The sequence below is a fragment of the Callospermophilus lateralis genome, chromosome 5 (assembly GCF_048772815.1).
Source record: "Callospermophilus lateralis isolate mCalLat2 chromosome 5, mCalLat2.hap1, whole genome shotgun sequence".
In the NCBI taxonomy this organism is placed as follows: domain Eukaryota; kingdom Metazoa; phylum Chordata; class Mammalia; order Rodentia; family Sciuridae; genus Callospermophilus; species Callospermophilus lateralis.
Window position 1 is genome coordinate 161267775 of NC_135309.1, and position 121896 is coordinate 161389670.

General features: G+C 42.8%; 1 protein-coding gene across 1 annotated transcript; it reads right to left on the minus strand.

Moving 5' to 3' along the window:
• Positions 1–63173: 63173 nt before the first annotated feature.
• Ice1 (interactor of little elongation complex ELL subunit 1) lies at positions 63174–118399 on the minus strand. The gene is made up of 19 exons (XM_076857492.1): positions 118107–118399; positions 107073–107131; positions 106492–106526; positions 103752–103770; positions 102839–102950; positions 100915–100991; positions 99661–99698; positions 97672–97754; positions 97425–97464; positions 97287–97343; positions 91022–91108; positions 87999–88408; positions 81492–86288; positions 80171–80339; positions 77323–77483; positions 74842–75032; positions 73050–73156; positions 66492–66590; positions 63174–64168 (listed from the first exon to the last, which is right to left on the minus strand). The coding sequence occupies exons 1-19, from the start codon at positions 118188–118190 to the stop codon at positions 63987–63989; spliced, it is 6807 nt and encodes a 2268-aa protein (XP_076713607.1). The 5' UTR covers positions 118191–118399; the 3' UTR covers positions 63174–63986.
• Positions 118400–121896: the final 3497 nt, after the last annotated feature.

Sequence of the window (121896 nt, forward strand, 5' to 3'; positions counted from 1 at the left end):
ACAGGCACATGGGTTTGGCTGTAAGTAGCCAAACAGTATTCTCCCACAATAAGTGACTCTGCTTCAATCCAATCTCAATTTCAGAATTTGATATAGAGCAAAGTTAAGTGGAGATTATTTTAAAAGACCTTTTTCTAACTGAAAAAACGAGTGTTTTCATAGTAGAAAATTTGGAAGATCCAGCAAAATATAAGGACTACATTTTATTTTATTTATTTATTTATTTATTTATTTATTTTTGAGAGAGAGAGAGAGAGAATTTTTAATATTTATTTTTTTTAGTTTTCGGTGAACACAACATCTTTATTTTTATGTGGTGCTGAGGATCCAACCCAGCGCCCCACGCATGCTAGGCGAGCGCATTACCGCTTGAGTCATATCCCCAGCCCCAGGACTAATTTTAATCGCATTTATTTCCACAACCAAAGACAACCATGCTAACATTCTGTTTAGTCTCCTAATGCTTACATCAGGTTCATATCTGCATACTTAAGTACGTGCCCACGTGCCCACATGCACAGCTTTGTCTAAACTAGAACCATGGTACTCGCCCAGCAGTGCCTTTTCCCATTTACTGTGAGCATGTCTCCGTCAGCGTGCTCGGCATCAGTTCCTGTCTGGTCACATCAGTGCTGTCTCTATCCCAAGGCCACCCTGTCTGTAACCAAGTACAACAGCAGCAATGATCACGCAGACGTGAGGACGGCATGGGGTGGGGTCAGCGCCCGTGTCGCAGGTCACAGGCACCCACACATTCAAGCTCAAAGCAACCATGAAGCTGCAGGTGGGAAACCGAGGCACAGCATGGCTACCTGCCAAGTCACACAGACAATGTGTGTGAGGTTGTGTCCAAATTTTACTAAAACAGGATGATGAGCATCTTTATGTTCAAAAATACAGAATGCTTATTCAAATGTGTGTTCACGTTGGTAGTTATTTCTCCAGGGTGACATTTCTGTACCCACAATTGCAGAGCCTAAGAATCTGTTTAAAGACTGCTGACATGCACTTTTCAAATTGTGCTCCATCCCATTTTTGATTTTGTGGACTGCTGGGGTTGGGGTGAATACTGTTGTTTTGCTTGTACAAATCCTGCCATTCACCAGGGTAAATTCAGGCGGCTCATTCAGAGTGAATGTCCTCCTAACTCCAGCACAGCTGCTCTGTGCAGGCCCATGTCCTGTGGAGCAGGGGAACTGCAGCCCCTGAAACCCAAGATGGACCTTCTGCAGCCCTGTGTACCAAGCATCTGGAAACTAGCGCCGCAGGCCCGTTCAGAAGACATCACCTGCAGTCATCGATGCCCGCAGCTGAAGAGCGCTCCCTGCCCAGCGCAGCCACAGAGGGAAGAGATGAATGGGATCCATCAGTGAACAGAATTTGTCTGTTTTCATTCGCGCTCCAACGAGAGGCACCCTTTCAGTTTCTATCCTGTTCATCACTGCTTTCTCTCTGTTCTCATTCTCTAGAAGCTTCTGAGCACAACGTGCTCTGTGCTGAATTTAATCAGCCTCCACGGTAACATGCTCTCAAAGGCTGCAGCCCGACCTTGCCCCAGGCTTGGAGCCAGGCACCTTCACCACCGCCTGGCCTTTGCTTCACCAGGATGCTCTTCACCGTCTGCCAGCAGCGGCCAGCCCAATTAACCTTTAGGGGAAAGTGGGGCTCCCTGCCACTCAGCTTCCTTCTCGCTCATTGTGCTCATCCTGAAAAGCCTCGAGGAGCTGTAATAAATACAGTAATTAGGGAAATGATTAAATGCAGTTGCCTTTATTACCTTGGCATCCTGGAGATGCCTGAAAAGTCACCCTCATTCCTGGGGGTGGGGGCAGAGCAGGGATGTGCAGCTGTGTGTCCTGCCTCCTGGCTCAGAAGGCAAGAGGCAGCTCTCACTAAGTGACTGCCCCTGCCTCTCTCAGAAGGCACTGGATCCACTGCCTTGTCACAAGCAGAACTCCCCATTCCCTCACCCACAGGGGATGCTCGGTGACCAGCAAGTGTCTCAGGGTGCTGGGACCAGAAATCCCAGGGGTGGCTTCAGTGCAGATCAGTAATAATGTTCAGGGTTCACCATGGGGTGACATGGCCAAAGAGAAGCAAACCCATGGCTTCACCCAGGACAGAGGTAAGGCAAACAGCTCTCTCTGGGGAAGACTCCTGCAGTCTTACTTCCTGCTTCTCACCCCAGCTGGTCCAGGGGGATCCAGAACGCCCTCCTCCACCTGGAACATTCTCAAGGGCTGAGCTGAGGAGCACCCAGAGCACCACCCAGAGCACTCACTCTTGCCTGCTCTGGATCTTCCCCGTGAGCCCCCGGAGCTCTTCCTCCTGGTTCCCTTCAGGCTGGGGACTGTCCAGCCTGGCGGCCCTTCCTGAGTCCTCCAAACTTCATTTCCCCTGGCTCCTTTCTCCTTCCGCCACCTTCCCAGGGAGTCCACTGTTGCTCATTTCCCAATAAACCGACATTCACCCACATGATCTTCATGCCAACATCCTTGGGACTCGAGAATGTTGCCCAGCACACAGTAGGAGCTTAATAAATACTTATAGAGTCTAACTTAGAAGTATGTGATACCTTTTGAAAGATTTAGGGAAAAGAAATAGGCTAAAGTTAGTAGGGCCATCCAAATCCAGGCTGGAGGCCCAGGGGGGCAGGACTGAGGAGCTCACAGTCACGCCACAGGGAAGGTGTGGCTGCACCTTGGGATGACCCTGAGCAGCCGTGGCACCCCTCCTCCCACTCCTTGCAAGCGCCCATCTTGGCCTGACTTTCTATCTTGTCCTCTGTATGCCTTCCTGAAAAATGTCATCAAATCTCATTACAGGAACAGCTCATAAGTCAGGGATTTGGACATTTTCCACTTTCTATGGGAAAAGAATTACCAAGTTATTGAAAACAACCTAAGTGATTGAAAACCTCTTTTTCCCTATCAGTTCCAAGTATTCACCATTAACACATCTCTTCCTTCCCCAGGTCCTTCCTCCCCGCCAGGACCTCTGACACCTGGGGCAAACTGAGTTCAGACCGAGAAAAATCCACGTACCTTTCTCAAGGAACTCTGTTCAGAGAATTCCAGCTTCTGAGGATTGGCCTCCTTTTCATTAGTCTGAATGAATGAGGTGTTAAAGTCTGTCTTCGTTTTTGGAGTAATTTTCTGCCCAGTTGGAGAGCAACCACAAGGTCTTTGGATCCTTCAACCTGCTCCTGGAAAAGTGAAGTCCTCCTCTCCCGGCTCAGCCGTGTGCAGCTCACCCTCACCACCATGGAAGTGGGAAGTGAGGTCACTGCTCTCCGCGACCAGGACAGCCCATCCCTTCCTGCTGTCTTGTGTGGAGACGCGGAGCCTAGGAAGCCCGCCAGCCTTGGCTTATCTTTGGATGAACTGTGTGGCCCTGAAGTCCATATGTGGATGCCTCTCCACAGTGCTTCCAATGTGAACCTTGGCCTTTGGAGAATGACTGATGTGCTTGCAAAAGGGAAAATTTGGAGACAGAAGCATGCACCCAGGGAGAAGGCCATGTGAAGACGAAGACGGAGACCACCGTCAGCTTTCGTACACCAGGGAGTGCTGAGGACTGCTGGCCTCCAGCTGAAGTTAGCAGCTGTGAGCAGTGAAGTTCCGTTGTTCAGGCCACCCCGTCAAGCCAGCCTGTGGCCCTTCAGGAGACCCCTGCACCTGGCTCCTTTTGCCATCTCATATCCAGTGAGGGGCTTCCCAAAGATGCAGGGCATGGTCCCTGCCTCGAGGGCACTACACTGCTGAGAATAGGACTGACCCAGGGACACTCTGCAAGAAGTCCCTAGAGTGAGGCCTCTGTTGGGCCTGCCATGGAGCCACACTTCCCCAAGGAGCAGGCCCTGGCACTCTGCCCACCTGGGGACAAGAGCAACAGCTTTGCCCACCTGACAGATGAGCAGGTGGGAGTCGGACAGCCTGTCTCAAGAGCACCACGGCCCAACCTCCCATCGGGGTTTTCCTTACCCTGGAAGCAGTTCACTAGCAACAGAACCCCCCTAGGACCATGTTCTCCATAAAGCAGAGGAATTGAGTGCCAGGCCGAGAGAACAGGAGAGTGAGAGCAGAGAGGGGAGGGAGGCAAAGGGACAGCACTGAGCTAACTGCTCCCAGGGGAGATGTCCCCCGAGGCAGCTGCCACTGCCAGAGGCCCTTGTAGGGGACTCCAGGAGGCAGCACAGGCTCTGAAGCAAGTATTTATGAGTTTGACCTGCACCTTCCTGGTGCCTAAATCGCAATCCTCTAGCATGGTTTCAGGGAATATCTCCACCAGGGACCCACCACGCTGGCCATGTCCCCAGTGCCACATTAGGCAATGAAAGCATTTCAAAGGCATGTTGTTTTTGAATGCACAGGAAAGGTTCAAAATGAACTTGTGCGACACGTGAATGAGGGTGTGGATGCCACAGGGAGCTGGCATTGAGCGCACACTGGGGCCTCCAGCTGCTGATCATAAAGCCTGGAGAAAGGCATGGAAACTTGGGGCTGGTCTCACCCCGTGCTGCCCAGCCAGGCGGGGCTCCCACCAGCCATCTTCGCCAGTCTCAGCTGGAAGAGCAGCATGGGCAGCAAGGCATGGAAATGAGCTTCTTCCTCTGTCCTTCCCTTGGAGCCAATATCACTGTGATGGTGCTCTGACACCTCACCTTGGCGAGACCTTGATGCTGCAGCATCTGAATGTAAGTCTCCTTTCTCTGTCCTTCCAGGAGAAGGAGTCTGAATCCAGCCGGCTCGCCCCGAGCAGCATCTCTTCTTCCCGGTATTCACACCTCCGTCTTCTCAACATTCTAATGACTTTTAAATATGCATAATCATTTCAGAGGAAGGCATTCCACACTTGATAATCACGTGCATCAACTGGCCCATCTGGGGAGCTCGCCCCTGGAAAGGGGCACAGGCGAGCTGTCCGTTTAATTTGCTCTCACATCTGCTGCCATCACTGCAGGGTCTCCTGGGCTCCAGAACTGTCCGGGGCTCATGTGTTCCAATGCCTCATTTTTGTTGTGGCTGCTTTTAATTATAAGCACTTCCACCAAAATGAATCACCATTCAAAATTCAGCTGGGGAAGCAATTTTTCTTTTCTATTTAGCTAAACTGAACTGAAGCACATTCGGGCGAGAAATGCAGAGGTTTAGTGGGAATCTATGGCAGGGGGAATGGCCAGTTTTCTGCAGTCGTCTAGGTTCTCTCCTTGGGGACGTGAGAGCCTGGCTCAGAGTGTACACTGCCCTTCACTCCTCCCCCTGGAGTCCTCTGCCGTTAGTTAATATTGATGAGCGAGTGCTCTTAAGACTGCGCGGAAATTGTCCACCCCCCTTTTACTTCCAACAGGCCACTGTCTGTCCAGCCAAATGGCTACTGCTTCCCAGGAGAGTGTTCAGAACACTGGGCTCTGGAAATGCTGTCACTACTTGGGCTCCCAAGACAGACACTTGGGGAGAAATCAGGATGGAACATCATGTAAGTTGGGAAGAGGATGAGAATGGAGACAGAGGAGCAGGTGGTTCAGGGAAGGCGGTCAACGGGGAGCAAGCAGAAAAGCCATGAGAAGACCTGCCTGAGGTCTGAACTCTGTGGTAGAACATCATTTGGTGCACTCTGTGCCATGTGCTTGACAGCAGCCAGGATTGTGCTGGGCCACACACAAATAGGACTCATACGAGGACACACAAGGGGAGGCATCCCACAGCCCTGGGGCTCTCAAAAGCATGGCCATTGTCATTGTCATTAGCCTTTTTGTTCTGGGCCCAAGATGAGGCAGAACACCATGGCAGAAAGGGATGAAGGAGGAAAGCTGCTCAGGACATGGCAATCAGGAAGCAGAGAGAGCTCCGCTCACCAGGAACAACATAGGAACCCAAAGGCACACCCCCAGTGGCCCACCTCCCCAGCCACACTCCACCTGCCTACGGTCACCACCAGGTAAACCCATGTCGGGGGATTAATCCTCTGATTGTGTTACACCTCTCACAATCAGCCTCCTCACCACTGCACATCCCCACACTGTCTCACACGTGAGCTTCTGGGGCACACCTCATGTCTACACCACAACAGCTGCTCTGTTGCTCAGCTTTCCCTTGCCCACCCGGGGCTTCTCCTCACCCTCTTCTCCAGAATGGAAACCAGCCAAACACCAGTAGAATCATCCTATTTTCTACATGTACAAACTCCTGGAATCCCCCCCATGACCTGGGAGAACAGAACCATGCATATTCTCCCTTGAACAATGAGCCACAGAGGCTCACAGAGGCTTTGCCCCCCTGGTGACCACCAGGAAGAGCTGACACACACACCCTGCACCCCGCCCTGAACACAGCTTACTGCATCAAAGCACAGTCCTCATGGCCCCATCCTTGGACCCTATGCTCAGCTTCCCAGTTTTGTAGATGGGGAGTCTGAGGCTCCGGAGGGCTTGCTGAACTTCCCAGGCTCCTCAGTGAGGGTGTCAGGGATTTGGCACCAGCCCTCCAACTCTATGCTCTTGGCCATTCTGCCTCCTCTTGTCCTGGGAGTGGAGGATTCTCACTTTAAAATAAGGACCTACCTGTGGCTCATGTAGATGGAGAGGTGCTAGCCCGTCTATCCATCATGTGTGCCTTGGCACCAGGGCAGCCAAGGCCATGGGAGGCCAGCCCTACCCTGAAAAGAGGCTCAGCCCTGCTCCCTGGGACTCCCTCTGATGCTGTGGGAGTCCCTGGGTATGGCAGCCAGCCCTCTGGGCTCATCCAAGCCGGAGCTGTGCGTGCTTCTCTAAGCATCGGGAGTGGGACAATGCTGGTCAGTGGGTGGGGCCACAGTGAAGGGCTGGGTGGCTGCTGCCCTGAAGTCTCAGTTAGCTTCTCCAGCAGGCTGAGTAAAAAGTCATGACTCCCGTGAAGCAGCTGCCTGGTAGGGGACGCTGGGTCTCAGAGACGCGGGCCAGTGTGTCTGCTGAGGGAGCACCCAGGTCTCTTCTCTCCAACTTGACGGCTTCTGGAATCTTTTCAGTTTCTGGCGTTTTCCTCCCAGTACCATCAGCCTAAGTCAGGCATGGACATGGCCCTGGCACAGCCCACTCTGGTCCTCCTCCAGCCACAGGAGACTTCCACAGTGCAGAGACTGTGGGGCCAAGGTGGTGGGCCTCCTGAAGCCAATGCACACTGCTTCTAGAAAATTCTGCAGAGACTTGGAGTCCCAGAATTCCCCACCCAAACAGCCCTGCTTTGCTTCCAGATTTCCTCCCTAGCTGCATCCTGCCAGGACCCACCACCATGGTGAGGATCGGGGGCTTCTGTGGGAGGGCTGGTGGAAGGTGGCAGCCTACGGGAGGCCAACTGCACATGCAGAGTGGGGTCACAGGGGCTAGGAGGTGGACACAAGCCAGACCCTAAGGGTGTCATTTATTCCTCCTCACCCAACCCCAGAAGGAACCTGCCATGTCCCCAGGTCAGAGGCACCAGGGCCAGGAGCCTTGCCAGAGAACACACAGGTGGCCCACCAGAACTTGGGTGGGGTCTATCTGCCCCCAGAGGCCAGGTCCTAGTCATTTCATACTGAAGCATTGGAAGATGCCTTTAGATGTCATAAAGCTATAAGACTTGGTGGAGAAAGAAAAGAAGGAAACTTACAATGAAGCCTGAAAAATCATCTGTGAAGCAAGAAAAGAAGGAAACTTACAATGAAGCCTGAAAAATCATTTGATGTATAAAAACTGGGAGTGGAAGCTATGTATGGTTACCTGACCTGGACAAAGGTGCTAGAAACATATGGTGGGGTGGGGAAAAGACAGCCTTTTAAACAAATGGTGACAGGAAAAGTGGACATCTGTATGTAAAGAACTAAAAACTATTGGAACTAGGTCCCTCTCTCTCACCCTACACGGAAGTCAAACCAAAGCAGATCAAAGACTTGAGAATCAGACGACAAACACTGCAATGCTAGAAGAACACCAGGTCAGCACTCCGACATATGGGGCCCAACCTGATTCCTTAACAGGACACCTAATGCTCAAGAATGAAACCAGGAATCAGTTACGTGGGATGGCATCAAAGTAAAAGGCTTCTGAACAACAAACAATTAAAAGCATAAAGAAAGAGTCTACCAAACGTGAGAAAAATTTGTGCCAGCTAGCCTTGGGTCGAGCATTAATATCCATAACATAAAGAACTCAAAAACCTAATGAAAAAAAAAGAATCAATAAAAGAAACAAATAGACATTTCTCCAAAGAAGAAATACAAATGACCAACAAATACATTTTTTAAACGTTCAAAATCCTTAGCAATGAGGGAAATGCAAATCAAAACTACACTGAGGTTTCACCTCAATTCAGTTGGAGTGGTGGCCATCAAGAATACAAATAATAATAAATGCTGGCAAGAATGTGGGAGAAAGACACTCACATACTGTTGGTGAAACTGCAAAGGAGTACAATCTTTCCGAAAAGCAGTCTAAAGACCCACCAAAGACTAGGAATGGGGCCTCACTATGACTGAGCAGCTCTCCCGCTCCTTGGTATTTATTCAAAAGAACTAAAATCAGCACACTGCAGTGATATATGTATACCAGTGTTTATAGCAGCACAATTCACAGTAGCCAAGTTATAGAACCATCAACCAATGAGTTGATAAAGAAAATGTGGGTATGTATACACAAAGGAATTTTACTTAACCATACAAAATAATAAAATTACGTCAGTTGCTGGTAAATGGATGGGACATCATGTCGAGTGAAATAAAAACAGACTCAAAAAGTCAAGGGTCAAATGTTTTTGTTCGTGTGAAGAAGCTAGGGAGGGAGAAAAAGTATGTAAATTAAAGTGGGATCTTTTGAAAATAGAAGAGAAACCAATAAAATAGAGGGAGATGATTGAGAGGGAGGGAGGACGTGGTATCATAGTATCATGGGAAAGTACTGGGGAGTGACATCTACCACATTGTGTCTCACTTATATAGCTACAATGGCCCACTTATATAGCTATGAAATAAAGATAATGGAAGGGAGATTAGTAGAACAAGCTGATGGGGGAAGGATGGGAGGGAAATGAAGGTACTGGGGGAAGGAGATTGATCAAATAATGTGCATGTATGCATATGGCATACTGAATCCCACTATCATGTTTAATTATAATGCACCAACAGAATGTGTTTTAAAAAGTTAATATACAAAACCGGGAGATTCCTTGGGGAGAAAGATCATTTTCTCAGCACTAGGCACATGAGCTTCATGACAAGAGATGAGCCAGGACAGACAGTCCACAGAGACCCTATCCATTCTACAGTTCAGGAAGTAATGTGACTCCAGTGACAGTGTTGGAAGCAGGGGCTTGGAGGTCAAAGTCAAGGTCATAGGCAGTCCAGGCAGAGTCTGGGAAACAAAGGGAAATAAGCTTTCCAGAAAGAGGAGGTGGCCATTGTCTCGTTCCTCACGACTAAAACACTCAGGGTCACTCCAGGGGAACTGAGCTGGACGAAGTAACCACACAGGAGACAGAGACACCTTCATCTCTGGGGGTCCTGTGATGGCTCCTCCGACCTTAAGGGTCTGCAGAAAGAGAGAAAACCAGCACGAGCTGGCCCTTTTATTGAGGAGAAGCCTTTCAAATGAGGTCAGGGGTCAGGTTTCAGGGGGCTGCATCCAGCTTCCTGATGTCTGCTGTGAGCAGGTTGATTGACATCTGGGAAGGCCACACCCAAGGGCAGAGCAAGAGAAGGGGACACACAAAGGGCGTTTCCATGGAAGTTCTATCCCAAACAGGGCAAAGGGGGTAACATCACAAAGGAACAGGTGAGCGTAGCTCCATCCTGGGGCTGCAGGAAGGACGCCTACTTCTGAAGACACCTTCTGCTACTTCAGGGGTCGGTTGGGGCAATGTTGAGATCAGTACAAAAGTGACCCACAGAGTCTCTCCGATCACGAGCAGGAGAATGCCGGTCATTCAGCCAGTCCACTCCCCACAGTCCATAGTATCAAATGCCTCAGAGGCCAGTTAAATTTAGAAAGAACATCTTAAGTTTTGGTTCCCAGTGCACTCAGCCAAGGCTTGGCCCCATGGTAGCCCAGTTTTTGAATATGGGCTAGACAACAAAGTATGGAAGGGAAAAATTGGGTCTAAAGGAGTCGAACTGCACCCCTTCCCTGTGCCCCTATCTTTGGGAGGTCTCCTTTCCACAGGTGAGCCAGACATGGGCCACGCTTGGTAGACCTGCTGAGGCCACCTGCCTCTTTCACGGGGGAATTTGTAGGAGAGCTTCGGTCCCCAGCAAACTGAAACACAGTGATGTAGCCAGAGTGAAGTCTCACTGAACTAAGACCAACCAAACAAGTGCATGCCAATGAAAACACAGATGATCAGAAGCCACGCTCGGCTGCTGACCCGTTACCCGACATGGAACCAGACCAAATAAGGAGTCTTGGCAGTGTCCTGTCGTGCAAAGAAATTCCATTTCCTGTGTATCAGAACGTCTCCCCGCCACGGTCCACTGCACCATGTTAGAAAACAGTAACAGATGGTCCCAGCGCCCTCACTCAGTGAAGGATTGCCAGCTGTTTGCTGAGTGGGGGTCCAACTCCACCGTTCTGGTGACCTTTAAACCAGTGGCTTTGGAACACCTTCTTCATGGTGGAGCTGAGCTCTCCTTTCTGAGAGCCCTGCATGCGCCAAGGTGTCAGTCACTAAAGAAAGACTTCTCGCCTGCTTCTCTCCGACCCTCCATGTTTCTCCTTGTCTGAGGGAATGAGGCCTGAAGATGGATGTCAGGCTAGTAGAAGACTCTGGCATGGAGTCAGGCAAGCTGGTGGGGTGGAGCCTGGCAGGAGCTCCATGGTCCATCACCACTAGAGCACACGCCTGTCTGAGGCCATTCTTTACCCCAAGAGGAGAGACCAGGAGATGACCCCTCGAGCTCTTCAGCTTTCCCCCTTCCTAGGATGTGGCAGAATCCAGCAGAAGCACTGCCACCCACCACACCTAATCCAGTGGCCCCTGGAAGGGAAGAAGTTGGGGAAGCCAAGCTAGAAGCCGAGACCCCCAGACCCAGGGCAGGGTCCCCAGGTCTGCGGTCACTTCTGAGGTTCTAATGGCTGGCTGATAAGCATCTCTAGGCTCCTCTGATCATGAAGACCACCTGGGAATGTTGGTAAGTCCTGGATCCCAGGCTGTGATTCAGTCTTTGGGCATCACAAGGGACCTTGGCACCACATGGGGTTGGAACCTTAAGTGTGGCCTCCTATCTGCAGCAGTGACTGTCATGCTGAAGATAGGTGCTTGAGACCTCAGTGCCATGGCTTGAAATGTTTGTCCCTCCAAAACTCAGCTTGAAATCCATCTGTCATGGGGACAGGATTAAGTGCGGGGCCTCTGAGAAGGGTGCAGGCCAAGAGGATTCTGCCTTTGTGGATGGATTAATGCTGTTAGGGGGATGGATTGGTACAAAAGGACAAGTGGACCTCTCCCTTCCTTTCTCTCCCTCCCTGTCTCCCCCTCTCACTTCCCACCAGTGAGGATGCTGCAAGAAAGCTGTCACAGGGCACAGGAGCCTTGTCTTGGGCATCCCAGTCCAGAAGAGAGGAAATGCTGTCTTCATCAGGAGCCACCCATCTGTGACATTCGGTGGTAACAGTTCAGTTCAGAACGGAGACTTTCCCTGAGGCCATCTCCCCACATCACTGTAGCTGACCTTGAGTAGGGAGGAGACCCAGTGGAGAGCAGGACAGAACCCACCACTCCCGAGGCCCGTGCTGCCTCCCAGCATCCCAGAGAACCAGGAGTGGGGATGTGGTGATGCCTGAGGGGCCGGGATGGAAAAGACCAAACAAAGTGTATGAGGCCCGGGAAAGGGGCCTCCTGGTCCCCCAAACACAGCAAGACCCTCTGCTAACCCACAGCAGAGGCACTAACACACCCATCCTCCCTTCCTTCCCACAAAACGGTCCTCCTGCAAAGCATGGTCCACTGGGATCAGGGGAACTATCTTTATTTGATCATTTTGGTTCATTCAAAAAATATTCATCCCACTCCCCCTCTGCCCTAGACTCTACCAGATATTTGAGAAACACAGGAAACAAAATACTCATCAAGCTTGATCCCATGGAGCTTCTGGTCCATCAGGAGGGACATTTGTGAGACGGACACTGTGCATCCTCTATACGTCACAACAGTAGGGAAGGGACAGTGGAAGCTCCTAAGAGATAATGTGCCTGGGACCCCTGATTCAGGAGGCTCCAAACCCCAGCATGAAGCCAAGGGTTGGGCAGGAAGAGCAGGAAGCTCACATAAGGAAGTCTGTTTGATGCCTAGTATTTGCCAAGACTTAACCTTGCACACTAATATTAAAAAGTTTGTGTGTGGCATCACTGAAATCTGTTTTGAGGTTCTCTTCCTCTTCTCACAATAACTCAAAGCCCCTTTGCATCTCAGGGCCCGGGTTTCTCAGAGGATATCTGAGCCTGGTCCTCTCTTGCCACACCTCGGCCAGACATTGTAATAAAGACTTGTTTCATTGTCAAAACTTTAGAAAACACAAATAAACCAAGAAAATTTTAAATCACCCTGAAAATAATAAAAGCTAATTGTTGCTCATCGGTGCTGAGTCTGGCCTTGAAGGCTTCTCTTGTCCTCTCACCAGCTCTGGGGGACAGAGAGTTCAAAGAACTTGTCCATAGCCACACAGCTGGAGAGGGACCAGGGCCAGTGGGGACCAGGCTCCAGAACTGGGCTCTGCCTTCCTGCTCCCCAGCTTTGGTCCTACATCCTGGACAGCACTGCCATCAGCATGTCATATGCAGACATTCTTCAGCCTTCCCCGTGGGGTGTGCACATGGCTGATCTCTAAAAAATAATGTTTTGAGGTGACATTCGCATAACATAAAGTTGATGGTTTTAAGATGAATCGTTGGGTGGCACTGAGCACACTCACAACATCACATGACACATACAGCCACCACCTCCGGCTCGTGCCACAGCACTCCCATCATTCACTACAAGTAGGTCCCTCCGCCATCCAGCGGTTCCTGACCACCCCTCCCCAGGCTTCTGACAGCTGCCACCTGGGCTCTCTGTCCATGGACCCTCCTAGTCAGACTATTTCTTGTGAATGGAACTATCGGCACCTGTCTTCCTTGACCTAGCACAATGTTTTCTAGGTTCCTTGATATTGTATCCTGGGTCAGCACTTTATTCCATTCCTTAGTTTTATGACACAGCATTGTGTGGATCTTCTGTCTGTCTGTCCATCTGTTGATGGGCATTTGGGATGGTTCCATCTTTGGCTACAACTCTTGTACTTTTGGCTATGAACACGGACTTGTTGAGTACTTGTTTCCAATTCTTTTGAGTATTTATCTAGAAATGGAATTGCTAGGTTATGTGGTCATTTCACCTGCAGCTTTCTGAGGAGCTGCCAATATGATTTCAACAGAGGCTCAATCAGATTTTCTTCCAATCCTCAGGGTACAAGTGTCCCAACTTCTCCACATCTTCACCAACACTTGTTATTTTCCTTAATAAAATAAGTCACAACAATGCCTAGGCATCTCATTGTGATTCTGGTTTGCATTCCCTGATGACCAATGATGCTAAACACCTTTTCATGTGCTTTTTTGGACATTCGTAGGTCTTATCTAAAGTAATATCTCCTTGAGTCTTTTGCCCATCTTTTGGGTTATTTGTTATCTATGGTCAAGTTTGAAGTGTTTTTATTTTTAATATTCTGAACACTACGTCCTCATCATATACATGAAATATAAATATCGTCGACCATTCTTCACATTCATTTCCCCCCTTTCAAAATGTCCTGTGCTGTTTTTGATTTTGATGAAGCCTGATCTAAGTTTTCTTTTGTTCTTCTTCCTTCCAGGGTCATATCTGAGAATCCATTGCCAAGTCCATGGTTCTGAAGATTCACCTCCATCTCTCCCTGTAGTGTTTTATAGTTTTAGCATTCACACTCACGATGTGAGAGAGGGTCTTCCTTCATTCCTCTGCAAGTGGATGTCTGTTGTTCCAGCACCACTTATTGGCTACTATTCCCATCCAGTGCTGCTGGCTCCCTTTTGAAAATCAGTTAGCCACAAACAGATGGGGTTATTTCTGGATTCCCAGTCCTAATTCATTGATCCCTATGTCTATATTTATGCACTTTTTATTACCGTAGCTGTATATATTGCTTTTAAGACTTTTTCGTTTGACACAATAAATGGAATAACTTCTGTAAGACTTAATATCACAATAAATTATACAGTTCTGTTTAGTTTTTTTTTAATTCCTTTATCATCAAGATTGCCATCATAAACATACTTGTGGCTTAACGAATGAGCTGGTCCACAATTAATTCCTCAGGATAACACCTAGAAGTGTAACCACTGGTTCCAAGAATGCAAATTCCCAGGCTTTGTAGCTGTTGCCAACTCCCCCTCCAGAGGACTCTGTTGGTTTGTCCTTTTCCAGCCTGAGCCCTGCTCTTCACTCTCTTCTCAACCTGGTCAGGGCCTGAGGAGGATTGGCCCTTTCCTCTGGCATCAATCTGTTGAGTGCCAACTCTCCTTCTTTTTACAGTTGTAAAATGAATCACAAACTAGAAATTTCAATGCTCCCCTTTCTTTATTTGGTTCGAAGGTTTCAAAGGCCAGATTTCTTAAAAAGGCCGGAAGACGTTGTTCCTGATGTCATGGTCCACCAGTGACTACGGTACGCGCCACGTGTGCCTCTTGGCTGTTAACTCCATCAAGTGCTACTGAGATGCCATGTAACCAATCTCTGGGCAGTTGTCTGCAGAATAAACACTATGTGTAGTGAAGAACAGTGGAACCTGTTCAGCCTTAATGAAGTTACCCGTCTCCAACTGACCCGGGTTGGTAAGCTAAGCCCGGTCAAGCCCGCTGGGTGAGTGACACCAGGGAGAGAGCAGATGCCTCCTTAGAGATGGGAGTCAGCCCTTCCTCTCTGTGCCCCTGGGGAGAAGCCATTCTGGAACTCCTTCCACTGCAGCCGACACACCACCAAAGCCACAGGGATGGTGGAGTTCCAATGAGATGTGAACAGCTCCCTCTGCCAATGAGCTCGAGGGGTCAATAAGGCAATAAACTCTCTCTGCTTTAAATGGCTGATTCTGGGCTGTGGGTTCTGCTCTGGGCCTACCAACGGAGTTTCCTCAACCAGGTCTTTTCACAGAATAAGAGCACTCTAAAATATCTCTCTTTTTAGTAGCAAAGTATGGAAGTGTAAAAGTTACTAGGAAGCTGGCTATGTAGTTGAATCATGAATTACTCCAAAGAAGAATCCACAGAGCTGGACTGGGCAGGGAGCCTGGAGTTCAGGCAGGCCTCCATCGCTCCCCACCAACCCCTGGGCAGGAGAAGCCATCCATGAGCGAATGCCTTTGTGCTGAACCAGTGCTTTCCACAGAGAGCCCGGCTGCCCCTCTAAGAAGGGAAAAGCAGCCCCGTGGGCCAGGTCTAGGCTGGATGCTGCCCTCTCCTGGTCAGATGGGATGAATCACTCTCTTGTTCCTCTTGACTTTCCCAAGGAACACAGGAGAACCAGAGAAAAGAAGACAGGAGAATTTCTGGGACATCTTGGTGTACTTTCTGGGAATGTTGCCCCCCTTGGGAATGGAGTGGGAGACTAGTGGGGACGGTCTCCCATTCAGAAGGAATGCACGTCCCTTTTGTTGAATAAGGCAGACACTCCTGCTCTGGAGGCCTCAAAGCTAGGACGTGAGCATCAGGGACACTTTGGGGGAAAGACTGGAGTTTGGGTGTACTTCCATGTTTGTTACACAATAGCACACAGAACACATGGGGCCTGGAAATGAGGGGAAATGGAAAGGATTCTAAGATGGGATGGGACAAAGTTAGCCTGCTAGGGAGGGCGAGAGGAGAGGTCACTGACGAACAAGCAAACAAGGCACATGGAAGGGAACACGGGGACCGTCTCCCGGTAGGGTAGCTTCGTGAAGGGCTCGCTGGAGAACTATCAGCTCGTACTCTCCTGACCCCACCTCCGTTAGCATGGCCTTCCCTTTCTGGTGGAGCAGTGAGGTGGAGCAAGGTCCCGAGCTCATCCGGGGTAGAAGATGGACTCAGCTCACGTCTCCAGATTCCCGTGGGCTTGCTGGCCAATGGGAAAGGCAAAGAGCAAGAAGAACATGTGTGAAGGCCCAGAGAGGAAGACAGCAGGGAGTTGCAGGTGCCTGTCTTGGACTGTCCTGGAGCAGAGAGGGGCCCACACATTATAGAAAGAGACAGACTGCAAAGCATCTTCCTGAAAGGAGGAAGACAAGGCAAGATGGGATGGGAGAAAGGGGCTTCTTTGCCAAAGTCAAGGGCCCAGCTGGACCAGGCTCTTCAGTACAGGGCACAGTTTAGAAGCCATTGGTTGAAAGAACAGAAGCCAAAAGTCAAAAGAACGCAAACGCAGCAGATCAAGGGGGACTTCCCCACTGGCCCCTGGAGCATCTTCCACTGCCCACATGCAGGCTGAGCCTGAAAACCTACCACAGAGGGGCACCTGGTGGGGTGACTCGGTTCAGAGATGCTGGCCAAAGCCTGGTAATAATTTGGGTAAAGGCTGTGCTGATATACCTTGTTTCTCTTTGATGTGACTTGACAAGGATGTTTTGAAAAAGGAACGTGAAACTAATTGGGCAATTTCCAAGGGGACTATCTGATTGCAGATGACCTGCTACCTCTAGTGTCTTTATCTCAGGGCTCTGTATTCAGAAAACATAATGATTAGTTTTCCTTGGAGAAATGTTGGAATAGAATAGGTTTGAGTGGCCATTAATCCCTATGCCCTCATTCACTGTCCTCTTCAAAGAGCAAAAACCAGAAACAGATTTCAAATGAGATGTCTTCTAATGGGTGGTGACAGAAGGGCCACTTGGGAGGAGCAGCCCTGTGCCTGTAACCAGCCACTCAGTCCTCAGAGTGACGCCAGACCCACACAGACAGCCTCCCACCTGATAAAGCTCCCTCTCCAGAAAACCCACTCAGACCTGTGATTTCTCTATGATTTATCTGTTCCCTGTTCCCATCAGGCTGCAGACATAGAGTCTGGAGAATAATGAGTCCATCTTATTTTGTCTGACCCAGGGGTTCTCAGACAAGGATGATGTCCTCTGCAGGGGACACTTGGCAATGTCAGCAGAGACAACATGACTGGGGAGAGCCAGAGCAGCGCTGTTAGCATCTGGGTTTGGTATGTGGTGGGCAGGGGTGCTGCTAACAGCCCAGGATGCCCAGGACAGCCCAGGGCAATTCCTCAGGCCAGTGTCCTCGGGCAGAGGTTGAGAAGTTTTGATTACTCACAGGTCAGGGGTGACCAGGCTATTCTGTGCTGCCTCTGAAGCAGAAACTACTTGCCCCTCCAATCCTGAGGTCTGCCTTCCTTCCCAGCAGCAGGATTCCCACATTCCCAGGGTTGCAGGATGGTTACCTGAAGGAGCCCTGCTGTTGCCTGACCCGTTAAGTTGCCATCTTCACAGCCAAGACGGTGCTAGTAGATAATCAGTCACAGTCAGGATGGTGCGGGGCCAGGGACGGTCCAGAGGGCATGGGAGAGAGTGAGCTGCAAGAGAATGAAGCAAAGTATCCAAGCCAACCTCTGGACAGGACTCAGAGGCCTGCATTCTTGCCTGCTGTGTTTGACGCTTGACTGACACAAGTTTATTCCTTTCTGGCTAATTTATCCTGTCAGGAAAAAATCTAGTCAAAAAGGACTCTAGAAAAATAAAAGCCATTCTGTAAAGCTGAGCAAGAGTCTACAGAGGAAGTGGGCTCTGCTCTGTTTTAGGAAATTGAGCTTTGTATTTTTAAAAATTTGTGGAAAAATCACACAAAAAAAGCATTTTAAAAATAAATATATCCCAAGGGACACAAGGTGGAGATAAGGACTGGGGATACAGCTCCGTTGGAAGAGCCTTACATGCACAAGGCCCTGGCTTCCACCCAGCACCACAAAAAAAAAAAAAAAAAAAAAAAAAAAGCAGGAGACGACCCTGACCCTGAAAGTACTAATCAACTGAACAAAATGGATAAACAGAATGAGGTCCAACCACATAAGGGATATTATTTTGCTACAGAAAAGAATAAAAGTATTGATATATGCTGTAACATAAACAAAAGTTGACAATAGTATGCCTAGGGAAAGAAATCAGACAGAAAGGCTTCAGTTATATGATTTCACTTTTATGAAATGTCCAGAGAAAGCTGGTCAACAGAGGCAGGTTAGTGCTCTGAGGGCTGGATGGGAGGAGGAGGGGAGTGTCCATGGTTTGGATGTAAGTGTCCCCCAAAGCTCATTTGTGAGGCTATGAAAGAATGTTCAGAGGTAATGATCAGATTCTGATTGGTGAATTAATCCACTGAAATGGATTAATTGGGTAGTTACTGCAAGCAGGGTGTGGCTAGAAGAAGTCACTAAGGTGCTACTTAGGGGTCTGCCGCAGTCCAGCTGCAGCAAAATAACCGGGGCGGGGGTAATGAACAACTTGTGTACATTGATACAGCAGGAGTGGGAGCCGTTTATTGTAAGACAACAGAGGTATTTATATATTCCACACAGCTTATCTTAATTAGCATAAACTAGATACAGCAGTCAACCAATAAGGAATCTCCACACTTAATGGCTCGCTGGCTCTACTTCACAAACCACTCCCTCTGGCAAAATGCCAGGCGCCATCCAGACTTGTTTACAGACCTTAACAGGGGTCCATATTTTAATCCCTCTCTCTGGTTCCTGGCTGCCAAGAGTAGGGCAGCTCTCTACCTCCTGCCCTTCTGCCATGATGTCCTACCTTACCTCAGGCCCAGGGTCAGCCCATGGCTGAACCTCGGAAACCATGAACCAAAATACACTTTTCCTCCTCTAAGTAGTTCTTTTCAGATCCTTTCCACACAGCAACAAAAAAAAAATTGGCTAAAACAGAAATGACTGCTGCTAGGCACAGGGTTTGACTTCAGTGATGGGGATGTTCTGGAACCAGACAGTGGCTGCACACTGGGAATGTGCCGGAACCCACGAAGTCGTAGACTTTAAGTTTGTTGACAGAGTGAAGTTTATGGTATGTGGATTTTACTTCAATTAAAAATTGTTCCAAGAAGCTTCCCATGGGAAGATGGGAGGGATTGAGCTCTCTTGAATGAAAGGGAAGGGGATTTGCCTTCTACTTAAGATCTATTACCTTAGGGAGAACAAGACCAAACAGAAGCAGAGGTTGTCAGTGCGCCACGGGTTCACAGATGGTTAACTCAGACCTCACTCCCATGGAGCTGGGTCACATGACTCAGCAGAGGAGAAATGGATGCCAGTCATGGAGCCCAAGTCGTCCTGGTCATTAGCCAGGCCCACTGCCTTTCTTTCGGTTTTGTCTCTCCTCGTAGTTTCATTCATTCTCACTCGGTGAGACTTGAGTGTGGTTGTGGCCAGCACCAGCCTTTGCCACAGGTGACTATTCACCTGCCTCTAAGATCTCCTCCCCACCCATCAACCTACTTTGAGCATCAGAACCACAGCTCAGCTCTGAAGCAGAAAGTCACTCTCAGCAGTGCTCAGGTTGAGAGAGGACAATGAGATGTCGCCAAGTCCTCTCAACACTTAACACAGTGACCAGCACGTGGGATGGATGACAGGCAGTTAAGTCACCTAAATCGCAGTGTGCTTCTACAAGGCGACAGGTCAAGCTGGGAGCCCAGAGGCCTTGCTGACCAGAGACAAGCAGGAAAAGACACGGTCATCTGCCTTTTAATGTTTGTATTTTGCTTTGTTTTTATTTTGAATCTAGGTCATATTAAGTTGCTGAGGCTGGCCTCAAATTTTGGATCCTCTCAGGATCTGAACCTTAGAGTCTCTCAGGTCATTGGAAATTACAGGAGGGTACTTTTAATAGTGGTGGCCTTTTTAATCCACTCACCCTTTTTTTCTTCTCCCTGCAGTACTAGGGGTAGAACCCAGGGGTTCCTTACCACTGAGCCACATTTCCAGCCCTTTCTGTTTTTTATTTTGGGACAAGTTGCCCAGGCTGGCTTTGAATTGGCCATCCTCCTGCTTCAGCCTCCCTACTGCTGGGATTAAGGAGTGTACCACAACCCCAGGCCTAGCTGCTCTGAAAAGGAGGTGGTTTTAAAACACAGGAGGGTAGGAATGGACTTGGGGTTTTCCAAACAGGAGGTGGCAGAACCCCAAGACCAGCTCACAGACTGTCCATTCACCATCCCCACCTGGAGCTCTCCACCTGGCACCCAGTCCTACATACCATGTGACAAGAACCCACTTTGTCCACACCCAGCATCTCCCTTCTTTTCAGTGCCACCAGCAAGGGCCAATTCCAGGCTTCTATAATTTTCCAATTATATGCCGTCCCCACAATCAAATCAGAGGGTGAGGGCAGGAAGACAGACCTGTCCGGGCAGTTCACCTAACACATCTCTCCTGCTTGTTGTGATGGTTGGATGCATGTGGGTGTGAACCTGGCTCTTGGCAGATGGAGCTATTTATTTTCTTCTTTTGTTTGAGGCAGAATACAAAACTCACTGTAGCCAAGTCAGAACTATCCAACCATGAGGAAAAACCGATTCCCATCTTAAGAAGGTCTTAGCTACTTAAATAGATTGGGTTTTCAAAGTTCAAACACAAAAGGAAAACAAGCCAACTAATAAATAATGTTCCAAATAACATAAACCACTACCCAGGCTTCTCTGGCACGCACCCCCATACTTATGTGGAGAAACCAGAAGGCCACAGAGGGACAGCACATGCGCCTGGGCTGTGGGTGATTACAGTCCCATGCACAGAGACAGCTGGCTTATTATCACCCGGCTCTGTACTTAGGGGAGCACAGCAAGAGGTCCCTCGCGTTGCACACACCTCCTGCTGTGTACGCCAGGGCGAAATCCCTCCTCTGGGTCCTTACCTCCTCCTTAGGAACCTGAACCACTTTTATGACAGGGAATAGCATGTAATTCTTAGCTGGACCAGTGGTCAGAGGAGCTTCTCAGGACTGGACAGGGCAACCCCACTAGCCGGTTCCAGGTGGGGTGTAAGCATCTCCTACCAGTGCTCTCACTCCAGATCTGATGGAAGGACGGGAAGCAGGCAGAGAGGCAAAGGTGGTCTCCTCTGGTGAGAAAGAGAGGGGTCTGGACGGAGGCTGGGGCTGCGCACTAATCCCAGACTGCTCTGGGGCCCATGAAGAGGGACGGTCCAACCCCCACCCACCTCACCGGTCCTGTTGGACGGAGCCCAATTAGACAAAATCAACCGGCTGGGAAGCGCTCCCAGCCCTGCAGGGGGGATTCCACATTTTTCCTCTGGTGAAGCCGATTGCCTTTCCAGGTCACCGCTTGATTCTGAGCAGAGGGCCCACACCTCCCTCGTGAGCTTCCTTTTCTCACCGAGGACAGGGGATACACAAGCCCAGTGTGAAGGGTGGCCCGTCCTGTTTTGCTCCAAAGGACCATCGTGAGACTCAGGGTAAGGGACCTGGAGCAGGACAACGTGAAGATGGACGCTTGCTGGTCATCTCACATCCAAATGTAGCGTCTTCCCTCCCTCCGTGTCCTTCCCAGCTGCATCCAAAGACCCAGGACAGCAGAACGGAAAGCAAACACTTTTGTTATGGTTTGAGAAGCTACTGCAGGGGGTGCCTGGAACTGCTGCTTCCTGGTCGGAAAGCCAGATGGAGCTCCCTCTTCCTCCACCAGCAACCCTAACATGACTTTATTAAGAGGAGCGAACGGTGACCCCATGCTTCCTCCCACGCATCTGGGCACTTCAACGCCCTGTGGGCCCCTGTCGTCCACATCCCCTGAATGGCTGTCTAGTTTTGCTGTGCTTTCTGTAACTCAAAGTCAGGCGTCTCCCAGCACCGTGACGGCTGCAGTGGTTGCCACACAGAGAAAGCAGATAGCCCTGTCCTGCAACACTCAGTGAGGGTTCAGCCCCCGGGTTCTGCCGAGCATCTGGGAGGCAAGTCACCTTGAACACGAATTTGGAAACACCTGGGATCACTTCAGTTCTAGACGTCCAGCGCAGGTTGGAAAGATGACTCAACTCCAGGAAAAACCATTCCATTCAACGTGGGGCTGACGTGGTGACAGCCTCATATTCTCAACCATGAACGCAGCGCTGACTGGGCCTAAGCCATGTCCTTTCTGCACAGAGTCCACCCAGCATTCCTGTGTACACCCTAAGAAGGTAAGTGCACACCAGCTCAGAAACAAGGGAGTAGAGAGGCCAGGACACCAATGTTGGCCACCAGACCTATCCCACCTCCTGGGTTTAAAAATAGTATTATTAAATTAATTTACTTTAAACCAACAGCTGATACCTGTGTCGTGGCCATGTTCAGTCACTCAGCCTGGTTTCCCACACCCACACTGGGTGGTTCTGAGGGGGACGGTGGTCTACAAGGCTAAACAATGCCCTGGGTGGCCTCTGCAGCCCAGCCCCGTTCCCTGATGAAACCAGATGTGGGAAGCCTGTGCCTCCCAGCCTGAGCCACTCATTCAGTGGGAATGAGCCCCTCCACCAGTTCTCATAGCTGGCGGGAGCTTCTTGAAGCCTTTGAGCTTAGTTTCACGTTCTGGGGGTGAGTGAGTATAATAGCGCTTACATCTTTGCTTATTATGAAATGACATGCAGCCATCCGTACTGCCAAGTGTGGCCCCCTAGGGAACCGTGATGGGCATGGCTGCTGTGTGAGTTCACCACTAACTCAAGTGCCTGACCAGAACAACAGAGGGGGCAAGAATTTACTCTGGGTCACAGTGTCAGAGGTCTCAGGCGTGGTCAGCCGGCTCTGGGCTTTAGGCCTGCGGTGAAGCGCGAGGTCCTGGTGGAAGGGCCTGGTCGATGAAAGTTTCTCAGTTCCTGGCAACCAGGAAATAGAGAGGGAGAGAAGGGCAGGGTCCAGGGAGGAGAAATTGTCCCCACGGGCCTGCACCCAGGGACCCACTCCCTTCAACACGGCTCCACCTCCCTCTCCAGCAACTCCCAGGGTCCATTCAACCATCGGGGTCCATGCACCGATGGGGTCAGAGACCTCATGATCCAATCACCTCCCCAAAGCCCCTCCTCTGGACACTGCTGTGTTAGAGGCCAAGCCGCCAACATGGACCTTTAGGGGACATTCCAGATCTGAGCCCAAACAGCTTCTACTATTAATTAGCTTTCGTTATCTAGGGTCCTCTTCTCTGTCCTAAGAACCCTCTAAGTTCAGAATTCTAATGGAGTCTGGTTCCTGTTCACACTAGTGGTTCATCCACAGCAGCTCTTTTCCCAATCATGGCTTTATGATAACAAAATCAGAGTTCAGCAGGGCAGGGCATACATGGTCAATCGTGCTTTTTCTTTTGCTATTAACTATTTAAGACTAAGTGCTTAAAAATTTTTTTAAATATAATTTAGTGCTACACCTTCAAACCAGCAATGAGACGATGATTCAGAGCCTTGTGGTCGACACAACCCCCCGGGCTCCAGACCACTTGTGACAGGGGCCACTGTGGCAGGGCCTGTCTGTGCTCCCGAAGGTCCCAGAGGGACTTCCACAGACCCTCAGGCCCTGCTCCTTGGCCTCCACAGCGGTAGACAGCTTCATCAGACAGGAGTCCTCCCAAACCCTGCCCCCAGCCCTCAGAACTTCCCAGATAAAGCCCCCTCCAGAGGGGCACTGGGCGGGGAGGAAGTCCGAGCTCTACTTTCCTGTATGTGAATGGGACGGAATATGCCAGAACCCACTTCCTTCCACTTGGAGTTTTCATGGTTCCAAGAATGGAAAGGCGTCTTCCAGGATGTAAGGACTGGTCAAAAAAAAAAAAAAAATGAAAGGTAAGTAGAGGACTGGTGAGTCTGACACCCACAAGTCAGGCTGGCAGGATGAAGCCCAAGCTGATGTTGCTCTCTTGAGTCCATTTGATGGCTACAGAATTCCTTCTTCCTCGGGGAATATCAGTCTTTCTTTTTAAGACCTTCAACTGATTGGACGAGGCCCAATCACATTCAAGAAAGTAATCTGCTCTACTCAATAAGTACCGATTTAATTTTGCTAATATGATTTTAATTTACAAATCACAATTATACGTGTTTATGGATTGTGGGTGTATATACATATAAATGTGAAATGATTAGATCAGACTAATTTTTTTTTTTTTGTACCAGGGATTGAATTTAGGGGCACTCAACCACTAAGCCACATCCCCAGCCCTATTTTGTATTTTATTTAGAGACAGGGTCTTACTGATTTACTTAGTGCCTTGTCATTGCTGAGGCTGGCTTTGAAATTTTGATTCTCTTGTTTCAACCTCCTGAGCTGCTGGGATTACAGGTGTGTGCCACCATGCCCGGCTTAGGTCAAGCTAACTAATATACCCACTTCCTCATTTACTCATCATTTTTCATGGTGAGACATGTAACTTACTTTTAGCTATTTTTTAGAATTTTTTTTTTAATTTTTATTATTAGTTGTTCAAAACATTACATAGCTCTTGACATATCATATTTCATACATTTGATTCAAGTGGGTTATGAACTCCCGTTTTTACCCCGTATACAGATTGCAGAATCACATCGGTTACACATCCACTTTTTTGCATATTGCCATACTAGTACACAACTTTTAGCTATTTTTTATGTCTTATACAATATGTTGACAGTAGTCACTCTGCAGGGCAATAGATCTCGAGAACTCATTATTCCAGCCTAACAGAAAGCGTGGTGCACTGTTTGACATCTCCCCTCTCTGTGAGCTCCACCCTCTCTCCACCTCTGGAAACCATTGTTCTACTACTCCCTGCTTCTCCGAGTTCAGCTTTCTCAGATTCATGCAGTATTTGTCTTTCTGTGCCTGGAACATTTCCCTTAGTATACTGTCCACCGATTTCATTTATGGCATTCCAAATGATAAAATTTCTTTTTTTTAAGAGTGAATAGTATTCCATTATCTATATAATACCACATTTTTATGATCCATTCATCTGTTAGTGAATGCTCATTATGATTTCCTACAGTGGCTATTGTGAATAGTACCGAAATAAACATTGGAGCCAAGATATCTCAGACTTACTGCTGTCAATTCCTTTGACTATATACCCAGAAGGATTGCTGGCTCACATAATAGTTCTGTTTTTAACTTCTTGAGGAACCTGCATGCTGTTTTCAGTAGTGATGGTGCTAATCTACATTCCCACCAACAGTGAGCACAATTCGCTTTTTTCTCTCTTCTTATCTTTCTTTTTTTTTTTTTTTTTTTGATGATAGTTAATCTAACAGGTATGAGATGATGTCTCATTTTGTTTTTAATTTGGATTTCCCTGATGATTAATAATGTTGAATACTTTTGCATGAACATATTGGCCATTTGTATGCCTTTTTTGAGAAACGTGTGTAGGATCTTTGCCCATTTAGTTGACCTACTTCCTTGCTATTGTTTGAGTTCTTATGTCTTCTGTGTGTTAACCTCTTACCAGAACATGGTTGCAAATATTCTCTCCTATCATGTGTATCCCCTCTCTAAGTTATTCAGTCTTTCCTTTGTTGTGCAGAAGCTTTTTAGTTTTATGCAGTATCTTTTGTCTGTTTTTATTTGATGGCCTCTGCCTTCGGTGTCAGACTCAAAAACTCTTTGCCCAGACCAATTTCATGAAGGTTTTCCAAGTGTTTGTATGTTTCATGGTTTCAGATATATCAATCAAATATTAATCACATGTAAAATGCAGCTTCACAGCAACGTATAAACATATTCGACCAAAAAACTGGGCACTTTGGCCTAGGCAAGGTGAACGTAGAATTGACCATCACAGAATTGACACAAATACAGAGGAAAAATTTACCCAGGTAGTTTGAATTTATCCATCTCAGACAAAAGAAATCACCAAGCAAAAGGAAAAAATAGTAAAGAAAGTCTGTGAAAGGTACTTCTTATCTACCTGTGGGTGACAATATATTTGGTTTCTTCCACTGAAGTTTTTATTAAATAAAATTAAAAAAAAAATAGATGGTGCTGGACATTCCCCAGGCAGGGTACTGAATCCCTCCTTGTACCTGAGCTGCCTTTCCTGGAAACTGGGGAGAGTCTCTTGGTCTAAGATGCCTTAGCAGATCAGGGTCCTGCACGGCTCAGAAGCACAGGTATTGGAGTCGGCCCAGCCTGAGTTTACTCCTGGGTCCTCCCACGGGCTCCCTGTGTGATCCTGGAGAGTTCAGTCCATCTCCTAGTGTCCGTCCCCTAAAAGTGGCATCGTGTCATGAAATTGCCCACTGATGTGAGGGGAGCAATTGAGACTATAAAGGAAAGTGTTGAATGATAGAGTCGGGCTCACCGCAACGGCCCATAAATGCCGGCTATAAAAGTGAACCGGGAAGATTTCAAATCATGACCTACTGCACAAACTGTAAGGAAGGTAGACTCAGATGGGCACCTGACAATCCCTCAGCAATAAAAGCCACCTTCCGGGAGGAAACGGGTGATGGTGGCCGCCAGGCACAGGGTTTGCAGGGCAGATGGGGACATGAGAAGAGCAGCCAGGTGGCCCAGCACCGCCGTGTCCAGGGGGGCAGTCTCCATGCTGATCTCACAGGCCATTAATGTCAGACACCCATTGAGGCGGAGGCAGGTTCAGGTGCAGTGGACATTTTAGAGAAGATGGTGGCAGTCCTGACCTGAGAGCTGTCCCTCAGCATGACTGCAGCCATGAGAAAGAGCCAGGCTCTGAGCCCGCAGTGACATGAGTGGCCTCCGTTACTGTCCTGTGCACTGAGAACAATATCGTATTGAAGAAGATGTCTCTATTATGGACGGTTAAGACATTGCGATGCAGATGAGTTCCAGCCGGACTGATATCCCACTGACCCTCCCCAATGTGAACAAGAAAATATTGTTTAAATGTATCCAAAGTTATCAAAAACTAATACGGCGATTAAAAAAAAAAAACATAGAACCAAAATTTGAGAGAAAAATAAAACCCCTGAAATCTTCTCCCTGTTCTGAAACAAGCTGCAGAGTAGGCAAAGATGAGCAAAGCCTTTGAGCGTCCGACAGGCGAGCATAGAGACTAGAAGTCAGGGTGCTACTGTACAGAGGTGGCTCAGTAGACCCCTGGCTGTGGGTTGGAACAGCCTAGGAATAAGATTAAGTAGAAATACCTCGACCCTGAGAAAAACAGTGCCAATCCTGCGGAGTCCAGGGAAGCCCCACATTTAAGCCCCCCTAGCGGGGTTACCCACCGTGGCCAACAGACACCCTCTGTGGAGAGGGCAGCATTGTTCAGAGCCTCTCGTTACCTCTGCAGTTTTTCAATCCAATGTCTGTGCCTAATCTAGGATTCTCATGCCATTTCCAAAACACGGATCTCAGAGTGGGAGGTCACATGGTGGTTAGCAGTGACAGGGAGCAGAGGCAGACCTTGGGGCCCTGACAGTGTTCTGTACCTTGGTGTAGATGTCGAGAACACCAGAGTAGTCAGCTGATAACAATTCATTGGCTGTATTTTATGATATGTACATTTTATGTATATTTCACCCAAAAAGGGGAGAAAAATATACTTACAAATGTCAAACCTGAATGCCTAAGAACTGTGAATTCTGATAGCTGCAGCCAGACAAGTTCTTTGACAACTTCTATTCACCCCTTGGACTGGATTTTGATAAATGTGGTTCAAAATAGATTCTGTTTATGTTCCAGTGCTTGGTGTTCTAAAAGAAAAATAAAAATAAAAATTAAAAAAAACTATGGAACAAATAGGTGAAACTTTGAGCATAAAAAGAGTATTGCTATTTTGGGGGAGTTGAAGAACAGATTCCTGAAAGGCCCTGCTTGAAGTCACACACCTTGATCACAGACCAGGTGTGTCTTCTGACCCAGAAACTAGCACCTGGTTAGAAGATCCTGGACACTTCTTGACCTCTGCTGGAAAAGGGCCACGTTGAAACACACACACACACACACACACACACACACACACACATACACACACAACTTCTACGAGGTAGACAAATTAAAAGGCCTACAGTTTAGACCCAGCAAAACAAGTAGATTATGTTATATTAGCAGTCATTTTAATCTGAAAGATAAAAAATAGAGACTTTTTCCTCAAAAGCATGAAATTTTGCAGTTACAGGGCTTGGTTCATATAAATTTAACTGAAACATGATGTTTTATGATTAGAATTTCCACTGGAGATGGAAGTGGATGATGTATTTTACAAACAAGGATCTGGTGAGTATTCAGAAAGGCCAGGCCTTGCCCAGGACGTTACTGCAGATCAGGCGTCTCTGAGACCTTGGGTACCGGAGAGGTCTGCAGAGGCACAGCCTAAGGAGACCCAGTGTGTCTTACAGCTCTAGGCTTCTGAGAATGAGTGTGCAGGGCTGGCTGTGTGGAGGACATCTGCAGAGCCTCAGCCCTGAGCTCAGGCCTCTTTCTACCTGGCCTGTCAGGAGAAGCTCATCTCAGGTCACGAGAACAGGGGTATCCCTGCATCCATCCACACGTCCAGGCCATCTTACTTTGAAAGGCATAATGCCCGGTGGTGCTTCTGGTGGAGTTCTGCATGCAGTCCCTTTCTGCCTTTCTGTCTCAACCTTTGTCCCTCATAAGGTCATGTGAAAAGGTAGCATCTGGACTTCAACACCACACACGTAGGGATAGGTTCATAGCAGGGAGGGCTCTTCCAAGAAGCCGTATGGTGGTTTTTCCAAAAGAGTTGTCCCAAATAAGAAGATTCCACCAAGGAAACTTGCCAAGACTGAGAAATCAGCCCACTAAGAGTAACTACATCCCAGGACTCGAAGCTGAAGCGAGAGTGTGCACGTGAGACAGTGAGCTCTCTAAATGTTAGCCATGACCACTGCCACCACCATCACCACCAGCACCATCTTTATCACCTCTACTGTCATTGTCTTCATCACCATCACCACCATCACCATAACCACCTTGGAACTATGCCATCATCATCAACACCACCAGCAGCATCACCACCACCATCATCGACATCAATGGCATTCTGAAATTGGTAGATTGCTTCTACCTTTTTATTTTGTTTTGTTTTAGTTTCATCCCTACACCACTGAGTGCTCCCCTTCAGACCTCAAGAGCTAAATGCACTACCCATGCCCATCACAGAGGTACTAGTAAAGTGGGCTGTTCTCCTCTCCTCTGTAGGAAAATGGTGGGATGCACATTAGCAGCCTCTGTGTACTGCAAGAGTTGTCCCAAATAAGAAGATTCCACCAAGGAAACCTGCCAAGCCTGAGAAAATGGTGGACAGACCAGGATGCCTGTCTATGGGATCAACAGACCCAGAGCGAGAAGGCTCCCAGTCCCAGGAGGCCCTCTGACCAACTGGGTGAGAATAAAGATGTGAAGAAGCTGCCTGCCTGTGATCTTGAAAGTGCAGCCACTTGCTGTGCTGGGGAGCCTTTATGAGACGTTTGCCTGGATGCTCTGAGTGAAGCTCATTGTGATGCATGCCTGTTCCGCTGATTGATGGCGAGAGGGAGATGAAGCCCAGGTGAGTTCTTTGGCAGCAGGGAATGCTGCTGTTTTTAATCAAGGCAAATAAAAGACAATCTTTTATTGAAAAAGATGTATCCTCAAGGCCTTTTACAGGCTGCAGATATATGCCTCTTAATCTCACATTCCTTTGAAATGAGAACACTCTTGAAAAGCAATCTATATGTTCCTAATTTCACAATAAAATACGTGAATAGTTTTGAGTTCACAGAGAAGAGAAAGGCCATAACTAAGCCTCTGTGTATAGAACCAACCACTTCACGTGAGACAAGACCCTGGAAGGAGAAGTCAGAGATAGTGCATCCAAGGCCATCTAAGGCTGGCAAGGGGTAAACTTGGTTATAAAATATGGACGTGAGAAGTCAAGACAATTGCAAAGCATGAAGACACAAGGATGAGTGGAAGAGCAGACCTGTGTGTCTGAGGAGTCCTTACTGCAGATTGACCTTCTGCTATAAAGACTTGATGCCCACTTGAAGACTTAGTCACATGCCACCAAGTGCATCCTACTCAGAAACTATGGATGCTGGAGGGAAATAGATGGTGCTGGAAAAGCACTGAGAAGCATCAACCCTGTGACCTCAGGCAGGAGCCTGAGAAGACAAATGCCCACAGAGAAGCCTCCTTGCAGGAGCAGCAGACCAGAGCCAGCACATTTCTCATACCAAGCAGGGGAGACAGATGATGTGTTTGGTGATGTTGCTAAAGAAATACATCTGAGTTTTTAAAATGCCCAGGTTTCATGACTTAATAGAAGACAAAAAAATGTGTACAAAACATATTGTCATTGGGTTTGTAACATGATCTCTGCATCCAACTACCAGAGAAAAAAATAACTGTATTTCCAAGTAACTGATTGTTCAGATATCACTTGATTTTTTTTTCAAAACTGGCTTGTGAGGGTGCAGCTAAAACCTTCTTATTTTATTAACTCAAATGACTGTTACCACCAGACCCATTAATACCTTAATGAAATCTTCACTGCAAAATGGATGAGGGACAAAATGAGCAGAGTGAGGGGCAGCAGGACTCAGAGCCTGCTCTAGACAAGGTCCTCAGGAGGTGTCTCCTGGGCTGAAGTGTGTCTCTCCTGAATCCATGACCATCCTAAACCTCGAAATATGACCTTATTTGAAAACAGGGACTCTGAGATATAGTTAGTTAAAATGAGTTCACCCTGGACTCATTCTAATGAGCCTAACTCGATGACAGATGTCCTGATAAAAGGGAAACAGAGATGCAGAGAAGAACACTATGTGGAGACAGAGGCAGCGCCATGCGCCTGCAACCCAGGAGTGCCAAGTGCCCTGGGAAGCCAGAGAGGCAAAGAGGGTGTCAAGGGGACGTGTCGGACTTCTAACTCCGGGATGATAAGAGAACAAATGTCCACGGTTTTAAACCACTGAGTCTGTGGTATTTTGTTAAAGCAGCCCTAAAAGCTCCACGAGGTCCCTTGGTCATCTGGAGAACAGAGTCCACACGTGAGCACCTTTCCAGGAGTCCGCAAGCCCTAGGCCTTTGAGAGCTGAGAACTGTGGAGGAGGAGACCACTGCAGTAGCTGATGTCAGCCAGGACCCTAGAGAACCAGAAAGGTCCTTGCCTTCTGCCTTTGCCACCAGGACTTTTGTCAACGCTTTGTGCTGCTGAGTTCCTTTTGATTCTTGGTCAGACTTACGAAAAACTAGTTCTCTTTAATCACACAACTTGGTGTTTTCAAAGGCTTTCCTGAATGATAAATGATCTATAGCTGAGATGCAGGAATTTCAATCTTGTCGTTGAGGCCAACCCTGCTCTGTTAATGTTTCTGAGTCCATTCTTCTTTTCCTGTATCTTCTCTGTCCCTTGGCCCTGTCTCCTCAGCCTGAAATGCACTGACAGATCGCTGCATGTGTGGCTTCCTTGGCCATCCATATCTTCTTTCTTCCTTGTTCTCTCCTTGTCCTTCACAGCCAGGGGCATTAGTGACCCAGGGTTGCTGGGACAGAGCTCCACTTCAGGAGAGTTAAGAAGCCCAATTCTGGCCACTCAAACTCAGTCCCCACTCCCCTCAGAAACAGAGGGCCTTTGCTTGTTCCCGGGGCAGCTGGCCTTGGATGCACCCAGGGATCCCGTTTCCAGCATCCATGGCCTTCCGCAGTGAAGAGCTTCACATTGGCTGGGAACACCCAGGTCTCCCTTTCTGAGACCACGTGCTGCCACACTCTGCCTGCTTTCTGGAAAGACCAGAGAGGAGGCCAGGAGGAACGTGACAGGACATGGCCAAGGTTAGGTCCACTGCACAACACAGGCAGGTCTGCTTGGGCATGCACTCAGCCTCGTCCTGGGTAAGCCACCAGGTCCCCTCTCTGGGCCCCAGCTTCTTTATGCATAAAATGAAGAGACTAGATTGTGTTGAGTTTAGGGACATTGTGGGTCTATTAGATTTTTAACAAAAAAATCTCCTTAGGACCAAAGCAGGCTTTGCCTCCAGAGGGAGAAACAGATGGGAACTGTGCACCAAGTTCATGGGCCAGCTGCAGTGGAGGGCACAGCCTGGGGAGGGACTCTGGGCCTTTGTTCTGATGGAAGAGTAGCTCCCCACCCCACCAGAGGGCACAGGCTGCACCTGCAGCCTCAGCTTGGGTCAGCTCCCTTTCCCTGGACCACTGGTTTCCTGAAGGGAGACCCTTGACCACCCACTCTGGATCATCACCTGGGGCAAGGAGCCCAAGCTGTGCTGGGGCACCCATGCGTAACAGCTTGGGGGTATATTTTCCTTCTCCCTTTGCAAATTTGAGCTCTGGAGCTGCAGCTCTTGTGAAAGTACAGGGAGGAGGAGGAAGGTGGAGGGAGGAAGGAGAGAGGAGGACACTCCATGACCAGGAGCTGTACAGTCACCCTTCACTCACCTCCCAAACATCCAAGCCCAGAGTGCATTCCTGCCGTGGGCGCAGTGGAGAACCAGTCTCCAATCACCCAGATGAAAGGTCATGGGGGAAGATAACAAATAAATAAGTAATAAAACCTGTCTGTGTTATTCAAGAAAGATGGGCAAGAGGAAAGCACAGCAGAGAAGAAAACATGGAGGTCAGAGAAGGGCCTCTGTGCTGGGGAGGGCCAATGAAGACAGGTGTCAAGAGGGTGTCCCGGGCACAGCTGAGCTGAGCAAAGGTCCTCGGGCACTGGCGGAGCTTCGGGCCTGGCAGGGAGGCTGGTGTGGCTGGGGGACAGCTAGTTCAGGAAAACCCAGAGGGTACAGGAGGAGTGCTGAGGAGCAAGCAGCCCAGCCATGGGACTTGTGCTTTCCCCACAAGGGCAGCAAGATGCACCAGGAGGCTGTCACAGAGGAAGGCTGGGGAAGCTGGGGTCCTGGCTGCTGGGTGGAAAACAGATGGGTGGGAACACGGGGGAGGCACCCCTGCCTAGGTCTGGGTGGGAGAGATGCTGGTTCAGACCAGGGCAGTTGGCTTAGATCTGAGGTGGAGCAGCAGGACTGAGAACACATGGAAAGGATACAGCTGTCAGGATTTGCTGAGGAGAGCAGTTACTGAGGACAACAGAAAGCAGAGAGAAGTCCACCCATGGACTTGAGCCTGGGCAGCCAGGAGGATGTAGCTGCCATTTATCATGCTGACCAGAGCAGGGGTGTATCCAAGGCAATGATCAGGAGGTGCATTCTGGACATAGTAAACTTCAGTGCCAGTTAGACTCAAGTCGCACTACAGGGAGTGAGACATAACCTAGAGTTCAGAATCTTGGCATGGGTCAGAGATACAATTGGGAACCTCCAGTGAACATGTGATATTTAAAACCAAGAGGAAAGACGCTGGAAGGCAGAACCCGAGGCACAGCCAGATCTGTGGAGCAGGAGAAGGTGGAGCAGAGGAGGCCCAAGGAATGTCCCCGAGGCAGGAGAGAGCCAGCTGTGTTCCATGGGCAAACGTCACAGAGGTGCTAGAAAGCTTTCAAAAGCAAGGAGGACCCACCGAGAGCACTGCCGAGAGAGGAACACGCAGAACTAACCCCTGGCCCTGGCACCGGGGCCATCACCTATGACTGTGACCAGAGAACACTGCAGCAGCAGAGCCAATGCCTGATTTGAGTCATTTCAAGAGCAGCAGCTACTGGAAGGAAAGGTGGGATAAAATGAAAATTATTTTTTTTAACAATTCCAAAAGTCGTATTATGCCCTCGTGCTGATGGAAATAACCCTTCCAGTAGTGGAAAGTTCATTGTGAGGGACAGGAGGGAGGATTACTCAGGCTTCATCCTCTAGAGCCAAGAGGGGACGGGTCCTAAGGGATAGGAGGAGGGATGCCTGGGTTGTGTGGTGAGTGTGCAAATCTGCAGCAGCTCTCTTCTGGTCAATTCCACTGTCTCCATGGCACTGAAGAAGCAGTGAAATCAGCTGAATAAAGAGGGAGGAAAAGCCAGTGCAGCTGGTCAAGAGAGGTGTAAGATCATGGTGGAGGGCGTGGTGGGGCCAGGCAGCTGGATGGTGACCGCGGGTGTGGTGTGAGGCCAGGCAGCATTTGGGGACCGCTTGGAGTCACAGCCATGGACGTCACGAGGGAAGAGTCTGCACAGTTGTGTGCTTTCTCCAACCTCATTCTGGTGCTCAGGGCAAGGGTGGGATGATTGAGGACCGGGCAGATGCAGGAAGAGAGGAGCAAGGGGCTTCTATTTGTTGGTTTTCACAAATCATTATTATTCTTTCTTTAAAATTAAAAAATAGTATTGCTTTTTTTTCCCCCAAAGTGCTTTACAGTTTTTACATTTAACTATGGTAGGGCATCCACACAGGAAAATCAGAGTCGAAAGCTGTTCAGCTAGGTGAGTGTCATGAAGCAATACTTATCCACGAGCTTCTGTACCTGTGAATAGGTGTCTTTCACTGATTGGGGAAAATTCTCAACCCTCATGTCTTGCAAGTTTCCATCTGTCTTCTCACCTTTGAGGGCACTTATTCTGAGTTTTAGACCTTTTGTCCAAACATTCTCTTTATCCTTTGCTCTATGTCCCATCATTTATTCTTCTGCAATACATTGTGGGGCTTTTTCACCTATTCTCTGCCTGGTGAGATTCTTCAACTTGACTTTTAATATTAGAATGCATTAGTCGCTGTTGTTTCACAGTCTGTGCCTGACAATTTAAACTCTGGAGTTGTTACTATTTTCTGGGTTTTCTCCTTATTTTTGGCCCACCCTTATTTGTTTTCATCTCTGCAACTTGAGCTGCATTAGAACACTAGGTCTGATAAGCTGATGACCATGTGAGCGAGCTTCTGGTGTGTGCTGCTGCTCTGCAAGAAGGACTTCCTCATGCTGCAGATGGGGGTCATGGCAGGCTGGATCTTCTTAATCCAGTGGAGGATGGCACTGACTCTCAGCTAGCCCTCCATTTGCGTGAGCCTGACCTGTTTCTGGTTGACCCTCCCTCCCAGGAGTCACCTTGGAGATTGCAACTGGGGCCTGAGGAATTCCCCAGCCCCTCTCCTGCTGCTGGTCCTGGACATCTGATCTTATCCTCCCAGGCCCCGGCGGCAGCTGGGACTGCTGCTTGGGGTCTCAGACTTTTGGCTACTGCAGATTTCCCTGAGGGAGAAGGTGGTGCCTGGTGTAAGGGCTTCTTCAAGGTCACCCCCTTTCCCAGAACCCTGACCATCGGGCCCTTGCTGTCTGGGGAGCACTGAGATGCTTTTCCTTATCCTGTGTTCAGTGTTCCTTAACAGGTGGTCTGCATCATCTAGTCCCGTTAATGTTAGTGGATTAGAAGTCTCTTCACTGCTTCAGGGACTTCCTGCAGGTCTCTCTGCATGCTCTCTCAGTCCATCAGCATGCAGTGTACATCTAGTCAGACCCCAGAAGGACATACTTCACTATGGTGCCCACAGCTGAGGGACAAAGGTTTGGCACAGGCCATTGTTAGTATTTTGCTCTCCTTTCAGGCAGTTTCCTTAACAAAAAACTTCCTCCTCCTCCTCCTCCTCCTCCTCCTCCTCCTCCTCCTCCTCCTCCTCCTCCTTCTTCTCTCTATCCCTCTCTCTCTCTCTCTCTCTCTCTCTCTCTCTCTCTCTCTCTCTGCTTACCCTTCCTTTCCCACTGCCTCCTTCTCTGTGGCAGGGAGGACCTGAAGGGTTAAATTCTATTTAACTAGAAAGTCTCTCAAAGGATTCATGTCACATTATGTTCTTAGGAATTCCCAGCTCTCATTCAACACATGAATTACTTAATGATAAGTTTCCAAGTAGTGGTTGGGGCGGGATAAGGAGTTTCAAGACGTACAACTTAACCTCAAACCTAATAATGTGTTTTCAGGGAGAGGAAAAAAAAAAAGAGCTTTAATTAAGAAAGCAAAATGACAGATCAGAGAAGTGTGAAGAAGCAAGTCAGTCTCATAGCACCTCCCTTACTGCCCATTTCCTCCTGAGACCCAGCCTGGGAACGAGGGTCAGAGGTGAGTTTGAGCAGAAGCTTTGCTCAGAATCCTCTGGGCACACACCTGACCCAGGCCACACCCACTGTACCCTGTCCATCAGCCAGAATGACAGAGCTCCACGTTCAGGAGTGTGGAGTGGAGGAGAGAGGGGCTGGGCCTCCCTGTAGTGCTCATCAATGGGCCAAGAGACTAAGAACCCTGAGTTCTCGCCTGATGAGTGCTGCAGCTCCGCTCTATGGGCCATCTCTCCTGTCACTCGAAAAGCATACTTTCCTGTGTTCAGAAAGCTGCTCAGTCTGAATCAGAGTCAGTAAGAGAAGGTGCTGTGACAAGTGGCATCAGCCTCAGGCTCAGGGGCGGTGGTGCACCACGGGTTGTTTGCCACTTCAGGCCACTTGTTAGAACACGGTACCATCAGAATTACCCCACTGATTTCTGGCAGCCAAGGCACATCTCTGTTTTCTCAAACAATCTCATGATGCAGGCAAGACCGTAGTAAGAACGCCATGTTTTAGCTAAGAAAATGGCAACAGGAACAGAACAGGATCTGAGCATATTGTCCAAAGAACACAATGAATACTCCCTAAAGAAGAGTAAATGATTTTGTCCACTCATGTTAAAAAAATAAACACCTAATTGAAGATCGTTTTATAAGTAAAATATCAACTTTATGAATAAGCTGGGATACAGCCTTATTTCACATTAGAAATGAAATAGTGTAAGTAGTTAAAGTCATAAACATTTAAGGAGGTACAAAAGATGCCTCTATGATTGAAAACTTTACCAATAATCATTTTGAGTATCCAACTAGGAAGGACAAAAGCAGCTCAATTCATCTAAACACGCATTTACATGGGCCAGATGCTGACTGCAGAGAATGTGATCCATGTGCAGATGTTCTAGCACAATCTAGCATGGTTAGGTAAGTGCCAATGTAAGTGCTCCAGGACAAGGTATGACCGTGCCAGTGGAGAGACACAAAGAAAAGTTTGTGGAGATTTGGAAATTGCCATGCAGAATGATGATTGAAGGTAAATAACTTTCATGTCTTAAATATTACAATTTACTCACAAATTTTGAAACATTCATGTTTTAAGTCTTGAAAATTCACTTCACAAAGAAAGACAGCCAGAAGAGTCCCAACTTTCATATCTGTGGTTTCCAAATTTGTGGATTCAATCAAGGTTCAAAATATTTGGAAATAACATTGCATCTGCACTAAACATGTACAGACATTTTTCTTGTCATTATTCCCTAAAACGATACAGTTCAATAATTTACATAGCCTTTACATTGCATTAGGCAATGTAGAGACAATTTAAAGTGTATGGGAGGATGTGCGTGGGTTCTATGCTAAGATATCTTATAGAAAGGACTTGAGCAGGCACACATTCCAGAACCTGTAGGAGTCTGGGAACCTAGCCTCCCAGGAACTGGGGACAACTACATTTCTTCCAGAGCTGTGCCTTGACTATGACCCTGCATGCTATTTTCCCCTGAAATCTTCAACTGTATATGAGCAAATCGAGTATATGAGACATCAATGTCCACTTCCTGGAAGTCTTCTAGGATGGCACATTCTGAGCCTTTGATAGTAAATCAGTCCATCTTAGGCTCTGCTTATTAATCCTCAAAGATTACGAAAAGAGCAAGGTCATAAGTGGCCCTGTAGCTCCCACATGGTCTCAGGTGTCCACTGCTGGAATTCTTCTCAAAACACAGCACTCTGAAGTATGCAGCGCAGAGCACAAGGAGAGGCCACATGCAGGCACCTGCTCCCCCGACCCCAGTGCAGTCTGACCTCAGGCATCCCAGCCAGAGCACTGGAAGTATGTCTGAGCAGATGGTTCTGGTTGTTAGAGTCTGTAAACAAGTCTGGATGGCGCCTGGCAAAACGCCAGGGGGAGTGGTTTGTGAAGTAACGCCATGGAGCCATTGAGTGTGGAGATTCCTTATTGGTTGACTGCTGTATTTAGTTTATGTTAATTAAGATAAGCTGTGTGGAATGTATAAATACCTCTGTTGTCCTACAATAAACGGCTCCCATTCCTGCTGTATCAAGTTGTTCGTCACCCCCCGGTTATTTTGCCCAGCCAGCCGGGCTGCGGCATCTGGTCATGAGCCTCAGGACACCCAGCAACTTGAGTCTTTCTGAATGAGACTCCAGGTTGTGCTCTGTACAACCTCCTGGTCCACAAGTGTGTAAGCACAAAAAAGTGATGGTATCTACACCTCTAAGGTAGAACATCTGCCACACGGCGCTCAATAACCCTAATACTCACACACATCCAGAGTCCATAGCTCAGTCTCTCCCAACCACTCATTCTCAGTCGTTAAGCAAACTATCCATCTCACCACTCACTCTATTTCAAATGAATATTTTCTCACTGTAATACTTTCATGTATTTCCTTTCATTTTCAAAACCACTTTGCTATTATTATGGGACTATTATGGGACATTTAGGTTCTTTTCCACTTGGGGCGATTATGAATAATGTTGTCTTTCATATCTTCGAGTGTACTTCTGTGCTCAAGTTTGGGCTTCATTTTATGAGATAGATTTTCAGAAGTTCAATTACTGGGTTAAAGAGGATTAATGACTTGAGACTCTTGAGGCATTTTGCCACATTTATTTTCAGAGTTGTAGGAATTCAAGTGACACCAATAACAGATGAGCATGCCTGTTCACTGTAGCCTCTCCAGCTAAATTTAGTTTTGTAATTAAGGAAACTATTAATTCAAAGCTTAAAACTCATAGTTTGATTTATCTCACAAACATATGTAGATGTGGAAAGACACACACATCATAGCAAGGTTACAGATACAGATGAAGATGACCTGGAAGAGAACAGAAATCAGAAAGAATGATTGCAAAGCCTGGGAGAGAGGAAGGAGCCAGGCGGAGTGAAAGGGCGATGGAGATCTCCATGCAGCTCTGAGACATGACGAGGCCTGGACACAGTACTGAGGACCCTGCGGTGGGCAGATCCCCTGATGGGCTGGGGGTGAGGAGAGCTCCATGTTAATCAGGTCACTTGGCTTTTCAGGATGGATGTCTGGGGATTAGACCAGAACATGGGAGACCAGACAGGGGTTGCTAGGAGTCAAGGGACCATCTCCACTGGGGTGTCTCTGTGACAGAATGCCCATCTGTTTGCCACCCCTACTTCCCTGAGCTCATCCTGGGTCAGAACCCAGGCTTCAGGTAAACAGCATTTGAGAAACAATCACCACAGAAAAATTGGAATGGGGTGAACTTTGCTGACCAGCATCAAATATGCTCAGCATTATCTTCCACCATATCTAGCACTTTAGCTTCTCTAAGGTAAGTGGAGTTCCTAGAACGAAGAAATTTAAGGGAATATTCGAAACATCGATTTAAAGATTTGTTTATCATTTTAGTTCTCACTGTGCTGTGGCCACCATGCTACACTGTCCTATATTTTCTCTCCAGAGGCTGGTGATAAACACCTCTGGATTATGTGAGTGCTGGCTCTGGCAATACCCCATTATGTGAATATCTGCTTTAAAATGCATCAAACGGTTGAAACTGATCTGATTAGCTACACAATTTTTCCAAGAACAATGTGGAATAAACCACCAATTAAGCCTTCTGAACAAGAGGGCAAGAGAAGAGCAGATAAAATGACTGGTTTTGCTCAGGCCTCTCTGCCGGCCAGGGGAAGCTAGGAAATTCAGGCCCTTGCATGTGTTGGATAGCTACAAAGAAATCCATTTTCCCCAAGATTCTCCCACCTGTAAATTAAAATTTTATTTTCGACTTGCAAAGGAAATGACAAACTAAGAATTGTAGTTCATGGAACAGACCATGTTAATGTACTGGGTGTGGACTGCCGGTCGCCCGCCATCCCTTGTATCTGTGTACTGACCTACAAGGGGTAGGTGATTCCTTCTTCCCATCCTCTCTCAATGGCATTACAGTTCTGACACAAAGAGATCGCTGTTCCAGGTTTCAAAACTCCAGCTTCGGGTAAATCACAACCCAACATGCATGAGGAGGTTCTGTGATGGACAGAGATTAAGGTCAAACAAGACAATGGCGTGCTGTTTGAGACCATCTTCTCCCACTGTCACTGGGCCTGCAGCCCAAGGCCCACACCCCACTCTCTTCCTGCTCCCACCTGGCGGTTCTGTACCATTGCAAAAGCAGACCCTAGAGTAGCCCAAGGGCCACCACTCTTACCAACTCACAATCCTCAAATGTCCCTTTAAATTCTACCACCCTCAGTCCCCAGAGTAAGTCACACAGGCTGAGTTCTCAGGGGTGGGGCAGTCCTCCACACCCTTTGCCACAGTGTTTCTTCCTGCTCACGTGAGCATGCTGCTGAAATGGAAAGTGGCCTCCAGCGTCCGCGCACTTTTGCTGGTGCTCTCCACCTGCTCTGTGCAGTCTGATGTTCCCCATGCAGGAAACATGGATTTCTGTTGTGGGCCTCAGAAAAGAGCTAAAAATACTACGGGGGCTTATGACACCATTTGGTAGAACTGTGGAAGGTGCTTGCCTGGGGACATCTGCTGGCTCCTCCAGAGACCTGGCTCTCGGCTCCTGCTCTGCACATCAGCAGATTTCCCTTGAGGATGATTAGAAATACAATTGGGAATGGAAGGGGCAGCTGAGCAGAGGAGAAGGCTGCAGATGCTTCCTTCCAGGGTTCTCGCTGGGGACTAGACAGCATGCCCCAGGCTCTACTCTCCACAGTGCACAGGGTAGGTTTCCAGCAGGCAGGCCTACCTCCTCGGCTGCTGAGATTTCCATCCAATGCAGGGATGCCGCTCACTATGCATGATGCTGTCCTGAGCACTTGCACACCATCTCTGATTCCCCAGCAACCTGTGTGCAGGTCTGCAGCCATCCTGTATCCCAGGTGAGGAAGGTGAGGTGGAGAGGTAAGGTTGAATTCCGGGTAGGTGTCAGGGCTGCCTGGGTTTCATACTTGCAGATGTGGCCCCAGGACAGCCCTTAAGGACAATGTTCACAGTCTGTGAAAGGAGCACACAGGTCAGGGCAGGAGAGCAGAGCAGTGGGTGGGCCTCCCCTGCCCTCTGTCTGCCCAGTGAATTGGGTAGAAGCCTGGCTTTCCTTTCTTCAGCAGAGGTCTGTAAGGGGCTAAGCCCTAAACACACTCTTCAGCTACTTGTCCACCTTTCCCCTGGCGTTGCCTGTAGGCACTTTGCCATGCTTGGGACTAAAGTGCAGAATAAAGAATGAGTGGGCTGAAGAATACATGCCACTGAATTATTCCACAAGATCCCTAAAAATGCACGAGCACCCACCCCGAAAAATATTTAGGCTTGGAAGATGGTGGTGTTTCTGAGACCACTTGCAACATATTGATTTTATTATAGCAGAGAGAAGTTATTCAACTTTATTATACTTTGTTCTTTCTGACTTACCGATTCTGCAAGCATCATTCCCATCTCAGGAAAACAAACGAAGTGCTTCCTGTAGGAGTCAAGTGGCTCTCTAGTTCCAAAGCCCCTCACATCTCTTACTCATGTGTTCACAGCAGCACAAAGGCTGCTGGCTGGGCCACTGCTCCAACCCCTTTCCTTCCAACCAGAGAGAAAATCAGAATTGCTCCTACTAGGTTTCCATCCTGGGCTCTTTCCCGTTGGTTGGGGTTGCTATTGGAGAAAGGGAGGTTGATGATGGCTGCGGTTTGGATGTTGTCACCCAAAGGCTCACGTGTTGCAGGCTCTGTCTCCAGGATGGTGGTGTGGAGGGCAGGTGGGGCCTTTCAGAGGCGGGGCCTGGTGGGAGGTTGGGGTATAAAAACAGAAAAATAACTAATACAGCAATGTATGTTTTTCTTGGGCAAAAGCCCAGTGCAGCTCTCCAGTCCAGCCCCCTGGGAAATAAGGAAAGAAGCACACAGGGCTTCATGCAGAATGGAGGGGCAAAGCACATGGCCTTGGTGGTAGAGGGAGGCCAGGACAGCAGTCCCCAGGGAAGGGCAAGAGGAAACCTGAAAAGAACAGTGACTGTGTTGGGAAAGCTTAGAACTTGTCCAAGTGAATGAGGGGACAGGAATTCCTGAGGACAGTGTCATGAGTGTGGGGAGAGGCACTGGAGCCAGCAGTGGGTGTCCACAATGCTGAGTGGAGGGAGAGTGGAGACATGCCAGGCAAGAGAAGGTGGTCATCCCCAAGGCCAGCCAGACAGGCGGAATCCAGGCTGAGACAGTGTTGCAGGGACAGTGTGCACACAGCACACGGGGCCAGCAGAGAACTGCCCCAGTGCGGGAAGGAAGGCCTGTTGCACATTAGATCTGAGGAGAGGCGTGCGGTGAGCAGGCCCTCTTGCTCCCACCGAGGCTCCTCATCCTTCCTTGCCTCTGACAAGGAAAGAAGGAGAGAGGGGGAGGGTGGAAAGGCGGAGCCAGGAGGGCAGACCCAGTGTGGAGGGCAGGAAAGGCAGTTCAACCAGTCCTGGTCTGCTGCAAGGTAATTAGAATCCTCAGGTGCCTCAGGGCTGCTCCACCTGCCTTCTGCCTAAGGCCGTCTTGCCTGCTTTCTGCTTGGGGCTATGTCCTGCCTCAGTTTGAATAGTGTCCCCATTCAGCTGTGTGCTGATGACAGCCCCACACTGTCTGCCCTGCTAGCACTGCACCTGCAGCTGGGGCCCAGGGTGGGCTTCCACCCTCAGGGTGGCATTCTGGGAGCAAGCCTCAAGGTTGCACAGGTGTTGCTGGAAGAAGCTTCTGGGTGAGCCAGGCAGAGGGTTTTGCAGCAGGGGGGGATCATGTGCACATGACTGTGCTGGCCTGCACCTGGGTGGGCTGTCCAGTGGGGTGCACAAAGTTCTCATACCCAGTTCCCTCTGAGACTCCCATCACATCCAAGGAATTACTCCTAAAACGACCATGAGAACCTGACCTTCACCCAATCACTGAGTTCACGGCAGAGCAGTCAACAATGTAATTGTCCTCTGGAGAAAGAAGCACCCATGATTAAAGTCCACACACCCTGCGATGGAGAGATTAGATCTTAGTGATTTTGCCACTTACCACTATTTTTCATCGAGGAAATAATGAACAGGTATATCATGAAGAATTATGTGATGAGCAATACAACACCTATTTTAGGAAGTCTGGATTCAGAAATATGAATCAAATATGTCCCTGTCCCCAAATATGCCAGCTAGAAGCCACCATCATCAATCACTTCAAGAATGTTTCCTTCCAAATAAATGACCTTTCACACTGGGCCACCTGCTTCCTCTGAATCTGGATGCTCTGCTGGTGCAGAGAGAAATACAATTGGTGCATTTTAGACAGGGGTCTCCAGAGACACAGAACCAACAGGGCACAACTAGTTTTCAGTGGGTAGTCCTGTGCCCTAGAGACCCCTGGCTAATGTAGAAACAATGGTAGCTAGTTTTAGGTAGAAAGATAGGTGATAGATAAAATATAATAGATGGTAGATAGGTAGATGATAAGGCGATACTTTATAGATCACTGTGGGGACAGAGATTTTAAGGAATTGTTTTATATGGGTGTGAAGATAGACAATAATCTGTAGGGCAGGCTGCAGACTCTGGGAATTCAGGCAGCAGTTGATGTTGCCATCTGGGGTCTGATTATACCAGGCAACAGACTAGAAAGTCAGGCCAGGCTCCTGTGTTGCCTCTTGAGAATTCCTTCTTTGGAAACCTCAGTGTTTGCTTTTAAGGCCTCTGACTGATGGGAAGAGGCCCTCCCACATCAATGAGGACAATCTTCTTCAAAGTGAACTGAAAGTAGATGTGAATCACTCATAGAAATACCTTCACAGTAACATGCCTGGCAAGTTGACACCTAAAATTAACCATTGCAGGGTGTATGTGTGTCCTTTTTTGTAGAACTTCTAGAGTGTAGGAACAGTTATCTTTCCTCAGAAAGCAGTCAGGCAGCTGGGTCATTACCTGCTGCCCAGAAGCCAAAAGAGCTTCCTGTGAGGAGAAAGAGAAGGAGGTGGTCCATGGTAGCAGGCAAGCCACTTATTCTTGTGCTACACACAAATTTAGCTTTTTTCCCCTTTGAAATTTCCTCATTATGCAACCTCAAGAACCTCTGCAGTTTCAGATCTGCTCTTTCACCCTCAGGGTTGACAAAATTATGCAAATTCACACAAGAATAAATTTATTTCAATGTAATTTTCACACTTAGGTGCTCAGATCTCAAGTGTGCTGCCATTAAGTCCTTGAGTCCCTATAGTACCTGGAGCAGTGGCACCATCACAAAACACTGCCCAGTGCCCTCCTGGCTGGTCCCTGCTTGCCAGACAAGTGTTGGTCTGCTGTCACCCACCACAGTTTCCTGTTTCCCGTACAAGTTCGCCTGGCCTGAAGCACACACCAGGTGCTTCTCTGTGTTTGGCGTGCTCAGCACTTATTTTCAAGACAGGCATGTTGTATGGCAGGCACTAGTACACCTCTTTCCACTGCTAAGCAACACTCAAGAGTATGCACAAAGCACAGTTCATCCATTCTGCTCACCAGCAGCCTAGGTCTGGCAAGTATAAAAATCTGAGGAAGGACCTTCTGTGGATGCTGCATTTGTTGTGTACAAATGCCTAGGAGTGGGATTATGGTGTCACACAATGGAAGTATATTCAGCATTTGGAAGAACAACTCACAGGTGATTTGTCAAAGTGGCTGTAGCACTGGAGCCCGGCTCCAGCAGCACCCAAATGTTCTGAAAGTGTGTCAGCATTCACCAAGGTTGACCTGTGCTTGTAGACCTGGCAAGGAGTAGCCTGCCCCAGGGCCTTTCACATACACTGTCCTGATGGCTAACAAAGTGGAGCAATTTTCTGCACACTTTCTGTGTGTTTGATAAAGTGCCTGTTCTTGTCTCCTTAGGGCTGCGTTGTCTGCTCATTGAGCTCCGGGTCTTCACCTGCTGGGGGTACACATTCATCATCTTGTGAAGACATTCTCAGTCTTGACTTGCTTCTTTCTTTTATTCATAATGGCTTGTGATAAAGAATTTCTTAATCTGGATGAAGTCCAAATTGATCATTTCTTTAAGAGCACACCTTTTGTTTCCTATATCTTTGCTTGTCCAAGGATGAAGACATAGTCATTTCTTCCAGAAGTTTCATTCTATTTTGCCTTTACCTTGAGGTCCGTGAGCCATCTCAAATTGATTTTGTATGGAGGGCATTACTGATCAGGGCTCTTTTTAAAATGGATCTCACATAAGGCATATTTGCAAACCAGAAGCATTAATCCAGAGCAATAATATCCACTTCTTTACTGGGGCTGTTAACACAGCTGAGTAAATAGACTCAAAGCCCAGGGTACTGGACCGGCTCTGGAACCACGGTCTTCTTGTTTCCCCAGCTCCTCCCCAGGCCACTCTGACTCAGAACAGCTGTTTATCACTGTGGAGAGCAGGCTATGCCCTACTCTGAATTATTCTTTGATATATACAACAGTAGCTTTCAGGCTGTGCCTAAATATGACTTACTGCATCTTATATAGGAGTAGTTTGCCACAAGTGACTCCATATTCAGTCCAAGTGTCAAGGCAGAATGACTTCATACTTTGTACAAGCGAACCACCACCATCTGCCCTGCACCACCATAAGGAACTGATAAATTACTTGTCAAACTAAATCAAGGAGCACCCAGACACATACTCATCCCAAATCACAACAGGAACAGCAGGCATGAGAACTTATCAACCCCACCACATGAGAACCCCTCACCAGAGATCCATAAAAGGAGAGGCCTCCTGAAATTTGACACAGTGGCACCTTGACACCTGGTCACTCATCACGAATCTTGCCCAGGAAAATCACTATAGTACAGACCTCCAATTTCCTGCTCCCATGAGGCTTTGGCAGAGTGTGGTTTCTCCTGCCTGTGATCACATGCGGCCCACTCCAATCTGATACCTCCAGTTGACCTCTGAAACTGAAACTGCACCTGCAACTGCTGTCCTTCCTGACCCTCTGCTTTGACAGCTCTGCAGAACTGGTTCCTTAAAACCCTTATCTGAATACCTACAGTGACTCTTTTTTTTTTAATTTTTTTTAGTTATACATGGGCACAATATCTTTATTTTGTTTACTTATTTTTATAAATAAATAAACTGAGGATAGGGGCTGGGAATGTGGTTCAAGCGGTAGCGCGCTCGCCTGGCATGCGTGCGGCCCGGGTTCAATCCTCAGCACCACATACAAACAAAGATGTTGTGTCGGCCGAAAACTAAAAAATAATAAATATTAAAATTCTCTCTATCTATCTATAAAAAAAAATAAAAAATAAAAAAATAAACTGAGGATAGAACCCAGTGCCTCACTTATGCAAAGCAAGTGCTCTGTCACTGAGCCCCAGGCCCAGCCCCCCATAGTGACTCTTTAACTCTGCACTCATCTTTCTGCTTGTGTTCTCAGCTCAGCATCCTATAACCCTGCAGCTGCTGTAACCCTTCCTGTGACCTATTCATATGTCATTGTGTGAAGTGTGACTTGAGTCTTTAGATATTAGAAATTAAGACTGGACTAAAAGAATTTGTGTTTTCCTGCCGGGCGACCCACAAGTATTCATTGACTGTCACTGCTGAAAGTGGTATAGCCTATGAATTCACTGTTAGGCAATAAATCCCGATGTTGTGGAAAGACGCAAACATGTTCTAGGTTAATGGCAATCACTCAGGCTCCTTGCTGTCACATGGCAAGCTCTTGTCACCCCTCCTATGTGTTACTCAGTCTGTGACAGGCATTCTCCCATGATTTTTTGAATTGTGAAATTTGCCATTCATAGGTAGATATGTGTAGTTTAAAGAATAATCCTCCCTTGTTCTTTTTCTCACACTGGTAAGTTTTTTTTTTTTGTTGTTGTTGTTGATTTTGTTGGTTTTTTTTATTATTTTTACATAAATATGTGCCCTTTATTTTCTTCTCTTTATTGTTTCCTACAGATTCAGGGTTAGATCTGATATAATTTTTCTTTAGCCTAAGCAAATTCTAGTTAGTATTTCTTGCAGAGAAATGAAGAGACATTTTCTTAGCTCTTACCTTTTGAAAATGTGTTGTACTTTCATTGTATAAATTAACCTTTTGAGATAATACAGACACATGCAATCAGAGACCCCATATAACCTTTACTCAGTTTCCTGCAATACGATCATGCAAAATTATAGCAGTACATCATGACCATGACATGGACCTGGATAGTCAGGACACAGAGCAGTTCTGTCACTGTGAGGTTCTCTCCGGATCCCTCTTCCAGTAGTACTTAACCCTTCCCCCTTACACCCACCCCTGACCTCCAGTGACCAATATCTATCCCCATTTCTATAATTTTGTCATTTCATGAGTGAAATAACACTGCAGGTTCTCTTTGAGGATTGGCTTATCTTCATTCCTCAAGGCTATTTTTGTAGGATATGAAATCCAGGTGGATAGCTGTGTGCATGTGCACACATATATACTCTGATGTGTCCTTGAGTCCTTTAAAGATAGTTTCTCACTGTTTTTTTGGCCTCTGTTATGTTTGGGGAGAAGTCAGTGGTCATACTTATCATTCTTCTCCTACACATGATGTGTACCTTTCCTTTGGCTCATTTTAGTAACTGTTTTTCAGTTTTGTTTCTTAGCAATTTGTTGTGTGTCTAGATATTTCATTTTTCCTGACCCATACTTTCTGTGTTTTAAATTCGTGTGATGTCTTTCATCAATTTTAGTCTATTCTCAGTGGATACTTTGTTAAAATACTTATTCTTCCTCATTATCTCTTCTCATTCTTGGCCTCAATTATATACATGCTAGACCACTGGATATTGTTCGACAAGTTAAGATGTTCTCATCTATTCTAATTTTTTATTTAGTTTTATTTTTTCTCTTTGCATTTCCATATTAACATTTTCTATGAGTCTGTCTTCAAGTTCTCTGATTACTTTCTTTGCTGAGTCACTCTATCATTAAGCCAAATAAAATATTTGCTTCTGATATTGCATTTGTTTCTAGCACTTTATTCAGCTTTTTTATAGTTTTCATATCTTTGTGAAATTTACTATCTCCTCATACATACTTACAGAGTTTCCAATAGATCACTTTACACAAATAATTGCAATACTTGAGCCACTTAGGGGTATACTACTGCCAACCATTATCTTTCTTCACTGTGAGATAGTAGAACTGCAGAGATTAGGGTAGATGGCATTTCCCTTTGGCAATGGATACCCTTCATCTTGCATCAGGCCACTGGTTAGCAAGACTGAGTAAACTGGGTCTGTAGTTAAGCTGGGTCAGTGCTTTGGCAAGAATAGCTTGCTTCAATTCATTACCAGTTTCAAATACTTTGCAAATGGGCTCATATTTTTCCATTCTGCAGCTCTTAGGATCTGAGCAAACTTTCTTCATGTATCTAAATCACCAGTGTTCTAACTGGTGACCCACAAGTATCCACTGAACTGCCACTGCTGCAAGTGGTATAACCTGTGAATTTGTTATTCAATAAATTCTGACATTGTACTCTTGGCTCAGCATCCTATAACCCTGCAGCCAATTAAACCCTTTCTGGTCTTTCTGTGACCTATGTATATATCATTGTATGAGGTATGAGTAAAGGATCTCACTGATTTACAATGGGACAGGCACTTCGAACACCTTCACAGGGTTCCATTTTCTTGTAGCCCCAGGCTTTTGAGTTCCTACAGAGTTCTCGCTCTGTCTGGAATGCTATGGCAGTTTTCTCTCCCATTCCTGTTCACCCTGCAGTTATTGTTAGTGGAAGTCTGAGTGTTTGGGGGAGAAGAGGAATATCTCAGGTCTCCTGCTTATTCCCAGCATTTGAAGCTGAAAACTCAGAGTGCCTCAGACTTGTTTAGTAGGTACTTGCCTTGGACTTCAAGAAGCTTCCTTAAACCTCAGCTTTCTATCTGCCCCAGTCTCTGGCATCTGAGGCCTAAGTGTTTGATGAGGGCCAGTGGAAAGACTTGGTCCACACGGGTGCTTCAGCGCTGTCAGCTACATGTACCATTCCTACAGGTTGTTGAGCCATGCTAATGTCTTGGTCCTCATCTATACCCTTCCTCTTGCCTCTCTAGCAAGTATGGGAATAGCTGTAGGTTTCCTCTCTCTTCTCTGAAAATCAGCCATTTTTTAGAGTTGAGTTCACTTATGTTTTTAAATTATTTTCTTTCATCTCAGCTCAAGGTTAGTTTAGAAAAACAGTGATTCTGTGGTTTATACATCTTGCTTGAGCTATTGAGAGCAAAAGCCTCATCATTTTCTGCATCCTACAAACAGAAGAGACATCTCTAGTGCCTCTTACCTTCTATGTTCTATCCTTTTGTTTCTCTCAGCTGTTTTTTTTTCCTTTCAGTGCAATCTTAAACAAATTCACCCTCATTTGTAACTAATCTGCTTTTATTTTGCTCCTTGACTTGAAAAAAACTTTGAAGTGTGTCTTTTTAGAAGTTTCATTTTCTTTTTCAAATTTATTCATTACATTTTCCTAATCTTTTACTTTTGTCACACTTTCCTATTCCCTATTAATTCTTTAAACATACTAACACAACTCATATATTCTAAACCTAATAAACAAAGCATGCACAATATGTACACATCTGATTCTTCCCCTGGTGTTTTGAAATTGTCCATGTGTTTAGAAATGTATGCTGCCTGGAACTGTATCTTTGAGAATTCTTTTAGGAATGGGTTTAAAAGCCTCCATTTGGCGAGGCTCTGAATTTGCCTTTCTGGGCACTGGGTACTATCTGACGGGATGGGGACTGGGCCAGGTAGTGTGCACACCTGCCCTAAATTCACAGGAGCAGGACTCTACTCACATCAAGCGTGGAGGCAGGTTGATGTCCCCTCCTTCCTCTGTGGATCACTTTGGGCTTACTCCAAAGAGTTCTCCTTCAGTACGTCCTGGCTTGATGAGGTAGAACTGTTGCTGGCATGGCACCTCTTACTTTGTTCCCAGACTTGTCCCCTTGGCCCTCCCATGTGGCCTGCTGCCTTCAATCTGCTCTCACCCAGGCAAGTGGCTCCTGTCCTGAGATTTAAGCTTTGTCCTTTCCCTTATTTCCTGGTTAGCTCAATTGCACAGTAAAAGTGCTTCCAAAACATATTACTCAGCATTTTCAGTTGTGCTTAAGTCTGAATCCCTGCAGCAATCCCCACCCCACCTACTTCTACTGGCTCTGCTGACCCCAGTGGCTTGCCTTGCCCAACTCCCTGCAGGGGCCACACTTTGGGTACACACTCAGGATCTGGATAAGAGGGGGATTCTTACCCTGGATAAGGCATCCACAGTGACTTGAATGTCCATCATGCATGGTATCTGAAGAGGTTTTGCTTCTTCTAAGGCCACTGGTCTATTGCAACTTAAAAAATACTGTGTTAAATGATTTTTATAAAAGTTTTTATTTTGGTAACTGTAAATGTTCAGGTGACTGTGACATGGTTACATTTAAAAGTAACGTATCTTCCTACATACTTGCCCAAATTAAATCTCCAACAAGCCCTTATGATAAAAGTGCTCAATAATCATTTCTAACGTAAATTAATTGTTAGGCAGAAATGATGTTTTTACAAGATGGTAGGAATTGTCCTAATTTTTGTCAGAATTTGTGTGAGTACGTGTTTTGGTAGAATAAATCTGCACAAGTTAACCACTTAAAAGGAAAGAGCACAATCACATCTGAAATTATACAAACAGCTGAAATAATTTGGTGTGAAATTCATCCCATAAGGCAGAGTCACCCTGAAGCTCTCTGCATGCTTCTTCCTTTCTTGAGGGAGGAAGGCTGACCTCATATATGTGTTGGAAGGGGCCAAGACGGTGGCAGACCACCAGGGAAAGGACGGTTCCTGAGTGAGGTGGAAGAGACCTGTGCAGGTCCTCCAGCACTGCCTAGTCTCTGCCTGCAAACCTGCACTGTGGTTGGCCATGGCACAGGGCTGCTAGGAGGAATGCAGGTGCCTGGGTCTGCAGGAGGCAGGGTCTGCCTGGGTGGTCAGCCACTGTCCTGCACCACCGGCCAGGCTAACCCAGCATTCTTTTCCTTCTTCAAGAAGATAGCTATAAACCAAGTCTGACCTTCCTCCTAGCTTTGCCCTGTCTAAAGTGTCCTCACAGGGTCTGGGGTGCAGGACACCATTCTATCTTTGACTGTTCATACTTGGTGAGGATTTCAGAAACAGCAAGTGAGTTTAGACAATCCTACTTTGCAAGTCTCTGTCTTCACTAATGTTAAGGTCACTCTGCCTGTGCCTCAGCTTTAGAAGCAGGTATAGTGATACTAGTATCTGCTTTCAGATACTCTAAGGAAAACAGGTGTGATGGTCCTTAATTAAAAAAAAAAAAGCAAAAATCTTTAAAAGTTAATTAACTAAAATTAGTAGCAAAGTGGGCATAGTGTTTTACACTTGTAATTCCACAGACTCCAAAGGCTGAGGCAGAAGGATGGCAAGTTCAAGACCAGTCTCAGCAACTTAGTGAGACCCTGTCTCAAAAAATAAAAAAAGGGCTGGAGGTATAGCTCAGTGGTGAAGTGCCCTGGGTTCAATCCCCAGTAAAACACACACACACACACACACAATAAAGAATAAAGAAATTAGCAGCATGTAACTTCAGTAGTTAACCAGAAATACTGTGATTATCTGTGCATGAACTCGAACACAGAATGCAAATCCCTATTCACTTCCATACACACAAAACCAAAATGCAAATCTCTGTTTATTCCCAATCCCCCAAACCAGAAAAAAATGCAGAAAATAAAGGCAAAAGAAAGCAATCAAAATCATTCCATTCCAATGGTGAAAGGTTATTAATTCTGTAAACTAACAACCAGCTAGGACCCTTCCAGGATAACTGGATGCAAAGCAGTATCTCCTAAACTGAGGAGTCTTGGGAGGTCAGGCCCTGAGAAGCTCAATAGCATCCCTCAGGGGCACTGCGTTTTCTATAGTAAAGAAATTTAAATGCACTCCAAAAAATTAGGTGACTCTTATAAAAATATTATCTGTGGTTTACTTGCTGTGTTTCATCAATGCAACACTAAGAAAAAAGACATGCTTCAGGATTTCAAGGAGCCCGGTGAAGAAACAAATACACATTCCTCTCCATTTAACCACAATCTGAGACGCGTAAGTACACCAACCCTGTTATTAGAATTCCAGACCAGTGGCACTGAGATCATTTTTAAAGAAGTGTCCAGTTTCTTGAGGTTGCTTCTAAAGTCCTGTACCTAATGACTCCTAGCTCTTCAGAATTGCTGCCACCATCTGCTAATGAAGGCTTTGCTTTCATAAAAAGTTCTCTTTAAAACACAACTGTGCATGTTTGAAGTTGGATTGATCTGAAACCCAGGTTGCATTTTTTTTCTTTCCTAAACCTATTTGCATGTGGTGCAGGAGGCTCTCAGTATGGGTAGACAGAGCTTAGTGCCACCCCCTGACCCAAGTACAGAGTGTCCCACCACTGGAAGGTCAGGTGGCTGCAGGCCCCCAACTTGGGAGCAGAGTAAAGGCAGTTCCACTGAAAGCACTTGTGGGGAATTTATAATCATTATTTAAAAAATCAACTTAGGAACTGGGGATATAGCTCAGTTGGTAGAGTGCTTGCCTTGCATGCAGAAGGCCTTGGGTTCAATTCTCAGCAACACACACACACACACACACACACACACACACACACAAGCAACTTGGGGAGCTTGGCACAGAAATCTTTAGGATTTGTCTTCCTGACTGCTTTCTCTCTGCTTGCTCTGCTCATATTGTAGAGTTTAAATGAAAAGGAACATCAGGTAAAGGACAAGATACAAAGTTCAACCTGCGAATAAACATAAACCATTCACTGTAACACTTAAGTGCATTTTAAACAGGGTCGTAAAGCTAAAGAAAGCTGGGGTGGGGAGCAGAAATCAAAGTAACCTTAGGGGTTCTGGAAATGGGTTCATTTTGCTCATTTTTGTTTTGTTTTTTCCAATGTTTCTACTTAAAATTCAAGTTATGCAAAACTGCTTGAAAATCCAGAAAGATGCATTTAAAATATTATTTTGGATGATTATCAATGTGATAAGGGTTGAATTTTTTCATTCTCTTTAAAACTACAAACTAGAAAAGGTCAGGGGAGAATGCTTTAAAAATTCTATTTTCTGCTCCACTGCAGATCTAACAAATAGATTTAAAAATGCAAATAAGTGATGGCCCTCACAGAAAATCAAAAAGGGAAGGACACCATGCACCCTAAGTCCCATTTTCCTTCTCCAGTGACAGTGTAGCAACCAGGACGAAGCTGGCTCTAAGTACAACACATCAGTTTCTTAGTTCTTGGGAAGAAAGAATAAACATGTGAAAGACGTTCTGAAAAATTATCTGCACAACAGGTGTATGGCATTTTCTAGGTTTCTTTGAATTTTGAGGTCATATTTGTTTTTTATTTTTCAGGGCTCTCACCTTGGTATCCGGGTGTCTACTGGGAAAGAAAGACATTACTCTGAAGGGCATTAGCTGCAGCCATTAGAGAACCCAATTCTGCTTTTCCACGTTTTTTTCATAACAATTTTAAAATTCAAATTATTTTTGGCTGATACCCAAAACCATCAACATTGTACATATTATGGGGTACCATGCGATATTTTGATGTTTAAATCAGGTTAAAAACTGTCTCTTCAAACGTGTCATTTATGGTGAAATCCTTTTTTCCAGTGTTTTGAATGTGCTGTGCATTACCCACGGTGGCCCTGCTGTGCAACTTCACACAAGGATACCTTACTCCCATCAAACTAAGGGTACCTAACAGCTCTCCATCCATTCCTCCTGCCTGTTCTCCCCAGACTCTGGTAATCACCATTCTCTCAAGTTTAAGAAATTCACTTGCTTAGATTCCACCTGAGTGAGATCCCCTGACTTGCTATGTTACACTTGTTCAGTGCAACATAGTATCTAAAGTGTAACATAACATCTCCATTCCATCCACATTGTCACAAATGACAGGATGTCATTCTTCCTGTTGCCGTATAGTCTTCCCTCATGCATATGTACCCCATTTTATGCACTCAATAGTATGCGGACACTTATGCTGTTCCCATCTCTTGGCCACTGTGAACAGGGCTGCGATAGACACAGCAGCACCAACACATGTGCCATGGAAGCGCAGGCATCTCCTCAACAGCCTGACACAGTTCTGCCAGACAGATACCCACCAGCAGGAGGGCGGGGCCACACAGCAGTTCTATTCTTAGCTTTTTGAAGAACCTGCATCATGGCATTACAAATTTACATTCCCACCAATAATTCAAGGAGAAAGTACACCATCCCCAGAACTTAATTCTTGTCTTTTTTCCTAAAAGCTATTCTTACCAGAGCAAGGTGATATCTCATAGTGGTTCTGATTTGCATTTTCCTAGTTAGTGAGGATAAATATTTTTTTATATATCTATTGGCCATTTGCTTGTCTTTTCAAAAAAAAATTGAAGTCAATTGCCCATTTGCTAATCAGTTTTTTTAAAAAGTTTCCTATATATTCTGGATGTTCATGTCTTGTCAGATACACAGTTTGCAAATATTTTCTCCCATTCCTTAGGTTGTCTTTTCATTCTCCTAATGGCTGCATCTGCGCAGAAGATTCTGCTTGATGTAATCCCATTTGTCTATTTATTAGGTGGTTCAATGCCTCCTATTTGCTCTTTTTGCTCAAGATTGCTTTGGCTATTTGGAGTCATTTTGAGGTTCCATACAAATGTTAGGATTGTTTCCCCTTATTCTGTGAAGAATACCACTTGTATTTTGATAGGGATTGTGTTCAATTTGTGGATTTCTTTGGGTAGTATGGACATTTTCATAATATTGATTCTTCCATCTATGAATAAAGAAGTCTTTACAATTTTATGGGTCCTATTCAATTTTTCTCATGAATGTTGTATAGACTTCATTGTAGAGATCTTTCGTTTCTTTGCTTAAATATATTCTTTGATCATTTTCTGTTTTCGTTGTTATAAATGGATCTGCTTTCCTGGTTTCTACTTTGGACAATTCATGATTGGCATAGAGCAGTATCTTATAATTTTGCTGAATTTATTTGTTCTTTCTCATGTCTGATCACTCTGACCAGGATTTCCAGAACTATATTGAATCAAAGTGGTACAAGTGTACATCCAGATTTTAAAGAGAAAGCTTTCAGTTTTCCCCCATTTGGTATAATGTTAACTTCTGACTTGTGACAAATAACCTCATTATGCTGAGGTGCATTCATTCTAGACCTAGTTGGTTCATTTTTTTTTTTTTTTCATGAAGGGATGTTGAGTCTTATCAAAAGTCTTTTCCGTGTCTGCTGAGATGACGTTATAGGTGTTGTTCTTCATTCTGCTAATACGGTGGAACACATTTATTAGTTTGCATATGTTGAACCATCCTTGCATCCCTGGGGTGAATCGCACTTGACTATGGTGAATAATCTTTCAAATGTGCTATTGGATTCAATTGGCCAGTATTTTGTTGGTAATTTACACATCTAAGCTCATCACAAATGTTGGACTGTAGATTTCTTTTTGGTTGTGTCACTATCAGGTTTTCACAAGGTAATACTTGCCTCAGAGAATGAGTCTGGAAGAATTCCTTCCATTTCTTCCACTGCTAGAACTCTGGAGTGAAGCCATCTGGTCTTGGGCCTTTCTTAGCGTGAGTCTCATATATTTTTGGTCAGTTCAAGTTTTCTATTTCTTCACAATTCAATCTTAGTAGAGTGTATTTGTCCAGGAATTTTTCTCTTTCTAGATTATCAAATATTTTTGTTATGTAGCTGTTCATAATAACCTCTAATGAGCCTCTATATTTTATTTCTGTGGTATCAGTTGTAAAATCTCCTTCTTCACTTTTGGTTGTAATTATCTGAGTTTTTCTCCTTCTTAGTCTAGCTAAGTTTTTGTCAGTTTTCTTTCAAAGAACCAGCTTTTGGTTTCATTGATCTTTTTATTGTTGTTCTATTAGTTTTTGCCTCTATTTCACTTTTTTCCTACTCCAATTTTTAGTTCTACCTTTTATTAATTTTGAGTTTTGCTTTTCTAGTTTCTTGAGGTGCAGCAATAGGTTGTTTAGAATTTTTCTGCATTTTCAACGTGATTGGTATAAACTTCCCTCTCAGTACTGATTTCCTTCTATCTCAATAGTATGCTGTGTTTTCATTTTAATTTAGTTCAATAAGTACTTTAATTTCCTACTTGGTTTCTTTCTTGATCCATTCATCGTTCAAAAGTAAGTAATTTAATTTCTATTTTTATGGTTTCCAAAGTTCTTTTTATCAATTCTGTTTTGTTGCATTGTGGTTGAAAAAGACAATATGATGTAATTTTTAAAAGTTTGTTGAGACTTGTTTTGTGGCCTAACATGTGGATCTTTCTGAAGAAAGTTCCTTGCGCTGCTAAGAATGTAGTGGATAGTCTACATTTGCTGAATGGAATGTTCTCTAGATGTCTTGTGGTGTAGGATGCAATTTAACTCTGCTGTTTCTTTGTTGATTCTGTCTGGTGGGAGTTTCTCAAAGTGGAGTGTTCAAGTTCCTTCTATTACTATATTGGAGTTCACCTCTCCAAAAGGCCTATGGATATTTGCTTTATATATTCGGGTGCTCCAGTACTATTTCCTCTTGCTGAACTGACCCTTTATCAACATATGACGTCCTTGTCTCCTTTTAATGCTATTGATTTAAAGTCATTTTATCTAGTCCATTTATATGGTTACTCTCCTTGTTGGATTCCATCTGCATGGAATACTGTATTTCATTCCTCTAGGTTCAGTTTCTGTATCCTTAGATGTGACATGAGTTTCTTCAAAGCAACACAGTCAGGTCTTGTTTTTAAAATTTTTTCAGTCACTGTGTCTTTTAATTGGGGCATTTAATCCATTCTATCTGAGTTAGTAATTTTGTAACTGCTTTCAGGTTTACTGCAGCTCCTTTGTTTGTCCTTCTCTTACCATCTTCCTTTGTGGTTAAATGACTCACTCTATTGGTGAGTTTTGATTCCTTATTATTATTTTTATTTTTTGGTTTGTCTGTTACAATCTTTGTTTTGTGGTTACCATGAGGCTTTATGAGAAGACATTTTCTGCTTGTTTATTTCTATTAATTTTTGAGACAGGGTCTTGATATTTTTCACAGATGGCCTTGAATTTACAATTCTTTTGCCTTAGTCTCCTGAGTGTTTGGGGTTACAGTCACACAAGGACATGTTTTGAATATAATAAGCTATCTTGAAATAATAACTATACATGAGTGTAAAGATACAAAAGATAATTAGAAAATAATTTTAAAAATTAGAAAACCTCTATACTTGCACTCTTTTCCACTCATTTTGAATTTTTCATGCTCCACTTTTATATCTTTCTTTATATCTTTTCAGCTCTACCCATTCCAAGATATCTTTGTATCTTTCTGTATCTTTTAAAATACAATAAGGTAGATATTTTTAAAATTTGGTGTATTTTTAATACTAAACATAGGGTTTAAGCATCATGTTTACAACATGAGAACATTCTAAATTTGTATTGTTACTTTTACTAGAGAGTTTTATACTTTCTAGCCTTTCCTTCTTCCTCATTAACATTTCTTTGAGTTTGCACAACACCTTTATAACATTTCTTATAGGATAGAACTGGTAGGAATACATTCCCTCAGCTTCTATTTATCTGGTAATGTCTTTATTTCTGCTTCATTTCTAAAGAATGGCTTTGCTACATACAGTATTCTTGATTTTCAGTTTCTTCCTTTAGCTCTGTGACAATCTCATGCCAGTCTCTTCTGATCTGTAAAATTTCCAAGAAGTCAGCTGTCAGGAGAATTGGAACACCCTAATTTGCAATCTTTTCATTTGGCTTGGGAATCTTCTATCACTGGAAATTGAGATATTCAATATAAGATGTCTTGGGGTAGTTTGGTTGAGTTGAATCTGACTGTTCACATTTGACCTTTCTGTATCTGCATTTTGTATTCTTTCTAGGTTTAGGATGTTTTCTATCTTTTTAAAATAAGCTTCCCACCCCTTTAGCATTTGCAAGTCCCTCTTGAGCCTGAATATCCCAATGTCTGATCTTTCCCAAAGTTCCCATATGTTTCTACATGAACAAGACTTTCAAATTAAACATTCCACAATTAGAATTTTCCCCACTGTAGACTCCTCTTCCGTCCGATATCCCAGGGGTGACATGAAACTAGAGATTGTATTGCAAGCAGCCCCTGAAATCCTGACATGAGCTTCCCTAAATGACCAGGTGGCTCAGGACCATGTGCTCCGCCAGCACAGGCCCATTCTCCTACTCCGCCTGCTTCAGGTATTGGGGCTGACGGCTCCTTGTGGCAGTAAAAACTTCTGTGAGCTGAATGTCTTTATAAAGGACTCTCCAGGAAACTTACTTTTCCCTCAAAGGGAAGTACTGGTTGAAAATGCAGGGATGCAAGCCACCTAAATGTGGAGTTCAAGAACACAGTTGTCTTGGGGTGGGGGCCAGGTGAGGGAACAAGCCACACAGTGGACACAGTTCTCTCAAGCTTTTTGCCCAAACCCAGCCATCCTGCCAGGCTGGCCCACTGGAGGAGGGCAGAGTCCCTGGCAAATGTTCGGGAGCCCCAAGCTCCTGACTTCAGTCTGTGCATTACCCTCCTCTTTTCCTTCAAGTTGGTAGTAGAAGCTCCTGACTCCAAAAATCCAGAGCTCAAAGTCTACAGCCCTGATTTCTTGGTACCCTTTGCTTTTGAGGGCGATTAGCTCCTGCAAATAACCAACAGCTCTCCCCCAGCTACCCAAGTGGCGAGTACCCCAAAGCCTTAGGAAGCAACTTGCCAGGTACAGACAAAAGAACACAGACCCAATTCTGCACTGGCCAGAAGGTAGCAAGGGACCACATGAGGCACTTCACATTTTTATTACCCTCCAGGATCTGAAGTACACAGAATGGAGAGGTGGTGTGACATGACAGATTCTAGGTTAAATGATATGCATGCTCTGAGAGAGCCTGGGGCCAAGCCTCCACAGGACCTGTGGATGGGGGAATGACACCAAGCCCATGACTGCTACATGCACACAATAGTGCCAGTTAACATGGGATGACCAACTAGAACACACTGCATGACAAGTTAAACTGTTAAAGCGAATAGATAATGACAGAAAACAACACAAAAACTGACAGCTTTGAGGGGCAGTTTCCGGCTGTGGAGTTCTGATGGCTCATATTTTCAGTTCATTGTTCCTTTTGAGTTTTATCAGTTATCCACTCAGGATTTAAGGAGAGGTGACCTCTCAAAGCAGCAACTAATGACTGTGTTTAAAAAAAAAAAAAAATCTTAAAAATGGCAGAAAAAGAAATCCCGCTAGCAATGGGATTTGGTTCAAGTTGAAGGAAATTAACATGCTTACCTTGTCTTCTTCCCAAATTTCCACTGAAGTAGATCAATAGTGGGAACAAGAAAAGCCACGTGGAGACCAGAGACAAAGCCTTCTGAAAGCAGAGGGCAGGAGTAAGCAGGTACCCAGAGCAGGACTGGGTAGGTGGGACCAGTAATAGGGGCACTCAAAGGGCAGTGACTCCCCAAGTACCCCCGAGTTTAAAATTCGGTGGGTATGGATGAGGTTCCAGAATCTGTGTCTAATATGCATTTGAGAACTGCTGGTCTAGAAGCAGCCCACCACCCTCCCTCTCTCACACTGGGCATAGGCCCAGGAGAGTGCTGAACAACTCTACCCATTCCAAACAGGATAATCAAGGACAGCCTGGATGAGGGCTCAGCCTACGTTGTGAGGAGGTACACAAGTTACCTGAATGAGCCTGCCCAAGTCCTAATGTCCTTCACAACAAAAGGGGACACATTTGTGTAAAACTGATTTGTACCATCTCCCCCTCACTCTTCACAACTCTACCTTTGTCTGCAAACTGACTGCAGAACAGTGATGGTTCAACTCACTAAGATTTCCAAGCATATTAACATAGAAATTCATGATATGAAAGTAGGCATTCCTTAAAGTTCTGTTCAGAGGGGCAAGAAAATGAACTTCCAGTGTGGTTCACAATTGCACATCCTGAATTTTTGTGAGAATGTGTCAGGCATATGGAAGGAAGCAGGAAACTGGTGCCCAGTTGATGTCTTGACTTTAAAGAAATGTACCTACATTTCTGGAACATAACACTGAAAACATTGTTGCACCTCCAGTCTTGGTGAGACAGGTAGATTAGATTCACATTTGTGACTTCTTTTCACACAACTCCTTCATAATGTGGCTATACAGGACAGAATGTGCCAGGATCTTACCTGATAGGCAGGGAGCATGCTCAATGTGGGTAGGATTGTGCAGCTGGGGTGAGCTGAAAGTGCCAGACCTGATTAGTCATGGTCACCTATCACTGCCAATAACCCACCCGGATTTTTTTTTTTTTTTTTTGGGCAAAGCATTTTGCATTAGGAGACTTTAAAAAAATCATCAGAAAAGAATTTGGCCAAACATGCAGAGCACCTGCTGCTTGTTTCTTTTTTGAAATATGCTCTTGAGTGACATTGGCTTCACATGCTATCCTGCCCACACCTCCCCACTGACTCCTGGAGCTACTGAGCCTAGGCAGTGAGACTAGTGCTCAATATGAATGGAGACAGATGTGGTTTCCTGGAGGACAAGCTGGGAGCACAGTCCTTCATGTCTCAGCCCTACTCCAATGAGGGCGCCTGCTGGCCTCTGGCTTCACTCACAGGCAAGCTTGCAGCGCCCTCTGGTGGCCACAGTGAAGGCCCTTGTGTTCACATAACATATTCTGGTTTCATTCTTTTCCAATTAAATTTGCTGAATTCCATGGGCACTTAGGATCTTAAAAAAACAAGCGAAACAATTGGACAGAGAATTCTGCATGTAAAATCACCACTGGAATGTCATCAGCCCAGCACATTGGGCTGATTCTAAACTTAAAATGCAAAGCCAGGGATTGCATAGGAAAGTGTGTGGCAAGTGAAGGTCAGCTAGTATGATCACTAAGATTACTCTGTCCTCTGTTCACCACCCCTCCTCTCCTCTATCTCCTTCGACTTCCTACACCATGATCACTATGCCCAGGCACAACAGGAAATGCTGCTAGTGCAGCAGCCCGGCTTGCTCTGAGTCGCTCCTGTCAGCTCCACACTGCAAGGTTTATTAGGCTGCATAGGACCCAGCTCAATCAAGATACCTAGTATCTGTGCACTTCTGCAGACCCCAGACTCCAGCCTATAGCCCCACCCAACTCCAGATTTGTTCGCTGTATGGTTCAAATCAAACAACACTACAGCAATGCTCTGCTTGGTTACTAGAAATTGAGTTTAAAATTCTTTTAACCTTGGAAGGGTACGGAGCACAAGGGCAACTCCAGGCCTACTTATAATCAGCCCACAGCATGGAGCAGATCCTGACTAGTAAACTTGGGGTACCACATTGGTTGAAGTGCAGCAACCAGGAGTTCTCAGTGGCAGACGATGGCAGTGTGCCTGTTCTCCTTGAATTAAAAACACAGAATGCTGCTGAGATTAAAACATTAGATCCACCTGATACACTCACACAGGCAAAACCTCACCGCTGTGTCAGCAGACGGCTCCTCCATCTCCTACTTGCCTCCCATTCACAGTAAACCCAGCATCCTGAGGGATAAGCTCATCAAGGTCACTCCCACCCACTGATACCTACCCCCCCCCCCCAAGCCCAGGCCTGGAAGCTCCTGGCAAGGGCAAAATCCATCACCCAGCTTGCCTGCCTGCCTTGTTTCCTCCTCCACCCTCTCCCATACCACCTCAAATTCTAGGTCGGCCAAGGGAAGTTATTTTTCTCCTTACGTGAATACACAAATATAGATCTGTAAACAGCCTCCATACGCTGCCAACTTCCAAACCTCTGCCCTGGTCCTTGGGCAGAACTTCACCTGTAAAGATTCCTTGTCACTGATGCCTACATGTCTCAGGGCTCCCCTGTCAAACAGAAAGCATGGCATTTGTGACTTTTATTATCAAACCTCTGTGCCCCACCCCAGGTGCCTGCCCAACTCACTAACCTGGGACTATTCCTAGACTCCCTCCTGCTCCTCACCCCCCACTTAATGGATAAGCATTGATTCCACCCACATGATAAGTTTTATTTATTTTTGGTTTTGTGGTGCTGGGGGTGGAACCCAGGGCCTCCTGTATGTGAGGCAAGTGCTCTACCACTGAGGTACATTCCAGCCCTCCACCACGGGTTTAAATCTACCTACCATTGATTGTCTACACTGCCATTGCTGCAGGTCCCCTTACAGGTCTTTCTGGTTCACTTCTCAGTCTTTGCACATCCCTTCATCTCAAAAAAGACTTAGTGAACTCCAACCTTACGTGACACCTCTGTTCAACTCTTCCTTGAAGCCTTGGGTTCTAAGCATGTGAATGTGTTCCCAGTTGGGGGTCAGGTGTCAAGTCCAAAGTGACTGTTAGATTCCTGTCTAACACAATCTTATGGACATTTGTCCTGTGTTGTGGTCATAGCAACTGCCTTCTGGCACACAGTACATTTTTCACCTCACAGGGCCAACCTCAACCATACACAGGGACACTCCTCCTGTGTGTTCAAGGCTGGCTTCCTCTTTCCAGGTCTTTTCAGCATCAATTCCTCAAAAAACCTGCCTCGCACAGAAAAGAGAGAGGTTTTCCCGCTCTTCTCCACTGTGCGCTCCATGGTTTCTTAATATGGCACCTCACCAGATTCATGATGCTGTATTTACTGGGTGGTTCCTTAGAAATTTTCTCTTCCCACAGATCATAGCTCTATGAGAACCTGTTTCTCAACTGCCCTGACCAGGTCCTCCCAGCCAGGCACCTGGCAGAGATGCCCAATGCACACTGGTGGAAAGCATGACCACACCAACAAACAACTTCCAGAGCTTCAAGTTATGTCTCTGATGCTTAGGAAAAGAGGCAGAAGGATTAGCAGAAGAGTTGTCAGATGAAGCTTTTTTAAAAGGGCAGCAATTATAATTAAATTATAATTAAAAAACAAATCAAATCCTGAGAGCCATTCAGCACTTACCTGGCACCACCACGGAGCACCTGCTCAGTGAGTGCCCAGAACTAGCTCAGCACTGGCAGTGCAGCACCTGTGCAGGAGGCGAGGCTCCTAAGGGATGGCCGTTTCCTTCTGGCCTGGGTTACAGTATTTTCTTCATCTTTGGTAGAGAAATGCCAAGTGTCATACTTTAATAATCATAACAACAATGTGCATGGCTTACTTTTATTTTTTATTATAAAAAACACATACAAGAGTTTTAAGAAATGATGAATATAAGACAAATCAGAATCACGGTGAGTTATTAAACCCATTTTCTATATACAAATACTAAAATTCCGAAAGTGGAATATCATCCAATGTGAGACACATCATAGCACTGTCCGTATGTACACAGCACACAGAGCTCTGCTGCGATCACCACGGAGTCACTCATATACATGTTCTGATACAAAAACCTGCAGTGGAACATCTATGGTTCAGTTCCCTTCCTGATATATAGTTAAATATTCTTAAACCTTTAGAGATATGAAGAAGATGCAGTAAAGTGAATTTCTGCTGACAGCTCTCAGTGTTTTACTGTGGTCAATTAAGCACATCTTGAGAGAAACTTCTGTAGCCCATATCCAGCTAAGAGAGCGGAAGACTCTTTTATTTCTTTTTTAGCCAATTTGTTTCTTCCTAGTCACTATATGAGCATAAAGCCCAAAATAGCCCAGGAACCAAATCTTGTTTTTATGTTGTTAAATTCATTATAAAATGCCACTCAACTTTTAAAAGCCACTAAAAGGACACTTTCTGCAGCAAAAAAAGGGCTAGGTTCAAGTGTTTGTTGTTTGACCAAGACACAATTACACAATCCATGTCACATGATCACAACAGCCAAAGTGAAATGTATGTGGTTTAGGAAAGAACAATTACACAGCTGCCTGCTCTCCCTGCCCACGCTGGGGAGGGCTGCTGCCATTCTACCTACTTCACATCTGGACCTCACGCTGTATTCCTAAAGCTGAGTAGTGTACGGACAGCGGATGTGTCAAGGCACTTCTCCAGCCGCAGCGGCCCCTGCCTTCAGCTGAGCCCCTCCTCACTCAGGGAGCCGACTTCTTCCAGGCAGCTGACGACTGCAGATGGGATGCTGCTGGAGGTCTGTCTCCGCCAAGCTTCTAGGATCTTGGAAATTTCCGCTGGGTTGCTGGGACTCAAGTCACAAAGAGCATACACAGCTGCTAACTGTATTCCCCATGGTATATCTGAAGAGAAATTTTAAATCAATCATAACGTAAGACAGTATCTGTTACTCAAAATTTTAATCTTGTAATATACAGGAATGCTTTCAGATAAAGAATTCTTTCTGCCAGCAATGAAAATTAAATGCATAAGAAAGATCCCACAGTAAAAAAAAAAAAATCATTAAGAACTATCCACAATGAAAAGGAAAAACGACCTGACCCTAGCTCCTGGAACTCCTGTCTGTGTTCTGAGGACTGCCATGTGGGGGAAAGGGGAGAGACCCAGAACTTCTCTGCCCAGAGCAGTTCCAAAAAGCACTCACATTTAAGTTTAAGAAGACAAGGTGCTCCTAACATCTGTTCAATATGAATCTATTCAATATCCACTAGTAGTGTTCCTAAATGGACTTTGGATGTGAAAAAATGCAATGATATGAGACACTTTAATATGCTGGATTACAGTGCAGGATTGTGGATCTTATCTAACTTATAAACCATAGAAGAATATTATAGTTCTCTTTTAGCAGTTTATTTAGCAGTTTTACTTACTTTATTTTACTTAAAACTTAATTTAGTTAGGGTTTATTTACATTAAGTTTAAATATTTTAGGAGTTAGTTAAAATTTTATTATTAACTGTATTTCAGTCTTCTGTGAGTGACACATGACACATGTGTTGAGTGGCCCTTATCTGCAATGCTTGGGACCAGAAGTGCTTCAGATTGTTTTGGATTTTGAAATGTATGTATATAAATAATGGAATATCTCGGGAATAGGACTCAGGTCTAAATACAAGATTCATTTATGTTTCATACACACCTTGTACACAAAGCCTGAAGGTAATCTTATACAATATTTTTAATAATTTTGTGCACGGAAATGTTTCATGGTTCTACACAAGTAGAAACTTACAGTATCATATCCTGCATTTTTGGATTAAGGATGCTCAACTTGTATTTAAAAAACAACATAAACATACCACACATGCAAATGTTAATGTTTAAGATAATAGCAGAACTGATGCTTTTACTACCCACCCCCCTTCTCCACCCCCACACCTACAAATATTGAAAGAAGCACAGAGCATGGCACAGAGAATGGCCACGGCTCAAATTAAAATGCCATGTGAGTGAAATACAAGCAGATAAAAAAAAAAAAAGAACTTTATAAAGGCAGATATGTAATGCTGTTTAAAGAGACTGGCTCTGAAGTCATGCAAACCTGGGTGAACAGGGCTGCCAAGGCACCGCTCCTTACATATCTTACCTAAGAACATATCTTATGCTTTCCCCCAGGCCTGGCATATGCAATAAGGGTGGTGCCATCCACCTAAGAGGGAGGGTGTGGCTGGTAGTGGATGCCACAGGACGGGGCAATGCCATGTAGTAATCAGCCACAGCCCACAGTGGCTCTTTCCTCCTCATGGTTAGGGCTGCTTGGTTTCTAGGTTACACTAACCCAGCAACAGGACAAGTCTTCATTTATTGGCAAGGTAACCCTCTGGGGCTGTTCTGGGCTAGAATCCTTCTCGTCAGCACAAGGAGGGTGTAAGGGAGGAATGAGGAATGCTCATGCAGAAGGAAAGCATCCCTCAGCAGCCACCCTGAAGTCAGGAGGGTGCTTCAGGGAGCCACCTTCAGGCTGCGTTCTACCAGCTCAGCACAGCAAACCTCCCTCTGAAAGCTCAAAACAAAGACCTACCATGTTAAGATCACCTTGGTGTCATGCAGTATTTAAGATGTCACTTGTGCCTCTCTGATGAAAAGTTAACTACATTATTTTTTGATTGCACAATACTCAAAACAGAAACTAGATATATCACTTGTAACGGTTATTTTGAGTTAAGCTTTTCTCACAAGAGTAAGACATAAAATTATATACTATGTAATATGTAAATGATAATAGAAAACCCAGCACAGCAATTGCTCGCAGGATTTCTAGCTTTCCAATCCTCTTCTGATGCTAAGCACACAACAATGGTGGGTCCGTCACCATGTAGCATTGCTTTACATGTGACTTCAGCTGGTCAGGACATAGTTGAGCAGGAGGCCTTGATGAGGTCCAAGGTTAAGACCCAGGGCTCAGACACAGTGTCTGAGGCAGAAGCAGAGCGAGAAGAGAGCACTTTCTTCCTTAGGGGAACACTGCCCAACAGGGTCAGCTACTAAAAAGAACAAACTACACCATGGAACTCACATGCACAAACAGCAATACTGAGCATCCATCTCATTTTCCCTATGTACAAGCACACAGCGAGGCACACAGTAGGTACTCAAAAAAAAAAGCTTAAACAGTAAGAGAAACTCAAGAGATATGAAAGCAATTTTGATAAATAAGAGTTTTACCTTCATCCTGAGCATGTTGTATGAACATACCAATAACCGAACTAATATTTTTCACAGCAGTTGGAAATCCTTCCTTCAAACCCAATTGGCCCAAGCGACCTAGGGAAAACAAACAAGATAAAACACAGAGAGTCCTTGGTTAGAAACTGATCACTCTTCGTATGAATTTTGATTTTTTCCTGTGACCTTAGTGCTCTCTGGCTAAGAACCCTGGACTAAAGTTAAAAGGGTGACTGCTCCTAAGTGAAAATGGATGAACAGCAAGGCAGCAAGACTTCATGGAACACATTGGTCTTCCAGAAGTGCCAACAACTGGTACAGTGCTTGCCTCACATGCACAAGGCTGTGGGTTCAATCCCCAGCACAAGAAGAAGAAGAAGAAGAGGAAGAGGAAGAGGAAGAGGAGGAAGAGGAGGAAGAGGAAGAGGAGGAAGATGAAGAGGAGGAAGAGGAGAAAGAGGAAGAAGAGGAAGAAGAAGAAAGAAAATAAAACCCAGGGATGTCAACAAAATGGCCAACTGTCTCTGCTTTTACCCCAACAGAATGACAAGGTGCAGCTTCTCAGTCCAACTACAACGTAACAAATGAAATTTGACATAGTGCAGAGAATGTTTCAGCAGGTCACATGTCAATGGATGACTTCTATTAGGTTAACAGATCAAATATAAGACTGTGGTCCCAGCCAAACACATGCTTTTGATCTAACTGCTGTTGTAATACAGAGAGGCAATTTCTTAGAGAGGCTACAGAGTCCCGGGAGGCCTCAAAGTCAAAAGGATCCCACACCAAAGCTAGGAAACTGTCTCTTCAGCATGGGACAATGGTATAAAGACAACAGCAGATCAGTAACTGCGGCCAGCACAGGTCAAAGAGGCACCTCGTTGGATAGGGGCCATTTCTCATCACCAGCTGCTTGCAGCCAGAAGACCCATTTTCATTTAAGAAAAGCCCCGGTGAAGAGTCACCAGCACTCTCAACAGATCTGGACCAAAAAGTACACAATCTGAAGAAAAGCACACAGGTGTCTGCATACAGTGCAGCGAGGTAGCTTTCCCAGGCAATGACACCTTCACCCGAAAAATAACAGTGGGAAAATGCAGATGTGTTCTCGAACATGAACAAAGTGAGCTGTAACTTCAATGAAACTTTTTCTTGTGTTGGATGACAACACTTGGAGTCTTTAAGCATAATTAGAATTCTGGGACAACTTCTGTCAGTCATTTTCATATTACCTAAGAGAACAATGTTGATATGATATGTGTGGGTTTGGGGAGTTTCTTTTTGTTTTTTTATTGTTGACACCTGGAAGATGTGTACAAATCATTATCTTCCAAGTGAGCAATGGAGGACACAAAATAAATGGGCAAATGGACACCTTCACTGGGCAAACTTGGCCAGGGGATGGTAGTGAAAGAGTATGAGAAGTTCACTGCTGGGGTTTCAGACTGCATACTGCAACCAACCTGTAAATTTCAGCTTCAACAAGGGCAATACAACAAAACTCCCATATCAAGAAAAAAAAGAAAAGAAAAGGGAAAAAAAAGAAAAGAAAAGGGAAAAAAAAAGGAACTGCTATTTGTTGAATGTAATTGTAATATCAAAGAGGAACATCTAGAACCTAGAATTATCCAAACATTTGAAAAGCCTATTAAAATTATTCTTCCCATTCTTCCTTTTAATCAACTACCTACCTACATGACTAAATTTACCTCATATAGGTAACCCAAATAGCAGATTACAAGAGACTAAGTGCAGAGCAGACAATGAGAAAACGGCCACCTTCTAACAAAGCAGACAGAAAGGAAGTACAACCAGCAGTGCAGTCCAGTTTCTCTTGCTGGTGTCGGAAACATGGTATTTTAAAACAAAATTAAAATATCACTTATGTTAATGAGCTTATTACTTTTTACTTTAAATAAATAAATATCTTGAAAATTTCTCAGTTTAATTTCTAATATAGTAAATACTGATAGATATAACCTGGAGTAACAAAAATTCTTTCGAGTTCTAAATAAATAGTGACTAATAGTATGTAGGGGTCTTGAGACTGAAAGGCATGAAAACCAATGATCTAGGTCACAGGTCAAGCCAATCAATCAAGAAGAACAATATAATTTATGGAGTTCCTAAAAACCTCAATCCTTCGTTTATTCCAGTGGGTGTCCTATAATGCAAGTTTGTTCCAAGCCAAAATCCCATCTCCTCCAGCAAGCAAGGCCTTCATTTTCTTTTCACTGTTTCCCTTATCGGAGAAGATTCTGGAAGATATCTTGGATGTACCTCTATGAGAATACTATATTGAATGCTTGTTCAATGACCATGCTATCCCTCACTACTACCAATATTACACAGGTTGATTTGTGAATAGAGTACGTGAACTACATTTCGATTTTGAATATAGAGCAACTGAGGCTATAATACCTAGGAAACTTACACCTAGAGGAACCATGTCTAGTGCCTGTTACATACACCTTGAGTCCTGTGATATACAGCAGATATTCAGTAAATATCCACTGATCTAAGAACATCTGGATAATTCCTAGTCCAAGATGAGAACCACAAATGTCCATAATTTCTTATGCAGCCTTTTGATGAAGGTGAAAAGTTATGTGCTTCAGAGATCACAAATTTCAAGTGGTTGTTATTACTTTTACATAGCTTCTTGCAATTAGATCAAACTGCTAACTGCATGCTGGGGTACTTAATGCATAACTGATAGCAGAGAGAGGAACATGTGCCTAATGTAGCAATGGGATCATTCAGATACAGGATAAGTGTTTTCAGATAATGATACCCCACCATGTTATAATGGCTCCCTTTCATTCAATTTAATGTGCTCAATAAAATTGGTTTCATAAATGTCTAAATAAATTTAAAAAATAGACAAAATCATAAGTCTGAGTAGACTGTTTTGGGAAAAAGACCCAAGTACATGATAGCTTGATAAAGATGACAGGTGAATCTGCCAAACAGATGGGAAGAAAAGTCCCCCACAGAAGAGATGTGAAGGAATCCAAGGCCACTCAGCTACAGTAGCATACCAACAGAAGTGTGAAGCTAACCTCACTGTCAAAGACCACCTACTCCATAACATGACAAGGCCACTAGAGAAAAGCTAACAGCCTGCAGGGAGAGCAAATCTTCTGGTGAACTGAAAAATCACCATGAGGACAAGACTTTGGCTCCAGTTATGCTAATGAAAGGGTGCGCTGCGAAAATTCCAAAGGCAGTTGAAAGACCTGAGAGGAGAATGAAGAGAAAGCATCAAGTCAGGGCTATTTCTGACTTGTACAAACCTGACATCTGATGGAGTGTATTCCTACAGGGTAGGTTCCAGTTAATGCTGGTGGGCCTTGTTATTCAGAATTTAATGAGCTCTCTGGGGGCAGAGACGTAGCATTGTGCAGCTTAAATTCCACTGAATCCAGTGCCAGGCAATTTTCTGCCATGGCTCTGCTAACTTCACTGTGTAAACCTGGTCTAGGGCTTGACCTTCCTAGGTCTCATCTCTACCAAGAAATGAGGAGTGCTAAGGTTAGAAGTGGTTCTGTCACTCTTCCACATCTCTGAGTCAAGAGCCACTCAGGCATTCCACAAAAAGGTCTTGGACACATTATTGTTAGAAAAGGCCAATCAAAGTAAACCCCAGTTAGTAATCACAGATGACAACTTTCTAATAGCAATGTTGATACCTCAGTTCAACAGTAGATAACACTACACAAGCTTGTTTTATTTACCACGGATTAAGATTCATTAATTGGAACTTTGCACATTTGGAATTAAGAATAAAGGTAATTCTTTTTATTTTATGAATGCTTAGTTTGTGACCTCAGCAGGCAATGTTATATCAAGGCCAACCAACTTAATTACTGATTAAATTCTTTAGTCATGGTCAACCTTAGACCTGGCGAGAAGTTTCAATAACAGAGTTTCTCAGCCAGCAGCCATTCCAGACAAAGGGGTGGAGAACAACTTTCCTTCTCAGGCCACAGCAGTTCTGAACTGCAGGTTTCAGCTGCCTTCTCCCTCTACCCTCATGACCAGCTTGGCTGCATGGGTCTTAGTGCCTAACATTGAAGCATCAAAACATGAGTGGGACAAAGCTCAGCACCATCCCCAGCCTCAGCCTGCCAGCACACTGCAAGTGAGCTGCACCCCAGCCTCCTCCATACCTATCCCCCGGCAAGCCTGCCAGCTCCATTGGCAGACCCAAATGTCCAGACTCTGCTTCAAATTTCAATGTTGTCCTTTCTAACTATCCATCCTTAGAACTACATGTACATATTTAGTCTTATCATTTTATTATATGGATTTATCAGTTATTTATCAGTTACACATTGTTAATTATATATTATTCCCTATAATACAAATTGTAAAATATCAATTTTATAAATATACATATATTACACGAAATAATACGTATTAAATATGGCATAAGTTATTTGGTTATCACTCAAAAGCCAGACTATTAAAGATTTAAAGAACAAACTAGCCTTAGTTTGACATAAATACAAATTGTGTTTTCTTCCTATAATTTACATACTCACTCTTGGATAAACTATAAAAAATTCTTTTCAATTCACATGGGCTACTTTTTATAGCACACATTTACATATTGTCTGTTTAAAAGTTTTGTGACATCTAAACCCGTGTATTGCTTTTTTTTTGAACCCAAGGGCACTTAACCCCTGAATTACATCAGCCCTTTTTACTTTTTGAGACAGGGTCTTGCAAAGTTGCAGAGGATGTCCTCAAACTTGTGATCCTCCAGACTCTGCCTCCCAAGCCACTGGGACTATGGGTGTACACCATCACACCCAGCAACAGATTGCTATTACTGAGGCAACCATCATTTCCAAGTCCATGTTATCAGAGGCTTCCATGAAAGGCACTGAAGACCCAGCTCTCCACAAGACCATCAGAAAGAGCCTTGGGTGGAGCAACCTAAGAATCAGCATCTTAAATACAGCTTCCCAGGCAATTTGGACAACCAGACAAAGTTCACAGCCCCAGTGATGAAATCTAATTAAAGAGTTCTTATGCAAGTGATGAGAGGAGCTATCCTGAACTAAAGGCAGAGGCTGCTTCTGCTGAGCACCAGACATGCCATGTTCAATCCCACTTCCCCTCTTAAATAAATACAGAATCACAACCAAGGCAACAAGAACAGGAAAAGCCATATTTTAAAGCATGGCTACAAAAAATATAAATCTTTCAAAAATTCCATAGATACTTCCTCTGAGACAACATGTATTAACAGACTTAAAATCCCTCTCCTAACTTTTCAAATTCTCAAAAAGATTTTACCATTTAGAAAGAGTTAGTCCACAGTATGAACATTTTTCCTGAATTCATAAAGAAACTGCCACTGGAATCAGAATTTCCAGAAACACAGATGTCACTTGACGGTTGGATTTGTTAGCACTGGCCCTCCTGTGTTCCTTACTGTTTCACATCTAGGAATGGAAATCGTCGTTGAACCAAGAAATTCAGCAAAACTGTTTTGAGACTATGCCCAATTGAGCACATTTTATTCATTTCCACTTCTGGGCTGTTTATATTTTGATACAACTCTTCTGAATTCCTCTATTTTTTAGCAACCATTTGGTTCCCACATTCCCTTATTGGGTAACATATTTCCACCTAAATAGGTACCAGCAAGAAGTCTCTGCATCTGCATGTGCAGCACACATGGAAGATGAATGTATACCTGCTAATGTGGTGACCAAGGCAGCAGAGAGATCACAAGTCCTACTGAGTGTATAAAGCTTCCTTTTGACATACTCTCAAAACAAACTTGATTTCAAATGTATTGTATTTTAGTTCTAATTAGCTAAGATCCAAATGTGAAAGTCACATGGACAGTCTTGAAGCATCTGAAGGGCCATGGTGCAGCAACCAGAGAACTTGGATCTGTGTTCCTCTGGGTGAGGAAGGAGACATGTGGCTGACACACCACATGTCAGCAGAGTCTTTTAATAATCACAAGAACTAGCCCCTGATAATTCTGCAGGGCTTGGACAGTCTGTCACATTTGAAACAAAGAGGAAAAAAATAAAAAATGTGGGCTCAAGGGAAGGAATATAACCAAATGGCCACTGGGGTCCTCTTTAGATCTGAGGGTAAGGAGAAACTAGGTCTCATTTAAAATATTTTTAAATGGTAAATTTAATTTTGTATACTCTTACTCTCTTGCTTATTAGGCAAATATAAAAAAACTGTGGTGGGTTGTGTGAAGACATTCTCATTTTAGACACCAAGTGAGACTACAGTGTAATTTATAGCAATTTATGTACCCTAGTGTGTATGTGAATTAACATTAGAATCTAGAAGCAAGAGCTCAATTGTTTGCCAAGTGTACTAACATGAAGACTTAATCCCGGAGAAAGATGGACACAACACTAGTGTACAAGGCAAGAGAATGACTAAGGAGGATTAATTTAAATATTAAACTGTTCTGAAGGTTGATATGGTGAGATTTCAAAATCAATTATAATACTAATACTTATTCTCCCATGAATAACAAGGAAAAAGAAAGCAATAAAACAGACAACTCACCAATCAGTCTGAGGATGGATGCTATGATAACGTCGGGAGTATATGCCACATTTGTGTGTCCTTTTCTATACTTTATCCACTTATCCATGACGGGCCACAGCTCCTTACTGGAAAATAGCAGCACAAAGGATCTGAGTCCATCATCACTTGAACAATAGCTGGTCTTACACATGATCCATACACCCGGAGGAAAGACGGGTTAAGTGTGGAGGGGCTGATATGGCGACCTGAGTGAGAACGGACACTGAAGCTCACACCTTGTCTAACTCCTCAGGGTATCCATGCCCACACTGGCTCATGAGGGGCTATAGCTACCCACCTGTGCCTGCAACCTTCTTCTGGTTTTTACCCTTGACAGCAATCTCAAAGTCACAGGACTAGGAGATGGTAGAGTCTGGATTTTCACGTGGCCCCTCCGGCACTCAAGAAGCCTGAGTTCCAGGAGCCAACAGTTAACTGGGAGAATCACAAATAAGCCACAAGTGTGAAAATAGCCAAGCCCCAGGGGAAACTAATGCCAAACATCAAAGCACACTTTAGATGGATAAAGAAAACCTTCCACATACTGAAAATAGTGACAATTCCTTTCTTTTCAAAAGGTATTTACTTCTTACGTGGCATTCACAATGTATCACGGGAAAAATTAAGCAAGCAAAAGAAAAATGGAAAATAAAAAGCACTGCAAATAATCATAACTTGGATAATCATTACTCTTCTAATTCTGGCTTTTCTTTCTAGACACTTTTCTCTTACAAATGTTAACAATGTACTGGGAGCCTCCGTAATGCTGAGAGAAGAGGCAGGGTCTGGAGTCACTCAATTAGAAGTCCTGAGGTGCCACACTACCCTCACTGCTGGTGGGACTGTGGACAGAGGGTTTTTCTGCCTCCTGGGCTCCCATGAAGAGTCAGGGAAAGGGGACCCGCACAGCCCTCATACCATCACACATGGGCACTGCACACACGGCTCTGTCACTTTCTCATTAATAACTAACTGTGAACTATTTTTCTCTGTCAACACACAAAAACCTATTTATAGCTATGTATTTTAACATAGCTGAATCTAATTCTACAGAAGGACCAGAATTCAGCATTTAGCTGTCTCATCCTCCTTAGTGTCAGAGAAGCAACAACATCCTTGACATAGATGGGTTCTCACAGAAGTTACTTCAAATATTTCAAGGACATGGGTTATCAACCCTGTGGTGAATACTTTTTAATATCATAAACTCCCTTGATCCAGTCATTCTCAATCACGGTTCCACAAGAAAATTAAGGCCTAAAGGAAATTGTATGAGTGACAATTTTCTCCATTCTCTCAGAGATGGTATAGAGTTAGTGCTAGAATGATGGGCATGGATAGAATGGACGCCTACAGCATCAGACTCAATTCTTTCCCACATGAAAAGCTGCTACTTTTAATACTTCTTTCTTTTTCCAAATTATCTGTGTGTTACGCAAATGATCATGACACTTTATTCAACACATATTTGCTGGGTGTCTCCCTTGTAGTAGACACTATCTTATGTGTTCAGGATATACCAGTGACCCAAACTACCCACTTCCTAAGAGTCATTTCTACTGGTGAGAGATAGTAACAAAAAGTAGTGAGAAGTACTGCAGAAAAATAAAGCAAAGGAATGTGATGTTCACAGATATTTTAAGGTAATTTTATGAACTTTCATTGAAACAAAAATGTCTTTTGTAAACATTGCCTTATAACTACAATTTAGTATTCAACAGACAACTATACAATTAAAACAACCCATCTTTAAGTTGGCAAAATAGCTAACCTTATGATGTTATCATGTGTCCAAATCCATTTCTTATGACAGCAGAGCAAATCAATGGCAAATATATATTCCCAAATGTTATCACTTAAGTCTTCTCCAAACTTCTCACTGGACTGAAATTCTGTTTTTGGACTTAGCTGTATGGTCAAAAGTAGCTTAGAAACCATGATGCCAACATCTACAGGTGCATTCTAACAAATAAAAAAATAAATAAATTTAAAAAATAAAATGAGTCTCAAATATAGTAAACCTCAAATGTATGGTTAGTAATCTCAAACATTAAAACATGCAAATGCATACTTATTTAATCTTAAAAACAACTTTTTCAGTTGCATTTTGAATAAGAACCATGTTTCTGTTAGTCATAATACTCAGCATAAAATGATTACAGAACAGTAGTTGATAAACCAGGATTAAAAAAAAAAACAAAACATAAGGCAAGATGCAGAATTAAATCAAGTAGAAAGAGTTTAGCTGTAAGTCAGATAGGAATACAATTTTCCCTCAAATCAGAGAATGGAAGTTATAATATCCATTAATAATTTTTTTAAAGGCCTTAAAAACATTTTAAAATTCTGTTCTTAGGATTCTGGAGTCCAGTTTGCCTTTTTCAGAAATCCACAAAATGGAATGTGACAATGCTGGACAATTATATCTGGCTTCCTTCACAGTTGTATATGGTGCTTTTTGATATTTATCCATATTGCTGCATGTATTAGTACTCTGAACATTTCTTTTTATCACTGAATAGCAATTCATCATATGGATTTGCCACTAGTTGATGGTCTCCTAACCTGTTGATTGACAGAAATCTGGATTAGAGCCAGTTTTGGGGTATTATGAATGATATTTTTGTGAGTGTCAATGTGTATGTCTTTGTGGATATGAATTCCACTTCTCTTTAGCAAAATACCTAGGAGGGGAACTGTTGGGCCCTTTTTAAAAATACACTTCACTCTATAAGAAGCTGTCTCTCTAGTTTCCAAAGTACTTTCATCATCTTTTGGCACTTCCACCAGCACTACATACAAGTTCTAATATAAAAATAATACATACATCATGCACACTTATATTCTCAATACAAGAAACCTGGGTTCAAAAAGTTTTGGTTTTGGAGCATATTGGATTTAGGTTTTTATACTCAAAGTATAAAGTCTATGCAAGTATTTCAAAATCCTCAACACATGAAAGCTGAAACACTTCTGGTCACCAGCATTTTGAACCAGCGATACTCCTTCTAGAGGAGGATGCCTGTGTGACTATGGGTATCCCTGGTGGGAGTCAGGAAGGAGGTTTCATCTTCACTTTCTTTTGCCTTGATTTGGGGATGGAACCCAAGGCCTTGTGCATAGCACATAAGCAAGCTCTTCCACTGAGCTAAACCCTAGCATGGGAAGTCACCACTGTTAAATCACCCACTGGAATTTGTGACAGTACCTTACGTCACATACATTGATTTGTCCAAATAGACTGTTGAAGAGGTGATTACAGACTTGCTTTCTTTTTTTTTTTGTACTGGGGACTGAACCCAGGGGCACTTAGCCACTGAGCCACATCCCAGCCCTTTTTTATTTTGAGACAGGGCCTCACTAAGTTGATGAAGCTGGTTTGGAACTCTTGATCTTCCTGACTCATCCTCCCACCTCGCTGGGATTACAAGTGTGCACCTCCATACCCGGCCAGATTTGCTTTTTAATAGTCAAACTTGGAACCCCAGTACCCTTCTTGTTCCATTTTTATAAAAAATAAAAGCTTAAGGAACACTGACATCTATAAGTACTTAAGAAGGAAAGCAAAATGTGTAAAATTCAACTCCAAACATAAGTCATTAGAGTCTTTAAAAGATAAAAGTAACACATGCTCATTAAAAAGAGAAAGGCAGATAAAAATCCACCCCTCGCTGATTTTACTCTCTGCTTACACTGTACTATTGTCAATTGAATTCCCATTAGATAAGATCTATGAACAAAAAATGCCAATCTACATACTACTTCAACACGTTAATAACCAAAGAAAAACAAAATTAATGAAAGGTAATAGAAAAACCATGTATTCAGAACAAATACAAATTCCACTAAGAAAAATATTAAATTCAAAAAAGCCTAACAAGAAGAAATTTAAGTATCAATTTTTTCACCTAAGCACCTATTGTAGAGCCAAATATTTTATAGCTCTTCCAAGACCTTTACCCATATATACATATGTATGAATTTCATCATTCATAAAACAAACTATGTAATGTCATCTGTATTGGGGTATAAAACAATTGTTAAAGTAACACAATCTGCAGTTCTACAATTATTCCTGGCCTGTCTTGTGAACATTTAATGAATAAAATGCATAAGCTAAGGATAAAATGATATTTCAAAGGACCTAATATGTAGATGCCTATGAACTAATGAAAAACTACACACAAAGCCAAATAATAACACCTATGTAAAAGTTTACAGTAAGGTATTATAAGAAATAAAAACAGCTCACCTTTTCCCAATTGAGAAAGGCTCTCAAGCAGTTCAGAACCTCTCCCTTAGCACGTTGCCTGGCAACCAACTGCATGGCTGTACTCATCACCGAGGGAGAGAGAAATACATCATGCCACATGTTGGCAATAAACAAAGTCAACTTCTCAGACTCTGGAAAATCTACAAGAAAGAAAACAATACAATAAACCTCTGTGTCTGATCAAGTGAATAAATTACAACTCAAGAATAAATTTTACTTATTTCACTGGTGCCTGGTAACACTGCATCCAGAGCTGAAGGGAATGCAAATGGATGGCTGAAAGCTCTGCTCTTGGGAGCTATATCAATATCCACTCTTTTCTCCCCCTACATTAGTATCTTTTCTTTAGTTATACTTTAAATATATTACACAAAAATATAGCATTGTATGAAAAAAGAAAAATAAGCCAAAACTCCAAAAAAAAGAAAATTCAGCAAGAATCCTTTCTCTAAATTTTCACAGCCTCAGATTCTTCATTTGACAGTTGTCACTGCAGGGAAGTTAATGCATTCATACTGGCTGAGCTTATGTGCTGAACACAAAGTTTCTGATTTGAAGAGTTTTTCTTTTAATGAATTCTGAATGCCAAGATTTCTGCTGCAAATACTTTCTTTCACATTCTGGTTCTCCTTTTAAATTAACTGAAGTATAGTTTATATACAATAAAGTACTCTCAGTACACAGTTTGATGACTTTCAACAAATGAATAAATACATGCAACCACCGCAGTCATAATGAATACTCACCATCCCCAAACTTCTAACTCCAACCCTGAGTCCTCTCACCCCCAGACTCCAAACCTCTGACCTGCTTCTAGCTACTATAAGTCAGTATGCCTTTCCTCAAATGTTTACTCATGGACTAGTGTAATGTGTCCTCTTTTCCCATCATGTGGCTATGTGCCTCAGCAGTCTGTTCCTGTCCAGCCAAGTAGTACTCAGTTGCTTGGTGGAGCACAATTTGTTTCCATTCACCTGCTATTAACACCGTTTCCAGTTATGGGACATTATGAATCAAATCTAGTACAATACTTGTATCAGAGTCTATGTAAGGATATGTCTCTATTTTTGTTGTACTGTATCTAAGAATGAAATGCCTGGGTCATATAAGTGAATAACAATTTTATTTCTTTAAAAAAAGTTTTCCAATGTGGTTATACAGATTTTTATACCATTTGTCCTTAAAGGCTCATCTTTTTCATTTCCTCTGTTCTTATCTATAAATTTTTTTTTTTTAAAAAGTAGGTAGCTCAAGGCATAAACTCAATGCACTATTTTGATCTATTAATTAAGTCCTATGCTTATCTGATGGAATTTCTTCTTTTCACTGGACTTCACAGATTCTCTCTGCCTGGAATTCTCTCCACATATATACCTCTTCTATATTTTCACACCTCAAATTCAAAAGTCACAAAGACCAAGAAGATTTCCCTGACCCCTGCCAGGTGCAGTGGCACACACTGAAAATCGCAGTGGCACACTCTGAAAATCCCAGTGGCTCTGGGGTTGAAAGTTCAAAGACAGCCTTAACAACTCATCAAGGACTTCAGCAACTTAGCAAGACTCTGTCTTAAAAAGGGGGGTGGGGGGGGCCTAGAGATGTGGCTCGATGTTTAAGCACCTCTGGGTTCAATCCCTGGTACAAAAAAATTTCCCTGACTCCTCAGACTATAAAATCCATCTTCCAAAGTATAATTCATTCATTCAACAGATGGTTAATGACTGCTAACAATGCATTTATCTGGGGGTAAGGACAGAGTGTAAATGAGACAAATAAATTCTGTCCTTTCAGAATATACATTCTAGTGGGGGAGAGATAGCAAAGAAAAGATGTATGAGACATTGATTAAGTGACATGAAGACAAAAAGAGGAGAATAAGAGATAGAGAATGACTAAGGAAGGATGCGAAGTATAAGTAAGCCCTAGTGAAGTTGAGGGAAACAAAGAGAAATCTTTGAAAACAAAAGACTGGTGAGAATGAATTTGCTGTGGCTAAGGAAGAACAAGAAAGCCACATGGACTTGGCTGAGCCCACGTCCCTCTCCTCTCTACCACCCGTCACTGCTAAACCCAAAGAGTGTTCATGTGATGCTACTTGGTCTTTCAGTCCCACTGGACAGTTACACCCGCATCTGATTTTGGTCACCGCAGAACTCTTAGCAAGCACCTAATCATGTTTGCTGAACAAATGAGTGAAAGAGTTAATGCAGAAATAAAGCAGGCAGAATTTAAAGACTTTCTGATGCACTAATAAGCTCCATTTGAGTATCTGTTCCCTACTTAAAATCACTGATGACGTAATACAAGGAAGAAGGACTCCTGATGTGATTCCTGAGTAGGAGCTAAAGAAATAGTAGTGAAGGGAAAAGATAATCTCAAAACAACCCTCGGCCTCAGAGGCCTTTTCATCTCTCTCCAACACACTTCTTTCATTAGCTTAAGAATTCATCCTACATGTGCTACCCTTTTCAGTTAATGGCATAAAAGTGTGGTTTGCCATTTTAAAAGTGTTCCCATATTTCATGTAATTTTATCTCGTCCTAAAGCAGCAACAAAGAAATAAAATAAATATACAGTAATGAGAGAAACTCTAATTATACACAAGTGGAAGTGTTATGTGCTGACACAGTAAATTTAAGTATTTTTCTCTACTGAAAACCAGGTACAGTTAGGTATAGCTAAAGCTACTTATGCCCTTTAATAAATGCACAAAACACAACATTACCTTAAAACATATGTGACAGACAGCTGAAAAGCATAGATCTATGCACAAGGTAACAGAGCAACAGCATTTTTCTCATACAAAATCGTCACCATCTAAACATACCTTCCTTCAGCAGACTGTAGCAGAACAAGCGAGCTCTTTCCAGGTCTCCCAGTTGCCGGCAGATGCCCACATACACTCTGCACAGGGCATGGATGTAACTGTGGTCCCTTGATGTCTTCTGAACTTTTAGTTCTGAGAGAATAGAGTGAAGCAAGCAATCTGCCAAATGCTGAAGTGGAAAAAAATAAATAAAAAGGCAATGCACATATAGTATTTATATTTAGTCTACCTAAAATAGCAAAAGATAGCATAATTTAGTATCTATTAGAAAAATAAAACTGGAAAAAAATCAAAGTTGCACAATACTAATAGAGTTAACAATCGATAACAACTTCCCAATATGGAAAGCCCCAAGTTCGGCACAGGGGTAAAAAATCCCCTTGCTTGTCTGCTGCCTATGATAGGTAACACTACAGATGCCGGATCGCAAGTATAGACATTACTGGCTGTCTAGTTTCACTTCTACAACTCAAATTATAATTCCTAGTGCATGCTCAAACAATCTGTGTGCATGCATGTGAGTATGAAGCCCTGTGTTCTAAACTCTCGCAGACCCTACATGTTTAGATCTAAAAATACTGGGTGGTATTTTTCTTGCTCAGAAAGAACAACAGCATGAAAGGACAATTTGAAAACTCATTCACTTGAAAAGAAACACCCTTTCAAAGCTACCTGCAGTGCTCTTTATGCTCTCTGAAAGTAAGCAATCAAAACCAAATCAACAAAGTACTTATGCCTCGGGAACTCCGAGGATGTGCGCATAACCACTGAGCCCTGGAGGTCACCTACATGAGGTATCACTGGATAGTTAGAAAACATGCAAGTACTGAAGTTCTAACAATCTATGTGTGTAAATCTGTACAATCCCTTTCCTCTCCTTTTAAAACAAAGCATTTGCTCCTATCTGATTTGTGATATCCATTACTGAAGAGCCTTTCTGTAAAACTCAAGCACTTAAAAGTGTATATACTGGTATTCAATGAAAAGAAAGGATCTATTGAGTGATAATTTGATGCACTGAAGGAAATCACTGTAAGCCTTTAAAAATGACAAGATCAAGTTGAAATATGCAATTTTAGTCCTGACAGATTCTTCTCCTCTAAAATTTTAAGTTGTTTAATTAATACAAATTATCAAACCTCCAGTGTCTTATTTCAAATTTATAAAATGTTGACAGAAGTAAAAATTTGTTCTAACAATTACATACATAATTCTTAACCTGTGAAATTTTGCTCAGGGTCATCTGCACTCTTTGTCACAGGAGACATCTGCCTTGAGGACCTGCAATTCATAAAGCACTTAGAGAAAAGCAGCCACATACCTTTTTTGCTGTGCTAAACTCATACACAACTTCTTTCTCCTGGTCTCGCATTACAGGCTTTTTGGAGATGTTTCCCACGTACACATGACTACGAATTACAGGTAGCAGGTCAAAAGAAGACTCAGCAACTTTCTTGAGAGCATGAGCTATGGCTGTGCCTTGCAAGTCCACGGCTTCTTCTGTGCTGACAGAGAACCGTGACACTGGACTGCCAGCTGGGACAGAACTCTCCTCCTCTGACATGACAACTTCAGCCTGAGGGAGGCTTCCTGGGAGGCTCTTGTGGACTTCTTCTGCAGGGGCTCCCCTGGTGTCTGGTTCTGGGGACTCACTGTCCAGGCGCAATCTCTTTGCACTCTTTAGTGTGGAAGCCGAGAGTGCTCTTTTCCCACCTGACTCCTGCTGAGTCCCCATCTCTCTTGACCTTCCTTGGCTAGCATCACTGGCAGAGCTGCCCCCTGTTTTGATGAAAGCAGTCGATTTTGAAGTGATGGCTTTGAAGCCAATCAGAGCACTGATGGGTCCTGGTGTGGCCTTACAGTCTGCAGAGGAACCTCGGGAAAGCTGGATGTTCCCCTTGAGGATGTTGAGGGTCCGGGCCCTGGCAGATAACTCTGGGTACATGGTATCAAGGATTTTGACAGAATTTTCTTGAGCCCCTCCCCCAGCAGTGTGACCAGGAGCGCCAGGTGGGAGTCTGCCGGGCACAGGAAGTGCATGCTTTGGTGTGGCTGCACAGAACTGCAAAGGAGAGGACACTATCCTGCCACTGGTTGTTGCAGCAGATGGAGATGGAGAGGGCCCTGGAGAAGCCCGCTGGGAGTCTTCTGGCCATGGAGACATCATAGGAGGCACTGGAGTTTCACATGAGGGAGAAATCTGGCCAGCAGGAGAGGCTGGCGGGGAAGGACTAGAACTTGATATCAGAGGAGAAAGTGGCTGTGAAGTCCTTGGAGGTGTTGCTATCAAAGGAGCGAGCAGAGGAGGCAGAGGAGGACCCACCTCTTGCCGTATCTTGCTCAAAGTGTCGGGAGAACAATCTGTGGGAGTAGAGGTATCTGCATTTGCCAGAATGGGCTGAGTTTGACTTCTTTGAGTTTTGGTGTTACCTCTTTCCCCCAAAGGCAACTGAGGAACCTCACTCTGATGAGTTTCACCTTTGCCTGATGCCAAAGTCTTTACTGGTTTGTTTGACTGATCTTTGTTTGACATCTTTGATCGATTCTTATTTTTACCAGATGGCTCTAGTTTTGAGTTATAATATGTGTGATCAGATGCAACATTTTGAGTCTCAAATGTTTGATCATATATTTGAGAACTAATCCATATGCTGGGCTTAACAGGTCTGTTCCGCAAGCGACTTTTATCAAAGTTGGTAATCTGACCACTGTTTGAAACATCCTCTTGAGCACCTGAAAGATTACTGCCACAAGGAGGCTCCTGAAAGGAAGGGCCCATGTGACTGGTCTCTGGGGACTTCTCCATAGAAGTCCCTGAAACAAACCCAGCTTCTAGCCCTCTCTGATCCTGAGAAACAGCTACGTCCCCAGGAGCATCACACAGTATAACCTGGTCCACATCTGGTGAGACAGACACACCGCTGATGATTGTCCAGTTGTCCCCCTTTTCAATGACAAGATTCTGATCCTTATTTATAAGTACATTGATAACTTCTGAGGTCACTGTGGATATCTGACATTGAAACGCTGCCTCTGCCTCCCCACCAGAACTGTCCTCTGTGCTTGGCTGCATTGTGGAGTCAGGACACAGGGTCAACGGCCCCCCCTGTTCTGGCAGGCCCTGCTCTCCAATGTCAGGGGGCTTGGCTGCATCCTCAGGTGTGTCCCCAGGATGAGATCCATCACTCACGGGAGAGTCACTTCTACTGTGCTCGATGGTGGTAAGTGGGAGCAGTTCAGGGGTGTGGGATGTGGAACCAACTGCTGCCTGAGATGGGGCTTTTTCTTTCAATTCTTCAGTTGTCAGGCTATCAGGGATATTTACAAGAATTAAATTACCAGTATCTTTACCATTACAGTCCTCAGAGTTTGTCTGCAGTTCTTGCCCAATCTTGGTGAGAACCTCAGATAGCGTTTCCAAAGAACACTGAGCAAGTTGACTTGGATCTTTTAAAGAACAGTTATCTTCTTCAGATTCAACCCACTCTTCGGAGGTATCAAGTGTTTCTTCTTCACAGGATTGCTCCCTACATTTTTCTTTGGAGATTCCACTTTGCTTTAACTCTTTGTTCATTTCTTTGTTTGGGGTTCCTTTACTAGAACATTCTGAAACAGAATTCCCTGAACTAAAATCCTTTAGCTGACAACTTTCAAGAAACATTACAACTTCTGATGTAGAAAGTCTGTCTATGTCAGTGAAAGTACTTATGTTAAAATCTTGCAGAGCTGAAGTCAGATAAGCCACCTCTAGGGAAGGTCTCGCCTCAGTTGCTCCAGCCCCTGAACCTCCCAAATCTTCCCCTGGGTCACAGGTGGCACTCTGTTGTCCACTCCCCAGTATGGACTCAGTCTCATGCTCACCCTCACTGCAGCTGAAGGCCTCACTCCCCTCCACCTCAGTCTCCTCCTCTCCTCCCTCCCGGATGCCTGTGTAGCAGTATGAGGTGCCAGGAAGACTGCTTGGGGAAATGACTGGTGTCTCCTCATCTTTTCTGCAAGACACTGAAGAAAAAGCAGCATCTGTGGTGACAATGCATTCGGGAATGGTGCCACTAGGCATTCCAGATGCCAACTTCGAAAGCTCAGGAACATTCTGTGGTGTGCAAGAAGGGCTTGCAGCAGTCTGGGCCTCAGTGACAGGTCTTGCTATGACTTCACCGGGCACTTCCACGGGACAACTTCCTGACACCCTTGCTTCAGCTGGAGGCAGCTCACTGCCCTCCACCCCACATGGGTCTAAATTTGTGGTGTGAGGAGTTGGCCTGGACTCCCTTACCTCTCCCTGCACTGAGTCTTCCCTCACAGGGTCTTGGCTTTGGATGAGGATGTTTTCAGATGAGAAAGACAACTTACTATTTGGGGAACAATCAAAATTTCCTGCCGGTAAAGATCCACTTGGAGAACTGAAATCTAGTTTTCTACAAGAGGCAGAAATTTCTGGTGAAGTGCTTTTCACAGCAGCCACTCCCTGGAGGTCTGATGTCACCTTGTCCCCTTTTCCACATTTCACTGCAGAAGAACCATCATCAGCTTCGTTACCACAGTTTTCTGCTGCTGAGGTGGGCTCATTCCCAAGAAGTCTCACATGTTCCAAGTGAGCACTTTCAATCTTTTCAGGTCTTATCTGCTTTGTGATAACTGACACTTGATTAGACAGTAATGAAGCAGTGGCCTTGAATTCTACTGGACAGTGATCGTCTCTGGGAGATTCAAGCATGGCTGATGAGCCTCTATTCTGTAATGCTGACAGTGGCTTTTCTAACTGCTGATTAGTCTTTTGTTCATGTTCTGAGGAAGCTCTCAGACTCTCTTCACCACCTCTCCTTAATAAATCACTATGGTGCCAGGAAGTGCTTTTAACAAGACTAGAACCACTCCTGACTGAGCCAACCCGAGGAGCTACTAGTGAAATCAAATCTGATTTATGGAGTGTGAGCTCAATCCTTGGATCTTGACTTTCACACTGCCCATCTTTTGTGACCTTCCTAAACACTGACTGAGAAAGTGAGTAGACTTCAGGCATGCTTTTCATGATATTTGTATGTTCTCTCTCCCTGCTCTTCTGTTCATCAAAATTAGATGGTCCCAATTCAGGGCTCAAAGCACCCAAGCTATTCTTCTTCAGGTTGCTTTCTCTTACAGAACACTCTGGTGGCTCAGACTGCAGAAGTAAGGTGTTTAAAGTTTTAGTTGGTAACTTTTGTTCTGAATGATGAAGTTCGGTAGGGATTACTTGAGTTGGAATATCAGCTTCATTAACGTACTTTAATCGTGAAGACTGGGGATGACTGCGAACAGACACTGGTACCGAGGTAGAAGAGGAACGAAAACTGGCTTTAGCATCAAGCCCTGCCAGACTCATCATATCTCCTGGATCATCCTCCTTAGGTTTAGGTGACTCTCCCAAAGTGGACCCTTGCACATCTTCTCTTTCCTTTGCCAATTCTCTAGATATTCTCTGAAAATGGCCAGAACTTGCTACACAGTCTGATTCAGAAGTAACTTCATCAGGAAGGGTCCACTTAGTGAATTGTGATTTGGGTGAGCCTATCACTTTGGATGAAAGGGTTTTTCCTTCAGATCCAGTGATTTCACTTAATGGCCTCTTGCCAATGGGAGAATAACACAACCCTAACTTCCCAGTGGTCACCTCCTTCTCTTGGGCTAAGCTGCCCGACAGCTTCTCAACCCAGAGACCCCTAGTGGGCTTATGAGATGTCTTCTCTGTCTGCACAGACTGAACCATCTCCCTAATCTCTACCTGTCTTTTGGCCTCATCTAAAATGTCTCTTTTTCTATCACTCATGAATTCAGATGAAACTGTCCAGTGCTTTTCCCGAGCTAAAGAGGATGTAGTTGTTGAAGGTTCTCTCAGTTTTGTTGTTAAAGTCTCAAATCCAACAGTTGTCACTTTATTTACTGCCAATTTATTTAGAGCCTGGATAGCTTCATGTGATTTGGACTTCTCCTCCCAGATACTATTCTCTTTACTTTTTCTAGATAAGCCAAAATAATCCTGTGATTCAGTTGTATCATCTTCTGAAAGAGAGTCAGCAGAATTTTGTAGCTGGGCCGAGTCATTATCGCTGGAATCTGTATACTCTCCAAAGTACGTTTCCTTAAAACAACATGAATTATACTAGTTAAACTCTCATTCAACAGACTAAACATGACTATCAATATCAACTAAATGTACTTTAAAAACAAAAAGCACATGCTTCCCAAAGAATTCCCCACCCCCAACCAAAGAATTCTTAAAAATCAGCTTGGGAAGTGCTGTCTAAGCTCTGGATCTCTGAGAGTGGGTTGACAGCTTCTGGCATGACACTATCCACCATCTACTTAAAGAAGCCTGCCCCTTCCCAGAAACTCCCACCCTATTTTCATGGGTCTCCCATAGCAAACACCCTCCCAAGCCCCACTTCACACAGGGTCCAGGATTCTGTGTGTTCTTTTAACATTCCTATTTTCAAACTCTTAATGCTCATCTTCAGACAAAAAGGGTGCCTGGACACTGAGATGGAGAGCCTCTGGCTCCATAGCCCTCCATCTCATCTCCCTATCAGGCATCAAACTCACTTCCAGTGACTCTCCATACATGCCAAGCCTCACTACTGCTCCTGCCACACAGCTCCTCCCAGGGCTCCTCGCCAGCTGTTCTCCCTTCCCCATCCTATCCATCTAGACGTCTCCCACCTGTGTTAACCACCTCAACCCTAGGACATCAAACACCTGACTTCTACTGATAAGGGAAAGATGGACTGAAGACACCATGGCTGAAACAAACTTGCTCTTCTGGAAGCATCTTTCCCTGATTTGAATTCAGATCATCTAGTCTCCTGGCTTTCCACCAGGGCCAGCCAAGATTTTCATTCTCCTTTTCTTGCTTCTCCTCCTCTTTCTGCTTGCCTATGGAATATTCCTTAGGATTCTGACTGGGTCTCCACCTCTTCCCTTCCACACTCTCTTCTCCATGCCATCAAGGGCCAGGTGGGTCCACTACACTCAGATGCCCATAGGTCCTAAGTGTCTAACTCACTCTTTAAAAAGTTTGGTGTAGGCTCCTATTTCCAGAAGCACTTGTGCCCCCTCCCCAACAGCCGGTAAGAGCTCTGTCCTCCCAGGCAGGGTGTGCTCAAAGAATTGTAGAGCTCAGCCCAGCGGGGCAGGTGCCTGCTCCTTTACTGGTCCCACCTCCACCTGACAGACAGGTGCTGCATCTTGATGCTCTGTGCTGCCAAGGCCTGGCCTAGTGTCTGGAATATAACAGACATGCCAGAATTTTCCTTCAGGAAGCCACCCATTTATCTGCTCCTTAAGCTAGAAAGTATGAAAATGTGCTTCATCAAGACTGACTTCCTAGGAAACTTACTAAGAAGCCATCACAAAGCATTCTATAAACACACAAAAAGATGATGAATTCCACTGAAAGTGGGAAACTGCACAGGCCTGTGGGCATGGATGCTACACTGGGTTTTCCAACCACTGTGAACTCCATGCTGTCAAGGTCATGCTTTATTCATTCCAAATCTATGTGCCATGCACTAGCAATGAAAATACACACATAAGACACAATCATTCAACAAAAAACTTATAATTTAGTTGTGATTAAAGATAAATTACAAATGTAACCCCAATACACACTTAAAAAGAGTCATGCTGATCTATGCTAATCCAAAGGGCATTGGCTTGCCTTAACTTCTCCTTGTTATTTTTAATAAAGTATGCTAAAATATGAAGTCTTGCCTAAATCAGATTTTGAGTATCACAGCCACATTAGGAGAGAGAACACACCCAGAAGGAATTCAAATTTAAAGAGCAAACTTACAGGTGCGAGTGAAGAAGGTAAGGAGCTTAGTGGGTGTGGTGACATCAGAGGGGGTGAGGGCACTGGAGACAGAAGAGGAGGAGGGAGTTTGAAGAAGTCAATTGCAGCTTGAAGGTCTTCATCGAAAAACTGCCTGTGGTCAGATAAGTGAGTCCTGTCACCATCATCACCAGTCGGCACTGAGACCTTAGTATTCCCATCCTCATCAGAAACATGGTCAATACTGTGGTTTGCTCTGCCAGGCCTCTCTTTATTCACACTTCTACATGAAGCAAAGTCACCCTCCATTTCCATAGACAGTTGTGTGAGACATGTCTGCACATCTGAGGCCCTGAGAGGACGGCCTTGTGCTGGAGGTAGTGTGCCATCTTCCCCTGAAGTTCCAGATGTATCTTCTTTGGAAGGTTTTTCTGTGGGGTGAGGATTTAAAATGTCAAGGAAATTTAAAACAAAACAAAACCTTATCCTAATAGTTCAAAAGTGCTTGCAATGGTTATTTCAAGTAAGTAGAAATACTTTTTAGTAGGGAATCAATTTATAAACATTATCCTATAAAATGTGAGAGAGGAAGATGAATGAATGGACAGATGAGACAAACCCATCCAGGCACCACAGGGCCACAGCAGGGTAATGGCCACACTAACCTACAAAGGCTTTTATGAAGCTTGGCAATCATACCAGTGGAATCTGGCAGAGAAATAATTCTGTGCATACAGGTTGGGACAGACACTATTTTCTCTTTTTGAAAAGTGATCTAAAGTCAACCCACATCAACCCCACTCATGCCGAAAATGAGACCTCACTAGTGCACATGAATGCTTTGTGATAATGCATCTGAAAAGTTTCTGTAAAACGCCAACCCTTTTTGGTATACGGATTCTGATGAACTTCAGTTGTACTAATTATTAGAAGAGACATATAGGTCCCAGGAAATCATTACAAATCACTATGTTATATCCATAAACTGTACAAGTGTTTTACAGAGGATTCAGAGCTCTTTGGAGAAGAGGCTGATTATAGGACTGGAAAGAGAAAATAAAGCTGAGACTGAAACACCTTACAGTGCCAGAAAGCAAGTGCTTAAATATGATGGAGTATGTCTGAAGCACACAAGAGTCACTCTGGACAAATTCCAAACGACCAAAGCTGGACCAATTTAAGCAATAATTAAGGACAATATGAATTATAATGCATAGAATGGAACAATTACCTACGACTATATGGAAATATAGGTTATAAAGCAAATAAATGGAGAAGAAACAGTTCTTTTTTACGAAAGAATTCTAAATAATAAATGCAGAAGAAATGAGAGAAATAAAAAATCATCTAGTAAACACCAAAGTAGTAATTATAGCAGGCAAGATCCATTACTTAGGATAAATTATGTGGATGACAGTTTAATAATCCATGTCCACATCACCTATCTCCATGATGTTTCCCTGAGCAGAGGGAAACAACACTACTGTGGTGTCCACACCACAAATACACACCATCAGTCCACCATGAGAGGATACCAGACACACAGAAGGGACAGGCTTTCTAAGAAAACATGCTCTCCAAAAGTGTCAAAGGAAAAGTAGAGGAATGGTCACTGCTAAAGGCAATATGGGGGTCTGGGCTGGATCCTGGAGGGAAAGGAGAAATAGTGGGGAAACTTGTGAAATTCACACGAGTCTACAGTTAACAGGATTGATTGTATCACATGTTCCAGTTTTGATGACTGGCAATGAAAAATGTTAAAATTGGGAAAAATGAGTAAGGAGTCTAAGGGAATTCTTCACATTATTTTTGTAACTGTTCCATGTGAAAAGAAAAATTAAAAAAAAAAAAAAAGATAGTCTATGGTATATTAAGGTTCCAAAGATGCCATGCTTTCTATTCTCCCTTGGAAAAGTTCAGATAAGCAATAGAATTTAGCCCTAAAATTGTGATTTTAAATGAAAGCATCAGATTAAATGTTCACATACACTACTCACTGGTATAGAAGGCTGAAAAAAATCTACAGGCTGCTTCTGCTTGAACAAATGAATTCTTAACTGTAGAAACTAATTTAGAAATTGCAGGTACCATTTGATTATTATCAATGTTACTATCTAGAAAGTGAACTGAGGGAAAAATCTATTTAGAAAAACCCACTGAATATATCTGTGTCAACCCTGACAAGTTATGAATCCAGCACAACCAAGAATCAACATTTGCCCATTACTGATCTTCTGAGGGAACCCTGCCTTCAGAAGCCTGTAGGAAAATTAGGTGCACGTGCTTCTACTGATTTAAATCTTTAATGATCTATCAATTTATAGCAGCTTATTAAGAATTATAATACAAATAATAATAATAGAGCTCATGTAATGGCATAATTTGGAGTGAACATACTTTATATACAGAGTTATGAAAAATGGTGTTGAGAATGGATAACTATGATTGTAATGCATTCCACTATTGTCATGTATGTAAGAAATTTTTTAAGAAATGAGTAAAATGACAAGAAGTAAGAAGCACTAGAATGTTACACAAGTCTGCTATCTTTCTCCCTTCCACTAAGCATGTCTAACATCAAATTCAAGATCTGAAATCCCAAGAAGACACGTGCAAACATGACAGAATGTCTCCACATCGTCTTACTGAAAATCAAGGAATTCAGTTAGCAGAACTGCTGAAGTATACAAAACATAAGTTAAACTGCTGGTGAACTAACTGAACATATGAAATAATTTTTAAAAAGCTGTGCATCCTTCAGTCTTCCACATGTACTGGCCAAATATGCCATTGTTTTTTATCCTTCCAGTTTCTTTGATATTCTCTGATGAGACCTGTTATTAAAAAATTAAAAGCTAAATGAACTGACTTAAGATTAGAAGGCACACTGAAGGGAAAGAAGTTTTGTACAATAAGAACTGGCCACTATAGTTGCTTTCATTCCTCTAACATTACATCCAGGAGAAATTAAAAATTACAGGCCACAATGTCCATGGTAATCTTTCTACTTTCACATATGAAGCTGCTTCCATAGCTTCTCTCACCTGGGACACGTCTGCTGCCTTCACTGGGTAGTCGGTGTGCTGTGTTTATACAGAGCCAGAGTTCCTTCAGGAGCAGTTTCACTTTTCCTGTGAAAAAAAATAAAGCGTTAAAACTATCTTTTTTAGCTTAAATGTGCCCGTGTGAAATCAGGATTAGCAACTTAGAAAACTAGGTATCCAAATATCTTCCTCAAACTCAACCACTGTGCACAACTCAGTTAATTATGGTTGGAAAGGTCTACAGTGCTTTAGCTAGAAATTAACTAGCACGGATTTCTTTGTTTATTTTTGGTGCAGGGTTGGGGGGACACTCAAAAGCCCCAATCTACTTGGTCAAAGGCTTCATCACCTTTATATACACCCTGGATAGATGAGTCCTGGGCCCACACATGGTCTCCTGAGTGCGATTAAATGGGGAAGGGACACCTAGTTAATGGTTACAGTATAGGGGACCAGGGCTCTATATGTTCCACAAGATAACAGAGAAGCATCCCTCAGTTAGATGAGGTTATCAGCAAGGTCATCAGCTGACCATGCTGAAATTCACCTGGGTGATGCATGGGTCTAGAAAATCCAAGGATAGACTTGAGTGAGGAGAAGTGAGCTGGAGGCAAGATGTGTGGATATAAACGTATCAACAGGGAGAAGCACATGGCTTCATAAAGATTGGAGTATTTATACATTTTCTTAGGATCTAGACTCTGAGTATGATTAAGAAATGCTGATTCAAGTTGAAAGGCTAAGGAAGTAACCAAGACCGTGTTGATGAAATTCATAAGAATATTACACTAGGGTTTTGAAGCTTTTTAAAATTGTTATGTATACAAATTCCAAAAATATCTTCCCAACCAAAACGTATTTACGAAAATATAAATATGAATATCTTATGGTGAAATGTTCATAAAAAACAACCCACATTAGTAAAAATTCAATGAAAACTAGCTTTAACTATGAGGTAATTTCAGGCCATCTCAGAGTTCAATTATAATTTCCTTAAATTTAAGTTTCTAAATTAACCTTAAATATCTATTGAAATTAGTAACATCTTCAATCCAGTTCAAGAGGACATAAGAGACTAACCTTTTAAACCAAAATATCTCCAGAAAATCAACCAAAGATTTTTAAATGAGGTTAGTTTTGAGATCAAACTGTGTCATTCCAAAAATGAAGCCTCCAGAAAGGCAACCAGGACAAACATGGAAGTCACGGTGACAACAACGTCAGAGCAGCTGACCATTTCCAACCTCTCGGAAGCCAAATCAACTTTCTGGTGACCCCTGTGTGAGGTACATTCACTTGAGTTCTAAAACCCTGTGATTGAATAGCTTATCTACATTGTAATTTAACCTACCCAAAAGCCTGCTTCCAAATATTGTAATCCCCTTTGCTTAAATGACCTGACCAGGATCCCTGCTTATTACGTATACCCAAAGCAGCAAACAAGGAACCTTAAAAAAAAAGAAAAAAAGTTACTTTGCCATTCCTGTGGAGGCGAATAAACAGAGCTATGCCTATTCTAATGAGCACACATTACTTCTAATCTGACCATAAAAAGCTATCTATTCCCAGCAAAACAGTCTTCAGTGAGGCTTCATTACTTAGTTGTGCAGATAAAAAATCTCATTAAATCGAATGTACACTTGTCTTAAGATGCTTCTACTATCAAAATCTAAGGCATTTATAAGAGTGTTTCTGGACTTTCCCACTCCATTGCTTTGTCAATTTCTGTGTCAATACCACACTTCTTTAATCATGATAAATTCATAATTACACTGTTACAGTATGATTCTTGCTCAGGTCTTTTCTTTTAAAAAATGTTATTCTGAACATCTATTCCTCTGGACAAACCTTCACCATCTGTTCTTTTCCACAGAATGCTGTAATGGGATTTCTAGTGAGATTAGTATAAATACATTGAAGAAAGTATCACATCATTACGCCTTGAGTTTTCTCATCCAGAAACATAATGCTGATTCATGTGTTCATTCTTCCTTCACGCCTCTTCAGGAAGTCTGTACAGTTTTCGTCCCAGAGGCACCACACATTGCTTTAAGTCCTCTCCTAGGCATGTGGTGGTCCAGTCACCGTTTAAGAAAGGGTTGTTTTGATTCCACCTGGTGCACTGTGAATGTCCCTTGTACAAGTCACAACTTGATCAAGATTCTATTACTACTTTTCCAGATGAGTGCTCTGGGTATTCTACATGCTCATATCATCTGAAATAATGGCAATTTGACTCTTGCTTAGGAATATCTGAAGAATTTACTGTTTATTTTTTATTGGGGGGGAGCAGTTACCAGAAATTGAACTCAGAGGCAGTCAACCACTGAGTCACATTCCAGCCCAATTTTGTATTTTATTTAGAGACAGGGTCTCACAGAGTTGCCTAGCGCCTCACCATTGCTGAGGCTAGCTTGAAACTAGTAATCCTGCCTCAGCCTCCAGCACTGCTGGAATTAATAAGCATGCACCATGGTGCAGGGCTTACTGTTTATTTTGCCATGCTGATTAGGGCCTCCAGTACAAAAAGAAGGGAGGAATAAAAAGGATCCTTGCCTTGTTTCTGACAGTAAGGACTATGCTTTCAAAGCTTCTCCTTTATCAAATTTAAACTTTTTTCCTATTATAGACCGATTTTTCTCTTAATTAGAAGTGAATACTGAATTGAGATGAACATAATACTTTGAATCAGTTATCATATTCCTGTAATAACTCCTTAGATCATAATTTGTATTCTAAGTAACTCACGGCTTTGATCCCTGAAATTTTTATTTAGTATTTTTGCAGTTATGTTATCAAGTAACATAGTTCTGAGTCTTAAGGATATGTGTTCATGTTAATGAGATATTTTCTAAGTTCTAAAACAATAAATTAATGATAAAGACATTTGTTTTCACTCAAGGCTTTGGAGAGCTCAACCAATAAACCATCTGGAACTACAATGGTCTAACACTTCAATTATTTTTAAAAATTTCTTCTGGATTATTTTCTGTTCAAGTCTGAATCAATTTGAGAGTACATTTTCCTAGAAAAAGAAAATCTGTTTTTTACATTTGGATATGAAACTATGAATGAAGAACTAAACTGTACTTTCGCAGCTTTCCAAGTCCTGGTGCAATGGGTTTTCCTCTTGCTCACACTTGATATAGGTTCTCGTTTCTCCAGTACAGTAATGATCCAGTCAGTTTCAATAGTTCCAAATCAATTGCTGCACTTTTTTTTCATTAACTTATAGGAATGGGGTCTTGTTAATATCTCATTAAATTGTGGAGTTATTTTGCTGTGCATTAGCCAATTTAAAATGTTTGAGAAGTATACTAAAGAACTGTGCAGTCTGCAGAGTCATATTTAATTATTGTCATAATTCCATCTCCTGTCTGCTCTCACCTATTTCTGAGAAACATACTAAAACTGCTCATGATGACAAACGATGTGGCTATTCCTCCTAGAATTCCCAAAAGCTCTTTTACTGATAGTTTCATGCTCTTAGGTATATGACAGTGTCCACTTAATGAGTTGTATTAATCAACTTAAACATTCCCTTTTAATCTATGTAAATGTGTTTCTAAGCTTGAAATATTTTCTTATGTTACTGCTTTCCTGAGAGCACTGCTTGGAAGACATTTTCCTGCCACTCTGTATTCAAATATTTTGTTTCATTTATTTTAGGTACATATCCTACAAACATGTCAGAGGTGGAATTTATATTAAAAAATCATTTTCTACACTTGGGAGGCCCCAACAGAATGAACATAAAAATATTTTCTGTTCAGTGACTTTCTCTTCTGTTACTTCTTGATCTCTTTCCCTCCTTATGGTTCTGTGATCCCCTCTGAAAACTTCTAAGAGATAAATACTAAGACATCTGGCTTTATCCTTCAATTTCTTATATTTTTCTAACACCCTTTGTACTACATCCTTAGAGACATCTTGGATCTAATCTCTGGGTTCACTAATTCAATCATCTATCCATTCAACATTAGCCTATTTAGCAGATTTATTTCTGTAATCATATTTTTAATTTCCAAGATCCACAGAGGAAGCCTGTGAATATGTTCTTAGATTTTCTCTAAGAATTCTAATTTAGTTTTTAACCTTTTCTTCTCACTCATGATTTAGTATTATTTCCTCAGTCTTCTGGCACCTTTCTTCCTTGTCCCTCCCTTTCTTTTTGTCAAGGTTTTAGAAAAGGGTGTAGGTAGAACACCTTTAGGAGTGTATTCCTTTATGTACATTTGTAGTCCTGATCTTCTAGCAGTAAGTGCAGGTTCTTGTTTCATGACCCTGCCTTTGGGGACAGAGGTAAGTGAATGCAATTGTGCGGGTTACACGGAGTGCATTACCATCTTATTTACTAGGAACAGGAGTGACTAATGCTCAAAGCAGCCACAACTACTCAATGTTCTAATATCCACAGTCCTCAGGCATGTCTTATGGCGCAGCTACCATTTCAGCAATCTGTACTTGGGGCACAGTCTGTGGGCAAAGGCCAGAAACAGGTTTGAAATAAGAAGGCTGTCATACCTTTACCCTTTTATCAATGACTTGCAAATGCTAAGGACCTGCTCCTACCTCTATTTCTACCCCAGCAATCAAGGGAAACTCCAGGCTTCTGCAGTGAAACTTGCTTTTTGCAGCCTGCAACTGTCACCATCTGCTTTCCATCTTCCTCATTAATTTACCCTATTGATGGTAAACTTTATAACTATCCAGGCAAACTACTTTTCATTTAGGTCATTTTTGTTGGAATTTGAAAAGAAGTCAAGGCAAAGTGCCACTCAGGAAGCCTTTTTTAAAGTGATGCCAACTCAATATTTCTTAGTGTTTAATTTGCTAATTTCTTCCAGCAGTCAAATATTCAATATTAACAGAGAAAAGTCCTAAGGATTCAGTTAAGAAGTAAGAAATAAATACATCAAAGTTCACAACTGACTTCATTAATTTATTTACCTGGAAAAAATACAATGTACAATAGACAATATCCCTGCCCTCATTGTTAGAGAGGATCAAAACAAAACATAAAATAACTTTGAGAGAGCAATAAGCTCTTTGAAAAAAATAAGATGGAAAATGTAGGATACAAACCTGAAAGGAGTGGGTAGAAGGACCATGTTTGAATAGAAAGGCCTAACACAGATCTGTGAGTCCAGAAGGAAATATGATTAAATTCAACAGCTGATTGTTGGCTGGGAAAGCACAATGCAATGCTCTGGATCTTTGATTGCTCTCAGCAATACCCATCACTCCATCTCACACTCCACACACAGAGCAAAAGCACAAGAGATTGCATATATGTGATACCAGTGCCCAGGCAACTAGAAAGTATGAACAGCTAATGGCCTTAAACCAAGGAAAACGTGAACTTGTTCTCTAAGGTAAAAGAAAATTAAAGAAAAGGGGAAAAGGGATAAAAGTGAATTCTTAAGAGACATTGCTTACTTATACATAAAAATTTAAAGGTCTTCAATTAATTCCACTTAGAGGTTTTTAATAAAAAAATCCACATCAGTATGATGAAAATGACTACATTTAATTAATAAACGTTAATTTCAACTCCACAAAAAAAGTATAAAAGTAGAAATTCAAATTCATAACCTCCACTTTTTAAAAGGAGAAAAAAGGGAAGTAAATGGCAAAGAGCCAAGTAGTAAACAGAGGTATTAACATGAAAACTCCCAATTTCTCACTCTCAATTGTCATTATGCCTTCTCATCTAGAAATGAGGCACTCAGTACAAATGTGTAGTGACATATCTGGATTTCCCTTGCAACAATTCCATGGCTACCACTATTTTACTTTTCTTCCTTAAACTCTTGTGTTTTCAGTAAATATACAATAGGGCTTTGACACTATGGTTTTCCTGCCTGACTTTAACAATGTTTTTATGTTTGGCACCTAGGATATTTAAAAAATTAATCTGATAAGTTGCAAACTAGAGAGAAGCTAATTATTATTCATACCTATAAATTGTAATCTAATGAATACTTAATTATTGAAAGCTGTGGAAACTGTACAATATTAAATAGTTTTCCTTTCACAAACAACATTCTTCATTGTATCCCTTAATCACTGTATTTTTTTAGAAGATAAAAAATTGGTTAGAAATATATATTGACTAATGCCAACCCCAAATACATGGCTTCTTCTAACATGAAATATATACTAATCCTGGATATTTTTACATCTGTATGTTAGAGCTACATGGAATCTTCCAAATCACTAATACTAGCACACAAAATTGAAGCAAAAATTACAGTATACTCACTTTTATCTATGCTTCCATATGAATCACTTGAAATTTGTGTTCCAATATGTCTCAATTCTAAAAAGATGCAGGGAAAAATAATTTTAAAATATTGCATATCAATATAGAAATTTTAGTAAGTATTAACTGAATACTCACCTTTCTCATTTTTCTGTTTGGAAAATTCGTCAAGTCTTTCCTGTGAAAATAAAACACTAACAGTGTTTATGCTGGATGAGTAGTGCAAATATGGTGGATCAAATGTACAACAGGTATAACTTAACAGGCAACGTGCCTATAGTCCCTAGGTGGCCTCTGCCTGACTGTCAGATCTGTTACAACAGTCACCCACACAGGCCCCGAAACCAGGAATTTTCAAGTTTGAACACACTGTTTTATATAGTACCTGTGTCTTCTTAAATTCTTTTTCAAGTATTTTCTTCTCATTTCTTAGTTGTTTGAAGTCTTGAGTTTGCTTGACAGCAGCTTCTGTATTTTAAAATTATAATAAAGAAACAGAAAAATAATTTACTACCTTTACTGCTAGAGTTAATGGATTACTCAAGATCTGATCTAGTATGAGTTTTTCCCATTTCTTAAAGTATTCAAATACTTTATCGGTCAGGGCTAATAGAGGAGCTTTTCTTTCTTTAACTATTTATAAGATTATAAAATTGATGCAGGGCTTAAGAATCCTTTCCAAACCCTTCTGGGCAGGGCCACAATCTAATGCATAAGGGGAGATGCCATGGTACCTTGCACTCTTTTCATTTCAATAATTAGCAGTGATGTTTTGAGATTTTAGAACTGTGATCTTAGAATTAATTAATACCATTCTCTTTATCTGGTGAAGAAGAAAAGGGGGCAGCTTTCATGATATTTACTGGAGACAGTTATTCTTTTCTGGAATTCCCTCCCCCACACACATTATTTTATTGCTGCAAGATACTCATACATAATTGGGAAACTTATTATTAGATATTCACATATGCACACAATACAATTATATAATTTGGCTAATATCACTTCCTGGAGTTCCCTTTAACAAGTTAACTAATCCTAATTCCAAGTATCTTTGTTGGAGATCTACTCTTTAGGAATATTTATAGTTCTCTGCATTTTTACCAAATCCTTCATTCTGAAATAACAAATACTCCACACTATTAACAATCTTACCAGTACTGATTTTACACAGATATACTCACACACAATTGCTAAAAAAAGCAAAATCCCCTAAAACAACAAAGTAACAATATGCTAACAAGCTCAAGTATTTCTTTCCTCAATAATCTTTATTATGTCTTATCATTTACTAGGGGAAAGTGTTTTTCTACATGAAAAACGCTGCATTTTGCTTCATAGTTATACATGGAGTCTCAAAGGCATCTCATGTTTCTCAAAATATTTCCTTAGACACTTATCTCCACACACCACCAAGAAAAAGACAAGACTTAGAACACAGCAGTGTCCTTCCTGCCAACTGTCAATGTTTGTGCAATAATCAAATCTAAGGAACATGTCACCAAGACATTTATAGAATAAGTCTAAAACATTTGGCTTAATCTAGATAAATTAATGACTGGGACTACTAAATTTAAACTATTACTTCACACTCTAAGTGAAAATGCACCATCATTGAAGCAGGGCACAATCACTATAATGTCAGAAACCCACAGCAGATAAGACGGTTACTAGAGCCACACTGGAACTGAAGGAAGACCACACGCATGGATGGAAACAGCAGAAGCTGTCTGTCTCTACTGTGCATTATTAGGTCCATGTCCCACTGCACAATGCAGGGAGGAAAAGCCAACAAAAAGATCTTGAGTTTCACTCCCACTGACTTCTGAAGGGTTATCAGCTGAAACATGAAGACCTAAGAAACTGCACTCTGCACTTTCTTTGTGAAGTAGAAGCACCTAACAATTGTGGAGTGTGTGGAGATTTAAAATGATTTAAATTTACCAGATTTAAACTGGACAATCGTAATGAAGAGGATTTCATGGAAATCTCCCTACATGTATCATAAATGCATGAGTTTCTAGATATTAAAAGCAGTATCTGTTCTTATATCATGGGGGGAAACTAAGAAAGTCCATAGGATTCAACTTTCAAAATTAAATCATTTCATTAGTTGCTACTTTTTACAACAAAAAGTGCAGGGTGCTATTATTTTGAGTATAATACCCTTTCAGGGACTGCCACATTCCATCTTCAACTTCTGATATGGTTACTGGGAGGAACAGACCCTTGCTCTCATCTAAGGATGACCCAGAGATGTACCATCCAAGTCTACAACAACTCAACCATTTGATCGAGTGCTTCAACCTATTACCAGGGATCTGAAATAGCCAGCAAGGGTTTCCACTAGCCAGGTAACAACAGTGCCATTTACCTTCCAGCTTCTTCACCTTAGCTTCGAGTTTCTTCTTCCTAACAATAAAATACTATAAGTTAGAAAGTGAAAAATAATATGACAGAAACAAAACCTCACAATTTATGAAACATATTTTTTAAATTACTGAGCTTTGCCTAACAGACTATTTCAGTCACAACTAGCATTAAGTTATCAATAACTAAAATTACCATAAATTTTTCTGATAGAATAAACCTAAGAAAGAATGGTATTCCACTTAATGTATAGTTCTAAAATGGATTTTTTTTTTTTTTTAATCTGTCTTTTCCATATGAAAAACAAATTGTGGACCTACTCAGGCTCTGCCCCTAGAGGAAGTGAGATCATCTGGAAGCTGAGCTGACAGCACATCCAGACGGGCTCCAAGGGTCAGCACTGGTCAGTGTTACTCTCTGGGAGCATGTGCAGTTAACTGTGTGTACACAGCAAACTGACAGAAGGCAGAGGCTGGAGACCCTCTCCAGTTCTAAAATGGATTCCTAAGAGCCAAAAAGGAAGGTAACCCCCTGAGAAAGAGTCTCTGAGTCACTGCTGAATCACATCTACACAGTAAACCACTGTCTACACAGTCCACACGACTGTTTTGTGTGGTACTGAATGTCAAAATAATCAAGGGATTTTTTTTTTATTTTTTTTTTTTTTTTTAGTTGTTGATAGACCTTTATTTTATTTATTTGTATGTGGTGCTGAGAATCGAACCCGGTGCCTCGAACATGCAAGGCAAGCCTCTACCACTTAGCCATGACCCCAGCCCACAAGGGATTTTTTTTTTTTAATTGTACCAATGACCTTTAATTTTTCGAACCGTAGCTACTACAGTATTTAGAAGTACAAACATGGCTTGCAACAAGGGTGTTTTTAACAGCACTTTTCATTAATGGTAATAAAGATGTCTATTCTGTTTGAAACCCATTGAAGTATCAGCACAAGGAAAGAAGTCAATAGACACACGGACACACATGCATGTGTACAGAATAAAAAACTTTGATGTACTTCTTTTTGCAGCACTTTAACACAGGACCTTCTAATCTTCCTTATAATTGCTCAAAGTAGATACAATTCCCATTTTACAAAGGTGGAAATCAAGGTTGAGAGACTAACTAGTTCAAGACCACATAGCTAATCATGGCCAAAAAATTCGAAGACTGAGAAAAGAGAAATACTACTGATTTATGGAATATCTACTTTCAAATATGAAAACCCCATTTCTATAGTAATTTTAAAACTACTCACTGTGCATCACTTTTCAAGCATTCCTCTTTTACACGAGCATATTCCTGGTGAGTGTCCTGATATAACTTTAGAGAACTCTAAAGAAACAAACAAAAACTGTCCAAATAAAAGTAGCTGACAATAGGTCTTAACTTGTTTTGATCTTGAGAAGTCAAACTGTCATCCTTTCACAGTATGAAATTAACCAAAAGAAGAGATATATTCAGCAGGAAACCAAATATAATTCATTGAATATTTTAATGAGTTTAATCAGATTCTTAATACATATAATTGGTAATATACTCATATAAAAGCTACAAAACAAAATAATAATTTATTTTAAGACAATTCCAAATCCTTTAATAACTGGTTTAAATATCAAATAGCTAATATTCTTGTCTCAAACAATAAAATTCAATATACTTTGAAGAAATTTAGAGCTCAGTAAATATTAGTTATAATACTACTGTGGAAAAAATACAAATTACTATACTTAATGATAACTGGGAAAAATGTGTGAACTCTAATATACATACCCTGACAGCCCTATGGGCTGGGAAAGACTCTGTAATTGAGGGTTACATTTATATACATATATATATTTATATATATTTCTCTATCTCGCCAGCTCAAGAGGCCTTTTTCAAATGAGTCTGAGGGCTTAAGGGGAATTTATTTTTTTAAAGTCACAGAGAGTAATTAAGAGTTTTATTATTGAGGTCTGACTCCAAGGTTCCCTCTCAGATATAGATTTTATAATCACAGATAGACATAATTGAACACTGCAACTGTTTCTGTTCAACTTTCACTGCATAGTTGAATGAAGAATTTTTACAAAAAACAGTAAATAAATATGTATCATTCAAGTACATAAGATCTCAGATAGCTACATGTCTCTAGTGAAATAGCACCATGTAAGAAAGACCAGAAGACACAAATACTCTCCCACAAGAGCCATGGGTTGGAAAGGGGAGAATACTCCAGGGTGGTAACAATCTGTCTCATGTAAACCATATGACTTGCGGGATTTCCAATGATTTTATCTGTAGTAGCCATGAACTCTTTTTTAAGGTTCTTGTAAAAGGTAAATTTATACAGAAAATTATCCTAAGTTTAAGGTATTTTAAAAAAAAAGTTTTCCAGGAAACTGGGTTTTGAAAAGGAAAATAAACTCCATGAAAGGATAACCTTATCAGAGGTTTATATCTAAAATAGGTGTTTTTTTTCCAAGACTTCAAATCATTGCATAAAAGTATCAGACTGTTTCAAACAGGAAGTACCTTCTAACCTCAACACTTACCTATGAAAGCATGTGAATATTAGTGAAGGACTCTCACTTTATGCACTGCTCACAGACAATGAGAAACCACAAAGAACCAAACATAATTATAAGAACAGAAATCTAAAATCAGGACAAAACCAAGCTACCCAGGTAATAGTGGTAAAAGGATATATACACATTGCTTAGTACATTGATTAGTTCATGAACCATGAGAGCGAGTTCTCTATAGGACATCTTTACTCATACTAAAACAGAGACCCTGAGTCCTACTCTGGGCTGTCCAGCACTACTGGATGAAATCAAATTCTCTCCCACTTTCTCAGTCACACACAATAATTTTAAGTGTAAATTTTTGCACATTATTTCACATTTAGGGAAAAAATTGAACTAGCGAAGGACACATTAAAAAAAAAAAAACCATAAAAACATTCAGTTGTCAGTTTTCTCTAGTGGAGCCCCTCAAAAAGCATAAGGAACTAACACAGTATTGTAGAGCTAGTAATCACTGTGAAGCCATTAATCAATCAGTTCAGTGTTCTCTAAGGACAGTGATATATTAACTTTTATTTGCTTTGATAACACATTAAAAGTGCCCTTTTACCAATTATAGTGACAGAATTAATGTACTGACAATAGGCCTTTAGAGGAAATGATAGTAGTTACCTTTTTCTCTTCTAGCTCTGCTTTTAAAGATCCTAGTTCTTCCTGACACTTCTGCAGAGGAGAAATTTTCTGCAGCATCTGCTCCACTTGGTGATGTAAAGTACTATTTTCTCTAAAAACGAACAATGAATAATGTCATTACACAAGAGAATCTGCAGTGAATTGCTGAACACCTATACTGATGATCTGAGATTTCTAACTTGGAACCAAAAAAAAGAAAATAATCTTTTTAAATACATTTCTACCATTTATACCTACTTACACTAATATGATCTTCATATTGCTTAATTTCTTAGAAATAACAGTCTATTTTTGTTAAAAGTGTATCAAAAAGCAACTTGGGAAACAAGTACAAGTAGACCTCCCTGGAAGTCTCTTTTCTCTGCTAGAGAATGTGTTCAAGAACTGTCTGCAAACATGGCACTTCCAATCTTGAATGCATCCCTATTTATTCAAATTAAGTGATAGGCTATTTTGGAATTTGGGTTAAAACCACACTTGAGCCTTCTTCTAAATGACAAATGTAAACAGAACATGAAATATTGCTAAAGTAATTAGATAAGTAATTAGATTGTGTAAAATAACACTAGATAAACAACCATGTTAAAAAGTGCAATTCATGTGGACAACAGTAATTTGAGAATAAGCTTCATCTCAGTTGCAATGTAGTCAGCAAAAGTCAATGAAAAGATGAAACACCAGGCTGCAACTTAAGACCTAAGTAAATTCATTCAAATGATGTGGCAGAAAAATGCAAATCTTTTATTATGAGCAATAAAGCAACATACTATACCTAGGACCAATCCTAGGTATGTTTTGTTAGATTCTGTTTAAAATCTGGCTTACAAATACCTATTCCAAATCAAACACTCAAACAAGTGGTATCACCAACTATGAAAAGAGGTTGGCTTACCTTCTTGCAAACTGCAGCTGTAAAACTTATTAAAGAAAACTCTGAGAATTTTATCAGGTGAGTATCAGATGATACTTTTGCAATAAAACTCATTTTACAGTTATCTTTAATAATCTATAATCAATGAACATACAAGAAAGATCATAAACCCCAGAAAATAACATCTAAGTTTCTACTTGTAACACAGTAATGTCTTTTTACTGAATTATTCCTATTTACCAAAATACCTATTTCTCTAAAAAAAAACCAGCCCTGTGAAGACTTGATTGGTTAGAGTTAAATTACAAGAATAAAGACCAAGCATTAACCAGTAAATAGAAAATACTTTGATATTCCATATATATCTGAATTCCCAATAACCTGCCCTTCATTTCTTGAATAACTCAGAGAATAATGGCAACAGACAAGAGTTATATAATTCACAAAAATCACATAACTACCCTTAATGAGTAATCAGAAAAGAAATACAAAGAGAACATAAAATCCACAAAAGCTACAGAGAGATTATAAAATCTACATGGGTCTTCATTTTTACAATTCGGACAATTTGATAACCTCAATTTCATTTGCCAGTAAATATGCTTAGACAGTGAAGAATAATTCCTTGAAGTTTCACTTCCTAGCAACTCCCATGTTTACTCACAGCCCAGCATAGCATGTGTATATTTGTAAAAACACATCTGCAGCTCCTGCATCTTAAGGTTCTCAAGGCTGAGAAGTACACTTTACTCTTCCTAAATTATAGCAGTCTTTGAAAAAATTTTTTTTAAAAAGTCATGAAAACAATGTATTTCCTGTCCTTTGGAAAGAAGCAATGATAGACAATAAAATGGTCAGAATTAAACAAAAAAATAACGCACTGAATAATGCTGATTTTATCAGAGCCCACTTACTGAAAAATATAACTTTCTAATCTTGAGGGGAAAAAAAAGAAAATCTGTTGCTATGGAGTAGCAAAAGGAAGCAAATTATAAAAAAAGCCATAATAAATGTGTGATTGGGTTTTTAAGTTGTAAAGCAAACTACTGCATTTTTAAGGTATAACAAATATATATTTGTGGCAAATTCCAAGTGTATTTTTTTAAAAAATCAGTATCTGAAGCTCAGGCTGAAGTCGAATATCACATCACACAACAAACTTCTGAAAGTCTTACCTATCTATAAAGAACCAGGCTGATAATTCTTATTTAAACACTTTTGTAGACAAATTTTAGGTAAGTCAGTAATTTCCAGATTACCCATAACCTCAAAAAGTTTATAGCATTTCTCCAAAAGTGATACAATGGATACTATTATGGTCTGCATATAGAGTGTCCCTATATTATTATATCCTGTATTAGATGAGGTAGCAATATTTAGAAGTGAAATGATTTCTTTATGGGAGCCGTAACCTCACCAGTGGACAGATACATTAACCCCTTCTTCCCCACTTCCCCTCTGAGTTTCCAGGCTGGCAAGCTGAGCAACTTCCCTCCACCACACTCCTAGGTCATATTGTTCTTCTCACCTCCAGCCCAAAGCAATGAAGTTCGCTGACCATGGGCTGAAAATTTTGAAGCCATGAGCCCAAATTAAACTTATCCTCCTCTAAGTTGCTCTTGTCAAGTATTTTGGTCACAGCAATGAAAAACATACACACATATGAAGCTGCTCATCTATTTTTTCTATTTAGCAATCTAGAAGTAGTTATGATAATTGTTTCTGTACCACACTTAAAAATCAAACATATTACTCTTATGATTTTTATGCATTTGTAATTAAACAAATTAATAGTTTCACAAAATGAAGCATGAGAAATTTTTCAGTGACTTCCAATTTTTAATGTAAAAATTCAAACACTAAAACTAAATCTAAATACTAACACCTTGCTCTAATTATACAAATTAGATTCATATCATATCATGATATGAATACAAATAAATAATTGGAGGTCACAATTACATTCAGTATGCCAAAAATAATACTGAAGTAGGCTTCAAGTTGCTGTCAAAATAACTTGAGATTCAATTGTTGTGACAGCAGAAATCTGTCCCAACCTGGAAAATAAAGTTGAAGTATCATGATCTCTATGGGCACATATATGTTTGTTTTCATGGGAGAAATTCTGTATTTTTATGGGAGAGACTTAAATCAAGGCAAGTGTTATCACCAAAAATGTGGAAAGATCAGTAATACAGACCTTTCTCTGTCTGCTAAGAAAATATTTAACCAGAGCTAACTAAATTACAGGTGTTTTGTAAATATTTATTGAACAAACTGACTCTAAGCCCAAGAATTTCCTTATGAATATAAAAATCATATTATTTCTATATGGTTTTTGATATACACACTAATTCTCTATTAATCACAAAATAATTAAACAAGTTTTTCCCAACATTTTGAATGTTCGCGAGTATACTTTTTACAGATTCAAAAGGAATATTCAGAAAGTAATTCCTAAGTGTCAACATGTCCTAAGATGCTACATCCTCAGTAAAAATGGTATTATGAAGCTTATAATACCTTAAAAAAATCAGAGTAATAGAAACAAAACAGACTGCTAAATCTCCTTGTCTTAGAACTTTAAGTATGCATTAAAATTAAAAGGACTAGCTGTCAATTATGCCCATCAGAAACACTTTTTATTTAGGCCTATAAACTCTGCCTTCCAAAAGATAACTATTAAAAAGATCAGTCTTCACATCTCTATTATATATAAATAAATCTAAACTTTCAAAAGAAATAAACAGTAAAAGGATATCATCACATTTCTTCTGGTATTCTGTTAGCAAATTACTGTAACAAAGAAAAGAATTAGGTTATTCTTTTTATTTAAAAAATACACTATGTTAAAATCATGTTGCAAATCATACAAAGCAGCCTCTCCTCTGGGTTTCCAAACACAATGTATGCCAATGTGTTACCTTAAATATCTCAAAAGCACAGCACTAATATGAGCTTTTAATTAAAAATCACTTTGATCAAAGTAGTATTGTGGCCTAAATTTCATAAGACTATTATAGCATTAAAAAAGTAAATCTGAAATCATGGCTATAAAATACCGTGAGAAAATTTTACATTCAGCATAAAGCTAAAATGATTTTGAAAACACAAAACAGCTTTTAAAAAATTCCAATCCAGCAAAAGTAACTTCCTACTTACCCAGGAGCCTTGTTTAAAAGACCTGTGAGCCACTAAATAAAGGTTCAAGTTGCTGAGAGAACTCACAGAAATGTTACCAGAATGAGTACCTCATAGCCTAACCCTCAGGGCCCAAAACCTCCATGTACTTCAGTTTGTCAGGCTTACAAAATTCTGCCAAATGTATGCAAATATACTTACTCTGTATTAATAATTTTTTGTTTCAAGGTAATCAATGCGTCAACATATTCATTTAAGTTCTGAAAGAAAAAAGCTACAGTTAGCTACTTAGGTTTCTATCACACTCAACTACTTTAAACTTCTATGATATTTATGAGAAAATACAAATGTTTGGTTTAATATTACGTAAACATATAAATGCGAGCCTAATATTTATATTATGTAAACACACATTTCCAGCCCATGCTGTCCCTCAAACATCTTTATCAAAACACTAACACTCCTTTAACAAAAAAAGTAGTTGTAAAGAAGCTTTAACAGTGTGCACAGCATCACAGTTCAATAAATATTAACTGATCATCATTCTTCACCCTACATGGTTTATGAAAGGATTTAAGACTACCCAAAAAGATGTACAATTTTCAAAAAAGTAAAAAATTACAAAAAGTAACATGGGAGAGACATGTTGGAATATTACAATGGATCCAAGAGTAAGTGAAAACTTATTTCATAAGGATCCACATTAGAACTTACAGACCAGTAACAAATATGGCTCTACTGCTACAAACTTAAAAAACGTTACCCTGTTCAAATAAACACCTGGATAACAACTTATTCTAGAACACAATCATGTTAGCTTTTCCATATTCCACACAAGAAATAATCCCATAGTATTTTCTTAGCTTTCCAAGTGGTTGCAGCACATGTAAGCACACTTGGATGCCCTCAATTTACCAAGTCTCTATAAAGGACATTTAGTACTTTCAAATCTTTCCTAATAGCATGCAGTAGATTTCCTTGTGCATTTCTTTATGAGACTCTTCTACTTTTTTTTAGGATGAAGTCCAAACAGTGCATTGCTAAGACAGACTCTAGCAATGTTTAACAGCAGGCCACCCTCCAGAGGTGAGCCATCCCCACCCATTATTTCTGTTTCCAGCAGCCTTACCAGCTCTCTACCTGAGTGACAATTGTGATTTTTGTGGCAGTAATGAAAATTTTCTTGTATGTTTTATACAAATAGTTACAACATCTACAACAATGGTCTTATCCCTCCTTTAACTCATGCTTATGCCTCATTTGCTTGCCCTCATCTTCCTGAACACACTAAAGCCTCAGCACAAGGCCAAATAGTGAGAAGTAGGGAAGAATACTATGTATACATCCTTGTCTTAAATTAGAATTAAGTTTGTTATAATCCAGGTTTTTTACTTTGACAACGTCATGAAAACTTCACAGATAGTTTGCTAAAAGATTTTACCATGTCTGAGTATTAAACTTTAGCAAATAAATATATAGGTATCTATTTAGTTTAAATGTGTACATTTTTCTCCTTTCACTTATTAATTGCAGTGGATTAATTACAATAGTTTCTAACATTGAAGTAGTCTTGCATTTCCCAGGATAAAAGCAACAGAATACTATACTGACTCCAACTATCTTGATAGATTCAATGTGCCATTGTACTAGTTAGGTTGTTTTTGTCAAACATGTTCAAGAGTGATATGTCTATACTTTTTTACACTATGTCTCATATTCCTAATAGTATTATACATAACTCATAAATTATTTAGATACCTCTTCCTTATTCAAAAAGTGTGACAAGGAGATGAATACTTCTCATGCATGAAAAATTTTGCTAAGTGGAGAACTGTTAGTCACCATCTGTTAGCTATTGAATGCCCCACTCCCAAAAGACATACTGAAGTCCTGCCCACCTCAGAATGACCTAATCTGGAAATAAGGTCTTGGCAGATCCAATCAGGTTACCATCAAAGTACACTGGATTCAAGTGGGCTCTTAATCAGAGCTTTTTGTGAAGCATTGAATCCCAATCACCAACTCTCCAACAAGCCTCAGGAAACAACTCCTCCACAATCCAGCATCAAGCTTGCTTTTAAGAGGAGGTCTCTGGGACACCATTAACACTTGGGGCAGAGGTACCATACCAAAAGCAGAGGGATTAAGTAAACCTAAGCACACTGATCTGAGATTGGCCACCAGTTTATCACTAGTAAGCTCTAGAACAGAGGCAAACAGTCCTCTGTCCTCCAGGTAGAAGGGGGCACTTTCCTTCAGAAAAGATCTGCAGGTATTAACACTAGCTATTCTTCCTTCAACAAATGGCCAGGCCACTATCTTGCAAAACTGTGCAGGTCCAAAAGCCTCACATACTCAATTTACAGCCAGTCTATTAGGAACCATTCATGAATAATTGAGGACTTCTGAAGACAAATCAAAAGGCTTCTATATGAAAGAGGAAGACCAAAACAAGAAAAAGCAGCTTGAAGTAAACAAAAACTAGACAGAAAACTTTATAGTTATTTATTAATACAACCTGATATTCATGAAATTATAAGCTACTTTTAAAGAACATTGAGAACTCTTAGAAACTGGGGAGGAGCTCTTAAATTCAAACATGAAAACCCAAAATATGGCTAAAATTTAAAAAAGGATAACAGTGTTGGTAAAGATGTGGAGAAACTGGAACTTTCAAACATTGCTGATGGGAATGTAAAATAGTTTAGCTGCTGTGGGAAACCCTTTGGCAGTACTCCACATTAAACAATTACCACAGGATCTAGCAATCCTTCTCCCAGATACACACCCAAAGGAACTGAAAACATAGTCCATATCAAACTTATACACTAACATTTATACCAGCATCATTCACACTAGTCAAAATGTGAACATAAACTTAATGTCCATCAAGAGATGAATGGATAAACAAACGTTATACATAGTCATATAATAAATCCTGTTTGACAATGAAAAACTGGGATTATTCTTTAAAACATTATGCTAAGTGAAAAAAAGAAAGTCACAAAAGGCCACTTATTCTAAGATTCCATTTATAATGATTGTCCATTACAGACAAATACACAGAGACAGAAAGTATACTGGTGGCTGCCAGGAGCTGAAGGAAGGAAGGAGGCAAGGGACACCAGTTAGTAGGATTTCTTTTAGAGAGAGATGAAAACATTCTACAATTAGTGGTGATGACTGCACAATTCTGTAAATATACTTAAAACCATTCACTGCTAACATTAAAGAGTAAATCTTATGATAATTTGTATTTTGACAACACTGTCATCACTGAATTAAAACCAGGAAAGCAAAAATTAAAGACTCAAAAAGCTTTGACCATAAAATTGAAAAGGTCCCAGAATATAAAGCAAAAACAAAGACAAGAGAAAGAAGAAAGAAAAAGAAAAATAATTAACCAGTGTCATAAAGGTGGTCCCATAGGCCCAACAATAAGAGTTACAGACAGAAAATGAAAAAAAGAGAAAAACCAAAGCCAGGTGTCTCCAAATTGAAAAGGTTAGGCATATGGATTCAAATAAGATCCAAACCATGAAATGTCAACACCGAATGTCAAGACATTAGAGACAAGGCAATGAGCCTCTAAGAATCCCAAAGTGAAGCAAGTCCCATACCAGGAATCTAGAATTGGAAGGGCTTCAGCCTTCACAGCAACACTGGAACCAGAGGTCTAGAAAGTGAGCCCACATTTTTGAAGGAAAATTTAAAATGCTGTACAATAAATATTGGGAATTTGAATAGTCTCCACAAATTTGCTTCAGGGAGGTACTGAAAGATGTGAACATGCTCCACCAAAAGAATGGAAGAAGCCAAGGGAAAGGCTAGCTCATGCAAGAGATGGAGATGAAGAGAAGCCCTGGGAAGGCGGCTGTGCCCCAGATTAGAGCAGGAAAGAAGTTTCTCCTTGGGAAGAAAATGCCAGTGGACACAAAAGCATTAAACGGTATTCACACAAAACTAGCACAGAACTGCATGTGCATGTAGTTATTTTGAATGATGTATATAAATTATTATTTTTTTGAACAGAAGTGACTCTGCCCCCCCCCCAACATTCTCTTTTGAATTCTTCACTATTCTATCTCATCTTCGCCACCTTGCTTCCAGATGCCATTCAGTAATGTCAGTCCTAGGTTAGAAACATCAAAGAAAGGTCTGGCCCTAGAATCACACACACATGGATTCAAATTCCTCTTTCACAACCACTTTCTGGCTGAGTGACCTTAGACAAATTTATTTAACCTCTCCCTGACTCAGTACTAACTCCAATTTTGCAGACGGAGAAACTGAAATGCAGAAGTTAAATGGTTGGCATGCTATCAGGATTGAAAAGGATGGGCCATAAAAAATATTCAATCTAGTCCCTGGCACAAAATAAGCATGCATTAATATTTTCAAGATAAAAAGTTGAACTAAGAATGTAATTATTAGAGAAAACAAGAAACCATGCAGAAAAAGTAATAATGTACACCAGCAGAGCTTCCCTCTGCATTAATGTGCAGTCATAAAAATGTCACAACCAAATACTGATCTGAAATCTAAGTATGCTGAGAGAATGGGGAGCGGTATATGTGCAGGCATGGCAGAGGGTAGAGTAGTGAAAAAGCTCCACCCTCACCTTCCAAAGTCAGAAATTCAACAGATATGCCTAAAATAGAAAGAGAGAGGGGGGGGGGGGAGAGAGAAAGAAAGAAAGAAAACCAAGAAGTAGCAATACAACCATACTACTAAGAAAGTTCATCATAAAACATACATAGTTCAAGCAATTGAGAATAGTGTCTCCTGGAAAGGAGGGATGCGTGGAGCTGGGGCTACAGGCTATCTTAAGGAATCCTGTGCATCTAGTTGTCTTTCTAAACTACAGTCATGTATAACTCTCATAAAAATAAAAACACCACAAAACAGCACTCTTATGTCGGGGGAAGGACTTCTTGTTACTATTCTCCAGCATTCTAATCTCTAACATTATTTCCTAAGACCTGGTTGCATGTCTGTTTGAACTCAGTCAATAATTCAATATCCTCATAAGGCACCTCTTTTTCCTCCCCTCTTCTAATCAGATTCAAATGTCATTTATGTTGGCTAAAACAAATGTTTCAAATCAATGAGTCTTAGACCCCTGGGAATGTAGCAGGTTAATCCTGGGTAGAGGGCATGCAGGTTCCCTCCTCACTCATCCATGCAGCTGGAACCCACTATTGCCCACATTCTATGGAAGGAGATGAAGGTCCAAATACTCCTCTCTTCTAGGAAACAGGAAGGTGCTGGGTCTGATTACTGTTTTTCTGTCAGCACTCCTCCTCTTCTGAAGCTCCTAAACTTTGAGGATGCCTTACCCAAAATGCTTGAGATCAGAAGTGTTTCAGATTTCAAGTTTTTCTGATTTTAGAATATTTGCATAGACTTTACAGGGTGAGCATTCCTAATGCAAAACTCCAAAATATGAAATGTTCCAAAACCCTAGATTTCAGATTCCGAGTTTTGCAATGCTCAACACATATTATGTTGTCTACAGGAAAGTTCAGAATTATTCCTAATTGTCTTCTTTTTCTGATAACTAGTTAATGTTTTGCTTTTCTTTGCCTTCTGGGTGGTTTCCTCAAGTTATAAAACTTACTAAAAACAATTTCCAGAGCATTTCATTCTCTTTCTCAAAAAAAAAAAAAAAAATTCTGTATTTGCTCCTTTTCTTTAGCAGACTGTTTTAATCTCAAGCAACGCAATACCCTCCTATATGTCACTGTGGGTACTGCTGCAGTAATCCCTTCTTGCCTTGGGAAAGTGAAAGCGATGCAGTGGCTGAACACAGGGTGAGGAGGGGTTGGCAGGACAGCCCTGGAGAGGAGCAAGTCAGCAGAAGCTGAGCAAGTACACAGAAGAGATGGCCAATAATGCTGGAAAAACAGTGACACTAGGCAAAAATTAACATATGTAGATAATGAGTAAATATGTAAATGAAAATGGGATAGGAAGGTTGCTTGAAAAGTGTGTAAATATGCTTGAAAAATGTGTAAACATAGTTAGCCCTCTATATCCATGAGTTCTGATCCATGCATTCAACCAACCACAAAAAATATCTGGGGGGGAAAAATGCATCTGTACTGAACATGTGTAGACTTTCTCCTTACCATTATTCCCTAAATAATACAGTACAACAATGATTTACATTATATTAGGCATCATAAATAATCTAGAGGTGATTCAAACAATACAAGAGGATGTGTGCATGTGAAATACAAATACTGTGCTTTTATGTAAGGGATGTGAGCATAGGATTCTGGTATTCAGAGGGGTCTAGGAATCAACCCCTACATGAACCAAGGGACAACAATACAGTGAGGACAGTGGCGTTTCTGCCTCAGCATTAATGACATTTTAGGCTGAAGACATGCTTGCAGCTCCCCCCACATCCAGAAGTGGGCCACAGTAGCCCCCTGGTCTCAAAGTCGGTATGCAGCTGAATTAACACATAGGCTTGAGAGACCTCTCATTTAGAAAGGCCTGCACACAAGGTGCGTCCTGACTAACATTTGGAAGCTTGGATTTCTGAGTTCCCTCCCACTATTCACCAAACTAATCACCATGGTTCACTGTGCCTAAACTGTGCAATGTGATTTATGTTAAACACTTGCATTCCTTCTGGGAGTCTGGAATTTAGAATGTGCCTACATGATCAGTCCCCAACAAAAATCTTGGCCACCGAGTTTCTAACAAGCCTCCCTGTTAAATACTTTTATACATGTTGTCCCTTGACTCTGCTGGGAGAGTCAAGGGACAACTCCCCATACTTCACCCCCCACTCCATACCTTTTCCTTTTACTAATTCTGCTCTGTCTCCTTTCCCTACAATAATCCATATTCATGAGTCTAACTATATAAGGACTCCTATGAGTTCTGCTAGCAAATCATTGAAACTGGGCATGGTCTCAGGCCTTGCCAATGTCCCTTGAGTAATGCAAGGCTCTACTATTTAACTATGACAAGCATGAAAGACAAAGACTAAACGAAGGATGGTAAAGAGCCATGACAATGAAATATAGCATTCCTGACAGGAGTATCAACCAGAAAGGAAAAAACTACTCGTGAACCAGTAATCAAAATCTGAATGGGCCAATGGATGGGATGGGACTGCTGCACTGATGCTAATGTCAAGGGGCAGAGGCTGTATGCTGAAGTATTCATCTTTTGAGGAAATATGCCAGTCACCCTTGGCTCCATGCTCATCTATCACGTACTACTTTCTCCCCTTCAAGCTTTTGATTGAACAAGTTTTTGCACAACTTGTTCCTTCTGCCACAAGATTCTCCCTCCATCTTTTCCTTCTTGGTCAACTACAAATCATCTTCCAGACCTCAATTTGAATTCACTTCCTCTAATGAGGCATTCAGAATTCACATAAGCCAAAGAGCTGGCCCTCTTCTGTGTTCCCACCAAAACTTACACCATACTTATAAGTGAGGTTGCTTTGGTCTCAACTATAACCTCAAATAGAGTAAAGCCTCATATTTGTTCTACTCATGATTGCATTTCATTACATATGCCAGGGGTAAAGACATCAATAGTGGATAAATAAATGAATTATAATTTCATAAGTATTCCTTGCCATAGAATGAATTGTAAATCAATATATCTGGGGAAAATATGTTTCAAGTTCCAAATAATGAAGTTCAAACTTCTGGAAATTATCAATGGGAGTCCAGCAACAAGTTTATATATAAGATCAGTTCTGTCCCGTAAACAAACACCTAGCTCACTAAATTTCATCTAGTTCAATGAGCTGAACATATTCAAACTCTCATCTGGATTCCCAAGAAAATCCAATTGCTTTGTTTTGCAGTGAAGTAGGGCAAAAAGGGCCTCTCCTCCACCAAAATAAAGTGACTTATGCCAGTTGAGCAGCCTGACTTAAAATCACCTAACTTAAGACTTGTGTAATTTAGCTAGGCAGTGGAGCACATCTGTAATCCCAGCAATTTAAGAGGCTGAAGCAGAAGGATAGCAAGTTCCAGGTCAACCACAGCAATGTAGCAAAACCCTGTCTCAAAACTTAAAAAAAAAAAAAAAAAAGTTAGGGTGTAGGTCAGTAGTAGTGAGCCCCTGAGTTCAATCTCTAGTACCACCAGAAAAAGAAAAACAGACTTGCTTAATTTACATATCACTGTATTGGTTTTTATGACTGCAACCCACATGGACATTGGGCTCCAGATCAGTGACAAACCATTACAATCAATGAGGTGAGAAAACAGAGATGAGGTGATTTATGAGACTGAAGAAAAAAAAGGGATGTATAAAATGCAGTCAAGCTATACACTTCTGAATCAAGCAATGACCTGAGCAAAAGCAGTAACTGTATCTGTTGAACTTCTAAAGAAAATAAGAAAAGGATGGATTAAGACATGAAAGAAAGATTTTTTTGTGCAGCAAACAACTGCTCAACTCAGAAGAGACTTGTTAACTTAATGTTATGGGTCAGAACACAGCCACAGCACTGACACGGTTCCTCCTATAGAAGTATCCTGTATTTTGCTTGTAAACTGTCTGCAAGATAAAGAAGTTTCAATGTATTAAAACACTTACAGAGCAGGATATAGTCTCTCTGCATCTTTAGTTTTTCATGCAAAAGTTTAATCCAAGTACTTGCTGTAACATACAACAAATAAGAAATGTCTCCTAAAAGCTGATTATCCACCTACCAATCAACCAAATACAATTCCTTCTTCTCAGTTCTCATTCTTTTCCATCTCAATTCCCTCTATAACACTATTTAATTCTCTTTATCTGTTTCTCCTTTCTCATCATTCTGTGCTCACCTCATCAAAGGCTATTTAGCAGCCAGCTGGTGTTTTTTGTTTGTTTGTTTGTTTTTCCTCTCCACTGACTCCAGGGGCTTTGTTTTTGTTTTGTTTTGTTGTTATTGTTGTTGTTTTTGTTTTTTTAAGTGACAAAACATACTCCCCCATTCTCCCATCTCCACTCCACCTACAAATTGTTTACAATGAACTCAGTGCCCAACTAGCATGCTCTCTATTTCCTTGTTAGTGTATTAGGGTACCTCTGCTCTACAAACAACAAATCTGACAATAGCTAAAAATCACCATCCTGATGTTATTTGAAAACTTCATTCCCACATTTCCAATATCCCTTCCATCTTGGTTTCCTCTACTACAGTTCTCATGTCACTTAAGATTTTAATTTCTGAACCTTCCATTCTTCTGATGTAAGAGGTATTTTCATCCTACTTTCTCATATTCAGAACCTTTTTCTTCTCTTATTCCTAGAACCCCTCAATTAACTCAGGCTTTTATTATTACCACTATGCATTAGTAAAATACCTTACCTTACTTACTGCACCCCTCCCATTCATTCTGCACATCACTCTCTGTATTTCTATTACAAGCCCTGCTTTGGTGTGATAACCAGGGAAAAACCTCCTCCACTCCATAATGCTGACAGAAATCAGACAAAACTTCAAGGTGGTCGTCACTCAAGTTTCTCTATGATCTGCCAGGAAACTCATTTTCCAGCCCCACTTTACAAAATTAAAGACTAATTCCAGAGACATCATTCACAACTGATCACTCTTTTTCCCTAAAAAGGTATTCCAATTCCAGGCAACAGAAAACCCAAATGTAGTAGAGTGTCCTGATCTAAAGAGGTCTGCCAACTAAGGCTTTCCCTTTGTTTTTTAAAGTTTCAATGCAACACAGTTCAATGTCTATGGCTGCTTCTGCACCTCTAGGCAGAGTTGAGCAATTGTGAACTAGTCACAGCATAATAATTTATGATTTTCCCCCTTAGAGAAAAAGTTTACACCTGCCTAGACCTAGATACCTACCAGGACTCTCCAATTGCTGTTTTGAGAACCAACAGTGGATGGAAGGAAGGAAGGAGACTCCTTAAGAGACTAATCAATAAACTCCAGGTCACAGATGAGAGTGGTGACCATCATGGGGAAGCAATGAAGATGGTGAAAAGTGGATGGATGATGACCCAGGAGCACCAGCTGATGGACTAGAGTCAGGCTGAGAGGGGAAAGAGGGGCACCAAAAAGGAAATCCAGCTTCTGGCCTAAGCATCCTGAAGAACACAGCTGCTACTTTAAAGATAGGGGCTACTGGGGATGAACAGGAGCTGGAAGATCAGATCCATGACGGAAAAGCATAGCTCACATCAATTATCCTCCTGTGCAAATACCTCCAGTAACTCACTACCTTATTCAGAGAAGCCCAAGCCCTTACAATGCTCTTTCTGACCCACACAATCGGGCCCTTCCCTTCCTCCCTTTCTGACCCCATCAGCCTCTGACATTCAGACAATTCCAGCCTCACTGGCCTTCTTGCTCTTCCCAAGCATACCAGGCAAGCTCGTGCTCCAGGACTCCCACCTAAGGCTTCCACTCAGATGCTTTTCTATCTAGGTATCAACAAACCTCATTTTCTCACCTCTTTGCTCAAATACAACATTCTAAGGCTCCCTAAAGTCTCTGCCCCCCTTCTGGCTCAGTTATTCACTCCCCTTTTTAATTTTGTTAATAACCAATGTATCTAATTTCTAACCTAACTTTTACTTGCCCTGCCCCCATCCCTCAGTGGTTCAGCACGTCTTTTAAATGAGACTCTGACAGCAGTTAGGAAGGACGCTGGAAATTACTTGAGGATATTTCTGTTACTTCCATGACCAGAAGCCAGATTTTTGCAACTCAACATAGAAACAGTCCATGGCCGCTGTTAGAAACTTCGTGCCTTTAATTAACTACAATGAAAACTAACACGTTATTGACTTAATTGATAACATGATTAACTTCGACAACTAAACTAGGTATGACAAACCACGTATGGGCTGAAATATATGTCTCTCAAAACGTTGTCTAATATCCAGACAAGCCCATGTCACCAAAGATCTGCTTCCAAGCAACAAAATCTTGGAAGGGGTCAGAACAAAGGTCTTCTCCGAGACGTAAATTCCCTCCGCATTTCACCTGTCACTCACCCACCAAAGCCCGCCCTGGGGAGCCCTGAGGCTGGGCAGGCCCTCCACACCCGCACTCCGCCCCCTCCACCCACGCAGCCCAGTCAGTGAGTCCTGAGTTGCAGGTGTGAACAAAGCAAAGCAAAAGGTACCCAAAACATTCGAGAAGGGGAGCGGGAGGAGGGCCTCGGGGCAGCTCCCGCCGCGGAGCCGGAGAGCCCCTGACACGCAGCCCGCGCCCTCCGCCCCGGAGAGGCGACGCACCTGCTGCAAGGAGGCACAGCCCTGACACCGCGAGAGGTCCGCCGCCGTCCCGGGCGCCGCCGAGTGGGTCTCGCCCGGCATCATGGTGCTGCCGCCGGGCCCGGTGGGCACGCACGCCTCAGGGACCCGCGGCCTCGGCCCTGTCCTGCCTCTGCTGATGCCGCTCGGGCCGCCGCCTGCCAGGCCGCTTCCCGCCGGGTCCGGGCGGGTCCATCCGTGCACAGAGGTTCCCGTAGAGCTGCCTAAGGGCTCTCCGAACCAGAGCCGCCTCAGGCACTGGAGAGAAACGCTACCCGGCGCGGCCCCTGAGCGCGACGCGGCCCAGCCAGGACCCCGCCCCGCCCTGGCCCGCCCCGGCCCGCCCCGCCCCCTCCGCGGCGCGGGGCTGTCCGACATGCTGCCTGAGTAAGATCGGGGGCGGACCCGCGCAATGCGGCGCCGAAGATGTCCACAATGCCAAAGCCAAGGACAGAGGAGGCCTAAGAGACGCACTCCTTCCACTGTTAAACGTCAAACCCTTATTGTCAGCATGTCTCGTGACAGGCTTCCCATCGACACCTAAAGTCTGCGTCCACGGAGGAGGTGACCCGCCGATGACGTAACTCCGGTCGCCCGCTGTCGGGGAAGGACCTGTGTCCAGGAGGAGAAAGTGCGCGATTTGTAACCTGGAGCTCCATGCAGTCCCTCAGCCCAGGGAGCCGGAGTGAGGACGTCAGTGTACCCCCGGCGGAGGCTCCGCGCGTCCTGTGGCCATACCCGGTGCTCCTCAGCATTCAGGACGCAGCCTTCGCCTCCAGTGGCTGCGCCCCTCGTGCTCCGGCCTCTCCGCCACGTCCCGGACGCCGCAGCTCCCGACGCCCAAGCTGCAGCTTTCCAGGCCCCAGCTCGGGGTCGCTACCGCCAGGGGCCATGCGCATCGCCGGTCCGATCTTCCTGGGCGACCCTTTTCGTCCCAACCACTCCCATGTCTTGTTTTTGTACCTCTAAAGAGAGGGAAAAGCAGGACAAATCCTAACCCTGGCCGCAAGTACTAGGTGAATTCAGGCCCTGACCCTCTCGTCGAAACCTCGGTTTCCCATCTAAGCTTTTTAGTCTTGAATCACAGCCTGTTGTCATCAGTATCTTTGCTCAGAAACCTGTGGCTTCTCATCTTCTGGTTACAAAGTTCAAATTTCTTATTTACCCTTGAGTGTGTTAAATGCACATGATGCCGCTCTGGTGCAGATTGGGAACGATCCTTGTTCCCCAGTATGGAAGAGAAAACTACGGAGAGACTCCGAGGCAAGCGGGAGAGCAAGTTTATTGAAGAAAGTGGTAGAGACAAATTCCGAAGAGACGTGGGGCCTTGGAGCTGAACATTCGTAGGAAGGGGTGCGACTTGCTTGCTTTCTTTTTTCTTTTTTCTTTTTTTTTTATATTGTTCAAGACAATACAATGATCTTGACAGACAATACAATGATCTTGACATAACTTACATTTGATTCAAATAGGGTATGAATTCTCATTTTTCTTCGTGTACAGATTGCAGAATCACATTGGTTATACCTCCATGTGTATACATACAGCAATCCTAGTGTCGGTTGTGTTCTGCTGCCCTTCCTATCCCCCCACTCCCCTCCTATCCCTATTGTCTACCCACACTACTGTGACACTTATCTCTCTCTCTCTCTCTTTTTTTTTCCCTTCCCCCTCACACCATCGTATATGTTGCTTTCTTACAGATCCTAGAAACCCCTTTAATTCTCCATATATGTGACTGGGAGCAGGGGCGCAGAGGTACATTGTTGGCAATCCAGAGTTCCTGGAGGAGCCCAATTGTATGGGAGTTAACAAGCAGTTGTTCTCTTTGATTACCAGTGGTCATCCTTTCTCAGCCTCTATCGTTCATGACCTTTGGCCCTCCCTCAGTTTGCTGAGGAATGTGCAGGCTTAGGCCTGCAGGCCAGGTAGGGCTGCAGGTGAATTGCTTTTTGACCAATTGCTTTTTTACTCACAGCAAAAACCACTACACAGAAAACGTGGAGATCAGATGGGCCCATTTTATAGAATTATTCTCTTAACCTCGAGTTTTCTACATGCTCATTTGTCTGTCCCCTAACACACATCCAGACCTCACCAATCTTGTTCTGACTTACTAGTTGGAACAGGTGAAAACACCCCTTCCAAATAAGGCAGCTGTCATACCGCTGGTTATTGGTGATGAGTCCTGCTTCCCCACATGTTGAAGTTTGAACATTAGAGAAGCATGCAGAGGCAAGCATATGAAGCAGGGTTTATTTAAAAAGGGGTAACAGACTTCTCCCACCAAGGAGAAGGGGGCCATACCCCTGGTAACATGGTATTCCCAGAAGTGAGGTATTCTGCCCCTTTTATATGTCCTAGGCTTTTGTTCTCTTGCTTTTCCCCCTTATCTTTCTCCTTCCTCTGTACAGTGCTCCCTGGGATGGCCAAAAAGTGGAAAATAGGTGGGTTGTAGGGGGAAGGGCAGGATGGAGTAGACAAGGACACATTAACAACCTTCTAGCTCCCTGTAGAGAGGGGAAATTCCTGGGACAGGTTACCTTGGCAACAGGTTGGAGCAGGGGCAGGTTCTTGATAAGATCCCTCAGGGGACAGTCTCCAACTTCCCAGACTCACTCAAAATTATCCTTCTTGACCGACCTGACTTGATTTACCTATCTACACTGACTGCCTTCTAATTCTGGCTTCAGCTGTATGTTTCTGTTATTCTCCAAATCTCATATCCCTGCCCTTGCTTGCACACTCTGGCCTCCACCAGTGGGGCAGTGCAAGAACCAGATGTATGGCAATAGCTAGATTTCCTGTCAGTGAAACCCAAGCAAGACAGGCCTGCACCTAACTGAAGTAGTGCCCAGGGTAGGCACAGATGTTTCAAGGTTAGGACTCTCTTAGCCAGGTGGGCAGAAAACAGGAGTAGGATTCAAAGAGGCAAGGAGAATTATGCAGATAGTGTAAGAGAAGCCGCTGTACCTTGAAGACAGATCATGTGACTGGAGAAAGATGACATTTATCTTCAGCTTTCCCAAATAAGTATTGTTTCCAAAGTACCTGGAGGAGGACCCAGCTTCCCTCTTCACTGTTTACTCACAGCAAAAACCACTACACACTTACTGAAGCAGACCTCCCTACCCCTGATGAAAAACTGAAGCACCCCTAAGACTAAGGGAATGAAATAGAAGGGAATGTGACAACCAAACTAGTTCAATTTTACAGGATTTGCAAACATGGTAGAGACTTAGAACTTAAGTGAAATGGTCAAGTCTCCAAGACTAAAAATTAATATTATCCTGGAGATGGGAGATTGGGAAGTCAGCTCAATATATGAGACCATGTGATCAGCAGACATGCCAAAAATGGGAGTGAATCAAAAAGTTCTGTTAACTTGGTCCCACTGGGATGGGACAATGGTCTGCACTCTGGAAATAATATTGGAGACTCCCAAATGATAAGGAGAATAAATTCCAGATGGCAAGAAACAAATGCATGTGTAGAATAGTCACTGAAGCTGTGTGCAGGGGCGCACACCTGTAATCCCAGAAGTTCGAGAGGTGGAGGAAGACAGATAAGTTCAAAGCCAGTCTCTGCAATTTAGCAAGGCACTGCAACTTAGTCAAATTCACTGCAACTTAGCAAGACCCTGTCTCAGAACTTTTAAAAAGAGGAGATGTGGCTCAGTGGCTAAGCACCTCTGGTTCAAACCCTAGTATCCAAAAAAAGAATATCTGACATTTCTCACAGTCAGCTGTATCCTTAGCATAGCAAAGCACAC

Coding starts and splice junctions, on each gene's coding strand:
- Ice1 (XM_076857492.1), bottom strand. CDS start 118,190: ATGATGCCGGGCGAGACCCACTCGGCGGCGCCCGGGACGGCGGCGGAC. Junction 100,992..102,838: donor CAGAGCTAGAAGAGAAAAAG/GTAACTACTATC, acceptor TTGTTTCTTTAG/AGTTCTCTAAAGTTATATCA. Junction 91,109..97,286: donor ATATGGAAGCATAGATAAAA/GTGAGTATACTG, acceptor TTTTTTTCACAG/GAAAAGTGAAACTGCTCCTG.